The sequence below is a fragment of the Trichosurus vulpecula genome, chromosome 2 (genome assembly GCF_011100635.1).
Source record: "Trichosurus vulpecula isolate mTriVul1 chromosome 2, mTriVul1.pri, whole genome shotgun sequence".
Lineage (NCBI taxonomy): Eukaryota > Metazoa > Chordata > Mammalia > Diprotodontia > Phalangeridae > Trichosurus > Trichosurus vulpecula.
The window spans coordinates 245,032,850-245,168,599 of record NC_050574.1 but is presented as its reverse complement, the minus strand read 5'-3'; the positions used below and the strand labels follow the sequence as shown (position 1 = coordinate 245,168,599).

Below are 135,750 nucleotides of genomic sequence, written 5' to 3'. Positions count from 1 at the left end.
AGGTTGGGATTGGGAATTAGTTCCAAGAGACTGAGTGGAGAGGACTCAGAGTAAATTTCTGCTATGGCTATTCTTTTATTTATTTATTTATTTATTTATTTATTTTTTGCTATTCTTTTAAAAGCAAGCTTTTGCCTATAAGAGTTATCCTTGGAAGTGGAAAAGGCCCCGTGCCTCTACCCACATTAAAACAAAACAAAATGTAAAAAAAAAAAAAAAAAAAAACCACTATTCCCAAACTTACTAGGCAGGGAAAAGATGAACTGGGTTAGACCACCACTGTCACCACCACCTCCCGTATTCCAGGAAAGGTACGAATTCTTGCCATTTAAAAACTTCATATTAGTCCAACTGCTCTAAACTAGAGTTAATATTATTCCATCAAGGATCCCCACCCCAGACACCGTCTACTTTTAAAATCTCATCTTTTTCTCCCTTCTCCTTCCTAAGGGCTAGGGGAAAGGGGGAGTCCCACCATCTTCCATTCCACTTCCCAGGCATTATCCTCAGGTTTTGAGCACAAGTGGCCAAGTCTTCTTTGAACTTTATTTGTTAAGGACCTACAATGTACGAGGCAATGTGCTAGGATACAAAGGCAAAGGAAAAAAAGGCACATTCCCTGCTTCCACGCATTTAGTTGGAGTACATTTGCACATGTAAGTAAATTTAAAATACAGCCAAAGAACATGGAAAGTAATTTCTGGATAGGGGGTGGGGGGTGGAAAGGTAGTAAACAAACTGTAATCCAGTAATCCAGAGTAGGGAGTAATCCTGTAATCCAGAGAAATCCAGATAGGTTTCATGTAGGAAGTGACTTGAACTAAATTGAAGAAAGCTTGGGATTCTTTGAGACTCCCAATGTATAGTAGTATAAAGATAAACTTCAAGTGGAACCCTAGAAAGAGAATTATGTTTGGACAGCACTACCCTTTTATAGGTTTAAATTGCAAAGCTGAGACCCAGCATAAAGGGCATTACTTTAAGGCTTATGCGGCTACTATTAGAACAGTGGGTCCCTTAGGGTACTTATAAACTGGTGGAGGGAAAACCCATCTGCCTGAGTTGCTATAAGTCCCCAAGGAGGAACGTCCTTTGAAGAACTCAATCATGCATACTCTGGACATAAAATGATCAGATTTTAGCTGCAGTGTGATTAATGAGAGCAGGGGTTGGAGGAAGTAGAGGACATTTATTTGCTGGAAAGTACATTAGATTCAGTTATTGTCATTTACTCTGCCAAAAACGAAAAGCAAAACAAAAGAAAAACCTGCCTTCTTAATAATGGTGATGAGATGTGGGAATGGATGAGAGACAGATATGCATTTAGTTTAAATGATTCTTGAAAGGAAGCTTCATTTCAGAACAGTGAGGACCACTATTATATATTATATTACATATATTATATATAATATACATATTATATAATATGTATATTATATTAATGCTATGTCAGGCAAAATACAGACTAAGTATACTCAGGCCACTGTTAAATCTGAAGCTTTTTGGATAACTACTGAGTTACCATTCACTTGACCTTTTCTTCCCTATCGCCCCTATTTTTGCAGAATATCCTATAGATACCATGACCATCTGCTTTAAAATGAAACTCTTTCTATTTCCTGTGAGTTGGACATGCCCGTGTTTTGGTGAAACTAGTTGATAAAATTCTCTTTCTCCCCAACAGTGGAACTTTCTTCCTTTTCGATATGGTAATAAACTTATTTATTCCTGAGTGAAATACCAATCTAGACCATCACTATTTGCTCCTGAGGAAATAGCCCAAGGAAATACTGCTGGCTTCAGCAGGCTTACTAAATTTGCACTTTCAAGAGTTTAAATCATATCCTTGTTTAGAATCCAGATGAGGCCGAGTAGAAAACAGGGTTCATGGTAAGAGTGCAAAGGAATGCTTTGTGAAGGAAATAAGACCACAAAATACTTCTGGTGAGCAGATGTTGCTTGTCATGTATATATGTAAATGAATGAAATTGGGCATCATTGGTTCCACCACAGCTTTATCTCCTGTGTGTAAGCAGAAGGTATTTGGGAAAGGGGGAGGGGAGAAGAGGATAAAGAGCTGAGCTGGTATATGCCTAGTGCAGCAAACCCTCATTAGTCATATCAAGCTGCTTGTGATGCTTTTTCTTCCAAGTTACCTCTGTTCCTGGAGAGAAGAGAGGAAGAGGAAATGATTCCAAAATACTGACTGGCAGATCAGAAAAAAAAGAAGGCTTGCCAAGAAGATCTATACATTTCTCTCTGTGTGATGTCCACCTCCTGTTTAATTACACCAGCATTCTGTTTTAGCAGTGGAGTTACTAATTCAAGGACTTCCCTTTCCCCTTCCCCTTCACTTTCCTTCCCCTATCTCTAGCATCACCTATGCATCAGCATATAGTAAGTTCATATTATGGGCATATTTTGAGGTAAACAAAATTTTATACATCAAGAGGTAGATGTGGTAGAGTGGAAAACAGAGGTTTTTGAGTGAATAGACATGTTTAAGTCTGACCTTTGATAATTGCTATTTAAGTCACTCTATATCTCTGAGCCTCATTTTTCTCATCTGGGTATGTATCTATGCAAAGGATATGTGATTTACTTAGTGTGAAAGTGCAACTCAAATGCTGCCTTTCCTAAGACCCCATATAATTTTTAATGATTTTTATTTTGAATTTAAATGCAAAAAGAGGCTTTTTTCATATACACATCAGAACACAAAAATAAAACTGTGAATCTCCATTTTATACTAGCTATCTTTTTATTAGTATGTAATAATATATATTCATGAGCTATTCATATGTTTCATAACTATCCTTCCAAGGGCAGAATGACTATAAACTTGGAGTCTTTTACGTCTACCTTAGTAGACCATGAGCCTACCAAGGTGATCTCTAGGGTTACATATATAAATAGGTACATACAAGATTCACACAAGATGATGGGATGATATTAGCAGCTATGGGTCTCCTGCAAAAAAAAAAAGGTAGATTTCAAGCTGAGTTTTGAAGGAAGCCAGGGATTCTAAAAGGCACAGTTGAGAAAGGAAAGCATTTCAGAAGACTTCAGTTTAAGTCTCAGCTCTACTACTTATTTCACTGGCCGCAGACAAGTCACTTAGTATCTCTTGGTTTCAATTTTCTCATCTGTATAATGAGGGGTACAGTGGAGAGAAAAGATTTCTAATTTATAGAGATTTAATTAGTCTGACAGAAGTATAGTAAAAATTTCTGAATAGTTCCTTTTATAATATTAATATTATATTAATATAATGATAATCTACAAATTCAAACATAAATATTAAGAATTTTTGTTTTGTTAGAAGTATTATCAATCTGACATATATTATTTTGATCCACAAGCATACCATTCATCTTACCTTAAAATATCAAAAAAGAGATGAATTTTCATGCATGGCTAATTTGGGAATTTGTTTTGCTGGTATATGCAGATACATATTGAAGGATTCGTTTTGTACTTTTTTAAAGTAAAAAGTATTTTTAGCAATCTGTCCCTCCCAGCCCTTACTTAACAATTTTTAAAAATCCTTCACTATGTATCTTTATATACCAGCAAAACAAATTCCCACACTAGCCATGGATGAAAATTTATGTCTCTTTCTATATTTTAAGTTCTCTTTGTCATGGGATGAGTAGTATGCTTTGTCTTTCTTCTTTTGGATTCGTGGCTTAGAATTGAGTTGATCAAACTTCTAAAGTCTTAAACACTATGCTATAACAGTACCTGGCACATAATAGGCACTTAATGATAATAGATTGTTTCTGTATCTTGTATACATAATCTGTCCTATTGTTTGACTAAAATCAGTATAAAATTATTTCAATGATTACTACTTTGTAGTATAATTTAAGATCTGGTACTGATAGGTCACCTTCCTTCCTGATTTTTTATAACTACCTTTGAGATTCTTCACCTTTACTTCACTCATTTAACAGTTGTGTCTGACTCTTTGTAATCCCATTTGGAATCTTCTTGGCAACAATACTGGAGTGATTTGCCATTTCTTTCTCCAGATCATTTTACCAATGAAGAACAGAGGCAAACAATGTTAAGTGACTTTGCCAAGGTCACATAGCTAGTAAGTGTCTGAAGCTGGATTTGAACTCAGCAAGATGAGTCTTCTTGACTCCCAGGCCAGTGCTCTATCCACTGTGCCACCTAGCTGCCCCAGTTCATTTATATGAACTTAATATATTAATATATGAATGCCATTTTGACAATCTTATCCACTTGATTTTTCCTAAAATGGATTCTAGGCCAAATTCTTTTGATAGCTTATAGCTCTCATTCAGAGACTACAATGGTCCAAGGCTTGATGAAATCAGCACAATATAATTTGCAAACACTAGCAGATGAAAGACTTCATGATATAAAGAGAATCCCTCTTTTTTGGATTCTGAACTAGATCTCCATTACAGTAGTGAAAATCTTTGACAATTATACAGTTCTATGTTATATGCCTGACCTGAAGTTAAAGATCAGAGGGTCATCCAATAAGGGTTTCTCTGTTGTTATATCTTCCAAAGAATCTTTTAAAACTTTAATATATACATGAGAGACAACTTGTTGAAGAAGAGCCTTTAAATCAGTGTTTTACTCTACTGAATCAAATGGGGATTATTTTTAGCTAAACAATAAGCATAATGGAATTTTGCATCCTCTGTACTTTTCAGGGAATTGTATGATAGTAAAAATTTGTTCTTCTGTGATATATCACTTATGAAAGCCTGAAGCCTCCCTTCTTCTTCCTTCAGAAAGGAAGCCCTTGTGAGGCATATATTAATTATTCTAACAAAATTTCATAGATAGGAAAGTTGACACGTATGTCATTGCTAATGATCTCTCAGTCATCTTTAAAAATTCTTTACTAATATCTTTTATTTTTAAATCACAGTCATTTCTGGAAATAACTACTCATCACCAGCTCCTTGCAACAAAGAAAAACAATTAAACAAAACCAGATGTTATATGGTAATTTCATTTGACAAGTTGGCTTTAGTAGCCTCCCACTTATGTGCTGTGAAGAGGGGCTGTGGTTTATTACTAGTTCTTAGAGCTTCTTTGGTTTTCTAGTTATTCAGGAAAGCTTTCTTCCTTTTCATTTACATTGTTTTAATCAATGTGTATATTGTTCTTTTGGTTTTGTTTATTTCATTTAGCAATACAAATCAGTTCATAAAAAACTCCCCATGCTTCTCTGAATTCCTTATATTTGTCACTTCTTATTACAAAGCAACATTCCACTATATTCATATGCCATCAATTTTATCTATTCCTCAATTGATGGGTGTCTACTTTGTTCAACTTCTTTGCTAAACCCTGGAGGACTATTATAAATATTTTGGTATATGTTGGTTGCTCCTTTTTTTGCAGTAATGATGAGAAGTTTTTATGAAAAGTTTTAGGTAAAATTGATTAATAAATCTTTCATATAAGCTTTGCCTGATCATTTGTAATTTTTTTAACTTTTAACTTAAACATCAAATAAAATGAGCATTTCTATACACATAGTAGATTTAAAAAAAAGATAAATTATACATTAAACTATGAAATCTCTATCATGAACTACTTGATTTTCTTTTTAAATCTACAACAAATTCAACAGATAACTTTCAGAATTATCTTTTTTGTGTTTCTGTCCTCTTCTGTAATTTTTTTAAATGTGTCAATGAGTTTCCTTTTTTTGCTTCCCTGTGCCTATTTGTTCTCACCTTCCCATCCCTCAAATTGAAAAAAAAAAGTAATCACCATCTTTATAGTAAATATATATAGTGAATAAAAACAAAAATACAAATAGTCAATAAAAACAAAAAAAATCCAAAAATGTATGTCTTATTCTGCATCTTGAGTCCATCACCTCTCTGTCAGAAGAGAAGTAGTATGGGTCACCATTAATCCTCTATAATCACGGTTGAGCCTTCTATTAGCTAGACTTCTTAAGTCTTTCTAAGATGTTTTCTTTGCAAATTTGTTTTCCTCATATAAACCATTAACTTGGTGCTGTATCAGTTCATAGAAGCCTTCTCCAGTTTCTTTTAACCCATTCTTTTGATCTTTTCTTATAGCAAAGGGACAAATGAGAACAATTTGTTCAGCAGGTGCTGTGGAGTGCTTAGGGTTTGGTGAGACATCAAAGATACCAAAGTCATCCACTGCACCGCAGGCCATTGCCAGTTGTTTTGACTTTTGTCTTGTCACTGGACTTCAATGATTCTGGAAGAGAGAGTGAGGCTGACAGTTCTGTGCAATTCTGGCTTGTTTAAATCCAATTTACTCACATCACCCTGTGATGTCATTTGTCCTCTTCAAAAATGATGAACAACAAGAATGACAATGACATAATAATATCCTATTACATTTGTTCAGCTTGGGCTTGGCTCAGGCCATGCCCTTGGTAGTTTAGTTTCAATAATGGGATAAATTGAGATACTCATAGATGATTTGATAGTTAGCAAAAGTAGACTTACTTAGTCATAGTAGGAGAAGTATATTCAATGAAGATAGACATTGAGAATCCCTTGAATTGACTCACTGAGCCTGAGCAAAGCTCTCATCATGATCCACCAGTCAAGCATCTGAGAGTCCCTCCAGCACCTTGTGGCTGCTTTATACTCAGGCATTGTGGAAGTGACAACAATAATCTGAGACCTGAGTCCCAAGGAATTTTCAATAATTTTAAAGGAAAAACAAATATTCAAATATGCAAGTGGGGAGGAGTTAGGATATTGCTTCTACCACATAATTTGTTCAAACATCCCCCAATTGATAGGCACCAATTAGTTTTCAATTCTTTGATACAATAAAAAGACCACATATAAATTCTTTCCTTCTTGCTTTGATCTCTTCAGGGTATCTATATACAATTTTTCAGCAGAGCCACCCAGGGAATCCCTCTTACCTTCAGAGACAGCAGACCTAGAAAGGCAGCCGCAGAACTTCTTGGTCTTAGATAAAGCAGTTTTAAGAGTATCTATGTGCTGCAGTACATAGAGCACTCGGCCTAGAGTTTAAATCCAGCCTCAGACACTTACTAACTGGGTGACTCAGAGCAAATCACCTAACCCTGTTTGCCTCAGTTTGCTCCTATGTAAAAATGAACTGGAAAAGGAAATGGCAGACTGCTCCAATATCTGCCAAGAAAACCCCAAATGGGGTCATGAAGAGTTAGACACAACTGAAAAAAGACTCAACAACAAAAATAACACTTGTAGAATCACTCAGGAATTCCCTGAAGGAGAACTATGTGACTAAAATTGGAAGGAATCATTTGACCTGAGAAATTACGAGCACTTCTGTACTTCAGAGAAGAAGGAAAAGAAAGAACAAAGTCAGAATGTGGAAGAGTACACCTAAATCTTGCTCTCTTACCATGAGTTGTTCAGGTAATACAGATCCTATGAGAAGGGGATTGCCACTAACAGTCCTAAGTGCAAAATTCTCTTTCAGGAACACTTCATATCCTTAGGGTAGAACTATAAGTTTAGAGGATTATGTAGATCTCTGGGGAAATTATTGGCAGCCTAAATGAATTTTCTCAAGATCCTTTAGAAAAAGGGGGGAGGAAAGAAACAGTGAAGTTCCATAAGACTAGACTAGGTAGCCAAATATTGTTCCATTTTCAAAACAGGGAAGGTGTTGGAGTTAGCAAGTCATGCAAATGAACTTGGCTTCTTTTCCTGACAAAACTCTAGAATTATTATTAAAGACATAGCTAGTGAGCATTGAGAAAGGAAATCAGTGAACCCTAAGAATCAGCATGACTCTATTGAGAACAAACCAATCAATTATAACTTCTTTTCCTTTTTTGACAAAATAACTAGATATGCTCCAATGGACTTGTATACTAATGCTTTATTGTGAAATTAAGTTGGCCCTGGATTCTTGAAATCTAGGTCACCACAACTTAACTTCTGGCATATCCGACACGAAGTTGAAAAGGCTGTGATTATGGCATCAGGGTTGAATTGTGTGTCTGCTCACCAAGATGCAGCCTTGCTAAGTTGAAAGAGATTTATCATCAGCTTGGCTGCAGGCTGATTATTTTCTTTCTTGCCATGGTATGATGGTGCCTTCAAGAGAAAGAGGAAAGTTTAGAGGAGGGCTCAATTTTGGGGAAAAGAGAATGACATCTATTTTGGACATGTTAAATTTAAAATGCCTGTGGATTATCCTGACAGAACTGTTAGCCACTTAATGATGCAGGATTGAAGTTTCAGAGAGATTTAGGGATGGATATATAAATTTTTGGAGCCATATGAATAGAGATGATTAGTAGGACCCTTGTGAGTTGATGGGAACAGCAAGAAAAAAAAGTATGCAGATATGAAAGGAACCAGGGCAGAGCCTGGGGAGGAGTACACATGCTTAATGGAATGATCCAACAAAAATATCTAATAAGTAGCTGATAGACCGGTAGGAGGAGAATTTGGAGAGAATAGTGTCACATGACACCAGAAAGGAGAGAATGTTTAGTAGGAAGAGCTAGCCAATGGTGCCAAAAGCAATTGAGATGTAAAATAGAATGAGGATTGAGGAAAAAGTCCATTGGATTTGTGGTTAAAAATTTGTTAGTACATAATGATACACATGTGGCCTATGTTGAATTGCTTGCCTTCTTACGGAGGGTGGGCAGGGAGGGAGGAGGGGAGAGAATTTGGAATTCAAAGTTTTAAAAACAGACGTTCAAAAACAAACAAAAAAAAAGGTTTTTGCATGCAACTAGGAAATAAGATACACAGGCAATGGGGAGTAGAAATTTATCTTGCCCTGTAAGAGAAGAAGGGAAAGGGGGATGGGAGGGGAGTGGGGTGACAGAAAGGAGGGCTGACTGGGGAACAGGGCAACCAGAATATACACCATCTTGGAGTGGGTGGGAGGGTAGAAATGGGGAGAAAATTCGTAATTCAAACTCTTGTGAAAATCAATGCTGAAAACTAAATATATTAAATAAATTAAATTAAAAAATAAAATACAAAAAAAACAAAAAAAATTGTTAGTAACATTGGAAAGAGAATTTCACTTGAATGTGAAAATTTAGAGACCTCTCCACTCCAAATGTTCATATGAACTATTTGTGCCCAAACTCATATTGGTCTGTTTAGCCATAGTTGGATACATTTTACCTTAACTCCCAACATAGTAATGTCATTTTGGTCCTCTCCAAGAATGAAGGACAACAGTCATGTTCATGACATTAGACTGGGGGCAAAAAGGACTTCACAGTAGAGTAATATGTAATACATATGATGAAAACAAAATTTGAAAAGGTAAATGTAAAGATGTATATTTGGTTTAATCGTTGCTTCCCATGTGGATTCTCCATTAGACTTTTTCACTGTCTCCAGAAACCTATTTTTCTGCAAGATCAAATTAATTCTGAAATTTGCATCTCCTCAGTACCCTCTGCCCCTTGGGCACCTCTCTTCCTCTGATTGGAGAGGGTGGAGGACAAATATCAAGAGCTCCTCCCAGATCCTCTAGTTAAGGAGGGCCAAGACAGACACCTCATCATTTTCTACCTAACTGCAATACTGCATCATGCCCATGAGCTGGTCCCTCCTTCCCTGCCCTTCTGGTTTTCATATTTTTTATTCATTAATCTTTCCCATTAGATTATGAACTCTTTGAGGACAAGAACTGTCTTTTGCCTTTTTTGTATCCCCAGTGCTCAGCAGAATGTCTGCCACGTGTTAGAAACTCCATGAGTGTTTATTGACTGATTGATTCTAAGGAATCAAGTTGACAAGGAGAAGAGAGGGGAATGATGTGGTCATAACTGTGCCATAAGAATAGCATTTGGAGAGCTGTGAGGAAGATGGATTAGAGAGGAATGGTGAGGCTTTAAAATAAAAGATCAGTTACTAAGTGTTTGCAGTATTCCAGGTGAATAGTAATGAGGGTCTAAAATAGAATGGTGACCATCTGAGTAGAGAAAAGGGTCTAGAAAAGCTGTACCAGTAGAATCGATAAGACTTGGTAGGTGAATGGATATGTGGGGTGAGGGAGAGTGAGATGTGAAGGATGGCACCAAGGTTGTTAATCTGAATGACTGAAAGAATGATGGCTTAATAGAAATATGAAAGTTGAGAAGAGGAATAAGTTTGTAGGAGAAAGATAATGGGTTCTATTTGAAATGTCCAGAGGTGATTAGTGATATAGGACTGGAGTTCAGAAGAGATGCTAGGAATGGATATATAAAGTCATCTTCATAGAGATGATAAATGAACCCATGGAAGCTGATGCGTTCACCAAGAGAAAATACAGGAAGAAAAGAGCATCTGGGACAGAATCTTAGGGCAACCCACAGTAAGGGGAGGGACATGGATAGTAATTGATCAAAGGTGACTAGGAAGGCATAGGCAGATTGGTAGAGGGAGAACTGAGAGAGTAATGTCACGAAAGTTCAGGGAGGAGAGTGTTTCAGGATTAGAGGGTGGTGACAATGCAAAAGGCTACAGAGATCAAGCAGGATAAGCACTGGGAAAAGCCCAGATGACTTGGCAATGAAAAGATCATTGGTAACTATGGAGAGAGCAGTTTCAGTTTTGTAATGAGATTGAAAGACAAATTGCAAAGAGTGGAGAGGTAAGAAAAAAGGGAGAAAGCAGTGGCAAGGAGTATAAACAGCTTTTTCTCCCCCTAGAAAGTAATCATAAAAATGAGGAGTTATATAGGATGATAGTTTGAAGGATGATAGGAGTTAGCGTGAGAAGGTTGAGAAAGAAAATTTGGATCCACTTCTGTGTGGAGTATAATAGAGAATCATTTATGGAAAAGGAAAGAACTGACTGCTGTAGTGAAGGCACAGTCAGGATTTAGATAATATAATTTGTAATAAATACAGTCAGCACCATTGGGTTTCTTCCTCTATAATGATTTAATTACGTATGAGTAGGAGAGAAAATATACTCCCCCTTTTCTATAACCAGATTTTCAAAATAATGACACATTTAAGTTTTCTAAATAATCATTCGCTATTAGTAAAAAGAAATAATATCATAAACACTCATATCAAAGCAAGTGCACAAATAATATATACCACAATCACGTACCCATTTTGACCTTATATTGGTACAACAGTGTGCAATGTAATGTTGGCCTATGCCTACTTTCTGCCATACTATTTTCCAGTTTTCACAGCAGTTTTTTTCAAACGGTGAGTTCTTATCCCAGAAGCTGGAGTCTTTACGTTTATCAAACAGCAGATTGCTACAGTCATTTACTACTGCATCTTGTGTACCTAATATATTCCACTGATCTGCCACTCTATTTCTTAGCCAGTACCAAATAGTTTTGATGATTGCTGCTTTAAAATATAGTTTTAGGTCTGGTACGGCTAGGTCACCTTCCTTTCCATTTTTTTCATAATTCCTTTGACATTTTTGACCTTTTGCTTTCCCAGATTTTTATTATTTTTCTAGCTCTACAAAATAATTTTTGGTAGTTTGATTAGTATAATGCTGAATAAGTAATTTAGGTAGAATTGCCATTTTTATTATATTAGCTCAGCCAACCCATGAGCAATTGGCATTTTTCCGATTGTTAAGATCTTAAAGGTTTTGTAATTATGGTCATATAATTCCTGGGTTTGTCTTGATAGGTAGACTCCCAAATATTTTATATTGTCTACACGTATTTTAAATGGAATTTCTCTTTCTATCTCTTGCTGCTGAACTTAGGATTTATTTTATATCCTGTGACTTTGCTAAAGTTGTTAATTATTTCAAGGAGTTTCTTAGTTGGTTCTCTAGGATTCTCTAAGTATGCCATCATATCACCTGTAAAGAATGATAGTTTTATTTCCTCATTTCCTATTCTAATTCCTTCAATTATTTTCTTCTCTTATTGCTAAACCTAACATTTCTAGTACAATAATGAATAATAGTGGTAATTGGCCTCCTTGATCTTATTAGGAAGGCTTCTAGCTTATTCCTGTTACAGATGATGCTTACTGATGGTTTTAGATTAGTTCTGCATAACCTGCAGGCCATGAAAGGATTTTGGGTGGCCCTCGAAAAATGTAGAGGATGTAAAACAAGCCTGTACAACATACCACTCGCAGGCTGCTTCGGCAGGCTGCAAGCAACCCACGCGTTGTATGTTGTGCAGGCCTGTTTTAGATAGCCACTACTTATCATTTTAAGGAAAGCTTGATTTATTCCTATGCTCTCCAATGGTTTTTTTTTTTTAACAGGAATGGGTGCTGTATTTTGTCAAAAGCCTTTTCTGCATCTATCGAGATAATCATGTGATTTCTGTTAGTTTTGTTATTGACATGGTCAGTTATACTGATAGTTTCCCTAATATTGAACCAGCCCTGCCTTCCCAGTGTAAATCTCACTGATCTTATGTATTATTCTTCTAATAAATTGCTCTTTGCTAATATTTTATTTAAAATTTTGCATCCACATTCATTAGGGAAATTGGTCTATAGTTTGATTTCTCTGTTTTGACTCTTCCTGGCTTAGGTATCAGCATCACATTTGTGTCATAAAAGGAATTTGATAGGACTCCTTCACCTATTTTTCCAAATAGTTAATATAATATTGGAATTAATTGTTCTTTAAATGTTTGGTAGAATTTACTTGTAAATCCATCTGCCTCTGGAGATTTTTTCTTAGGGAGTTCATTAATGACTTATTCAATTGCTTTTTCTAAAATGGAGTTATTTTATTTTGTCTTCTGCTACTCTGGGCAATTTATATTTTTCTAAATATTCATCCATTTCACTTAAATGATCAGATTTATTGGCATACAGTTAGGCAAAATAACTTCTAGTTATTGCTTTAATTTTCTCTTCATTTGGTGGTAAATTCACCTTTTTCATTTTTGACAATGGTAATTTGGTTTCTTCTTTTTAATCAAATTAGGCAAAGGTTTGTCTATTGTGTTGGTTTTTTCTTTAATAAAACCAGCTCTTAGTTTTATGTATTAGTTTTCTTACTTTCAATTTTGTTAATGTCTCCTTAGATTTTCAAAATTTCTAATTTGTTGTTTAATTGGGGGGGGGGGGTTAATTTGTTCTTTATCTAGCTTTTTCAGTTGCAAGCCCAATTCTTTGATCTGCTTTTTCTCTATGTTATTCATGCAAGCATTTAGAGATATAAAATTTCCTCTAAGTATAGCTTTAGGTGCATCCCATAAATTTTGATATGTCGTCTCATTATTGTCATTCTCTTTGATGAAATTGTTTCTATGATTTGTTGTTTGACCATGGCCCTTTATTACATGCAATTTTTATTGCATTGTGATCTGAAGAGAAGCATTTAGTACTTCTGCTTTTCTACATTGGATTGTGAGGTTTTATGCCCTAACACATGGTCATTTTTGTGTAGGTGCCATATACCCCTGAGAAAAGGTATATTCTTTTCTATCCCCATTCAATTTTATGTACATATTTAACTTTTCTGAAATTCTATTCACGTCCTTAACTTCTTTTTTTGTTTATTTTGTGGTTAGATTTATCTAGTTCTCTGAGGTAGAAGTGGAGGTTCCTCATTAGTATAGGTTTGCTGTCTATTTCTTCCTGCAACTCATTTAACTACTCCTCTAAAAATTTGGATGCTATACCACTTGGTGCATATATGTTTAGTATTGATATTACTTCATCATCTATGGTACCTTTTAGCAAGATGTAGTTTCCTTCTTTGTCTCTTTTAATTAGATCTATTTTTGCTTTTTCTTTGTCTGATATCAGGATTGCTATCCCTCCTTTTTTTTAATTTCAGCTGAAATTCTTTTCCCCTTCCCCTCCTACTTTTCTATAGGGTAAGATAGTTTTCTTTACCCAACTGAATATATGTTATTCCTTCTTTTAGCCAAATAAAATGAGAGAAAGATTCCTTCCTTTCCCTCTACTGTAACAGGTCTTTCATGCTTCTTCATGTAATATAATTTACACCATTCTGCCTCTCCCTTTCTGCTTCTCCCAGTACAATCCTTTTTTTCACACACCTTCCTCTTTTTATCATCACATCATAGTCAACTTATATCCATATACTCTATCTATGTATATTCCTTCTAACTGCCCTAACAGAGATACAGTTCTTAAGAGTTATAAGTATCATCTTCTCATGTGGGAATATAAACAGTTCAACCTTATTGAATACCATATTTTTTTTTACTTTCCTGTTTACTTTTTTGTGTTTCTATTGAGTATTGTATTTGAAGATTGAATTTTCTTTTCAGCTCTGATCTTTTCATCAGGAAAGCTTGAAAGTCCCTTATTTTATTAAATACCCATCTTTTCCCCTGAAAGACTATGCCCAGTTTTGCTGGGTAATTGATTCTTGGTTATAATCCAAGTTCCTTTGCCTTCCAGAATATCATATTCCAGGCCTCCTGATCCTTCAATGTAGAAACTGCTAAGTCCTGTGTAATCCTGTGACTCCTTGATATTTGAATTATTTCTTTCTGGCTGCTTGCAGTATTTTCTCCTTGACCTGACAGTTCTGGAATTTGACTACAATATTCCTTGGAGTTTTCATTTCTATTTTACTCTCTGGTTCTAGGATATCAGAGCAATTTTCCTTGATAATTTCTTGAAAGATACGTCCAGGCTCTATTTTTTATCATGGCTTTGAAGGTAGTCCACTAATTCTTAAGTTATCTCTCCTGGATCTATTTTCCAGGTCTGTTTTTTCCAAAGAGGTATTTTACATTTCCTTCTATTTTTTCATTCTCTTGATTGTGTTTGACTGATTCTTGATATCTCATAGAGCCATTTGCCGAATCCTAATTTTTAAGGAATTATTTTCTTCGGTTAGCTTTTGTACCTCCTTTTCCATTTGGCCAATTCTACTTTTAAAGGAGTTGTTTTCTTCCATGGATTTTTTTTTTCTATTTGGCCAATTCCATTTTTTAAGGAGTTGTTTTCTTCAATTTTTGTGCTTCCTTTTCCAAGCTTTTGACTCTTTTTCATAAATCTCCTGTATAACTCTCATTTCTTTTCCCAGTTTTTCTTCTACCTCTCTTGTTTTTTAAAATCCTTTTTGAGCTCCTCCAAGGACTTTTGGGCATGAGACCAATTCGTATTCCCCTTTGAGGCTTTGCATGTAGGCATTTTGACATTGTGTCCTCTTCTGAGTTTGTGTTTTGATCTTCCCTATCTGTGGTAAGGGCTTTTTGTTGGCTCATTTTTAAAAGTTGAGCTCTGCTCCTGGGGTACAGGGGCCATTGTCCCAAGCTTCTTGCACTGGGAGCCAGGGGTCTGGTCACTGGCTTTCTGCACCAGGGCCTCTGGGGCTAATCACTTGCCCACTGCTCTAGAGTGGATCAGCCTAGTCACACCTGTTGTGCCCAGGGTTCTGGGGCTGGCAGTTTGCCTGCTGCACTGGCACTGGAGACTTCACATCTGGCCTGCTGTGCCATTGGCCTACTGAGCCCAGACCATGGGGCCTTGGTTGCTGATCTTTGCTGTGACCAAGAGCCTCCTGCTGGCTTGTCCAGGCACTGCCTGCACTGGGCTGTGTTCCCTTTTTACTTAAGTGAGCCAAACCTTTTTTGAACTCCTTCTAAGTTATCTTGGGCTGAAAAATTGTTTCACTCCATCTTTTTGTGGATTCTGTTGCTCCAGAATTCTTTTAGAGGCTTGATTTAGCATCGTTTCTGAGGGAAATTGTGGAGACCTCAGGCAATTCCTGGCTTCTCTCCATCATCTTAGCTCCACCTATGAGTGATCTTAAGGACTATCAAGAACTATGTGGTGGGGATAAGCAGGCTACCACATATTGCCAAATATAACTTGAGTGTAATGTGACATAAATGGTATCTAGGCATGCCACCTGGCATATGTAGGTGTTTAATAAAGAACTTTTTGATCATATGATAAGAAAAGGAAAGCAGGTTGATATGTAGAAAGAACAAAGACTATCAGATGGATAGTTTGAGTATTACAATATTGAATTAGTATCCTGAATCACGTAGTCTACCTGTTTCGCCAATTTCAGAATTTAATATCCTTCACTGAGGTTGGAGTGGGGAGGCTGCATCAGTATGGACACATACCGTTTGGAAGAAAAGGCAAGAAAGATAGTTCATGCCATGTTTAGAACTATCCTGGACTTGCTGAGAAAGGAATAGACTTCCTAAAAGTGTTCTGATGGGAGCCACCGAGTTAAGCTAGATATAGCTAATAAAAGCTAACCTTAATATAGTACTAACTCACCATGTGCTAGGTACTGTATTAAGCACTTTACAATTATTACCTCATTTGATCTTCATAACAATATTGAAAGGTATTTGTTATTATTAACCCAATTTTACAGATGAGAAACTGAGGCAAACAGAGGTTAAGACTTGCCTGGTGTCACAGACCTAGTAAGCGTCTGCTACAAGATTTAAACTGTCTTCCTGACTCCAGGCCTAGTGCTCAATCCAGTGCACCACCTAAATGGATAATAGGAAGAGATAAATTCATCATTTTCTCAGTGCAGAGCAGTGTCTTTTGCATCTTCCTACCAGTCTAGAGTTAAGATGGAGAAGTTCAGGAAAACTAGTATCCTGAATAGGTTTCTGATTGAGTACAAACTGTTCAACAAGTTCTCCTTATACGTTTGAAAGCAAAGGACAATATATAAAAGATGGAACTACTAGGAAATTAAAGGTTCTTATTCAAGTATTAGTATGTTTATTTATTTCTCTGAATGAGATTCATAAATCATTCATCTTACTTTGTTGTAGGTCATATATTTGGTTTTTAAGTACTTTTCCCCATTTCTTTAATGTATATGTGTATCACAACATATCATTGCAAATGTTACCCATTACTTAGCTGTAAACCATTTGAGGGCAGAGACCATGTTTTAGCTAAACTTTATCTCCTCTGAGATTCAGTTCAGTGCCACTTAGTAATCATGATTTTTTTGGATTGTTTTTGAAATTCCATTTATTTGGTTAAGAAAATACAGTTTTTCCTTTTCAAATCTTTTCTAAGACACTTAGGCAGTCACAAGAAAGGTCTTCTAAAGGAAGTAACAGCCATCGCTACTTGGATTGCCTATCAGCTATTTAATAACAAGTTTGCAGTTAGGTGATGTGGTGAATGGACTGACGGTCCTGGAATCAGGAAGATCTGCATTCAAATCTGGCTTTAGACATGGAGTAGTTGTGTGACCCTGGGCAAGTCACTTCACCTGTTTGCCTCAGTTTCCTCATCTGTAAAATGGGGATGATAGCACCTGCCTCCCAAGACTGTTGTGAGGACCAAATGAAATCATTGTAAAGCTAAGGGCCTGGAACAGTGCTATACAAATGTTTGGCTATTAGCTAACCAAATCATTTGACTGCAACCTAAGAAATTAGGGTTTGGGTTCCATTTCAACGAGTAGTTAGCTATGGAACCTTAGGAATATTATTTCATCTCTCTAGGCCTTCACTGAGATAAAATTAAGGATTCAAATAAAAAATCTGCAATCACTTTCATCTCTGAAGTTCTAGGAGTCTATGAAACAAAGTAAATGATGTTGTACTCAGAAGGAACAAAGACTGAACCCATGACCACCATCTGGTGGCAAAAATACATAAATGCAAACTTCCATTTTTGATGCGATTCTATGCTACTTAGAAATTACAAAATTTGGAGTTTCAAGGGGCTTTATAAGTTATCCACTTGAAGGCCTTTATTTTAAAGATAAGGAAACTGGCCAAAGTGGTCAAGTAATCTATTCAAATTTATTATTTACTAATGATCGAGTAGCAAAACTGAAATTTGAACCCTGGTCCTCTGACTCCAAATCTGGCACTCTTTCTACAGTATCCGAAGTATGCAAACATTACTTATTATAATTTGACACACTTGCTTAATCTAAATTTCAGTACTTATAAATGTCCCTGTTAATGAAGATATCTAGACAACATATAGACTTTCTATTCCTTCCTCTTCCCCTCCAAATGGAGTGGCTTTCCAGTATAGCATTTGTTTGCTATGCACATGGGATTAAGGAAAGTGATTGAATAAACTTATACAGATATTTTCCAGACTTCATTTTAGCCAAAACAGCCACATAAGAGCTGTGATAAATAAAATTTATACATAATCCACTGACAAATCCTAATGATAAAATGACCCATGACAATCAACAGAGGGGAAAAGATAGGTGATTTAATAGACTGGTTATCTCATTTATATTTGCACATCTTGAATATGTACAAAGTAATTATATTTTATAATCCATGTAACCTTTCTAAATTGCAAAGAAAGAAAATTGTATTTCTGCTACTTTAAGTTAGTCATTTCCTGATTTTTCTTTGTCCTTTTTCACCTCCCCACTATTGGTGAACCTAAGTTAAACGAATAGTTAATAGAAACAATTTTAACAAGTCAGCAAAAATCTTGGTTGGTTGCAGCTCCCAGGCTACTTTCAGGTTTAATATAGGTTTCATTAATGTTTTTGAGGGTTTTTTTTTTTTTTAGTCTTCATCTTCAAAGTGAGAGGATTGGAAAGGGAGAGGATTTAAATTCAATGAAGGGAGAAAGACGCAGGGAAGAGGAAGTACATTCCTTAGCAGTATGATTTCAGGTTGTTTTTCCTCCACTCTGGGAAATACTAAGCATATTCTTATATACAGTTGGTACATAGTTGTGTATTCTTTTTCTTTGTACAAAACATTGGAATATTCATTAAAAGGTCTACAGCTATTTCACGTATCCAGTAAAATATTATACTACGAATTTGTGATGAGAAAATCCATATTATGCATCCTGTCATTTTGTTTAGTATTTGAAACTATGTAGTAAATAGGAAATAAACATCAATAAGCAAATCAACCAATAAGTATTTATTAAGTGCCTCCTATGTGCCAGGCACTGTGCTAATAAGCACTGGGGATACAAAATGAGGCAAAGATAATCCCTGCCCTCAAGGAACTAAATGTGAAAAACTAGTTACAGAAAGAAGAAAGTGAGTTAATAAAATCAAATTTTCTATTACCTATATTTTAATTGGGCAATTAATTTTATATTATTGGTGTTGTTACCTAGGTGATATAGTGGATAGAGTGCTATACTTTGGAGTTAGAAGACCTAACTTCAAATCTGGCCATGTGACTCCAGATAAGTCATTTAACCTCTATTTGTCTCAGTTTCCTCATCTATAAAATGGAGATAATAGCACCTACCTCCCAGGGTTGTTGTGAGGATCAAATAAGATAACAATTATAAATGTGCCTGGCACATAGTAAGCACTGTGTTGTTGTTGTCATCATTATTATTAATTACCTGAGCTTGAATCATGTCTCAGACACTAGCTGTGTGACCCCTGATCAAGTTACCATCTCTTAGTTTCCTAATTTACAAAATAAGGATAGCAACATAAGCAAAATAAGGATGGAACCCAAACCCTAATTTCTTAGGTTGCAGTCAAATGATTTGGTTAGCTAATAGCCAAACATTTGTATAGCACTGTTCCAGGCCCTTAGCTTTACAATGATTTCATTTGGTCCTCACAACAGTCTTGGGAGGCAGGTGCTATCATCCCCATTTTACAGATGAGGAAACTGAGGCAAACAGGTGAAGTGACTTGCCCAGGGTCACACAACTACTCCATGTCTAAAATATAATATAAAATAATATAAATGTTACCTAAAGAAAGTTAAGGTTTACAAAGTAATTTGCATATACCATCTCAAGGTCTATTTTTGGATCTTTTACAGCTGAAGATCTTAAGACTTTTTTTCTGAAGCCTTCAGACAAGAGAGAAATATCTCAGAAGTCAATTTGAACTTAAATATTTTTTTTAATCTTTCATGTACAAGTCTTTACATATTTGAATTACAGTCAACAAAGTTCCTAATTTGCGGAAGAGCAAGGAAGTTGAACTTCATTACCTGAAAATCATGTTAGATTAACTGCCATTTTTCAAGAATTTCTAGGCCTTTCTACTTTTGTGCTTAGGGAAAGACAAATAATTGACCTTTAGTCTAAAGCTTCTACTTCTAGCTGAAATATCAAGAAAAGTTGCGATTTAAAGAGGTAGGAATAAAACTGTTAATGTGGCTGTTTTAATATTTTATTACCCCAATGTCTCTTGGAATCAATATCAAATTCCTACATTTTGATCCAACTTTATACATTCTCAAGAACTTTTGGAGACAACTGAACTGTCATTTAAACAGAAGACAATGAAAATGCCTTTTCCAATCACGGTTGAATAATTAAGATTTAATGGGCAGCTATGCAGTGCAGTGGTTAGAGTACCAGGCCCAGTCAGTAAGACTCCTTTTCCTGAGTTCAAATTTGGATTCAGAGACACTCACTAGCTGTGTGATCCTGGGCAAGTTACTCAACCCTGTTTGCCTCAGTTCCTCAATTGTACAAATGAGCTAGAAAAAGAAGTATCAAACAACTCCAGTATCTTTGCCAAGAAAATCCCAAATGGGGTGTGAAGAGTTAGACACAACTGAAACAATTAAACAAAAATTGAGGTTTACTATGCTTTGAGAAAATTGAATTAAATATATGCTAAAGAAAATGGTATTTTAAAATTGTACTATACCTCCTAAAGTTCACAACTTTTACAGAAGATTGCTAGCAGCACATCATCATAGCTTTAACAGTATAAATACACCAAAGTCTCACTAAAAAAAAAATCAAAGCCTTTGGTTTTGTATGTAGAGGTATTTTATTGCAAAATTCTCAGGACGAAAAATGAATTTTTACAATAGGATTTACCCATGAACACCATCATTAAACATCTTAAAATATATTGGGAAAAAATCAGAGTGCATTTCAACAAACAAACCTTATCACAGAGGGGAAAGAGGATCTCTGAGATAAAACTTAATTAAGAAACAGATATCACATTAGCCCATTGTGAATTGATATCAGTAATAGTTTTTCCAAATACAGCACTATAACTCAAAGACCTCTTATCATTGTATTTTACTTTTACTAGTATAAATTGATAGAGTTGTTTTTTTTAATTCCATTCTTTCTTGAATTATAAATATTTGATTGGTGGGTATATTTCAAAAATTCCAAAGAGTAAGTTGATATTTCTTTAGTCTTGTATTACTGAACAGCTACATGAAAAAAAAGTTTAACATTTATTGCACTAACATTGTAGATGCCAAAAAATTTCTTTCTATAAAATGAAGAGGTAAGTGTCTAGTTTAGCAAATAACAACCATTCTTATTCTTAAAGGTCAGTGTGATATTGCCTTTTCGACTCCTTATATATTTTGCTTAAAATCTAAGGATCAGTTATTTCCATGTATACTGACTTTATAAGAATATATTTTAAGATTAGATTGCATTTATTTTTATTTTTTTCTTCTCTCTCTTTATGGCCACAAGTTTACCATTTAGTGCATTACTGATGGCTCATTGTGTCAAAAGAACTTTTTTTTAAAGAAAAGATACAGTGAAAATATAAAGACTAGGAGCAGAAGTGGCATCATATGCCCTACCCAATCTTATTTTACAGTTACTATATTTATACTTTGCAAACACTTTGCAGAGCACTGTATCAATTTTGTCTAACTCAAATCACTGAGCTAGCAAATGAAAAATTTTATTTTCATGCCATACCCAATATGGGTCGTCAGAGTAAGTAACAAAGAAAATTGCTTTCTACAGTTTTTATGTATCAACTCAATTTGATACATTATTTTCTAAGTTGCCATAAAATGCTTTAAAACCACATAGAACTAATTATGCACTTCTTTAGCATAGGTAAAACTTCTACTGAAATTGAAGGAAGGCTTTTTCTCCCTCTGAAGTTAAAGGATCTTTAGTATGTCCCAGAACATGGATCTCTAGGCTCATGGCTCCTCTCTATTTTTCAGGATATAAGTTATTAAGCAGTACAGTATTTTTTTAATGCCTTAGGCTGGTTAGAAATAATACCTAAGTGCAGTCTAAAATCAACTTTCTGAATGGAACAAAGGCAAAGTTCTTTTGCCTGATAAAAACAGCAGAATCAGACTGTCAAGAACACAATCTTTTATTAGATTAAGGACTATTAAATTAATAACTTTGAAATTACCCAAGCCTTGTTAAATTGTTATATTGCACTTGAAAACATAAAGAAAAAGATTCAGTACCTAGCCCAAAAAAAATTCATTACCTAGCATGTACTCTTCACATTAGCAGTCTATAAAGGCTTATCCCAAACTACTGCACCAAATGAAAAGGTACACTACAAAATTATGAATGAGTCATAGGCTTCTTCATTCTAGTACACACTTTTCAATTCTGTTTCTTTTCCATGAGGAACTGTCTTTTACATGTACAAGATTACCACAGGTAACAAATTACCTTTAAACAAGGTGGCTTTATCGCTAATGATTGGTTACCAATGAGTATGAGGCCAGAAAGGGAAAAATAGCGATGTGATAACCCTTTTAGCATTAAGATTAGTACCTTCTGAAGAAAGACCAACCTACAGAAACCAATTTGATTTATGAAAACTAGCAAACACGGCACTTATCACAACCCGGTCATCAAAGTCCTTTTTTAAAGAAATGGATAAATTTTTCAAAAACGTTTCATAATTCTCTAAAATTATTCTGAAAGGCTAATTTTCTAATAGTTCATGCATTTTCTCTGAAAGTAAATGTTACCTTAATCAGTGTGATAAATAGTTTCAAAATAGAAGAATTGTGATTCTCTTTTAGAAAAATGGCTGTTAATGTTTTCATTTTTCTTACGTTTCAAAATTCCTTAGAACGATGTCACCAAAATTACACTCTTAATGACTTATAAAAGAAAAAATGGGAGGAAGGGACGAGCTAGTAAAACTATCAGAAAAGTTTCTTATAAAAAGCAATTTTTAAACATCTTTAATACTTGGCCTTTTAGGTCATACTAAATGTATCTTTGTTGCCAATTAAGATTTTCAAACTCATTATTATACTGTCTCCAAGAATCAAATTAAAAGGCATAGGTCTAAAGTTGTAAATACTATTAACAAAGTGGTACCTTTTTGGCAGCACAAATGTATATATTTTATAGGATTGTTATCTAAAAAGCCATATACATTCACATCATCACTCTAGAGTAAAAACCAATATTTAAATTATTTTTCAAATATTTGCTTCAGAAAGAGAAATCCATAAATTATACAATATTTTTATCAGGTTTGGCATTTCTCCATCTTTTTCATGAGTCATATTATTGCTTTAAGTTTTATTTCATTTTTTTCTCTACTACTATTTCCAGTGTTAATGGATCATCTAGTCTTTATATCTGCAATACTAGTTGCTTTAATTTCAGGCACAGGCCAAGAAAAGAAGAGATTATAACATGTCTAATTTGATCATTTCTGTGACTTTAAATGGACTGCTACATAAAAGATGCAGTAGTAGTAAATGGTATTAATTGTGAAAATGGCTAAAGTGATTGTTTGAGGGGTGTCAATAAAATTCAAAATGGCTACATGGTGACAAAGCCTTAGGATATTTATCACAAATAACTTCTTTATAAAATATCAAGTTCATTCGCAATATAAAATATTCAATGTATATGTAAGATCCCTTTTAAAATTGTTGGCAAAAAGCACTGCTCCAAAAATACATTTGATTTGAAATTCTTCTGCCAACCAATATGCTTATTAAAATTACATAAAGAACTTCTCTAAACAAATAATTTGTATAAGCTCACCTAAATGTACTTTGATTTTGTGAATATAACCCAACATTATTTCATATACATAGAATTATTAAAAAAAAAAGCAGAAATGATTTGCAGCTCCCTGTGAAACTTAAGGAAAAAAATCTGATTTAAGAAAGAGAAATATGTAACACTGCATAATGAAAACCAAACTTTACAAATGGTGTTCAACTTTCTTAATCCTAATTGCATCATCATAATGTCCTTACAGAGAGCAACAGCAAAGTCAAAGTCAACTGATATCATTATGCTCAAACCCTAAAACATGGTGAGCACATCAAAATATCACTCTTGAAGATTCACCACCACAGGGATTTGAAAATACTAGTTCCCTGCATGTGCAGCTATCAGTAAAATGCCTGGAAAATTACCCTTATTTATGTTTTCATATGGGGAATTTTTGAAATTGCCTTTACAAATTCTTATAGATTAGGAAAAACTAAAGGTTGCTTTATAACTAATCTTTACCCTAGGAAAACACTTTACATTAGTAACAACTTATTCAAATAATAAATCCACTGGTGAGCTGGGTTGGGGGGAGGAGGGTTAATTCTGACAAATAAACATTTCTGTTAAGGAGGGAAGAGCAAATTCAAAACAAAGTAAACTCATTTCCATTTACCTTGAGATTTTTTTCTGTGTCAGTTTCAAAATACAAAGAAAATGTATTTTAAGATAAACAATCTCAAATTACAAAACTGACTGAATCCAAATCGTGAACTAATAACTATAACAACAATGGCAATCTTTTCATTCATGTTATTTTCACTTATAATAGCCTGTGATTACTTCCTAAAAGTTGATCAAAATTAGCTACCCATAAATATTCGATTGATCAGGAGTACATCCAAATTATTTAACTATAAAAATGGGAATAAAGGTAATTTTGGAATGATTTGAGTCCCTGTATGGCTTTCAGGAAGGTGATTTAATGTAATTATTAAAATTCAATTACTATAAAAAAGTTTATAATTAGACATTTAATGTTTTGTACTAGTACAGGTTGACTGACTTAAATCTTTGTCCTTGAGACAAGCAATTTTTTAAAAATTAAAATGCAATAAAAACAGAAGTCTCAAACATTTTTAGTGATTCTGACTGCTACATTTATAGCTAGTTTATTTATGGTCTCTAGAAAGATGACTGATGGAGTCACATAGACAGTGAAATACTAAAAGGAATTCAAATAATCTTGTAAGCCAAAATTCACTAAGTTGTGTCTATACGCATCCATTTGTAGCTTGAAAATCACCTGTAGTGTAATGCTTATTAACAGTATGAATCTGTACCAAGGAACAGGACGATAAGGCCCAAATAAAGTCTTGTCTTAAAGAGAAAAACAAAACACAAAACCATTGTTAGAAATAGTAACTACAAAAGCTGCTGGTTTTACGATTTTCATTAAATCCAAGCGGCAATTCAAGGAATATCAGTCCGATGTGCATCAAACAGGGCACAGTCTCTTGAAATCTGATTATCAAAATCACTAAACAATACTTATGATTTCCACACATGTCAGTGCATGTGCATTACTAGTTGAATTAGGAACATGGTTAATACAAGAGATGGCTGACACATTGTCTCATTTTGTTGTTTAGGGCTACTTGTCTATGCCAAAGGGTGTGATCAGCAGTGCAGTCATGGAGTGTTTATTCCTCTCGAGAGAAACTGAAATCCATAATGAAGTTGGCAATTCTAAAGTTTAAGTATGTTGCATAAATTAAAAGTTGTTAAGCATCCGAAGTCCCTTCACCATTTTCATGAGGTTGAAGCTGTTCTCTTTCCTGTTCTTCCTGAGGTGGCCTGACTCGTTTAAAAAAACCCATCTATAATTTAAAGAAAAATCAAGATCACTGCCAAGATTGAGAAAATCACTATTTTTAAAAATGGAGATATAGTTTATTTGATTGTTTGAAGAGTACTCTATTTATTGAATTCTTGCCCTCTTCATTCACATCTCCTGGATTCAAGTCCCAGATAAAATTCTACTTTCTTAAAAACGCTTCCAGAAGAAGCATTTCATGATCTCCCTTAATGCTAATACTTTCCCTCTCATTATATCAAATTTCTCCCCATCATTAGACTTGGAGTTTTCTGAAAGAATTTTTTTTATGCCCAGCAATTAGCACCCAAGTGCCTCGCATATAGTAAGCACTTCAAAATGCTTGTTGACTGATTTACTGGAATTTAAACTACATGATTTTTATAAAAGTTTTATAAACTTTTCCCCTCCCATCCATGCCCCCTCCACAATACCTATTACTTACCCTGTACATTACAAAGACCAGAACAGCCAATAATAATAATCCTGCGAGAACTGCTAAAATGATCACCCACAAAGGCACTGGCATGGGTGATGGCTGAATACCCCAGGTAATATTAGTGGTAACCTATTGGGAAAAATGCAACAAATATTAGAAAATAATGGCATAAGATTTGCTTCAGGCTTTTCAATCAATGAAGGGTGTTGTGGTGGAAAGACCTCTGGGCATGGAATCCTGGGAGAAGGGTTTAAAACCTAAACAGGTACTTTCTTGGTCTTTAACCACATTGATCTCTCTGAATTTGTTTTCCCATTTATAAAATAGATGTAGTAGATGTGAGTAGAGCACTGGCCCTGGAGTCAGAGGGACCTGGGTTCAAATACACCCTCAGACAGTTGACACACTTACTAGCTGTGTGACCTTGGAAAAGTCACTTAACCCCAATTGCCCTGCCTTCCCTGCCCTAAAAAGAAGGGGCAAAAAAAGATAATAATACTTGCATTACCTACTTCACAGATTTGAAGTGGGAAGGACACTTTATAAAGTATAAATTTGAATTGTTAACATTAAAAATATATGTAATGATTTCCTCTTTCTACAACAGAGACTAGTAGGTTTGGAAAGAATTACACCACGCTTAGTGATATAATAGATTGTGGTAGTAAGCAGCAGTTTCACTGCAGAGCCATATGTACCCACACAATCCCAAACATTAGATTTTAATCATCTTGGAAAGAGGTACCAGGCGCTTATGAAACTTAGGTCTTATGTTGCTGTATTGCTCTTTAAAATGTTAGCTGGAAACTTAAAATGTCAAAGTATTTGCTACATAGTTGCCTGCTACTGTTAGAGCAGTTGATTTCTAGTCCACACAATAATTTTATTCACAAAATTATAAGCTACAGTAAGACATTACTCTGAAGTAGGATAGTGAAGTAAAGAGTCAAGTTTTATTACTTGGAGGTTGGAAAGAAGAACAGAAATCATTCTCAGCAACCTATAAAAGCACTCAGACATATTATTTGAAATGGTAAAGATAATTTCTTATTTTAAACAGTTCTTCTGCCACCTAGATTGTATACATTGACTTCATGTCCCCAGATAAGTTACTTACTAATGTAGAGTTATGGATGTCATCAATAGGGAGATTCTTGTAGGGAAATTCTATGACATTGAATGAAGCTGATGACTTCAGGGAGTATGAATGATTCTGATTTTCCTTCTGTGGGGAAAATAATATTGAGATAATATCTCGGATGTCAAACAACTTTTGTTTGGGAAAATTTGTAGGGTCAACATGAAGACATTCTCTCTACTCACATTCATGAATGTCTCAGTCCATAGAAGAGACTTTACATACAGGATCACACTCTTTCCCCTGTCAAGACGACCAACCTGGCAGACAATCTTCAAGCACTCCGCAGTCCCACATCCCTGCCAAAAACAAAGTTGTTGAGCTTTCAAGGAAATGTCACCTGAGTATCATACAAAAAACAACTCTTTAAAATTCTGAAAATCAAACATTAAAATTCATATCATTCTTTCTACATGTAGGACAAATCCTATTATAATGAACTAGAAAAAATAATTCATATAGATTTTATATATATGTATATGTGCACATATACATATATATAAAATATACACACACGTGCTTGTGTATGTGTAAGAGATAGTGGAGTATTGCTTAAAATTCATATCATTCTTTCTACATGTAGGACAAATCCTATTATAATGAACTAGAAAAAATAATTCATATAGATTTTATATATATGTATATGTGCACATATACATATATATAAAATATACACACACGTGCTTGTGTATGTGTAAGAGATAGTGGAATATTGCTTAAAATTCATATCATTCTTTCTACATGTAGGACAAATCCTATTATAATGAACTAGAAAAAATAATTAATATAGATTTTATATATATGTATATGTGCACATATACATATATATAAAATATACACACACGTGCTTGTGTATGTGTAAGAGATAGTGGAGTATTGCTTAAAATTCATATCATTCTTTCTACATGTAGGACAAATCCTATTATAATGAACTAGAAAAATAATTAATATAGATTTTATATATATGTATATGTGCACATATACATATATATAAAATATACACACACGTGCTTGTGTATGTGTAAGAGATAGTGGAATATTGCTTAAAATTCATATCATTCTTTCTACATGTAGGACAAATCCTATTATAATGAACTAGAAAAAAAAATTCATATAGATTTTATATATATGTATATGTGCACATATACATATATATAAAATATACACACATGTGCTTGTGTATGTGTAAGAGATAGTGGAATATTGCTTAAAACAGGTGAGCTACTGAACGGGAGACAAACTCTTTGCTAACAGATTTCTCTAATGATAAAATTTGTTGTAAAAAAGAAAAACTTCTCCCTGCAATACCAAATATACATTATGCCCACTTAAATATACCATACATAGGCTGTATCTTGAAATACTTCAGAAAGGCACTCAACAATCTCTTGTGAAATATTTGAGAACAAGATAGAGAAATGGGTAGTGGCCAATAGTATAGTTAGATGGATTCAACCCTCCCCTTACCCACACACAATATTTTCATCATCCTTTTTATTTGCTGTCTTTCCCCATTGGAACGAAAGCTTCTCAAGTTCAGGTACTGTATCTTTGTTGCAACAATCTGCTAGTGGCTGCTGAAGGGGTATAAGACCCACCAACAACCAGCACACAGAAAGCTGCCAACACAGGTTCTTTTGATCTGCTTTACTAAGAAAAACAACAGCTAAGCGGTTAACAATCTTACTTTAATCCAGCATACAAATATCATTCACTTAGTTCAGGGGAAAAAGCCAGCACCTTGAACTTCAGAGCAAATACAAATTACAAATATCAACAGACAGACCTTGTCTGATTCAAATCTCGATTCGTAGTAACCAGAGATTAACAAAGTCCGAACATCCGGGTTTACAAGCTAGAGGGCTCTTAACTACAGCTGCCCAGAGTCTCCACATCAGCACTCCACCAAGAGTGAAAGCCCTTCGCAAATAGCTCTGTTCTCTCTTTTTATACACTCTTTAGCCATCATCAAATGTCATCTGAGCGACCAGAACTCAGGCTCCTACTATTGGCTCTGGTCTTAGCAACTCCCCTTAGGACCCTGAGGGCTTCACACCCACATAGGCTTAGCACCTAGTAGATAGGGGTTTGGGCCTGGGGTTTAGCACCTGATAAGACTCAATCAAAAACACCCAACTTAATTGATATTACAATCTTTGTTTTTCTTTCTATCCCCAATGCTTAGCACAGTGTCTAGCACATGTATAAACTGCTTAATATTTATTGACTGGTGTTTTTCAACGATTTAAAGAGAGATGTCAACCTGGGGGGAGATGTTTACCAGAATATCACAGTTTCTGTACATGACTTCATCTTATTCATATTTTTATCAATGGCTTGGATAAAAACCTGTCATCTTTATTCAAATATATGGTTGGACATGTAACTGGGGAAAAATAAAATACTAAGTAATACAAAAAACCCCAAAATTAAACAACTTAAAAAAAGACAAAAAAAAGCAGCAACCAGAAATAGCTTGGTAAATAAAAAAGTGATTTAACTACCATCGGTTTTGCTGAGCAGTTCTCAGAAAACTATTTTGCAGTGAGATCGATATGTTATTCGTTGACAAACTTCAATTGTGTGAAAACAAAATGTATGTATACAAATCCAAAACAATATATAAATTTTGAAAAATGTAAAAAAAAAAAACCCACAAATTTATGGCTGGAGTAAAGCATGGACAAATGGTGACTATATTGAGTGACAAAATTTTAGTAGTTTACAATTATCATTAAACACAAACATTTTGAATTTAAATTTAAAAATCTCTTTATGTGCCAGTTTTATTCTAAGTGGCATAGTAGGTAGACTGCTGGACCTGGAGCCAGAAAGAAGTAGTCAAATCCTGCCTCAGACACGTACTAGCTATGTGTCCCATGGCAAGTGATTTAAACTAAAATTTAAATTGGATAAGGAGATGATTACACTTTTCCAGGCCTCTCTCTTCCCCTTACGTCTTCTGTTTACTTCCCCTAAACAGAAAATCTTATCAGCAGGTTACTGTCCTCTTCCCCTCTCCCCACTAATTAATGCAAAATTGACTGTTGATACCACCTCCCTCAGCCTCCTCTTCCCCCTTGCTCTGAATAGAGGGCTGGAGGGTAGAACTCCAAACTTCTCCCAATGCCTTTTTTAGACAGGCAGAAACTAGACTCACTCTGTTCTTCATCTGCTGCCCCGCCTGGTTTCAACTGCATGTAGCAAGATGCACCAGGTACCCCCTGACCCACTCCCCTGTGCTTTCCTGACTGCTTTTGTGTGTTGTCTACCCACATCCCCTTAGACTGTAAGCTCCTTGAGGGCAGGGGCGAGCACCTGTTGTATACTTAATACTACAAAGATTGGGATTAGACCCGTGATTTTTTTTTTTTTTGGTACAGGGAATTGCCAGGAGAAATACCTTCTACCAATGTAGGCCAGTACCTTTTCTGCAACCAAAAGACTTAGTGAGCTGCCTAGAGAACTAAGAGGTTATGTGACAAGCAGAGTCACACAGAAAGCTTGTGTCAGAGGCAGATTTGAATCCAAGTCTTTGTGCCTTTGAGCCCCACACCCCACCTTCCCCTACTCCCTAATGACTTTCAATTTGACACTAGAATAGGCACAAAAATAAAAGGCGGAGTCTCTAACATTAAGTAGCTTATTATTAAGGTATTTAATAAAAATTGTTAAATGGAGGCTATCTCAAAATGTAAAGAGAATGCCAGAAGCAGGAAAACAGCCTTCTCCTCTCGTAAGGAGCTTAGATAAAGATTATCCAGGGACTAAAATCACAGTAAGGGTGAGCCACTGGACACTAATACAAAAGCTGGTACAGAATACAGATACTATAGACAATAGAGTGGAAAGGGGACAGATACCATTATGTGTCTAGATATTTTTCAATAAAAATGTACTTAATATTTGAATGCCAGGGAGATTAATGGGACAGGAAAAATGGGAGCATGGTCACAGTGACATTAATACAGCACTTAAGAGTTGTAATGGGTATGATTCAGAGATGTGTCATGACATCCTATTTACATCAAGGCTTTATTTAATGAGGAGAAGATGTTGAATAGAGTGAGACCTGAGCAAAATTGCTATAGTAGGCCACATTTATTCTCTGTCTCCTTTTCTGTGCTCTCTCCTATCTTATTTGCCCCCACCACCTACTACCCTCCTGTTACTGTCTGACTTTTTTCAATAAGTCTCCCACTGAAATATGCTACTCAGGTCTTAAAGAAAAGGGTGTAGCTAAGAAGGTGGCTAAGAAGGGCTGTAAGAAAAGGAAGAGAAATGTGGAATATGTATTACAGTATTCTGGAAACATTATTTCATCAGAATATGTTCACAGTTGACTTATTTGATTGACTCTTTGAAAAGCATAAAGACCTAATAGCATTTGTGAGAACCTTGAGGGCAGGACAGCACTTAAAACAATGCCTTGCACATAGTAGATGCTTAATAAATGTTCATGACTGAATATTATATTTAAACATTTGATCACAACTGCTGTTATTTAAATACCTGTCTTCTTTGGGATTATGCCTATAATTTTGTATTTTTGAAAGTAAAAGGGAGTCAGCAAAGTTCCAAAAGTACTTACCAAAGTGTGTACGTCCCCTTCATTGGGAGGTAAATCCCGCCTAGTAATGTGATGACTCCGGTCACCTTGTCCTATGTTTGTTTCATTTTTTTCATCTACGTGAGGCATTGAAATCTAGGATTGTATTAATAACTGTGATGAGAAATTGTAGTAATTGATGATATTTTATATTGCATTTAAATTTTGACACAGTAAATAGTTACTACCTGAGCAACACTAGGCAAGAAACAGGCTCTCTGGGCTTTGGTTTATTCATCTCTAAGTTGAGAGAGTTGCTCTAGATAACCTCTAACGTCCCTTCAGATCTAAATAAAACTATGATCCTATAATCCTATAAAGGATCTCAGAAAGGATTAAAAATTCGTGGACAAAAACTAGCATCATGTCATATTGTGATAAGAGAATTCACTACTAGATATATGGCAAAATTCAGGAAAGAAAATAAAGAATATGGGATGCACTATGCCTATAAAGACGTGGTGTAAGGTATAAGGACTCTGCCACTACTGGTGGCACATGTCTGAAATCTCTGCTATCAAAAATCTGAGAGTAGTATATCATTTGAGCTAGGAAGTTCAGAGCTTCAATAGGGCTCAAACTTATTATACTAAGTCTGGCATCAATATGGTGAACCTCAGGTAGCAGGGGGGACACCAAACTACCTAGAGAAGGCCAAATTGGCAAAGATCAGAAATGGAGCAGGTCAAAGATCCAAGGCTGCTGATTAGTATTGCAATCAGGAGTGCTGTTGTATTTTAAGCCTAGGTGAGACTGGGAGACCTAGGTTCTAATAATGATGATGATGATGGTGATGATGATGATGACTAACATGTGCACAGAAGAGAAATGGATCATTCATCGAATCTTTCTTTCCACTACTGTTAGAAAAAATATAATCTTCTGGAATACCTGATAAAAGTCCAGAACTTTCACAGTGCAACTTATATCATATTTGGACTCACTTTAAGAGCCCTTTGTTTCCCTCTCCCTGTCATTCTGCTTTTCAGGATACCCTATAATGACTTGCCATTAGTTTTAATCAAAACAAAATTCTTCTAAGTCACCAAAATTCAACATTGCCAGGAGCTCATTTCTATATTTCATCCAAAAGACACAACATCCCTGACATCATATTGAGGCCTTGGATTAGTCCTAGTGTATGTGGTGGGAAACAAGCCACAGACTGAGTCACTGACACATACTTCCTGAGGCGCCCTAGACAATCTGAAAAAGTATGGCTCCCTAGGGCTTCTTTAAGTCCAACTTTACTCAATTTATGAGAACAAACAACCCACCCAGAATGTATCAAAGGCAAACAAAACTATTTTTACTGAGTTAATTGGTACATTAAAATACGTCATTTTACATGCATTTGTTTTATGTAGTTATAAAGAGATATAGAAAAATTCCACTCTAATCAAGAAAAGTGTTTGAACAATATTACCTTAATTTTCAATGGGTTAATCTCCATATCTGAAGTACAGTTCATTGGTCCATCAACTTCAAAATGAAGGATATATAGCAAAGTGTTGTTGTTATACTTGTAAGGCCACTGAAGATTTAGCATCGCTTTGCTGAATGAACTTGGGCCATTGTTCCTCAGCTAATGAAGAAAGACCAGTTAAATGCTACCATTAAAGATCTCCCCTCCCATCCACCTTGGGATTAGTATTTAAGGAATAATTTGAACACTACTAATAAGAATGAAAAGTAGAATTTTCTTGATGGCTTTAAAATTATAATATTAATATAATCATACAAATAGATGACTAATGACATCATTTAAAAATTCAACATTTTATCTGTGGAAACTTTTAAGAAGCTTTTTGTTTTTGTTGTTTTGGGGAGGGAGAGTTTGGACCTCGAATTTCATTGATATAGGGATCACCTGTGGAGGTAATGCCCCTTATTAATACAGATCAGCAACTGTTCTGCATGATCTTAAGAGTGTCTGGAACACTTGCCTGGGGCCAAGGAGCCAGCATGAGTTAGAAGAGAGACTGAAACCCAGGTCTTCCTGATTCCAAGCCTAGCTCTATACTATACCATGATGTTTATCTGACTGGAGTAAAACAAGTTGGTTTAAGAGAATCTTTTAGAAACCATTTTTAAAATCATACATAACTATTTCAACTAATAGAAAATGAAATGATTAGTAAAAAAGAAAATCAAAGGATTCTGTGATGATTAAGTTTTAAAGCGAAGGTGACAAATACGTGAAACTGAAAAGTAGTGAAAAGATTATTTTTTTCTTTCCCTACTGGCTAATGGTAATATTAACAACTAATAGTGATGACATTTTAGGGTGCACATATAACTGCAAACCTCATAGATGTGTTGCACAACAGGCCCAACATCCTCTTCAGTCTGTGGATTCTCCTTATGCTCCCAGTTTGGAATAGGAAGGAAGACATGATCAGGGCTTGAGACTCTAAGCAATAACCAAAGAAAACTCAAACTTACTTTGATTATGAGAATCACACCATCAGTTTCTTTTTATAACTATCCTAACATTTTCAAAGAATAGAAAGGCCTTTCTCAATCCTTTCCTCCCCTACCTCTACTGCATGCACCTTTGCTCTGCAATTGCCTTCCACGTACACTATATAGTTTTTATACACAGTTGTTTGCACACTATCTGCCTCAATTGACTATGAGCTCCCTGAGGGCAAAGGGTAGTTTATGCTTTTCTTTGTGTCCTCAGCAACTATGTGCTTCACATACAGTGTTCAATAAGTGTTTATTGGCAGACAGAATGAATAAAATGAAAAAAATCATACAAAAATGTATGAATGGAAAAATGTGAAATTACCCTCTATTAATCTTTTAAGTTAAAATATGAATTGATAAATAATTTTAATAGAATAAAGACATGTATGTCATACCTGCTATCATGCTAGTGTCTGCCACTTTCCAAAACAGTGAATAAGTAGATACTTTCAGCATTGAAGCACATTCTAAAATTAACATATGCCATCTTAGACTAGATTCTTTCTAAAAGGTGAGGACTTCAGTAAAGGAGACATTAGAAAATCATCCCATAGAACACGGTTAACATCTAATGTGAAAGCAATTACAGGGATTAGATTTTTTTAGTTACTGACCCTCTTATCTCAACAGCAGCAGAAATGGCAAGGTCAACTTGGTAAGATACCATTGGACTCACTTTGTCATACAGATTAGAGCTAAAAAGGAAAAAAAGAAAAAAAAAACAGGCACCGAAATGAGCACACTTGTAATCATAAATTCTCAGTGACATGAAGTATTCTGAGATCACTCGTTAAAAATGAACACATTTCAAACAGAGCCAAGAAAAATGTAAAAAGCACCAATGATTTCTAAAAATATATTAATATGAATGAATTCTGATATTTTTCAAAGATTAAAAATGACTTGTCCTTCTAGACTTTTCCTTAAAAACTATAGATAAGTAAATGCATATCTATTAATGAAATTAATGTCTATTAATTTAATTAGACAAATTCAAAATTTTTATTAACTGCCCACCATGAATGAGATGATGTGCTAGATGCATGTTAACGTGTATGTTTATTGAAATAAATACCAAATTTAGTCCCACAGAAAATGTATTCCCATAAGTTACATGTTACTTTCAAGAATGCTAAAACCAAAATAATATAATGCCTATCTACATTATCATTTTGTACAAAACTAAACATGCCAAATTTAGTGATTTTAATCATGTTTTCTGTGAAATAATTAGGTAAATAGAAACTTATCATTTTCATACCTCTGGATTTGTAAATCAAACTTCACAGAAGTATCTATCTCTGACTGTTGGTGCACACTGAAACGAAGACCAGCTAAAAGCTAGGGAGAGAAAAATGATAGGATATTAAGATGAGCTAGCACCTAATTGGTAAGAATTCCTACCTGATATATTTTTTTAATTTAAGCTATCAACCAACTCAAATTTTTAAAAATCTGACAATGTGTCTGTTGAAAAAATGTTCCCCATTTACTATCCCCCCACAGAAACCTCCCTAATAACAAAGAAAAGCAAACCAAACTGACAAACACAACAGTTTTCTTGCAATGTATGCCAATTTGAAAATAAGGTTGCTTTATGAACCAAAGTAATGTTCAAGGATGCTCCCTTTCTAAAATTGATATGTTATTTTCCCACCTTTATATTTCTGCTTGGAAGGATTTATAATATTTGATGTTCTATCTTCAGTGGTTCTAGGTTTTGTCAACGTGAGCACCCTTTCCATCACCTTCAGATCATAACCCATCCAAACCTGCTTATCCTATTCAAATCTTATTCAATTTCTTCCACAGCTTCTCTGTGATACTCCACAGAAGCCTTCTTCAACATCTTTTTAACACTATGGGCACCAATGCAATCAATCATGAACATTTATTAAGTGCCTACTAGAGAACAGGCACTGTGCTATAGCATCAAAGCACTTGAGCCAACTATCTACTGTTACCACTTACTTGTTACATGAACATCTCACTTTCTGTTTTAATTTTCTATTTCTTGAATGAATAGTCTTTACTAAGAATGATATTCTTCTTGAAAGTAAGTAAATAGGTCATTATAGGCAATTAGCTGCAACCTATTCACACACAAATTTCTCCATTAAAGTTTGGGTCACTTGTATCTTTGATTCTTAGAGAGAAAGGTGTTTCACAATGATAACTGCATCCATAGAGTGGGTCAATGGATAAATAATTGAGTTATTTATTGACAAATAAAAGTATCTATTACGTGCTTACTATGAATCAGGTGCTGTGCTAAGCACTGGGCCTTCAAGAAATTCACATTTTAATGGGATAGAAAACATGTGAACAGTTATTTATATACAAAATTCATAGAGTGACTATGGAAGGCAATATGAAGGAAGTAATAAGAAGCCACTACAGTTTACTGAACAGGGAGATAACATGGTTAGACTTGAGCTTCAGGAAATACACTCTGGCAGCAAAATGAAAGATGAATCAGAGTGGGATGAAACTTGAAGCTGAGAGATCAACCAGGACTGACTACAACAGACCAGGTGTGAGGGAATGAGGGCCTGTAACAAAGAAGTAACTATGTGAATAGGGAGAAAGGGACATACTGGAGAGTGGCTGTGAAGGTAAAAACAAACAATAACAGCACACACACACACACGCACACACACAATTTGGGAACAGATTATATGTGTGGGGTAAGTGTAAGCAATCAAAGATGACAACCAAGTTTGTAAGATAACTGTTTAATGACTGTGATTGTTGATGCCAAATGAAGAAATGAAGCTACCTGTCACTGCCAGGGTTAATCTGTCATGGAGGATGTCATGTGAACAATGCAAAGGAAAAAGGATTTCCTAAGGATAGTCTCCCAGATGCTTCTGTTTCCAGATCAAGTTCTTGAATATTATAGGGATTTGTGAATGCAATCCATGCTTACTCAAAAGATATTGGCCTAACAGTCCACAAAGGAAAATTAACTGTATGAAAAATACCTACCAACCAAACTAAGAAAAGTAGCTAAAACATCAATCTACTGAGTTAGTACCTCAGTTCATATATCTGGGACAGGCACTGCAAACGGGCTGTAGATTAGACTCAGAATTGAATAGGAAGAAAAGAAAGTTGGAATGTACTTAAAAAACTGTGCTTTTAATGACCCCAGGCTATTCTCTGGCATAAAAAAAAACTATCCTTGTAACAAAAATGTTCTCCTGATCATGCCATATGCCATATCATAACAGGCCTATTCCTCAAACTACCACAATCCGAGATTCACTAGATCAAACAACAGAGGAAGAGCAAAGTATATTAACATTTTTCTCTCTGTCTTAGTCACACTACAACAGGGTTCAAAGCAGTTACTTTTCAGAGGATTGAAATAGAAGATTAAAGTATATCTTTTATTCCTTCATGCTCCAGGGTCATGAACTAAACCTGACTCTCATTGATCTTTTGTCCTAAAGCTGGTAAAGTGTCTCATTTGGACATTTACAACATGGGATGAAAAAGAGTACATCCAGTTTGGAGAAAGGAAACCTGGATTCTAGTTCTGCCTTGTTTCTAACTTGCTGCATGTCCTTGTACAATTCCTTCCTCTTTTCTGGGCTTCAGTTTCTCCAATGTCCCTTTTCATTCTAATATTCTGTGCATCTCTGTACCAAAATAAAATGGCACATATTCAAGGGGCAGAAAAAAAAAACATGACATCCCCTAAAACCAAGATCTACTAACGTTTGCTAAAATGAGTTTTGGGGGACACACGCATTAACTTAAAAGTTCCACCCTCGCCTCATTACAGTGGAGTAAAGCAAGCGAAGAAAGAAGAATGCATAAGAATTACCAGGCACAGTGCTAAGCATTGGGGAAAAAATACAACAAAAAAAGACAATTCCTGCCCTAAAGGAGCTTACATTCCAATATGAGAAAAGGGTGGGAATGATCGGGGTGGGGGTGGGGTGGGGGGAATGTGAAGACCCTGGTTTGAAGCTTCAAGTCAAGGTTTTGAAGTCAGGAAGCTAGAAATCAGAAGCAGAGCCAGGAAGAGAAACAAGGTTCCAAGGGGAATGTACCAGTGGAAGAAGAGGGACAGGCAAAGGTGGCAGAATTCTCAGGTATAAATGGTGACATACCTAATTCTGGTTTTAAATAAGCAAAACTCAGCCGATAAAAAAGATTGAAATAATAACTTATTAAAATAAACAATCATACATTTGCATATGCAAATGTTTGAAGAATCTTTGATTCAATTGGGTTAAGAATTCCTTCTACCTATGCATATGACAACCCATTTGAGATCCCTGAGACATGCTGAGGTCACATGATTTTTCTAGGCTCAGACTGCTAGCAAATATCAGGTTTAGGACTTAAAGCTGGCACCCTGGGGACTTATTAGCTGGGTAATAGCCCTCTTCATTTTCCATCAGCTGCTCTGCTTGGTTTCCCCAGGATAAACCAATCACCTGAAATCTAATCATCATGGAGACTGATCCCATTCTGATACTCAATACCTATGCTATTTCCCCATGTATAAGATAAACTCTTTCTCGAAAAATTCGGGGTCTAAAAACTGGGTGTGTCTTATACAGTGGTGGTAGTTTTTTTACTTGCATTCCACACTTTTTTGCGCTTGTTTTTGTGCTCATTGTTGTAGATTTTTTTACTTGCATTTCCCTCTTTTTCCACACTTGTTGTCTTTGTGCTCACTGCACACCGGTGTATTAGGTTATGTTTTGTCACATTCTGCTTAGAAATGGCTCAGAAAAAATTTTCGCACAGTGCTGAATTCAAGTTAAAAGTGATCCAGGTTGCAAAAGTGAATGGAAATCGTGCTGCTGAATGTAAGTTTGGTCCTCCTCCAAATGAGAAAACAATCCCAGACTGGCTATGGGAAGAAGAAATCCTACTGAAAACACCATGGCAGAAGAAGGCCATGAGAGGCAAGTCAGCAAAACGGCCTGATTTAGAGAAGGAATTGAAGACACGGATTGAAGAGCAAAAGGCAATTGGAATTCCTGTGTCCACAAAGATGGTTCAGTATGGAGCAAGAAGAACTGCTGATGAAAAAGAGGTTACTGATTTCAAAGGAAGACACAAGAGGTGCTTCAGGTTCATGAAACGGATTGGACATATGTACATGCACCAGACTTGCCCAAAAGATGCCTGAAAGCTATGAGCAGATAGTCCTTGAATTTCATCGTAGTATTGTATGAATTTTATGATGAATAAAACTTGACTTCAATAACTATATGTAATACATTTTTTTTTCAAATTTTGGGCCCCAAAATTAAGGTGCTTCTTATACATGGGGAAATATAGTACTCAGCACCCTCAGTTGCTTCTCCATTCAAACTGGAGGGGTTGGGGGGGGGGAAGGAAGAAGCCCAGAGCAATAAACTCCTCCCCAAAGTCTTCCTTTATAGAGGACCCAGAATTTTTCAGCTACATTCTTAATTTCCTATCGTATTCTATGCCTGGTTTCAAACCCACCACCCTTCCCCAAACCTCCCACACGCTTAGGAAAGCACCTGGTACACAGTAAGCACTTAACAAATCTTCACTGACCACTACTGATAGACTCCCGGACCCTATCTACTATGCCAAGTTACTTTTCCAGGCCTCTGAAGCATTCAGAAAATATTTCGTTTACAAGCCACTGTGGTATTGACATAAGCACCCTGTTCCCTCTTCAAGAAAAAAAAATGATAAAATGAATTTAATGGAATTTAACTAGGTTATCTTACTTTAGTTCCAGCCTTCATGGGATTTCCAAGGTCACATACCACCTGGCGTGTTTGATTCTCCATTTTAAATGCACAGGACAGCCTTGACAAAGTCTATAATAGGACAAAGAGGCTTAAGAAACAAAATATTGAACACAAACACAGACTACAAGGTTGTAAAGTTCTTTGAAGAAACTTTGTACTTATAGATTAAAGTTTTTTTAACTAATTATCAAGTTAATATTTAATGGAAAAAACTAATATATAGTCCTACTACACATGAATGGAATATTATAACTCTAAGGTCTTGAGGGAATTCAGAAACATTTATTTAACTGTTAACACACAGTTTGACAGAAAAGCTTGAATGGTTCAGATATTGAGTTAAGTGGTCAAGTGCTTCTGCAAGATGTCAAAAATTGCAAATCATTTCAGGATTGCAGAGTGCTGGGCTTGAAGATAATTATAATAGATAAGACTCTTGACTGTCTAGAAATATGTCCTTGGGTAAAATAGGTATGGTTGCTCTGTAACTGCATTGTGTGCATAACTTATAAATGTTAATCAGGCTTATCAGTGCATTTCAATTATCAGAAAAGAGTTCTTGATTTAGAAGCTTACTTCACTGTTACGGACACCACCAATGAAATCTGCCTGGGGTGGAATGGACACAATGAGCTCAGCCTCATAGGCTCCTTCCCCTAGATTCTGGGCATTAACAATCAGTGTCAGAGGGTTGTCATCACCAATATAGATCTTCTTTTGATCACTAGAAATGAATACAAATCCAGGCAGTGAATGAAAAGAGCATGGAAAAACCAAGAGACAGGTGCATGGACTAATAATTTCAAAAATGATTTGAGAAGGCTTAAGAATATTTTGCAGTTCAGTAGAACATTGGCATTATATAGTGAGTAAAAATATTAGTGCTTTTCCCTATAATGAAATAAAATACTGGTAAATCACCTCCTCTGAGGTTTTTATTAATAACTCCTGTTTTCTTTTGTTCAAAAGCTAACTCCTAACTTAACCATCCATTCAAAAACACATCATATGATCTATACATTGTCCCTCCTGTTTTTAGTACATCACAGGATATTTTAATTATATCACCAAAAAGAATAATTGGGAGGGAGTAAGAGGAAGGGAGATTATGTCTATTTTTTTCTATCCAGGATTGGGCAATCAAACATAAATAGTTAAGTGATGATACACTTTATCAGTGAACTTGTAGACTACTGCGAATAAATTAAATACTTTCTCTAACTCAAGTGGTAAGAGAATTCTGATTTTTTTTGGAAGCTCAAACGATTTCTATTTGTGAATCCTTAAAATAATGATAATAATTACTTCACACAGGCATATTAGTTGTATATTATCTGTGATTTATTAAGTTCACGGAACTCTCAAATCATAAAGAAAAATAATCTTATCAAAATTACTTCTTAAGAAATAGTTTCATGGTATTTATTGATCATGTATTTACATAGCTATAAAACTTACCTATGTACAGAAACTTCCAGTTTGGGTTTGCACACATTGTCGTCACCACAGTCCAGTAGAATGTGAGCCTAAAAAATAACATTCAATCAATATATGTAAACAAATGTTACCATTTTGATCCACCTCTGGTATGTCATCATGGTACAGAGGCAAGTCTGAGTAATCTAGGCTATCTACAAAATTAAGTACTACAACTAGAAAGGGACAGAAATATTTGGCGAGGAAGTAAATAGTAAATTATTCCAAAATTATTCAAAACATCTCTTGAAAAGCTTTTAAATAACCATAAAAATCATGGGAGAAAAAACCTTTCAAATGGCATCACCTCACAGATGATAGAACATGCCTGTGCTATTGAGTAAAAATATTTTGGGAAGCTCTTATCAAAGCCAAACAGTTATCAAGAAGTTTCCTTTTCTCAAATTTTTCTATGTCAAGTATTTTCCTTATTTCATCCACAATTCATATGTTTCTTTTAACCATTTTCTTTTTTTGGTTAAATTTTCTTTTTTATTGTAGACTTAATCATTGACAAACACAAACATTTCAATATACAAAGACCTGCTAGAAAAAAAGCTTGCAAGAGAAACTGAATTTCTCTTACATATAGTTTTTCTCAAGGAACACACACACACACACGCACACACAATTTGCCCTACTCTGTTTTGATCCAATGTATACTTTTAAGAAAAGGTTGAGTGAATATAGTACCTGTCGACTAATATTGGCAGGAGTGAACTGGTTAAGAATGGGTTGCAATCCAGTCACATCAGCTGCAGTCTTATAATCTAATCTGTATTCCATAAAAATAGTAATTGGAGTGAGCTTGTCTCTAAATTCAGATTCATCCTGGAATGAAAATGATTCTAGTTAGTAGTGAAATAAACCCCAACATCTAAGAAGAAATCCCACATACTTCACTTACTTCTCGTTTGTCTCTAATTATCCCATCATTCATTGTATCTATATTCCCACAACAAATGCCAGAGAAATTTTGTACATTCAACAAAAATTTATTAAGCACCTACTATATGCCAGACATTGTGCTTGGATATAAAGGCAAAGGAAAACAAAACAAATGATCCCTGCTCTCTAGAAGTTCAGTCTAATGAGACAACACACCAACAACTATGTCCAAAAAAGATATATAAGGATAAGTTGGAGATAATCTCAGAAGGAAAGCACTAGCATTAAGGGGATTCAACAGGAAAAGTTACTTACAGAAAGTATGGTTCTAGCTGGGACCTGAAGGAAGTCAAAAAAGCCAGGAGACAGAAGTGAGGTAGGCAAGCATTCTAGGCATGAGGTGCTCCAGCCAGTGAAAACACTAAGAGTCAGAAGATGGGGTATCTTGTGCAAGGAACACTGACAACTCCAGTGCCACTGGTTCACAGAGTGTGTGGAAGGAAGCAAGGTATAAGAAAACTAGAAAGGTAGAAGGGGCCAGGTTATAAAGGGTGGTGTATGCGCCAAATGGGATTTTGCATTTGATTTTGGAGATAACCTAGAGGCATAAGTGTTTATTGAATAGGGGATTGACATAGTCTGATCTGTACTTTAGAAGACAGATTTGACAGCTGAGTGGAGGATGGATAAGAGTAGGGGGTGTCGAGGCTTGGAGACTACTTCAGTATTTCAGGCAAGATGATGAGGATTCCCACCTGAATGGTGGTGGTGTCAGGAACAAAAATGCTAGAAGTCAGGTAGTCCTGAGATTAAATTCAGCCTTGAACAAGAACTATGTGACCCTGGGCAAGTCACTTCACCTCTGCCTCAGTTTCTTTAACTGTAAAAATGGGGATGATAATAGCTCCAAACTCATAAGGTAGTTGTAAGGCTCCAATGTGATAATATCTGTAAAGCATTTAGCACAATGCCAAGTACATAGTAGTAGCTTAATAAATGCATATTCCCTCCCCCTTGGTTGTTGTTTTTGTTAGAGATCATGAAACAAAGGCTGAATGATCACTTGTTGGGGATGCTGTTAGAAGGCATTATTGGTTAAGTATGAGTTGGGTGAGGTAGTTCTCCAAATCCCTTCCAGTTCTTAGATTTCTGTCATCCTGGGAAGGATAAGATGCCCAGAAAGGACAACTTGATTTGATAATTAATAATAATAATAGCTAGCATTTATATAGCACTTATTACATAACCTAGAGAAAAAAAATATTCAGCAAATATTCCTACTTTCAGTTTATTTTTCTTTTTAAAAAAATTATTGTTATACAAAAAACATCTCAAAACTTTTTACAATTAAACTAAATAATAAAGGGGTCAGAAAGTAAAACAAAGAGATAACGTATGCAAAGTACTTTGTAACCTAAAGCATCTATAAGATATTGTTACATACTAAGAACAATGATGCTGTTTTTTTTTTACCCGTAGATACGCTGTAAGCTCTTCACATTGCATCTGCCCACCCTTTGAAATACTCATGTTCTTTGAGTGTCCAGGTGATTTGTTATGGAGAAAGAGGGCTCTCCTAATGGCTCCTTTTTGCTTCAGTTTATCTAAAAGAAGTTCAACCTGGAAATCTATGAAAATCAACAAATAAAAAGTATTTTTAAAAGAAGCAATCATTTTATATAGAAAATTTCTTACTTTAATAATATATCACATACTTTCCTTTAGATTTCCCAGTAAACAGTAAAAACTGCCTTCAAATCCCACAAAAATAATATTCTAATTAAGCAACCAATATTCCAAGCTTTAGTGTAAATAAATCTTTAACATTTCATGTATTAATAGTTTTGTTTTTTTAACCAGACCTCTAATTTCATCAATGAGAGAGCTACTGATTCCTGTCGTAAGGCAGCTAGGTCCCTTCTCTGCAATCTGTAGTCTCTGAGTTGACTGGGGCCCTAAGAGATTAAGGCCCTAAGATCAAGGTCATAGAGACCATGTTTGTCAGAGTTGGGACCTAAAACCAGATCTTCCTGACTCTCTTCTCACTATTCCATGCTGCCCATTTAGAAGAACATACTACTCCCCACCTCCAAACCTCTCAAAGTGTTGCAGCAAATTAATTTCTTATATAAGATGGAAAAATACTGGTAACACAATTTGACTGTTCCACATGGAGGATAATATAACAAACAACGTGAAAGAGATGCCAAGTTTGTTGACCCAGGCATGCAGAAGAAAATTCTTGATAGAAGTAACAGAATAAGTTTCAGAACTGAGTCTTCTGTCATTAACATTGACAGAACTCCAACTATTACTAACTTTAAGAAATATTTATCTAATGTTATATATACCAAAAAGCTCAAAAATAGTAGGTTGACTATTGGTGATGAATTATTCAGCAACAGCATCCCCTTACATTCTTGCAATTTAACTAAATGAAAATAAATTTTGTTTTGAGAACATTGGGAAAAGTTACCCCTGAAACCAAATGCACAAAAAAGTTATCACTAAGCAGTATGATATAGAGGTGATATCCCTATTTTTTTTTCACATGGGCAAAACATTTCCATTTTTCAAGAAAGTAGGAGAAGTGCTAGTGTTTGTGGTAAAGCTTGAGTTTTGTGAGCCCCCAAAGCACTCTCCTCTGCTCAGAGTTTCCAGGGGCCCTTAACAGAAAAACAGGTATTAAAGCAAGAGGGTTTTACAGAAGATGTAATGTACAGAAAAGCCCATGTGGATGGTTTCTCTAAATTTTACAAACAGTTAATTTAGTACTTGTCAATTATAAAATACCCTATGACCAAAATAGCAAAAATAGTTTTCCCTTGCTGCACAACTTACTCAGCTTCTCCGGAAGCCTCCCTTTGCCATCAGCCTTTAAGCAGAATCTCACGTTAAAACTGTGGGAAAATAAAAACCATAAATCCTTCCATCCAGTGAAAAGTTTCCAAATACTCTTTTTAAGTGTCTACATCTCACAATTCTAATCTCTAATTTTTAACTGACATCTTTATATATATCTTGAAATTAATTTTAACAAGTAAAATACAGAATTGTAGTCCTTTCTAACCCAAATTCTTCCTATAGTCAATTAAGTCCATTTTTTTCTCATGCTTAGAAGAAACAGAGCAGCTCATTAAAATCCCCTTAATAAAAGGACAGAGAACTCATAGAATGAGTAAATTTCCTGAAGGGTATTACTATTAATAATAATAGCTAGCATTTATACAAGGTTTGCAAAGCGCTTAATTATTATCTCTTTATATCCTCACAATAATCCTGGGAGGTAGAGGCTATTATTATCCCCATTTTACATGTGAATAAACTAAGGCAGCCAGAGGTTAAATGACTTCCTCTAGGTTACACAGATAGTAGATGTTAAGGCTGGATCTGAACTCGGGTCTTCCTAACTCTCAGATCCAGCACTCCATTGACTATCTAGCTGCCCTTGTATTAAAAAGTTATCAAGCATTATTTTAAAGTCAGTTCTTGCCATAAAGAGCAATGCCTGGGAGTTTTCTTCCTATAGGGCAGAGGACCTTTTTTGTCCAGACTCCTTTAGCAGCTCGGTGAAGCCTCCCAACCTCCTCTCAAAATAATGTTTATAAACATTAAAAAAAAATTGGGATTACAAAGAAAACTAATTACATTGAAATGAAAACATAATTTTTTTCACCATTCAAGATCAAAGACCCCCTGAAGTCTCTACATGGATCCCAGGTAAAGAACCTCTGCTATCCAGACTTCCAAGAACAGTTGGAAGTTAAGGCCTAACACATATAGCTGGGCCTAAAAACACCTAGGTAACTATGGAAACTGAGATAAAAATGTTCTAGCTCATTAATCTTGCTTCTTGCTCTACTTCTGAATCATTATGGACTAAACTCTGAACCTCACTTCTTAACCCTGCTTCCCATCATTATTGTATGTTGGGGGGTTTTTTAACCTCATTTACACTCCATACATCATCTCCCATCTCTGCTCCCAATCCCCTTCCTGATACTAGCTTCTTCCTGCTACCGTTGTGCTCCCTGCCAGTAGAAACAGCTACAAACTGTTCCTCCCTCCCCAAACCAGGCATTTCACTAAGCATCATGCCACCAACTCAGCCATAGCCCTTGACAGGCCCAGCTGTAGCAACGTTACAAAATGACTGTTTCAGTTTAACAAAGGGTTGCATCACCAAGAGCACTTAAATACATGTTTATAATCATCAGTTACTTGACAGGCTGATAAAGAACACTGTGCAGCTTCCTGAGAGTAGAGAGGAAGGCAAAGACTCTTAAATGTGTTTGGAGCCAATGCCAACTAAAGATCGCCAGAAAAGAACATAAAGAAATTCTGAAATGATAATATAAACCAAGGACGATGATGTGATTCTATTTCCAAAACAATTATTATTTGCAAAGAACTCTTCAGTGACATTTTTTATACAGTATAATGTGATAGTTGTTTTTTTCTTAATATTTCTTTTTAATTTCAAATCATCTACCTTTCATTATTTCTCAATTCATGCCTTGGCCCTCTCCAATTTATATCAGAAACATCCAAATATGTGAAGGAAACAAGAAAGAATGGGCTTTTGAGGAAAATCTAAGCATTGTGAGGGTCAGATGAGACAATAATTGTAAAGCACTTAGCACAATGCCTGGAACATAGTATGCACTATATAAATGTTAGGTAGTATTTATTTGAAGGAGTATAAAGAAGCTAAAAAGGGAAGCTTTGTCTTCTAAGACATATTAAGTGCTTCTTCAAAGAGATGATTTCAACTTAGAGTATCTAATTATTACTTAGCATGTTAAGTTGGAAAGGGAAGATAATCAAATGAACTAAACATTTAGAGGACCTATACAAAAACCGAATTTTATGATTTTATTGCTTGTTCCCCCTTTTTCTTTGGTTTGGACCTGTTATTTCATTAGTGTAAGAAACTCCAAGCATAGAAATTCCATCCACTGTTGCAAACTAGCAACTTCTGGGAAACTTAGAGATTTCCTGGGACACTGAGAGATTAAATGAATGATCCCAGGTAAGATAACGAGCATGCGCAGAGCATGGTTGCATATGCCTGTAATTCCAGATGCCAGGAAGCTGTGCTTAGCAGATTTCTCAAGCTCAGGAGTTCTAAACCAAGGTGGGCAATAGCGATTGGTTATCTACACTAAGTTTGACATCAGTACAGTGAGCCCCCAGAAGCAAGGGGCCACCAGGTTCCCAGAGAAGATGCAAATCAGCCCAGGTTGGAAACAGATTGAGCCAAAGCTTCCATGTCAATCAGTAGGAGGATCAGGTCTGAGTAGTCTCTGTAACCGGCCTGGATGGGATGGGGAGGCCAAGTCTTTAAAACAAATAAACAAAAATCCCACATGACCATTATATATCAGAAGTAAAACTTGAACCCAAGTCCTTCTAACCCCAAGCCTGGCACAATATCAATTATACTATACTGCATCTCCTTCATATATAACTGAGCAATTGTGGAAAAAGTCATTACTTTTATTTATCAGGTTGTTTAGCAATTCAAGAGCTTTGGTAACTTTTTCTTTGGAGATTATTTCTTTAGTCATAATATGGACCTGAAATACAACCCATCCATAAAAAGTGTTTTATATTTACCCTCCCTTGTTCTTTCAATTAACTATTTTAACTCACTTACATGCCTACTGAATTAACTACCACGTTAACACTTTTTATTAAACAAACATTCTTACCATGAAACTTTGACATCTGTGCCAGGGAGTGGACAGTTCTTATTATCTTGATTTAGAATAGTGGGATAAACTTCTAGGCCTGCATTTACAGTGATAACTGGCCTGGCTCTGTGGTGGTAATGGTTATATTTTAAGGGGAAAAAAAAGAAAATAAGATGAATTGGGAGAAACTTTTAAATTTTAGCAGGTTAGATACACAGATACATGGAGATGATATTTCTTAAACGTGCTCAGCTCAGAGACTCTCGTCTCCAAATAGGAGCCAGAGAGTTAGGATCTATAAACATCAATTTTTTCATAATACCCAAAATTAAGATCATCCATCACAAACCAAGGAGACCAAATTTTACAATCTTAAGGCTCATTTGCTAAACATATGTAAACATAGCCCAAAAAAAGAAGTGTAGGTACTAAGGAATACAAATGGAAAATGTTAGTGGAGCAGAATAGATATGGAAAAGCTTTTCTGATGACATCTTAGGACATACGGAATTGATGAAGTACAGATGCATGAAAAATGTCCTAAATTGCAAAAGGAAAAAATATAGTAATGAGACATTAAAAATCATAGCATACAGAAATGGAATAGGAACATGAATGAGTACTTAATTTCTCTACTATGATTATTTATATTAGAAATACATGAAATTTATTTCCTTGACTTTTATGGAAATATTTTTAATGCTACAGCCAAATACAGAGATAAAAAACAGAAGAAAATGTAAAAATTTTGAAAATAAAACAGTGAAGGTCTGAACTGAATGACATTTTTTAACGACCATAGTTTTACTTATAAACATATCAGAATGACTAACACTTAGCTGCAATGAAATACTGGATATCAAGCATTATCAATTACTCCTCCAGGGCTAAGCTGCATTTCATATATTATTTAGTATTTAGTTACAGAATTATCAAATGACTCTAGACTGCTTCCTAAAAGAGGTTCCAGAAGCCTTACTCACCTATATAAAACAGCTCGGTCCACTCCAAAAGCACCTACAATTAAATCTAAAAAAAGAATAAAACCTGGTTTTTAAAAATTTATAATTTTACTAATCAAAAAGAAAAAAATAAATTTTCCCTGGATAAATTTATTGTCAGAGTATTTTAATTTTTAGTTCTGGTCAAGTTTATTCATTTCCTATTCCTATATTCTTACAAAATAATGACTCTAAAATTCTCAGAAGTTTTTTTTTTCCCAATGATGAGTCTTAACATTATATCTAAAGGGGAAATAGGGAAAAGGTAGAAGATTTAAATAAGTTACTACTAATCTATATCCTGGACTATAGCTCTAATCTCTATTCTAGGTGGATTAAAAACATATGTATGCCCATATAACTTTAATGAGATCCTGCAGGGATTAGAAGATGGTAGACAGGGAAAAAATATATAGAACCTGTGGTTTTCACCACATCAAAGACTTTGACCCAAAGGAAAAAATAATCACCTGCATGTATAACCTATTTCTAGGAACAAAACTTCTAAAGGAAGAGTCTCAGCATGAGCTATGTCATACCATATGTGTCCCTTACTCTATGTACTAAAAGGGAAAATTAATTTCTAGTTCCCTGGTTGCCTTACTGAAATAATGGTTTTTAGTATTCAAATGTCACAACACATGTAAATTTTTTTTTAATTAAACTAAACAAATACCAAAGAAAATGGCTTTTTTCCAAACAATTAAGTGCATGAGAAAACAGCTAGGTGGCACAATGGATAGAGCGCTGGATTTGGAGTCTGGAAGACTTGAACCTACTAGTCTTAAACACTTATTAGCTGTGTGACCCTGGGCAAGTCACTTCACCTCTGTCTACCTTGGTTTCCTCGTCTATAAAATGTGAATAACAATAGCATTTAAATCCAAATGTTGTAATGGAAATCAAATGAGATAATATTTGAAAAAAAAAAAGCATTTCACAAACTTTAAAAATGTAAACACTAGCCAGACTAATAACTATGATGATGATTATTATATTAGTTGGTTGTTATCCCTCGTTCTCAAAGAGGACCAAAATGACATCACTATGTTGGGGTCAAAGTACAAGTGTGTCTAACTGGCTAATAGCCATCCTGACCAATATGAACTTAGAAGGCTCTACCACAGTTCAGACACAAAATGTCCATATTATAATCAGAACAAAAAGAGAAGATTTTACATGAAGTTTCAGATTTCTTTTATGTACAGCTTGCTTTTTTAATAGCATGTAATAAATTCATTCTTTAGCTTTTATAGCTGTCCCACTTGTCTGTGATTCTCTCTAGCCAGAAGATTTTTCTTTGTCTTTTTAAAAGAAGATATTTCAATGGCAATACATTCTTTTCTTTCTTTTCTGTTTTCATGTGTAAGCTATAGGGGGAACATATATTACTAAGCTAAATCTACTTTAACTGTATAAATGTAATCAACTCAGAAAATTATTGCAGTACATTGAGTTCTCCATTATACACATCAAAAAAAGCCATGCTCTCCGGTTTCAATCCTAGGTGGTAAAAAATGAAAGTTGTATAGTTAATTAGAATTATATATGCATGACTTCATGTACATCATTCTATTTTACTACATAGCTCCTAATTTCATATTTTGTGTATACATATATAGATTTCTTTGTAGACATATGCATCTATATATGTCTATATGTAAATGCACATATATGTATAAGATAATCTGAAATGCTTTCATAAACATACATTTTTTAGGGTTAGAAAAGTTTTTGGAGCATATTTAGTGCAAGCTCCTCACTTTGCAGGTACAGAAACTGAGGCCAAGAAAGATGAAATGATTTGCCCAAAGCCACTTGACCAATTAGTAACAAACTGAGGCTTGAACCCAGCCATCCTGACTTCTGGGAATTTTTTCATACCACATCTTTTCATTACTTCCCTTCACAAAAATCATATGGAAAACAGTTAAATGTAAGAGCTTGATATTTCATTGTCACTATAAATCAAGATAGCAAACGCTGATTTTTACAAATGATTTAACATATATGTGTACACTGTTTTACCTGGGTATCCATTTTGATCTATATCTGTGGCTCCTTTCAATGAGTACCCAAAGCTTGGTGGCATGGCCCGGGCAGCCCATTGTCCTTCTAGGATTTGAGATGGCACTGAATTTAAGCCTGTGGCTCTTCCATTGTAGATATAAACAATCCCTCGTTTGTCTTCTCCCCCATAGGGGGCAGCAATTGCAACGTCTGTGAATAAAAAGGGAAGACTTCAGAAAGTCTGAGCATCTGTAGGAAAAAGACTTATGGATTCCCATAAATCACTCCAATAATAAATGCAATATTAAAGCCTGAGTGCAGTGTCATGTATTCAAAGGCAATGCTTCAGTTCAAAATGAAACGAACCATATCTCTCAGGCATATTGTTGATTTCTAAGTACTAAGGATTAGAATGTTTCAGCAGGATGTACTTATGGAAATGAGACAGTTCTGAGGCACAGAGGTATTTTCCAGCTCTTGCAATGTGAAGCATCATATTTGCAATTAATGCCTGACTTTGGCTATCATAAACTCTTACCTTTGAAAGCAAGGAATGCAGCAAGAAATGAGGTTGGCACAAGATGCTTCCAAGTTAAAGACTGAACCTAAAACTAAACCCCACAGACCGGGACCCCCAGGAACCTGCCCTGGATATTAGTGTATTCTCTTATTCAAATTATCGTATATTTATTTCCCTCCATAGAATATTAAATTCTTTGAAGGTAAGAACTGTTTCTATATCCCATGTATCTAGCACAATGTCTTGAATATAGAAAGTGTTTAATAAATACTTGTTAAATTGCACTGAATTGGCCAGGCAGATATAGGATATGTGTCATCAATATGACAGGTTCTGTGCATTATCTTGATCTTTCCTAGTTCAATTTCTGTACATAATCAATTAATAGGAATTTATATTGGCTGCCTTCTGAAGTTTTCCTGGGATTACCATTATCCTTCTTACTTTACCTTAGAAAGTCTTTTACCTCATGTATTGCTACATAGATCTGTTAATGAACTTAAACTCCTGGGTACTCTGACCATGTAACTAATATTCATGTAACTAATGGTATTTCTGTTTCTTAATTTCATTACAGACCAGATCAACATTAAAATAATGTGGGAGGTTAAGTTTCTTAAAACAAACAGCATTCCCTAGATAGATCTGCCTTATAAAGCATAGTCTAAATAACACTAACATCCAAGTCAAAGGGGGTCACAGAGCTTTGTTTACATTAGTCATGTAATTAAAAACTAAATTAAAATACATACTTTCAAGCTTGCCCACAAAACTGTGATGTATTTAGGATTTCATCAGATTTAATATCATCTTCTTTCACATTTATAATAGCAGTTCACAGTCAAGACCTCAGAATATTGCTAAAACTTTGTCAGTTATAAAGAAGCAAAACAAGCCTATGATTGCTGCAGAAGTCACAGAACAGTCAACCAGATTAAAGGAGGAGGAGGATTACATTCCAGATGATTTCAAATAAAAAAGAGAACTTCAATTTTCTTAAGATGTTGCCTGGATTTTGAGGGGATTTCTAACCATCTTAATATAAATGGTACTAGGAAGATATTCCACTTGAAGCAATTTGTACTATGAATTTAAGAAATGTCATAATGTGTCAGACCAGATCACTCCAGTATTCTAGCTCTAACAGTGACATTAAGGGAGGTTCTGGGAGACCATGATTCTACTGGATAATGTTAACCTCCAAAGGTTAGGACTATGCTCCATATAAACTATCTTCCTTCAATATCCAATTTTAGAGCTATCATTCATTATAAAATCTAAAGCTTCACTGGATATACTCATGTTTCTTTCTGATAAGTTTATTGGTTATTACTCTAAACAAGTACTTACCTCATTTGTCCCATAAATGCCTCTTTGAAGCCTCAGTAATAACCATACCCTTAAAATTGTTGTCATACAAGCAGGAAGGTGATAAAGATAACTGGGTATCAAATTTAGATAGATTCTAGCATTTGCAGTTAGGTAAACAAAAGCCCATATCCATCCTATCATGATTTTATACATATTTATCATATTTTTCTTTTTTTTTCTAATCTTGAGTTCTATTGCTACTGCTGCTGCTATTATTAAGACTCTCCTCACAAAAGAAACTCATTAAAAAAAAAACCTCTTCTACCTCCTTTATCTCTTTCTTGGGAATTCTGACTACAAGCGCACACCATATACTCAGATATAAACATTATGCTTCTGTACAAAGGTAGGAGACTGACTCCTGTTTTGTTTCTGGTGTCCTTCCATAACATCCAAATCCCATATTAGGCCTTGTTTAGCAATAGCAGATTGGTCCAATGTCTCCAAGTACCAACCTGTATCTTGTCCTTGATACATACAGTTCATAGAAGAGAGTAAACTTGTTCTGTTTGTTCCAGAGGAGAGATTCAAGAGCAATGAGTGAAAGTTACAAAGAGACAATTTTGGTTTCACATTAGGTGAATGATCATAGGATCATATATTTAGACCTGGAAGTGACTTTAGAGATAATTCAGTCCAACTCTCTCATTTTAAAGAGGAAGAGAATGAAATGCAGAAATATTGTAATAAATTCAGCTTGAGTAATTTTCTCTAAAAGTGTCAGGGGAATATAATCCTTAAAGTCACTCTCCTCTGTTACAAGTCTAAATGCCAAACTTTCATGGTAGTGAAATCTTTTACCATATATTTTAGGGGGCAAAATTTGTGCCTGAATAGTTTTGCCCAGTTACTAATTTATAAGGGTCGTTTTAGACATTAAATATCAAACAAATGACTTTCCATCAAGGTGTGACACAAGTGGAGGAGGGAAGGGAAAGAAAATTCACTTCCTTCACCAAAAGTGTTTGAACTATGTGGAGTGATTGTAGTTTGCCCTCTTCAGGTTTTAAAATGCAGTAGTTTGTGGGTTTTATTTTTCTGCGCATCAGTAGATTAAAGAGGACTGGACAGATTGATTTGTCATTAGGTTGATATACAAATATTTCACTGTTCTTACTGTTAAGGGAAAAAACTCCACTCCTTTACCTTTACTCCTTTATGAACGGATAGATATCCCTGAAATAATTTCTAAAGCAGAATATTTAGGATTTTTGCCTTGTTTTGTTAGGTTGGTTTTTTTTTAAGTTACTGGTTTCTTACACATTGTCTCACCCTTGATAGATGGACAAAAATGCTGTTAATGTTTCCGATGCAATTTAATTCAGCAAACATTTATAAAGTGCCTATTAGGTATAAAGAAATATGGAAGGTACTTGGATATACAAAATGAAACTGTTCCTTACCTCAAGGAGCTTACATTCCACTGGATGTATGCCAATACAACCAGGGTAAAATGCTGCTGTTTACAGTTGTTTGGTCATTTCAGTTGTGTCTGACCCTTTGTGACCCCATTTGGGGTTTTCTTGGCAAAGATACTGGAGTGATTTGCCATTTTCTTCTCCAGTGGATCTATTCTGTCAGGCCATCAGAGCTTAAGTGACTTGATCGGGGTGACACTGCTAGGAAATGTCTGAGGCTGGATTTGAACTCAGGCCTTCCTAACTCCAGGCCCAGTGCTCTATCCACTGAGCCACCAATTGCCTCCAACTATTGACACATTCTCTGCATGGGGAAAATCAAAGAATTCTACCACATATTTTTGCTGAAGAGAAGAATTATGAGAGATGTGAACTGTTTTAAAGTACTTGTAGGCAGTCATGTGGAGAAGAGAGTAAACTTGTTCTGCTTGTTCCAGAGGAGAGATTCAAGAGCAATGAGTGGAAGTTGCAAAGAGACAAATTTTGGTTTCACATCAGGTAAATGATCATAGGATCATATATTTAGACCTAGAAGTGACTTTAGAGATAATTCAGTCCAACTCTCTCATTTTAAAGAGGAAGAGAATGAGGTGCAGAGATATTGAGCGACTTGCTAGGGATCATACAAACTTTGTCTAAGGCAGGACTTGAACTCACTTCTTCCCTACTCTAAATCCAGTGCCCTATATATTATGTCACCCATTTGCTTAAAATTAGAGCTATCCAAAAGTGGAATGGACTCCCATAATAAGTGACAGATTTCCTATCTTCGGAGCTCTTCAGCAGAGGTTAGAGGACCATTTGATTCCCTGAGCCCAGGCAATTTTACATTTTCTGCTAACTTAGCACAAGAGGGCACTATAGCTTAGCAGAATATATATTCCATTCTTTTCACAGAGAACATTGATAATAGCAGCATTAAGACCAACGAGAAGTCCCACAAACTACAGTATAGGGTATATGTCTACAGGTAGGAACAATAATGATGTTACCAATGAATTAATCTGATAATATATTCCTGGGGGAAAAATGACAATGTAGTAGAGACTGATTTTTTTTTAAAGTGTATAACTTACAAGAAGAAAGTAGTGAGTTTTTGTCTGATATAATATATTATTCATTGAAGCTGAACTCTTTCTTTGGAAAGAAAACTGATGTCATCAACTATTATATACAAGATTCTATGACTTTGTGGCAAAGCATTGCAAGTCAACAACCAACTGTTAATGAAATGCTATCTTACCATTGAAGCCATCCTGGTCAAGATCTCCCAGAGGAGCAATAGCACTACCAAATCTGGCAAAGATCTCAAAGCCATTCAGCTTGATGATCTGAAAACCTCCTGAAGCTTGCTGCAGGCATATGGAGACCTGACCCACTTCCTGAAGTTTGCCATCAGACCCACGATCCATGAAGAGGGGAGCTCCAATAAACACATCTGCATAACTGTAAAGAATAGTCTTTCAACATGCATATAGGCAATAACAAATTTTCTACTCACTAACTTCTCTCTTCTTTTTGCATCTCCCACAACTATGTAGACACATTAAGTGATCTCTAGGGTGATCATTTCAGCTTCATGTTTGCCTTCAAGTTTGTGTAGCATCTGCAAACTATTTATAAAATGAGTTCATTCCTTGATACTAGAAAGATTAACAAAAAGCAAAAGATCTGTCTCCAATTAGGATTACAAATTATGTGACCATGTTAAACATTTTTAAGATGAAGTGTGTTTTACAGAACTGCATGAGAGAAAAGTGTATACAGAAACAGAAGAGGGTAAAAAAAAATCACTCTAAACCAGTTTATTTAGGCTTAGTAAAGCTGTTCATAAACAATGAAAGAAACTGTTTAGGGAAACATTTTTTTTTAAAGAAAAACTTACTTATCCCCATTAATGTCAGTGGCAGCTACAGAAAATCCAAAATATGCAGCCATCTGGATAAAAAGATGAAAATGATATGTTAAAATTCCATCTAACTGGTTTATAGATGCCATTTTGTCTTTTATTTTTCAAACAGAAAAAAAATATTTTCACATGTCTTCAAATCTTCAAAATACTTATGTTCCCCCTCTACTATTATCATCCTTTAAAAAGGACCAACAATTTGGTAATAAGGTACTTATTTGCTTTCCTAAAGTGTGTGATAGTAAGAACATGAGAATCATAACTAAACTTCATTCAAATGACTCTCAGGTTCTGCCATTTGTCACAAGGTTTTATCAAGAACTGTCATTTAACTACGTCTATGGTGGATTTCCTTCCTGTCTTGCATTCTTTCCCATTACTCAGACACTCACATACACTTCTTTTTTAGCCAAATTCTGGAAGCTGATATTTCTCATATAGGAAATACACTCATATTAAAAAGTGGCAATTGCCACTTATTGAAAAATTTTAAAGTGAATAAAAAGGGGTTTTTTAATTGCTATTTTAAATAAATTGTCTTTTGAAGAGATGTGGAAATTTTGTTCCTCCTTATCAATCACTTTGCTAGTTTATTTTATGGTTATATTCTACTAGATTCAATCTTTTATCCAGTGACATTCTCTCCCAAATACACAGAAGGGGACTATAATTCCAAATCCCATTTAGATTGTTATAAAGCTAATGTCAACAATATTTAGTACAATGGCATTCTCAGTGGCCAAGAATGTATTTATCTAATCTAAAAAGTATTATTGTTTTAATGATAATTAATAATTTAATGATAACTGATGACTTTTTCCTATATATTCTCTTCAGGATTTTGTGATACTGCTCTGTTTTAGTTCTCCTTCTCCTACATGTCACACCTCTCCTTCACAGTCTCCTGTGCTGGATCTTTATCAGTGTCATGCCTACTAACTGTAGGTATTACTCAAGACTGTCCTGTGCCCTCTCTTCTTTTATCCATGTGTTACCTCTTTTGGTGAGTTCATCAGCTTATATGAATTCAATTATCATCTCTATACAAATGGTTCTTATATCTATCTACAGCATTAGTTTCCCTCCTAAATTCTGGTTCTAATCGGTGGAGGGGCACAAATAAGTAATTATTATTATTATTATTGATCATGATGATAGCTTACATTTATATAGTGCTTCTATAAGGCACTGTGCTAAGCACTTTACAAATATCATCGCATTTGATTCTCACAACAACCTTGGGAGGTAGGTGCTAGTATTACCCTTAGTTTACAGATGAGGAAACTGAGGCAAATTAAGATTAAGTGACTTGACCAAGGGTATACAGGGTCTGAGGTCAGATTTTAATTCAAGACTTCCTCATTCCAGGTCCAGCACCTTATCCACTGTGCCACCTAACTGCCTACATATTGGACATTTCTGGCTGGGTATTCCATAGGCATCTCAAATTCAACATGTCCAAAACATAACTATCCTTCTCCCGAATTTCCCTGTTACTATCAAGAGCACCACCATCCTACCAGTCACCCAGAGTCACAAACCTCAGTGTCATCCTTGATGACTCATTCTCATATGCCCAACATATCTAAACCATTGCCGAATTTTGCAATTTCTGCCTTCACAATATCACATATGCATATCCCCTTTTCTCTATTCACATAGCCACCTCTCTAGCTCACACCTTTATCACCTCTCACCTAGAATACTACAAAGACCTTTTAATTTGTCTCCCTGACTAAACTCTCCTTTCATGTCAATCTATCCTCAAATAAGCCACAAATGATTTTCCTAAAGCTTACATCTTCCTACCCTACTCAATAAACTCCAGTGGTTCCTTACTTATTCCAAGATCAAATACAAAATCCATCGTGTATATTTTAAGCTCTTTACATCTTAGTGCCTTCCTACCTTTCCAGTGTTCTTACACTTTATTCTCACTGCCCATACCGACCCAATGGCTGTTCTCTGCATACAATACTTGATTTTTCATCTCCAATCTCCTAAGTCTGTACCAGATATCCCCTAGTGATGAAATTCTCTGCCTCCTCACCTCTATCTCTTAGAATCCATGGCTTCCTTCAAAATTCAGCTCATACACCTACCTTCTGCAGGAGGTCCTATCTAAGGTTCCCTTTATCTACTGTGTATGTATCTTTTATTTACCTAATAACTTACATGTTTTCTCCCTCACTAGAATTTAAGTTCCTTGAGATCACAGAATATTTTTGCTTTTCTTTATCTTCTCAATGTTTAAACAGTGTTAGACACATAGTAAGTACTTAATGCTTGATGACTGATTCTCTGATAAATGTTAAAGGATTTATTTTTAAATTATTTGAATAGGTACTGATTAAACTGTTTCTGTTTTATTATTTTGCTATTCTTTTCTTTAAAAATTATTCAATTTGCTAATTCTGTAATGTATATATTACAGACTGTTTCAAAATGTCTTATATGGGAAGGGGAAATTTGAAACTTTAAATTTTCTTTTGATTGAAGCAAAAAGTTTTGTTTTAAACAACAGACAAAACAAAGTTTATATGTATTACCCAATATGCAAATATGGACATACCATGCCATTCTAGATACTATATCAAACTATACTAAAAGACATCTATCAAAAACTGTCAAAAACTGCTACATAACAAATCAAGAAAAGAATATTTTCTTACCAGTTACAAAAGGATCTTTTTAAACTAATTATTCTGATATTAAAAATAAAAGAACACCTTAACTGACGATTCATAATATAATACACTCATTATAAAGACTGGAAACACACATTTTTAAGAACGTACACCGCATTTTATATGTATGTCTGACTATAATATATGTATTACATATATATGTACATATATTTGCTATTTATTAAATTAATACACATTAAATATAAAGCAATTTTAAGAGGCTTACCTGTTCTCCAGTAAAATTATACAAAGAAGACATATTTTTCCCGTCATAAATATAAACCTGTTTAGGATAAATGAAATTTTGTGAAAATATGGTAAAACATGAGATTAACTAACTTCTATAAAGAACAGAGTTTAATTTTCCTACCATTCCCAATGTCCTTGCAGCTCTTGGGACTCCAGAGACAAAGTCTGAAGAAAACAAAATGACTTCAATTACTGAAATAAGCAAACTAAGTATATGGTTAGCAGGAATCTAAATACTGGGAAATATTTCATTTTGTTCGTTATTTTTTAATAACACACAAAAATATGATATGCTGATTTCTTGCTATGGTTAAGGATTCATGTTCAAAGTAATACCAATTATTAGTAACACCACATCTTTCTAAAACTCTTGAAAATAAAATAGAAAACAAAACAAGTAAGAATAACACAAAGAATATGTACTTGGATATAAAATAATAAAGAAAAAACTGAGTAGAGAAATGCAGAGTAGACAGTACTCCAAATTAGGTGAAGTTGGTAAATCAAGGCATTGCAGAATAAGGGTGAAGGAAGACTGATGGGGATTAGGAGGAAAAGTTTAGGAGAAAGAAAAGGGTATTATAAATGAAGGAAGTGATATATGTAAAGGTGTGTGTCGGGGCGGGGGGTGGTGGTGGTCTTAATTAATTAATTAATTAATTAATTAATTGATGTTAAGAAAGTTAGCCAACAAGACAGAAATGTATATGGAAGGTCAGTACAGTGGCTAACATTATGGAAAGGCCCAACCTAGCAGTGAAGCCTTGGTAGATTAGAGCAGTAGCTATCATGCAGGAAAAAGTTACTACTTGTATTTAAGAAGGAGGAAGCTAGAAACTTTCATTAGGTAGTCAAACCTTTCATATTTTAGGCATTTTGTATAGTTTTAGAATATAAGTATGACCCATTTAAATTGCAGGAGATCATTGTCTGGGTTTTTCTAAGAGAATAAATCTCTCCGAACTAGAAAATTCTATAACCTGAAAGAAAACAGTCAAGGGAGAACATGTCTATCTATGCCTTCCCCAAGTGTTGGATATCATGTAGCCTGGAATAGAGCTATTACTACTTGGCAAAGGATATCTGTCCTAGTAAGGTCTTAGTCAACAATAAGGAGACCTTTCAGATTCAGTTTTGGTGTATTTCTGACACAGTAGTTGTTTACAAATGGTATCCACCACTCAAAGAGCATGTTTTGAGAGTCTAAACATAACAGTAAGTTTTAGGTGTGTGTGTGTGTTTCTATCTGTTGAGGATATAAGATTATTAATAGGATTTGAAATGTTAAGCAAAGTACTTTATATTTAAGGTGCTGGACAATGGGTGCCACTGTAAATTCCTGAGAAGAATAACAAAATAAGTGATGGCATTAATCCTATATTACTTGGGCCTATCAAGAGATAAGAATTATAGTTCTGAGGAAGCCCTAGAGAAAAATAAACCTAGACTACATTTTTACAAGTCTAGAACATGCCTGTACAACCCACGGCCCACCAAAGGATTTGCTCTACATACAGATATTTTCCTCTACATTTTTTGTGGGCTTCCCAAAATCCTTTGGCATGGGCTGTAAGCAGCCCTTGGGCTGCAGGTTGTGCAGGCCTGGTCTAGAATTATCCTTAATATATTAAAATATACATTCTTGCATTGTCTTGTTCCCTAATCATGATGTCTCCAAACCTATTTTCACCACTGCAATCTTTGGCCATCATGTGCTCTGAAAAAGACTTTAACCATGTTTATTTTTTTAATATAAAACATCATACCTTCTATGCCATCATCATTGAAGTCCCCAACAGCCACAGAGTAGCCTAAACAGAAAACGAAAAGTAACAAACTATAAGATTTTCTGGGACTTTGATACAACTTTTAAAAACTCTGTAATTCCACTAATAATTTAAATTACTATTATGATCAGAATAGCAAAATATACATATTTGAGATATATATATATGTATGAGAAACATGATTTTGAATAAGAGCAACTGTAACAAATACTTCAATAGGATATTGATGGGCTACCTTAACTTTATTTATATAGCTGAAGCTGTAAGCAAGACCAAATTTGTAGTTACTGATCCTGACAGAGGAAAGGGAATCACTGAGCTAATAAGCCAGATTTTCCCTGCCCAGTAAATTATTGATTTTATCTTTTCATGTTCACATATAGATTTTTAAGGAATGTAAGTTATGAGAGATAATCTGTTTCTATGTGTATGCTCCATGCTCCACCTTAAAATAAAAATTCTCCAATTTTTAAATGGGGAAGTATTTTAATCAAAGGAAAGAATAGGCAAAGAATAACTGTGCATGGCATGAAGACACTATTTAATTATTGGTATGAAAATTCAATTTGCTGAAATGGATCAAAAATCATAAAGGCCATGATGTTTAATTTATCCCATATGGTGTTTTCAAAACTCATACTCAATATCATTTCTAAACAATGCAAGATTTCATACAGAAAAACAAGGCAAAATTCAATCCTCTTCTTATTGCATAGTGCCTGGCACATAGTAGGCACCTAATAAATGTTTGATATTATTATTGATTGACTGGGTAATATTTTAAATAATAATAGCTAGCAATTGCAAAGTGCTATAAGATTTGCAAAGTACTTTACAAATATTATCTCATTTAATCCTCATAACAACCCTGGAAAGTAGGTGCTATTATTCTCCTACTTCACAGAAGAAATGAAGGCAGATAAAGGTTAAATGCCGTAACTAAAGGTCACATGGCCTCTAAGTGTCTGAAGCTAAATTTGAACTCAGGTTTTCCTGACTCCTGGTCCAATGCTCCATACACTGTGCCCCTTAGAGCCCTCTGCTACAGAGTTTGTCTCTACGAAAGGGCATCAGCTACTTAAAAAGAATAAATCTCCTCCAGGCTCATCAGGACTCTAACAAATATACACACACACACACACACACACGCACACACACACGAAAAAATACAGGCCTCTTTAAGCCAGTGACAAATTAAGTATCATTTTAATTTCATTTCATAAGTATTATGAGTATTTATTTCATGATTATTACTATTACTTATATTACTTATTTCATAAATATCATTTATATTTCACATTTTTGTGATATAGTTTCTGCACTATTATTACACCAAAATTAATAGTGAATGGAATAAAAAAAATTTTTAAGCCAATATAATCTGAAAACTTAAGATGAAGATAATCTTTACAATATCAATACATTTATTAAAAGAAATTTTGATGGAAAAGTAGCAGCTAATATTTATGTTGTGCTTTTCAGAATATTTTCTAATAATTCTGTGAGGTGGACATTGAAAATATTATTGATTCTTTTTATACAGATGGAGAAGCTGAGTCTCAGAGCCATTAAATGACTTGTCCAAGGTCACACAGCTCAGATTCAAACCCAGGACATCCAACTCTGCACCAAATGTTCTTTGCAGCACATGATGTTCTTCAGTGCTCACAAAACAACATTTACAAATATGTTCATGGTAACAATAAGTCATATTTATTTTGTACCCTGAAGTCATAAAGTAATTAGAACAAGTAATGCCATCACCCTGGCTCTGCTACCTACCACCCACTGTACATTATCTTATTTAAATCACTTGAACCTTCGTGAGCCTCAGTTTCCTTAACCATAAATGAGGGTTAATTAGATGATCACTAAGGTTTGTTCCAGATCTAGATCCTATGATTTCCATTTTATAAAATGAGAAAAATGGAATTCAGATAACTTAAGTGGCATAAAGGAGAGGGCGGCATCTTACTGTACTGAGGACACTGGACTTGAAGCCAGTTAAGATGCCAGTTAAAATCCCACCTCAGACACTAGCTATTTGGCCCTGGTTAAGTAACTGAATCTTTATGTGCTTCAGTTTCCTCATCTGTAAAGTAGTAGAAGCTGGACTTGATGGCATATAAAGTCCCTTGTAAGTCTAAATCTACAATCTTATGACTTGCCCATGGTCAAACAGCCAGCGTCACTGTTAGAATTTAAACTGTTATCTCCTTACTCCAAGTCCAAGGCTCTTTACATTTTGCCATGCTGTCTCTCAGTTCAATAGCAAAAAACATTGAAGATTTTATACAGCATTAATAAACTACCCAGAAAAGAGTGAGGTATTTTTTTTGGTAGGATTTTATTTGGTAGGTGAACAATTTATGACTAGACAAGACAGAGAGCAAAGTTAGGTGTAAAATGGGTCATTTGATCACATTAAATTAAAAAGGGTTTGTACAAATAAAACAAATGTAGCCAAGATCAGAAGGAAAGCAGAAAACAGAGAAAAAAACTTTATAGTTTCTCAGATAAAGGTCTCTTATCTAAAATATATAAAGAACTTCAAATCTATAGCAATGTGAGTCATTCCCCAATTGATAAATGGTCAAAGGACATGAACAGGCAATTTCCAATGAAGAAATCAAAACAATTTATATTCACATAAAAACATGCTCCAAATCATTATTAATTAGAGAAATGCAAATTATAACAACCTGGAGATATCATTTTACACCTGCCAGATTGGTTGGCTAAGACGATTGAAGGGGGAAGAGATAATTTTGAAGGGGATGTGGAAAAATTGGAACACTAATTCATTGTTGGTGGAATTGTGAACTGATCCAACCATATTTGGAGAGCAATATGTAATTATGCCCAAAGAGTTATTAAATTACCTATACCCTTTGACCCAGCAATACTACTACTAGGTCTTTTTTCAAAGATAATTAGGGAAAAAGAAAAAGAACCTACATGTTCCAAAATGTCTATAGAAGCTCTTTTTCTGGAAGTAAAGATTTGGAAATTGAGGGGATGCCCATCAATTGGGGAATAGCTGAACAAGTTCTGACATATAATTGCGATGGAATACAACTGTACTATAAGAAATGATGAGCTCAACAATCTTATAAAAACATGGAAAGCCTTGCACAAAGAAATTAAGAGTGAAATGAGCAGAACCAAGAGAATACTGTATACAGTAACAGCAATATTATTTAGGAACAACTTTGAGCAAATAAGTTATTCTATTATAAATACTCAAATGGACTATAAAGGATGTAAGAAGAAAGATGCTATCTGCATGCAGAGAAAGAACTAATGAATAAAAGTATGTATAGAATAATTTTATATCTATATATATGTACATACACATATACACACACCTGTTTTTATCTAATGGTAGGTATCTCTAGGCTGGGAGGGGGAGGGAAGAAAAAAGGGAAAAAAGAGGAAAAAAAAGAAATTTACATGATAGCTTTGTTGTATATTTAAAAGGAACAGCAAGTTGTACATAGCAGATTTGCAGTTTCATGTGCATCTTTTTTATTATACTATGTTATCGAAATGCTTGTTTTATTCCACAAATTAAAAATAAATTTCTAAAATAGGATTATATATTTAGAATATTTACCTAGGTAGCTGTCATCAAAAACAGCCTGAGCTGTCCGAGTTGCTAACTGGTTATTATATTTGATGCTGTATACACGGGGGTCATATTTAGACACAATTTCTGCCACTTGATCAGAAATGAGCTGACCTGGGGAAAAAAAAAGAATACTGTGACTTTCCTATAAAGAGTTTCACTTATGAACATAAAAGGAGGTAGGAAGGTTACCTGTTTGTTTTTTTCCCTAATGTAATCATTGGATGTTAGTTTGTAATATTACTTGGAATGCCTAAGCAAGAATCCAACTATTCGATTACACATGTGAAAAGCTAGAAAAAGTCTGAAGACAGGTTTAATGAGATCTCTTCACTCCAAAATTATTTCATATTCTACCTACCAAATCCTAAGCAGTTCCATGAAGATAAATTAGGCATTTAAGGAAGTACACGGACTTGTTCAGCTTCAGAATGACACTGGCTGGACCTGGAATTCTTCAGGCTATTCCTCTATCACTTCAATCAAGATCTTAAAAAAACAAAAATAAAACCCTAGGATGTTTTTCTCTTGTTGTTGTTGTTGTTGTGTGAGAGGGAAGTTTCCATAATGCCAACCAATTCAATTAAGTTCTTTACACTCCTGATTTTATTTTAGGTAGTGCACTTACAAACGTAATCTCAAAATGCAGTGGAAAACATTAATTTTCTTGTCCGTACAGCTCTGGCTCTACATCAATCCACGGGATACCCAAGTCAAGTCCATATGACTACAGACAAATGAGACCAGACCAAAAAATACAAGCACTTGATTCACCATAGAGTCAGAACCTAGAAACACCAGTAGTTTCTCCATTTGTCCAATGTTAAAGGAAGTGTTTTACAATTCGGGAAGATTAATTTTTTTGTTTTTGTCTGATTTGCTGAAGTCAGGTAACTATAACATACAGCTCACACAAAACAATGAGGTTAAAGACAGTAAACATTATCTTTATCACTATTTTATCCTTCTTTCTTCTATAGGAAGACTTTCCCAAACTCTCTTAATTCTAGTGACTAGGTCCATCTTTTAACGATTTCCTTTTTATCCAGTATATATTATTTGTTTGCTTGTTGTCTCCTCCATTAGAATGTGAGCTCCTTGAAGGCAGGGACTGTCTTTTGCTGTTGTTATTTTTTTTTAATCTACAGCATTTAGCAGAGTGTCTAGAACAAGGTAGGGCACATAATAAATATTTGCTGACTGATTTTCATAGCAGAACCCAAATCTTAACAGTCTTGTATATTTTACTACCATGTCTAGAATTTTGTTTATTTTTCTGAAGCACCAGTGACTTCCATTTTAGTATTCTCTCATTCACAGAGTGAGTCATTGCAATTATTATTAAATCCTAGCCTCCATGTTATTCACACTGCTGTTGCTAACAATAAAAACTTCATTAAACATTACATCAACAGTTGAGAAATCTTTTTAGCGACCTTAGCATAGTTCAGATTTACAGTGGGCAGAAATGCATCTACTGACATCACTCAAATACTCACATTTTATTTACAAAAATTCAAACAGAAAAAACCGCCTAAGTCAATTTTTTAAACATATTACCACAGTCACATCACACACACAAAAAAAAGAAGGGTTAATAAACAGCTCTGATGGGTAAGCTCAAAATCTATCTTCCTGACAGTGTTTTGGCTCGCAGACATACCCATGTGATGTTTCCTCCTCTCCCACAGCATGCCAGTCTGTTCATGTAGGCAGGCAATGAGTGGGGGTGTGAAAGGAGGGGAGAAAGGAACGAAATTTTCTTTAAATCCCATGTGGAAAGCTCAAAGATTTAGCAGATTCCTTTACTCTGTTTTTAAAATTGTCAGATTTTTGGTTCTGTTTTTCAGTAAACTGTTTCATTTTCCCATCAGGTGAAATAAAAAGAATTTATAAAAATTCAAATCAAAATACACTAGAGCAGTTGACATTCTCTAGTAGCATCCTCCTATTCCCATATTTGCATTTTTTTAGTCTTTTTATTCCCCATCCATCTTCCTCATCATTTTTTTCTTATTTATTCCATATTTTCCTCTTTTTCACTTAATCTATTCTTTATTCCCCTTTATCTATAGAAACTCTGAACTTATAGTTGTCACTAGGACAAATCTACTAAGGCTAGTAAAAGGGGGTTAGGATTGGGATGTGGTACAGGGTACTATTTAGGGATTAAAAAATAAAAATTGCAGTCTGGGGATCCTTCCAGAAGAACTACAAATGGCTTCTACTTGCAACTCACTTCTTAACGCAAATGTGAAGATATTATTTGGAAATCTCAAAGCTTTTTTCATGGAAAAATTCAATTCCGTTCAACAGCTGAAAAAGTCACTGGCTTTAAATACAGAATGAACAACCTCTTTGGTCTTCCAGTGATCAGGGAAGAAAGCAAGGAAAAGGGAACAGAACACTGCCTCCCTGTATGTATGTATGCATTGGATGGATGGATGCACACATGCATATGCATGTATGTATATTCCTTTCTAATAAATTCTTTATCTTAAAAAATTGTTCAGATTACTGATCTGCTTAGCAGGGTGTACTGAAGCCAGCTCTAAAACTTTCGGTGTGAAAATTTATACCCCTGAAGTGAATGAATGCTTCAAATCAGGGCTTGATTTGCTGTTTTGTTGATTGTCTAGACTTAAGAAAGTAATGGAGAAAACACTAATAATGGAGATTAAATTTAAAAGCCTGCCTTGCATTTTCTGGAGAGCTTGTTGGTAAACACTTACCTGCATACCCTTGGTTAAATTGCACCACAAACAAGAATACCTCAAGGGTAATGATCTGAGAATCTGTTCCAGATAACTTGAGGTTAAATTTCTTACATCTACAGTCTAACAATACATGCCTCTTACCTAAAGGTCATCTCTGTTTAACTTAAGTAGTCTAATCTAAAACTTTCTCAACAACTGCAAGCTATGACTTTCTTAATAAATGCAAGCTATGTAAAGAAAAAGGATCTAATGTTTTATAGCCACATGAAGGCACTAAGAATTATATAAAACCAGAATACTGCCAACAACTCCTAGTTTCTTTAAAAGAAATGTTTGCTCTTTGTCTAGTGTATAATTTATCTCTATAACTCACTCTTTCCCAAAGTCTCATGCAGAGAAAGCCACTGATAACTTAAAAAAAAATGACTCATCTTAGTATAACCAAAATCCAGAATCTGGATAATTTTCTGTGATGACAGTTTCTGACTCTACCAAATACTGACAAAACTAGGATATTAATGTCCCCATGAATCACACAGAATCCTAGTTTTTATGTGCAGAAGACAAAACAGGCAAAAAAAAAGTTAAATATTAAAAAATTACATGGAGAATGAAGTTGGAAAATAAGTTACCTATTCATTTTATTTTTTTAATCATTCATTTATGTGGATTCTATTTCCATTTTGTTTCACAGCCAATGGTAAAAGTTATGGATTGTTTAAATGGTATTTTTAAAAAGAAATCACACAAACTCATTTGATTAAGGAATGGCTAAAAAGATTGTGGTAATTAATATAAAGAAATAGGGCAGCTCTGTAAAAAACAAACAAAAAAACCCCACAATGTATAGAAAGAATTCCAAAAAGGCCTGGGAAGAATCACGTGAACTGATACAAAGTAAAATAAGCAGTACCAGGAAAACAATGACTGCAACATAATGTAAATGAAAAGAACAACTGAAACGGAAAAGGAAACTGAACACTGTGTAATTAAAGTGACCTAGCTTGGCCAGAAAGAAGAGGCTTTTCAAAAAGGTGGGTGGACTATGGATGTAGAACATTGTACATACTGCCAGACTCAGTTGATATGTTGTTTAATTTTGTTGAACTACCCCCACACACACTTTTTTCTTCCAATTCTTGCTTACTGGGTAGGGGAAGAGGAGGAGAGTAATATTCATATATAAAGGTGATATCAAAATAAAATATATCAATATTACTTTTAAGAGACCATCCAGGGTAGTTCAAGAAAGCAGATACTTCTCGTGTATGTTTTGTCTTCCCCAGTGAACATCACAACTGATTTTGGTGATTAGTAAATAAATTTTTCATTTAAAAGAGCTATTACTTTACTTAAAATATTTTAAACCCAATAATCAAAAATCACAAATTAAATATGCATTTAAGCATATAGCAACATATTATACTTCACCAAAAAATGGAAGCCATTTAGCTCAAGTGTCTTTTAAGAAGCTAAATTTTAATTTTTGAGCAACCCTATAGCAGTATTATATTTATTCACTTAGTTAAAACACATGTAGCAGCTATACAAATAACACAGATAAACTCTATCAAATTACATGCATCCCCTTTCCCATCTCTCAAAAATTGGTAAAGGAACGGTGTTGAGTCACAAAAACAATATTTCTCAATTCTTCTCAAAGTTAATTTGGAAACTCATATTTTTGAAACAAAATAAGCTAGCAAAAGTCATTATCAGGCATTGAATAATTTGATTAACCTACCTTGCCAATAAAAGCTGCCAGGACCTCCCAGAAGTACTCTGTCTGCCTGAGGAAAAATGATGCAGAAAAAATATTCTTTTAAAGAGATATGTTTTAAATTAAAATAATTAATAAATATTGGGTAAAGTAACTTTAAAACTAAAATCCATTCTACTCTCAGGTTGGGTAACTATCATCTTTAGGAAAAAATATTTTTAAAAATAAAAAGAAAGTAAAAAATATATTCTCTTAATCCAACGTTATCTGCCTATTACTTTTTCCACTACATCAAGGATAGGATGTCAGTATGTATGTCAATATAAATGTGGATCCTGTTACCCTGACTGTATCTGTTAATCTAACATGGGGATTTTCTACTATTATATACTATTTTCTACTATTCTCAAACTTTGTGACTACATATGCAAATTGCCCATCCTGATGACTACCAAAGAAACTTCATGCTCCACTGGAGAGAAACTCTTTTTGGTACCTATGGCAACCAGCAGATGGAATTAGAGCAGAAGCCAAAGGGCAAATTTTTCAGAGCTTACTGTAGATAATCTATTGCTAACTTGCCTAGTCCTACTCTGTGTCCATTACTAATTGCAGAAAATTAATTGAGTGTGTTAGACACAAAGTATTTACTGTTTCAGCCTACGATTATCCAAGGAAATCTTAATACCTTGTTGGGGACAAATCCACCCCCAAAGTCCAAGTGCCTCTGCTTCCAATAGATCACCACTGTTAAAGCAGTATGATCAGATGACACTGGCAATATTAGCAAAATGGTCTCCAATTTAAGATTTGTGATATTTGACTTTAGAACTACTTTAATAAATTGAGCATCAGAGTCACTGTGTTATGGAATAAGAATATTTCTAGTTGTTGTACTATAAACATAAAGGAAAATGATGTCATTTCTTAAATTTAATTATTTTACTAATGTAAAAGTATTCATTTTGCATGGACACCTTTAGGTTTGAATCATGAATATCGCATTGGTATATCAAGTGAATAGGGAATGGATTATTTAACTAACTTAGGCAAACAGTATAAACATTGCCCTTCCTAAATGAAATGCAAGTAAAAGGATAAGAACAAGATGTTCATACTTTATTACATTTTTTTTAAAAAATGATCATGCTGGGTGTGGGTAAGGGGTAGGTTTGGGGGAGTGTCAGTGTTTTTCATTTGTTTGGCTTATCACAGCCCCTCTTTTCTCACAATCTACAAAAAAGTCATATCTTGCTCGTCCTGTTTTTAATCAATATGTTCCTGTCACAGAATGAATTACTGCACTGAAATTTATTTTAAAAAAACACTTGAAAATCTGATAGAGAGAAGAGACAATATATAAATTTTAAAAATTAAGAAAAGTTTCTTCTTTGCTTGTTTTTTTGTCTGGTTTTATAGAGATGTCCTGGTGAGAAACTCTCTTTACCAATGTAAATCAGCAATTATTTTGTAATTTACAATCTTAGAAAATTGCCTCAGACAGCAAAATTAAATGATACAGCCAGTACGTATATCAGAGACAAGATTTCAACTTAGCTCGAACTGAATCAAAAAAAAAACTAACAAAAAAACCCAATCACAGTTTTTGAAAACTGAAAAGAACTCAGTGGCCATCCAGTCTAACAGTAAAGAAATCCCCACTATAACACACTTGACAAATGAAAAAAAATGAAAAAAAATTTAACAACTAGATGAAATCAATAAGCATTTAAGTGCCTACTTTATGCCAGGCACTGTTCTAGTAAAGTCAAAAAAATGAATATCCTTGCTCTCAAGGAACTTACATTGCATTGAGAGAAAGATATGTGCATGTATCTACAAAGTAAATAGGAAGTAGTTAAATACAAAAAAAGTTATCAAGAGAGGGCACTAAGCAGTTGGGTAATTGGGCATCATGTTGAATAGGTAGAAAAGTTCCCATCATTTTTTGTTCCTTGTACTGATTGGCTTTCAAGAAACTTTTCTACACCACCCCCCCATTCAATTTGAAAGGAAATAAATTATAATAAGCCATGCATATGCACAAAATAAAATAATTATTTCAGTAAGATAATATGGTCATCATATATTCCCTGTACCGCTTGACAAGTTTCTCATATGCCCAGTGGGAATGGATGTCTCAAATTGGAAACCTCTAGTGTTGAAGGAGGTACTTGCAATGTGTCTTGAAGAAAGAGGATTCTATGCAGTGGAGTGAGAAAGGAGTGCCATGTGTAAAGAAACAGAGGTCATTTTGGCTAAATTGTATAGGGCACATAAGGAGACTGGAAAAATAGGTTAGGGTTAAGTTTCAGAGGGCATGATAAGCATGCAAAGGTGAATGTATTTAAGTGTATAGACAATAAGAAAACACTAAAGTTTAGGGAGAAACTGGAGGACATAATCAAGAGTACACTTAAAATCCCTTTGGCAGCTAAGTCTAGAGAGTAAACAGAATAGCAGACTTGAGGCAGGGAGACTAATCAGGATGTCACTGCAGTAGGCCAAGTTAGAAATGATAAAGACTAGAACCAATGCAGTGGTAGTGTGAGAAGAGATAAGGAGTCTAATTCAAGAGATGTTGTTGTTTGTTCTTCATTTTTGAAGAGAACCAATGACATTACAGGTGATATCTTGATTTGCCCATGAACTGGATTTAAGTGAGACAGAGTTGCACAAAGTCAGCCTCACTCTCTCTTCTCTCCTGGAGTCATAGAATTAGAGTGGCAAGTCAGTACAACTGGTGATGGCCTGGGGTGCAGTGGATGACCTTGATGTCTTTGACATATGACCAAGCTCTAAGCATTCCACAGTGCCTGCTTCAGCCACCTCTATGGCCTTTGAAACAAACTGTTCACATCCTCCCATTCTGCCAGGAAAAGTCTTCACAGGCTTGGGGTAGACATTCCTCTATCTCACCAACAGGTATGAGGCCTGTTGGTTACCCTCAACCTGGTTTAGCCTGACTGCTGAGACAGCTTACCAGGGTGTGGCTGCTGTACACACTACAGCTTCTTGAAGCCACAGGAAAGAATTGGGTAAATAAGGTGAACATATATGGGCATATATGACAGTTTGGCAAGTTGTTGGATATATAAGGCAGAAGGAAGGACTTAGGGATAATTCTGAGGTTTATGAACATGGGACATTGAAAGAATGGTAGTTCCTTAAGAGAAATAAGTAAATTTTAAAAAGAGAAAGTCTGTGTGTAACAGGCAAAATTATGTTTTAGATATGTTGAGCCTGACATGTCTCTTGAATATCCCAACCTGAAATGTCCAATGGTGATATGTGACTTGAGCTCCAGTGAGACATCTCAGTAATAGATAAATATATGGGAGCTAAAGAGGTTATTGAGGGAGGATAAAATAGGGCTAGGACAGAGTTTTGGGCTACACTCACAATTAGAGAGCATGATATGGATGATGAAACAGCAAAGAAGACTGAGGAATCATAATTTCTACAAGTCTAAATCTATGATACCATGATTTAGTAACTAAAAGATGATTTGGTAAATTTAGAGAGAGCAGTTTCAGCTGAGTAGAGATCAAAGGGTTTTGAGGAGTGAGAAAAGGTGAAACAAATAATTAGTATAGGCTAGCTTTTTTCAGGAGTTTGGACAACAGAATTTTAGCTTCATGGATAGTAGAGTACAGTGAAGTTTTTGTTTGTTGGGGTTTTTGTTTTGTTTTAAGACTTGGGTATGTTGGAAGGCAGTAGAGAAGGAACTGCAGAAAAAAAGGATAAAAGATAAAAAAATTAGCAAGAGAAGGGGGATGATTAAAGAGGCAATCAGCTAGAGAAAATGGGAGGGGAAGGGATCAGGAGCTCATGGGTTGGCAATGGCAAGGAGAAGGGCCACTTCAGTAGCAGAGACTAGAAGAAAAGAGGAGATATGTTTGGGAGTTTGAGATTAAGAGAAGAGGCAGCTCACACTGAATGACCTCAATTTTCTCAGCAAAGTTGAGGGAGGAGATCCTCAGCTAAGACAGTAAAGGGAAGGTAGGAGATTTGAGGATAGAAGAGAAGGTTTGGAACACCTTCTGTGAGGAGTGGGATAAAGAAACAATTAGGGAGGAGTAAAAGCAATGGCAGCCTAGTTAAATTAGGTAACATAAATAAGATTAGATAACACAAATTAGTTTTGTTCCAATTTGCTAATCCAATTTGCATGTAGAGTAGAGAACATGAATGGAAGGAGCAATTGAAAGTAGGAGTTTGGAAAGGGATTAATTGCTGATAAGACTTGATGCAAGAGATTTGAGAGAAGATGATAACGTGGAGTTGAATGAGTTAACTATAGGGTCTAGATTACGAAGGATGGAAAGTGAAGTCTTAGCAAAAATAAGTCAAAAGCTAGGTCTGGAGCTCTCTTCTCTTCTCCCTGTTTCATGATCCCATCAACTACCACGGGTTCAATTATCATCTTAACAGACATGATCCCCACATCTCAAGGTAGAGCTATAGTCTCCCAAGCTACAATCATGAATCACCAATTCTAATCATGCCTTCTAATCATGATTTAATAATACATTAACAATGTTACCAAGAAAACCTCCCACCAAATCAAATCTGACAAATTTTTAAAGATAATTTCCAATTTACTAATTTGAAATTCAATTACTAATGTTTACCAACTGTCTTTTGGACATGTCAAACTGAATATTTCTTAGGAATCCCAAACTCAGCATGTCCAAAGCAAAATGTATCAACTTTCTTCATACTGTAAGGAGCACCACCAACTAGGCTCACTTGACCTCAGTGTCATCCTCAAGTTTTAACAATTTTAATAATGCATCCCCTCTGCTCCCCTCACACAGTCTCTACCCTGGTACAGGCACTCTTCAGCTCATCCTTGGACTATTGCAATGGAATTCAGATTGTCCTTACTGCTTCAAGTCTCTCTCCATTGCAATCCATCATCCATTCAGCTACCAAAGTTATTTACCTAAAGTGAAGGTCTGACCATGGCATCCACCTACTCCAAGTGGTTCCCTATTTCCATCCAGTATCAAATACAAAATCTTCTGTTTGTCATTTAAAACCCTTCAAAATCTGTCCCCTTCCTAACTTTTCTAGTCTGCTTACCCTTTAATCCCCTGAGATCCAGCTACATTGGCCCTCTTCTTCATCTCTCAACCGTGTGCCTTTTCAATGGCTGTCCCTAATGCTTGGACTGCTCTTTCTCTCTCTTCAACTCTACTTGGCTTTCCTTGGCTGCCTTCAAGGTTCTGACCAAATCCAATCTCTTCAAGAGTTCTTTGTTTTTTCCTTTCCCTCCCTAAAACTAATGCTACTAGTTTCTTTCATCAGAAATTTCCTGCCATGTACACTATATGTATTTTCTATATACATAGCTACTTGCATGTTATGTTGTCCATTAGAATGTGAGTTTCTTGAAGAAAAAGAATGTGTTTTTACTTTTCTTTACATCCCCAGAGCTTAGTAGAGTGCCTAGCACATAGTAAGTGCCTGATAAGTACTTGTCTAACTAACTGACAATAGTGAAGTTTGGAGATTGTGATGAGTATGAAGAATAGGTTTAAGAAACGTGAGGCACAGGAAAAGATGGAATAACAGAATTTTGGGGTCAGACAGAAGAATGTCAGAGTTTTTGATCCAGGAATTAAAACACCTCTAGGTAATGCTGAGATATAGGGTGTGGCTTGGCTAAGCTAGAGTAGAGGAGTAGCTCATGAGATTTGAAGAGACTGAGAAACCAGGAGATCAGGCATTTGAGGGAGCCATCAACATGAATGCTCAAGTCCCCTAATATAATGGCAAAAGTTGGGAAGGAGAGGAAGAATGTGAGCCAAGTTTTAAACTTGGTGACATAGGAGGAAGAATGACCTTGGAGTTAGTAGACAATGGCCACTGTGATCTGTATGGGTGAAAATAATTAATAGAGTGATGTTAAAAGGAGAAGAGATTACTAAGTGCTGGCAACAAATGGAGAATCTCAAAAGTGGCAAGGGGAAGAAAGAGCATTCTGATTCCCCAACCAGGATCAGTGTGTCATGGAGTATGAGAAGAGATCCAACTAGAAATGGGGAGGTTTACCAGGATGCAGGGCCATTTAGGTGAAGCCCCAGGTCTCTGTGAGTGACATTCAACACATACAAAGACTAAATTATTTTGGTTATAATCTGTATTATTCACTAGGTACCGAATGATTCTCAAAATCAACATAGTACAATTAAAAAAAAACATGGGATTTGGAATCTTCCACCTGGTTTCAAATCCTGGGTTGAAGATTGACTGTCTGTATGACCATGGACAAATCATTTCACATCTCTTGGTCTTAATTTCCTATAAAATTAGGTATTTGGACTAGAAGACTTCTGGGATGCTTTGCCAGCTCTAATTCTATGTTCCTATGATGTCCCATGATAGATGGCAAAAATCACAATTCACTAGACTCTGTTCTAATCATGATTTAATAACACATTAACAATGTTACCAAGAAAGTCTCCACCAAAATATAATTTGACTTAAAACTTTTAAAAATAGTTTGTAATTTGCCCAATTTGAAACTTAACTATTAATTTTTACAGTAATAGTCACCTATCAGTTTTTGAGGGGAATATTTATTTAGACTCTATAGGAAATCCTATCCCCTTTCTTGCTTTCCTCTACTATAGCTTACTTATTTTACTACTTATTGTCATTATTTCTAAAGAGGTTAGAAGGAGAAAGAAAAAGAAATGAAATTCGGATCTGTAAATTTTGATATTTAACTGTTTTGTTAATAATAACAATACCAATAATAATATCCCTTTACTACTACTTCATGGAGCTGTGATTTTTGTCAGTTTAAGTACTCCTTCCACATAGTTCACAGCCTAGTTTACAGGCTTTGTATATAGTCTTCAACAGCTGTAGTGGCCAAAGTAGCCTAGGCCAATCTTTGACCAAAACATTGGTCTATATCACTAATCCCATAATATAATAATAGCTTAAAGAATTGATGATAACTAAAATTAAGCAATTGATTGACATAGTTTTATTACTATCCATGCATTTTGATTATCCACACTATGTCTAGCCCCCCCATTAATATGGATAATAAAGTAGTAAAATAGATTTTAGTTTCATCTAATATTCAAAAAGGATCAATAACTTACTTTTGTAAAATCAATGCTGAATCCTCCTTGACAAAATCCCTGTCCATCAGCATCAATATTTTCTAAAGTAAATATAGGGGGGAAAAGTTACATACATTATAAAAAAAAACCACTCTGCCATGGTTAAAGAGCTAATGATTTATTATTGCATTGCGGTAAAGACAACAGGCACCAAGTTTTTTAGAACTTTATTATCAATAGGAAAAACGAAGATTAAAGCACTTGGACCAATGAATCAGGCACAAGGCTGAAAAAAAGCTGAGATTCTTAGTCCTTGTACCTCCACCCCTACCCTCCCCATCCCACTCCCACCTCTTCCACCCCCGAAGGTACTTAGAAATTCAATTATATCTTCACATTTTTGTGAAAAGCTCCAAGATAAACATCTAAAGGTTTATTACCAGTCCAGAAAGACCATACACTCAAGTAGTTCAGATTTTCAGGAGATGGTCATCCATTGTGCAAATGAATATTCTCTGAACAATTCAATGTAAAATAAGACTCAAAACGAGTTCTGCGGGGCTCATGAGGGACCATCTTTATAATTAAATACTTTCAAGGGATCATAAATCTAGAGCTAGAAGGGACCTCAGAAGCTATTTATTTCCCCCTCCCATTTTACTGATGAGGAACCTGAGGCCCAGGACCGTTAAGTGATTTTATATCTTTATATCTCCCTCAGTGCCTTCCAGTATCTACACATAGCAGATGCTCAATAAGGTCTGTTGAATTTTAGAAAAACCTAACTTTCCTGGCGTTTTTTCTGTCCTACACCAAAAGAAAAAATATAGTGAGAACACTATACTTCGGTTACTAAAGGATCTTTGTAAAAATGAAATAATATTAGTAAAAACTATTTAGCACAGTGCCTGAAACATACTAGATATTATATAAATGTTTGTTCCCTTCCCTTCCCATTTCCTTTTCTTCCCTAATAGTAATGTAGTTAAATAACAAATATACAAAACTTTTACTGTTTTATACACACACACACACACACACACACACACACTCTGTGTTGATATACGTAAAACCAAAACCTCAGCTTTTTTTAAAGCTTGAACCTTGAACACTCTTGACAATAACTTAATTATATGGTATCTAATTCAGGATATATTCTAAAAATAACAAAAAAAATACGTTCAGAGGTTCCTAATTGTTTTTTAATACTAGGGAGCTACTCAGTTCTATTCATCTTAGTAATAAAGAGCACAATACTACTACAATTTAAAATTTTTTCTGACCAAAACGGGACTAGGAAAACATGGAGTTGTAGGGTTTCCAGAGCATGGTGAATCATTCTAAGGAATTCTGCTGTGACCTCAAGTCAACCATTGTATATCCTTTGTTGCAGATGCATCAGAAGACTATTTTAGGCTATTTGTGAAGACATTCTTTCTCGATTATTGAGCTGTAGGGATAATCTGCAGTGTTTATATGATCTGCGCTTTCAAAAAAATAATATTTTCTTTTCAAGATTTCTTGGCAGGTGCATATTAAATAAGAATATTTACTTTTTGACATTTTAAAGGGTTTTGTTGTTGTTAAGTCTTGTATATTTTAACAATGTTTTCTGAACTGACCTCTACTCAAGATTAGTGTTCAATTTTTTTTCTTATTATTTCATTAAACTGGCATCAACATATATTTGGGTCTCTACATAATGCAATAATCAAAGGAATGAACAACTTCTTCAAAGGACATAGATCATGAAATTTTTAAATAAATTGTAATACATCAGAAAAGAATTAGAGAAAAAAAAAGAAAAAAAGTCTTGCTTTTAACAATGGAGCTGGAACGATAATGTTGTAAATGTGTTTCAAGACTTAGTCGCCAAAGCGGATCTACGAAGAAGGAGATGCTCTATATACGTGACCCTTAGCTCTCCTGAGCTCCAGTCCTTTCTCTCCAACTGCTTACCAATAACAGAATGGCCTCTGAGGCCATCTAGTCTAACACGTACAAGAATCACCTCTCTAAATAATACCCCTGACAAGTGCTCCTTTAACCTTTACATTAATCTTTATAGAGGGACAATTCAACTCAAAGTTGATGACCATTCTACTCTGGAATAGTTGTAACTGCTTAGAAGTTTGTATTCCACCAAACCCTAGAATTCGACCTGTCTAAAACTGAACTCATCATCTTTTCCTTCTAAACCTTCTCCATCTCTAAAATTCCCAGTCTCTCTTAGTGGTCTCACTAGCAACTCAGTTACAAAGAATCACAACCTCAGGGTCATATTTCACTCTTCCTTTTCTTCTTGCTGCCTGCCATCAATAACTTACCTAATTCTGTTGACTAAACCTGTAAGACCTCTTCTATCTAAGTCTTTCTTTCAAATCATTTTGCCACCAGTGTGATCCAGGGAGGTGATGATTAAGCCCCTCTTTCTAGCCTCTCCTTCAATCCTTCCTCCATGCAGTTGCCAAAATAATCATCCTAAGGCACCAATCTGATTACACCATTTCTTCCTTTCAGAAACCTAACTGGGTTTTATGCTATAGGATAAAATATATACTCTCCTGCCTGGCATTTAAGGACCTCTATGATCTGGTACCAACTTGTCTTTCTAGCCTGAATTCACATCAATGCCCTCATACAGTTTACATTTTAGCCACACTGAGAAAGAAGATTGTCCAAAGTCACGCAAGTGGGCAGTGAAAGTACAGATCCTGCTTCCCATTCTAGTTCTTTTGTTCATTACACCTGAGAACGTAGAATGAGTCCCCACTTTTGGCCAGGAATTAAGTTCTACTGGAATGTATGACCTATAATGTGTGGTCTTGATAATGTATGTGAGGCACTCTTGAATTTACTTTCAATTGTGAGGGTTTTAATTTGGGGGTTAATTGTACTATTAAAAAACTCAGATCTGAATTGGGTTTACATTTTTTTTCTTTCAAAAAAAAGCTTTCCTTTATCACTGTCCTGTCTTAGGAGATAACTTTATACTCAACAATAAAAAAAAAAGAGAAATATGGAAGTCACCTTTGAGAATCATATTCGCTCATCCATTCAACAAATATGCCTTGAGAGCCTGCAGTGGGCATTTGGTGGTCTAGGCAATTTCCTTCAACCAAGTCTCCATTATCTCCACCCCCTTTCAAAGTGGCAGTATGGTCTTTACCAAGAACATTTTATAAGATTGAACATTCCCTAGCCAGGCTAATCATGTCATGGCAATGAATCCTTGTATCTAAACCGAAATGTAGTCTATCATCAGTCATCAGTTTTTTAACCCACAATGAAAAAAGAAAAAGAATATTCATGTGTAAACAATCTGTTGTGATAACTCATTTTCGAATTATCATGGACTCAGATGTTGCACACATGAGAACACTTCAGAAAACTGAAGCTTACTGTTTCAGCACTAGAACATTTTCCTTCTTTTTTAGCTTTTGGATGGAAATCTTCCTAAAATTTATTAATTAAATTCCCCTGGCTTCTTAAGCAGAGAAAACTGAATATAATTTAATTTTTTTCTTAACATTCATCAATACTCCAAACATTGGTCATTATGCTGTACACAATAGTGTAATAGATAGAAGACTGGACTTGGAGGATCTGAGTTCAAATCCTGCATCTGATATTTACTAGCTATGCTGTCATGGTCAAATCACTTAATATCTAAGAACTCAGTTTACTCGTGTAAAACTATGATGATAATTCAAGTACTGATTTCACAGGTTTGTTATGAAGATCAAATGAAATAATGTAGGTAAAATATCTTTCAGACCTTAAAATACTTATAAATGACGGATAGGATGATAATGATGATGATGCCTTTATGAGCTACTGAGGTGTTCAGATTTTTTTTGCCCCTACATTAAGTGACCCCCCCCACTTACTGTCTAGTTTAAACTTCAAGTATTTCATTTTCATAATTTTTTTGTTTCTGTCAAAATCAGCTATCTCTTTTCAATGTCATCAATGTGCCTGTCCTAGAAGAACTATGTTCTTCCAATATTTTGGTTCTAATTTGCCATTGGCTTAATACAAGATAAGAAAAACTGTAGGAATTGTGTTAACAGGAGTAAATAATTTTTGTATTGGAGACTATAAAGTAATAAAGTGCATGGACCTTAAAACATGGGTTGTGTGGTTAACTTTCACATCTAAGAGGCCTTTTTTATATACTTTCATATTCGTCATTAGTACTTTGAATACCTGAAACTGGTGGGAAATGGACTTCTGGATAAATAAGGTTTGCTGTACCTTAAGGTTATCAATCCCAGAAGACTCCAAAAATAAAAATGAAAGAACAATAACTACATCTAAAACTTGGCCTGGAATAGGCACCAGACTCATGATTTCATTGACGTAGGGAATTTCTGGGCAAGGAAAGTCCCTGTACCAGGGCATGCCTGCAACTCCTCAGCAACTTATATAGGCCTAGAAAGTGACCTAGTTCCCTGAAAGGTGAAGTGATTTACCTAGAATCACAGAGCCAGCATTTATCAGAGATAGGACCTGAACACAGGTCTTCCTGGCTTTAAGGAAAGCCCTCTATGCTACCTCCCCCAAATGTCACCTCTACAAATAAAGCAACTCTATACTCTATATTGAATATCATAGTATATCTAGAAAGCAAAATCCAGCCTAAAAAGAGTTAGAAAGAAACCGGAAAGATAAAAACAGAATTTCAAGTCTGAAAACTGTTTTAAAAAATTAACCTGGAAACACAATTTATTCACATTAATTCTTAAGGACTCATTCTCTGATATATTCTCTGATTTACTAATTGAGGGCAGATACCTCAATTAGGAAAATAACATTTACCACATGTTTAGGAAATGTGATAAATGATGGAGGAAGATACCAGATTGTTCCTCATGAAAAAGGCTGAGGGAAGTAATTGCTCCTTACTCAGAAAAGAACTTAAAGACAAGGCTGGTTCGAAGAAAATAGATGAAAAGACTAGGGAACAACAACAACAAAAACCAAACAATAATAATAGCTAACATTTATCTTAGTGTTTCCTATGTGCCAGGCACTGTGCTAAGTTCTTCACAGTTATTATCTCATTTGATCCTCACAACAACTCTGGGGAGTAGGTGCTATGATAATTCCCATTTTACAGTTGAGATATGAAACTAATAAGTGTCTTGAGTCCAGATTTGAACTAAGGCTTCCTGATTTCAGGCTCAGTGCTATATCTACTGTGCCATGTAGCTGCCCCAATATAGGGCTTCTTAGAAAGATCCAACATATGTGAATACAAGTTGAATCCCTGTTTCTAACTGGCATCAGAAAATTTATGACAAATAAATATTTCATCCAATACCTATCATTTTGCTATTAAAAGATATGCTGGACTTTCAAAGTTCCTTTGGATCACTCTATCAGAAGGGTCCTACAATGTGAAGAATATCACACTTGGACCCAGAAGACCTAGCTTTAAGTCTCACCTCCAAAAATGACTATATGTGGAAAGGTGGGCAAGGCACTTCATCTGGCTAAAGCTATTTCCTTCTCTGTAAAACACAAGTAATACTAAAAACTATCTCACAAGGATGTTGCAAGGAAAGCATTCTCCATAGATGCAGAATAACAACTCATTTGGAACTTATAGCCTCAGAGAGTTTCCTGGGGGCACTAAAATTGACTCAACCAGGGTCACCCCACAAAGCAGACCCATGTAACTAAGTCCTAAGGCTGGTCTCCTAACCACTCTAACATGCTAGTTGTCAGAAGTGTGGTGGTGGTGTCATTATAAGAGGTAATCAATATGCAATTCCTATACTAAAGTCATTAAGGCAAATTGGAGTTACGAGACTCTTAGTGTGATGACAATTACAGAAGTGATTGCAAGATCACCTAATTATGTGAGCCACTATTCTAAAGGCTAAGAACTAAAATCATCATGGTAAGACCAGGCAGATTTGTGCAAGGTACCCACAGTGTGATAGGATTATATTTATATCCAGACATTTTGATCTCACAGGAAAACATATTTAGCCACAGTCTTCATACCAAATTCTTTTTTAGTAAATACACAAACTCTCACAAAATAAGCTTTATATTCCTTCTCTAAAGAGTTGCTGCAAAACACAAGGGAAGACGTTGTTTCTTTACGTACTTGACCGGCAGGGAGCGTACTCAACAGTCTTTGTTCCATCTTGTAGAAAACAGGTTCCAACAGGCTCTCTCTCTTGTTTCAATTCAGTCCTCCAATGATACAATGGAGCACAGGCCTGAAGCCAAAAGAAGCAAAATAAACAGAATATCAGTAAATAATAGTTTTCAAAATCATCTGAATTTCATCTCTCTATCCATCACTCTACCCTATTAAAAATCAAGCAGGCAAATCCACAATAAAACTTAAATCATTTAGTGTCATGTTGAACACATGTGAATTTGATAAATAAATGCTTGCTGAATGTAGAAAGATTAAAAAATAAGTTCCTTTCTCATACCCTAATGAAGAGTATATAAATTAGTCCAAATGAATATCACTTCAAAGAAGTTAACAGAACTCATTTTCAAAAAAATTTTAAATGTTTTTTGCTCAAATGAGAGTCAGAGTTTAACTGACTTAGAGACTGATTAATTTTTTCCTATGATGAACAGACTCCTCTAAATGGTTCTGAGAATAATTTTTTGGCTGAGAAATTGTTTTGTTGTTTTCAGAGACACTTATTTCAGAATTGCATTTAAGAAACACTGATTATTTTATATAGCAGAGATAACTAGAAAAAAGGGTAATTTCATTTATTAGATGCAATTTATTGGATTTCCAATTCTTACCAACCGACAAATGTAAAAGGCATGTATGTAAATGTACATGTATATGTAAATGTAAATGTAAAAGGCAAATATGATACAGTATCTGATCTTGGAGTTGGGAAGACTTAGGTTCAAGTCCCACCACCACCCTCCCATACTGGCCATATGGGTAAGTTACCTAAATTTTAAGTGTCTCCAAGCAACTCTTTCAAACTTTTTGTACAGAGAGGCCACAAATCCAGGAAAATGTTCACTACAAGTTGCCTACACAAATCAAAGTGCAAGTTTTTTTTTTAAAGTAAGAAATAAAGATACTATATTACATGTGGATCATTTGCTTATTTCATTTTAGTCTGAAAGACTGTAATACAAAACCTACCTTAATCTGCACTAAAACACAACTGTCGTAATGAAAACCATTGATAATCTGCTCCCTCAGTTAGTATGGAACATGAAGGTGAGAGGTTTCACAGTTTAGTCGATAGAGGGGGCCTCCCATGTGTAAGAAAGAACAGAGTTCAAGTCTGCCACTGACACATGCTGGCTGTGTAACTCTGAGTGAGCCCCATTGTGCTTCTAGTTACTTCAGGACTAGAAACAGCAAATAAACTGTCAGTCTTCATTAATGGAGAGAGTTTCTATGCCAGGAATTCTTTACACCAATAAAATCCAAGTTCAAAAGAAAAAAAAATTAACATGGGGAAGAAGAAGCAGTTCTGTCGACCATCAAGCTGAATAAGGAACAGGGTCCAAACTTACGTAGCCACTGGGGTTCTAACACTATAGAACAGAAGGGATAAACTGTAGCTTTTGACTAGATGCCTTTGCAGCCTAGCATAAATGAAGCCTTGACAGAGAAGAACCTTAACCCACATGTGGGTAAGATAATGTAACACATAAAACAGAAATGACAAAATACATCAGGTATTAATCCACCATTGGGGCAGGTGGTATAGAGAGACTACAAAAATTAAAGATTCATTCACCTAAGAAAATATGTTAAAATTTATCATTGCTACTAACACTGAATTAATTACTTTCTTTCCCCCTGTTGAACATAGGGTAGAAACCATTTCTGGGGGGGATGACAGCTTTGATGAATTATTAAATAACTTATTTTGTTAGAAAGTAAAAGAAATTTTCTTCAAAATAAACTTAAATTTCTTGACAGATTTTTTTTTTAAATCTGAGGTAGTAGGAATACAAAAAGGTTTAGTTAGTTTTATTTTAAAGATATTAAGGACTTCCTCTCCCCTTCTATTATTTTATTACTGATGCTTTTTATTTCATACACCTCATTAATTTATAAATGTATCCCTTCCCTTCCTCAGCACTTAACAAAGATTTAAAATAAAAAAAAAAGTTCAGTAAAACCAACTAAAACACTGACCACATCTGAGAGCACAAACAAACCTTACCCTTAGTTCATCATTTCTGCAATCAAGGGAAGGTCTAACTGGTAGAGCAATAAATCTGTCATTGATTTAGATAGTATTATCATGTTTATACTAGCATGACCTAACCATAAGCAATGGCAATCTTTTCAATTATTAATTCATTCTTCATTTTTTAAAGAATGTTTTGTAATCCTATTTATATGTCTTGAGTGTCTCTTGATAAAAAATTACTTCAAGACTTCATGCATCTTGCAAAACATTTGAATGGGATTTCCCTATCATTTTTTCTTCCTTTTTAAAAATTACTATGGAGAAATGCTAATGATTTTGTAGATTTATTTCGTAAGCTGCTACTTTACTGAAGTTAATTACTTCAATTAGGTTCTTTGCAAATTTTCTGGGATTTACTATCCCGTCATCAGCAAATAGAGATGACTTTGTTTATTCTTTAAAAATGTTTAAGCCTTTAATTTCTTTCCCTTCTTACTAGAATTTCTAGAACAATTGCAAACAATAGAGGAAAGATGAACATTCTTGCTTTTTCCCTGTATTTGCCGAAAAGTTTTAATATTTATCCTTTACAACTAACTCTAGCCTTTCATTTTAGATATGTACTTCTTATATTTAAAATGACATATTCTCAGGTTTTACACCATTTTATTTTCATGAATGAGTACTATACTTTATCAAAGACTTTTTTAAAAACTCATCTTGATATAATCATTGTGGTTTGGGCTATTGTTCTGAATATCATAGTGAGAATTGTCCTAAATGAATTATTTTTGTATCTCTTGACAAAAATCCAACATGGTAAAAATAAATAACTTTTGGATTATGTTGCTATAGTTTTTTCCCCTTGAGTTTTATTCAGTATTTGTTTCACAAAGGAAAATTATTATTTTCTGAGTTTTTGAGAACCACTTGCATAAAATAGGCATTAACTGCTCTTTAAATGTTTGATGGAATTTACCTGTTCATCTATCTGGATCAGGGATTTTTTTTTCTTTGAACTTCCTGTATGTCTTTTTCAATGTTATTTTCTGAGATTGGGTTAAGATCTCTATTCTATGTTCTAGTAATTTGGATATTTTATATTTTCAAGGTAAGAATCTATTTTTAAAAAATTCTTTGTTTTGCTACAATAGTTCTGAAAATTCTCAAATTTCTTTTTATTTCTGTTGTAAGTACATCTTGTTCTTTTAAAAAATTTTCTCGGTAATGTGGTTTTCCTCTTTCTTTTTTGTCCTATTAGTAATGTTTATTAACTTTACTTTCTTTTCAAAGAACCAACTTTTCTCTCCTTTCATATCAACTGGGTAATTTTAGTATAAGACATATATGGTACAATATATTATAAATATGCTATAATAATGTAGCGTAATTATAACAATACACTAATGTAGTATATTACAAATAACATTTTCAAGTTTTTTTTAAAAGGCATATTAAATTGGGCCACTGGCAAGCTATTCAAAGAAAGCCAGAGCAAATGATCTGAAAGAAATGCAGCCACAGAATGAGTAATGATATAGGGCTCTCAGAAGACTAGTTTTGAATGACTTCTAAATTTTAAGGGGCATAAAGTGTATTAGTATTACTCTTTTCTAATTGTAGTGCAAGTCTATTTGAAGGTAGATTGGGACTTTGGCCAAACAAAACACATAGGTTAAGAAAGGGATCAGTGGAGAAGTAGCAGGCAGAAGAATAGTATCCTGAAAAATACTGGTGACACATAATATCACTGTACTCTGCTGTGGCCAAAGCAAATCCAGATTATTACATACTGTGAGTTACATTTTAGGAAGGATACCGAAAAACTGGAATATGTACAATGGGGAGTGACCAGCCTGGTGAGGGGACTGAAAACCTTGTATGGTATGGTATTATACACTAGAAACCATGCTTAAAATCATACTGTTTGTTCAGTCATTTCAGTTGCGTCCAACTCTTCATGACCCCATTTGGGGTTTTCTTAGCAAAATACTGAAGTGGTTTGCCATTTCCTTCTCCAGCTCATTTTTTACAGATGAGAAACTAAGGCAAACAGGGTTAAGTGACTCACCCAGGGTTACACAGCTAGTAAATGTTTGAGGCCAGATTGGAAACTCGGAATATGAGTCTTCTTCACTTGTACCACCTAGCGGTCTCTAAAAATCCTACACTAAGAATATTTAACTAGCAGGAGAGAAGACTTTGCGGGAGCATGATGGCTTGCTACAAGTATGTGAAAGTTGCCCTGTATAGGAGGAGGAAAAAGACTTTTTATGCTTGACTCTGAGAAAATAAAAAAAATAATGAATGGGAGAGAATGGAAGAGATGTAAGGAAAATTTTCTAATGAACTCTCTAAAAGTGGGATGGGCTGCTTCAGGAAGCACTGAATTCCCCATATTTGGTATTCTTCCAGCACAGGTTAAATAAATGATCACTACCAAGGACACAGTAAAGGACTTTGCTATTTCAAGTATGGACCAGATGACCTTTGAGGTTCCTTACAACTTTGAGATTCTGTAAGTTTATTAAACCATCAGGTGAAGACAGAAGAGGTTTGAAAGAGTTTTTGTGGTTCCTGAACAAAAGCTGAAAAAAGTTTAAGATAGCTAAATTTAGTTACTGCATGCTTAATATGCCTTCCTGGAACAGTACAGATGTGGCTAATTTTATTACAAATAATACTTTTGCTAATAACTTTGTTTTATTTTATTAATGGTTTAAAGACATTTGGGAGCCTTTTTACCATCCTACAAAATTTTCATGATTCCTTCCCAACTATATTAATTGTCATAGACATGAAGAACTGAATGACAGTAAACACCAATAGAAAATGGTTATATATTCCATCCTTGTGAAAATTCTTTCTTGATTAGACATATTTTGTTTCCTTGTCCCAACCTCCCAAGCCCCATTTGTTTGTTTCAAAATAGGTCATTAGGATGTGTGTGTGTGTGTGTGTGTGTGTGTGTGTGTGTGTAAATATATAGATATAAAGACATAGATATAGATAGATATTGTAGCTTCACTGAGCTGGAAGGGTCTTAAAGATAATCTAGTCCAACTCCCTCTTTTCACAAATGAGGAAACTGAGGTCTATACATGGCTACATGCAGACCTGGGACTTGAACCCAGGTCTCCTGATTCCTTGTCTGATATTTCTTCCATTTGCTATGCTACCTACTTGTTTTATAAAAATCTTTCACAAAAAGAGAGGGGGAAAAAATCACATTTTATTTATTTTTTTATTTTATTTAACTTTTAATCCTTTTGATGAGAGGTGATAGGTTAAACTAATGTTTGAGAATCCTTTTAAAATTCTAAATTAAATTAATTAATATTAAATTTCTAAATCCTAAAATGTTACTCTTTTGGCTCACAAAAGTTTTCTTCAGTCCATAGCAAACTCCACTTCCAAATTCCACTGATGCATCCGGTAAGGGCACTTACTCTCCCTGCAAGTCATCCAGTTTCACACCTCACTGAGATCTTTGACTCCTCACTTGTATCTACCTCACACATTCAACCTGTTGCCGAATCTTCACATTTCTTTCTCCACAACATCTCTCACATGCATCCCCTTCTCTCTACATTCACAGATATCACCCTAGTTCAGGCCTCCATCACCCCTCACCTGGACTATTGCCAAAGCCTCCTTTTTGGTCCAACATACCTAAAGTTTCTCTGCATTCCCATATGTCCTCCATACATTGCTAAATAAATTTTCCTAAAGCACATATCTAATTATGTCACTTCCTTATTCATGAAACCCTAGGATATCTCTAGGACAAAATGTAAACTCCTCTGTTTGGCATTTATCTTCCTAACTTGGCACCTTCTTATCTTTCCAGTTCTTCTCATATATTACTATCCTCCATGCCTACTATGATACAGTCATACTAGAATACCTGCTGCACTGTACCTCCGCTTCTACATCTCCCATCACTGTGCTTTTGCACAGTGCATAGAATGCATTTCCTTTCACGCATAGAATGTATTTCCTTTTAACTTCTAGCATTTGGAATCCCTAGTTTCCTTCAAGACTCAGTTCAAGTGCCACCTTTTAATGAAGCTTTCTTGTCACATCCCCCCTCCCCATTCTAGTGCATTCTCTCCCAAACTAATATGCATCCATATTGTGATTATAGATAGATACACACATACACACATATATATGCATATATATACACACATACATAAAATGCATATGTATATATGCACATATACATACGTATGAATGCCCACATATATGTATATATATGTTGTTGCTGGGCTTTTGTTCAGTTGTTTTTCAGTTGTATGGAACTGTTCATGACCCCATTTGGGGTTTTTCTTGGGAGAGATACTACAGTGGTCTGCTATTTCCTTCTCCAGCTCATAGGTGAGGAAATATTTCAACAATCCGGCTAGCAGCTGTTGTGGGGGTGTAAGACCAACCCAAGCCCAACAACAAGAATGCTACCAGCATGCTGCAAAAGCACAGGTTCTTTTGATCTGCTTAACTAAGGAAAGCTACGTGAAGGGGTTGACAAGCTTGCTTTAATTCAGCATACAAATATCATTCACTTAGTTCAGGGGAAAAGACAAGCACACTGAACTTCAGAGCAAATTACAAACAAATTACAAACATCAACAGACAGACCAAATAGAGATTCATAGTTACCAACATCTAGGTTCAGCCCAGGAGCTCAGAATAAGGGCACCACCACTGCTGTGGGTAAGAGCTCCAAAGAAGAGAAAGCCAACCCCTGGTTTTATATCTTTTTCAAGGTCCAGGGTGAGTTACACACGCGACTCACCCACGTGACCTAGAATCGTCACAAAGAGACAACTTAAACCCATGTGGTCTAAAAGCCTCTGATGTCCCAAACATGTCACTCAAACTCATGTGTAAACTAGGCCCTCCCTGGAGTTAGCCCCACCTTGGGCCCCACCTTAGTTACCAATCCACACCCACAGAGGTTTTACACGTAATAGGGTTTTGGGCCTGGGGCTGAGCAGTAAGGCTCAATGAAATACACTGAATTACTCAAAGGAAACAAAAGCCAACTAAGTGCTAAGAGCCCATTTTGCTTACCAACACAGGAAACTGAGGCCAACAAGGTTAAGTGACCCACCCAGGGTCACACAGCTAGTGTCAGAGACCTCATTTGAACTCAGGAAGATGTCTTCCTGATTCCAGGCCCAGCACAATCTGTCTACTGCACCACCTAGCCTATGTGTGTGTGTGTGTGTGTGTGTGTGTGTGTGTGTGTGCGCGCGCGCACGAGCACGCACACACTCTTATATAGGTAGATGTTGTCTCTTTATTATAATTTAAGCTGCTTGAAGGAAGGAATTATTTTAATTTATGTTTGTATTCCCCAAGACTTAGCCCAGTGCTGGGCATATAGTAAACATTTAATACATGCTTGTTGATTGAGTAAAATTGTCTGTGCTTCCAAATACCTAAGAAAGAACTTATATGTGTGTTTTGGGGTCAATGCTATTCATAGACATGGCGGTTCAGTAGTATCATTTTAAATTAACTAAGTCATATGTGTATTTTGTGTGAACTGGCTCTATTTCCTTCATTAGATTATAATTTCCCAGGGCAAACACAAGAGCTATGTTTACTACGCAGCTTTTATAAAATGAGTCTTTGATGAAAATTGTTGCTTAATCAAAAACGCCATTCCTACCTTTTTCATATCCTTTCATTCCACTGTGGCTCGTATCATTAAGCCTGACATATTCTTATAGCTAAATATGAAGTTTACACAGACATATAAAGAACTCCAAGGGAAAATTAACATTAATAATAGTAACCTTAAAAAATAACACCAACTAGCATTTAGATAGCACTTTTTGCCAAGTGCTTCAAAATATTATCTTACTTTATCCTCACAACAACACTGAGAAGGAGACGCTATTACTATCCTATTTTGCAGAGAAGAAAACCAAGGTGGAGGAGGGTTAAGTGACTTGTATAGTCACATAAATAAGCACCTGAGGAAAGATTTTCTTCTGACTCCAAGTCTAGCACTTTTACCCAATGTGTCATTTAATTGCCTCCTAATGATCAGAGAAGCAAAAAGGAGAAAAAAAAGCAAACTTTAAGTTCTTTTTAAGCCAGCTGTCTAATTGCACTTACATATTTGGGGTACATACATGTTATTTCTGTAGTTTCCACACCAGATTTTCTTAGCTAACCTACTGGGTAAATTGTCTAAAGGACTTACCAAAATTTTATTCTGTTTGGATCTCACGGAAGCTCCAAACCACTGGTGAGACTTAAACTCCAATGGATCATTCTTGGCATAATCTCTATTGCCTAAAGAAGAAAATTGGGAGGAAAGAAACCCCCAAACATTATTTTTAAATACAGCAAACTTTTTTTTTTTTATCTAGCATGAGAAGGAAATGGAGATGGTTAATCAAATAGTTTATTTGGCAGAGAGATACACACATGGATCATCAATTTTTTAAGAAGTTAATTTAAATTATTAAAACATAATATCTTAACACACGATAAATAGTGAACATCATTTAGTCTATCTTTGAATGGAAGGTGAGAAAATTGTGGGAAGTGAGTGAACCAAATTGACTCCATCTTGTGACTCAACTCTTGATCTAGCTCAGCAACTTTTCTCTCCAGTTATGGGTCTAGTCCAATTTCTGTCTTGTGAAAAAACTTTATTTAATTATGAGAATTGTAAGAAAACTTTATTAGATTTTTTGAACCTAACTCTGCATGGCTGGGAAGCTAGACCCACCTCTATCTGTTGCTTAGAGACCTCTAACTTAGGACCTAGATTATGCTGACCAGAAACCCAGTCAGATCCAAAGGGTGATGCAAAGAGTTTTCCCACATTTATACATCTCAAGCAACCCATATGTCCTATCTGAAAACTAGCTCCATACTGGTCAACCAGTTACTGTTTTCATGTTCCTTTGAATAAACACAGATATTTGGGGAGACTTCTTTTTCTGATTTCGGAGAACTGAATCTATTTGTTCTCCCCCTCTCAATTCAGAAAGTTTCTAATCTTTCCTCTAATTATAAATCAGATTGCCTAATTATAATCCTGTTTTATATCTTAGATTATTGTTTTCTTTTAATGATCAAAAATCTGTCTCCTCTTGTATTCAGGGTCCAGTGCCACGCTGAAGAAGCCAGATCCAGATATGTTAGGCCATTGGCATGCACGGCCTAATAAATCTAAATGCTTGGAAACTCAAACCTTTGCTTCCTCAGTTATTTCAGATTTCACCTACCACAAAGGCACTTAATCCTCCAGTGCCTATGTCCCCTTTATAAACTTCAATTTTCCCTATGCTATATTTGTGCAGAAATGATGGCTAATGGACACATTCTATTGTAGCCTAGATAATTGATCAACCAACAAGAGTGCCTACAATGTGCCTAGAAGTTTTATTGAAGAATGAACTCCATGACAAATGATGAAAATTAAAATTAATATGAACCCCTTATAATACTGCTACCAGGAAAAAAGGCCAACATCCACACTATTAGTTATTTCTTTTTAGGAAACATGATTTAAATTTTTGATCTATCCACACCAGTATTAGACTGAGCTAGCTACACAAAAAGAAAAGTCCTATTATATAAATTCTTTTTTTAAATGACAAACCATAAAATGAGATGGTAGAAATGGGCAAACATGTATGAAAAAATTGGCTTAGTATACCTAAAAGATTTGATTTAGTGAAACTGAATGGTGTTTTACAGACTCTTTTACAACAAAGTATTTTCCATCCACACATTAAAGTCATTCAAGATTCCTTGGAAGATATACAAAAGAAGTAACCCTGTTCAATGACCCTCTAATAATATATATCAGGCAAAGGGCAACATGTGGAGGTGTAGGTTTGGCAATGGAAGTCATATTGGAATGGAGGAGATTTAGCAGAATCCAGGGAGAATAAGGATTTTCTGTTGAGGATGATGACATCCCCTAGATAACTTTTGTTTGCAGATAACATTGTGCTAATTAAATCAAGTCTCAGAACATTGCAGAATCTCCCAGAAGAGATCCATCATCACTCAAAGGAGTTTGGCCTGACCAATCACATAGGAAAGACCAAATGGATTAAGAATGTTTATTGCCCAGATTTCAGCATGCACTTGGAAGGTCAATCTATAGAACTTGTCCATCAGTATGTATATCTGGGATAAACAGTACAAACAGATATTGGATTGGGCTGAGAGTTGGATAGGAAGAGAGTGGATCTTTGGGAAATTGAAAATTCATTCAGTTATCATGGAAAGACGAGGTCAATCTTTCTAATACCAACATTATATTGAAGAATAAAATTACCTATGAAAAATGAATACACAGAGTGCAATGGAGAAGTACAAGGTGACTGTGAGCAGCCTACAGCATATAGCCAATGAGGAACTTTGAACAACAGGAATAAAAGATATAAACAATTATACAAATAGGAAAAAAAAATAGACTGGTCATATAGCAAAAGAGAGGGATGACAGGTAAGCAGCCAGAAACCTTGGTTGGCATCTTGAGATGTCAGAAGAAAGTGATGAAGTACCCCAGAAATAGGATGGATGCTACTGGTGAACCTATGAGACGGAATAGACAAGTCACACAGAATGTGCAGGCTTGGATTGGATTGAATATCAATGGAGGGAACCTCTGAATTGATGAGATCACAGATGCAACTGACTGTGAGAGTATACCCACAGACTTCTTCACATGTTTAGGTAAATTTTCCCATATATAATTAGTTTTGGCCAACATTTCAGAATAACTATAAACCATGAGTGCCCTAACAAAAAAAGCTCCTCAACAGGTACAGGTCAAATGCCATTACTACAAAATCTCTGCATAATAAAAGATTTTTATAGATTTTATAGATGGTGGCCATATATACCATCATACAACCTAGTAAAATTGAATTTAACTAGACTGTTGCTTAAAATTTTTGTAATAGAAAATGATAGATTTTATGGTACCCTCAAGGTGACACTGCAAATCTAACTAAAAAAGATACTAGTTATACAAATTGTAAAATTTCTCATAAACCATGAAACTTTATCATCTTTTTGGGAGTTTTTTGCTTGTGTGTGTGTATGTGTGTGTGTGTCTGTCTGTCTGTCTGTCTCTCTCTCTCTTTCTTTCTCTCTCTCTCTCTCTCCCTCCTCCCCTCCCCCCTCCCCTCCATGAACAACATGATAGGAAAAAGAACATGATTTGGTGAAAAGGGTAATGAATTTGGAGTCAGAAAGATGTAATCCGAGTCTTGGCTCTTCCATTAGCTACCTGTGTCATTTTAGATAAGTATATCAACAATTTCTGGACCTTAGTTATCTCATCTGTAAAATGAGGAGGTTGAACTAGATAGCCTCTAAGGGTCATTCCAGCTGTAATACTATCATTCTATGATCTATACACTCTGGCTATGACTCAAATTCAATGCCAAGGTCAAAATGAGGGGAAGAGAGAGAGGGCCAGGCTGTGTTCTTCTTGTACATGTTTTTCTCTCCTGCAGATTAGATTACAAAATTGTAGGACTTAGTTGAATAACCTAGAAGCCAAAAATTAAACTCTGGCACCACTCCAAGAGATGTCACAATGATATAGAAGTTGTTGATTCATCAACTCCCTGACCTTCTATACTAGTAGCATTGTTGTTGTTGTTGTTTCTCCTTCATTCTCAAAGAGGACCAATGACATTGGGAAGGCAGTGTCTTGACTTGCGAGTGAATTAGATTTAAGTGAGGCAGAGCTGTGCAAAATCCCCAGTCTCACTCTCTGCTCCAGAGCCCTCTGGTGCCAGTGGCAAGATACAGATCAGAACAACTAGAGGTGGACCCAGATGCAGTAGGAGACCTTGACCTTTCTAAGCTAAGGTCTTTCCCAGGTCTCAATTTATCTGAGGCAACACCCATTCAGTGATTTAAGGCTAGGTAAGAAATGAGGCAAAAAAATGGCCTCTTACTTAATCAAAAAAAATATATATCTGAAAGGGGAAGACCCCCCAGGGAGGGAGGAAGGAAGGGAGGGAGGAAGAAAGGGAGGGAGGAAAGGAGGGAGGGGCATTGCCCAATAGGAACTGGCCATTTGGGTCCCCAGTGGGGCAGCTACCACTACTCACAGATTGCTGTTTGTCCTTCATTCTTGAAGAGGACCAATAACATGAATAAGGTGATGTCTTGACTTACATGTGAGATAAAAGAAGAAAGTACAGTGGCAGTGATTAATAAATGTTTCAAAAGCCAATAAGCAATGGATAATAATACTACGAGACTCACAGTCTACGTAAATACCAAGGCAGGACTCCCAAACACTGTACCTCAAAGTCTACTGAGCCTAGAAGTCAAATAGAACTGGAGCATAGTTTTAGTGTCTATTATACTTACTGAGTAACATTTTAAATTTCCTATTCTGAATTATGAACAGAAAAACACTTAATTAAGTTGCTCTTTGTATGTGGCATTCAATTGGTCTTTTGCTTTTGAGTCAAAATTCCTCAACAGACCTGCTCTTTTACCTCTGATTTATCATACACCATGTACACAGAAACACAATCAAAGGTTTTCTAACTTAAAAGATGATGACCTTCATGCATATTGAAAATATTTTTTTGTAAGCTCATGAGAATAGGAGCTGTGTCTATTTATGCTAACTATGTAACTTACAGCACCCAACAATATTTTATATACTTAGATACTTAATCAACATCTGATGACAACAATGACGATGAAGAAAAAATGACCAGATTCTCCTCTCTTATCTTGGTGCCATGCATAAAGCCACAGGCTTTCATCAAAGGTGAGTGAGGCTACCTAAAGTACCACCCCTTTATGCAGAAAAGAAAGAGGAAAGTACTCAAAAAACAATCAGTTGATCATCAAGCATTTATTAAACACTTCCTATGGGCCAAACACCAAGGACGAAAAGATGAAAGTAAAACAGTCTCTAACCACAAGAAGTCTATCCAGTAATCACACACACACACACACACACACACACACACACACACACACACATATGTATAAACATATATGCAAACACACATATATTTGCATATATATGTATATTCAGAATATGTACAGACTGAATAAAGGGTTGATTTGGGAAGGGCCACAGTAGCAGCAGAGGAGACCAGGAAAAGCTTAATACTGAAAGCCACACTTGAGCTGAGTCTTGAAGAAAACCAAAGTTTCCAAGTGCCAAAGTTAAGGAGGGAGTACATTCCAGGCAAGAAATGGAAGATGGAGTGTCCTGTGTTTAGAACAGTGAGCACACCAATAAGGCTGGATGGCACAGTGAGTGTGGAAGAAAGAGAATAAAGAATAAGCAGGCTGAAAAGGTAAAGAAGATTTGAAGAGATTTAAACATCAGAGGAGTTTATATTTAAGCTTATATCTTAGAAAGTTACTAGAATTCACTAAGCAAGAGTCTAACATGATCATATTCAAGCTTTAGGAAAATTACTTTGGTAGGAAGAACAGTGAACTTGAAGTTAGAAGACAAGCATTCTAGATCCAGTTCTGAAAAGCATAGTCAGTATGACCTTGGCAAAGATACTTCATGCTTCTGGGTCTCAATTTACTTACCTGTCAAATGAAGAGATTAGACTGGGTGACCAAGAAACTGTAAAGTAGCAGTTTTCAAACTGTCATCTACAGACCCCTGAGGGTTTCCAAGACTGTTTCAGGCTGTCTTCAAGGTGAAGACATTATTTACCTAATTAAATATTCCCTCCTTTTTCTAACTACATATCTGTATGATACTCGATTTTTTTTCCCTCATATTTCAAAGAAAATAACATAGCAAAATAAATAAATATATTCATTCATTCATCTGTTTGTTCATTTGGGCAGCTAGATGACACACTGGATAGAACACTGGGGGAAGACCTGAGTTCACATCAAGCCTCAGACACTTCCTAGTTGTATGACCCTGGGTAAGTCACTTAACCTGTTTGACTCAGTTACCTCAACTGTAAATGGGAATAATAACAGCTACCTCCTGAGGTTATCATGAAGATCAAAAGAAATAATATTTGTAAAGAACTTAGCACAGTACCTGCACATAGTGTGTACTGTATAAATGCTAGTTGTTATTACACAACAAATTTAAGGCAGAAGCAGATATGAAAACTCAGATATCTTCTATTAAGCCATTTGTCTCTTAGTTAACTAGCATCTATCAAGCACTTACTATGTGCCAAGCACTGTGCTGAGCACTGGGAATATAAATCAAGTAGAAAGAATGAGATTCTCTTCCCCCAAGAAGCTTAGATTCCAAAAGAAGAAAAAACAAATAAAAGGAAGCTGAAAAGTGGGAAAGGGGAGAGACAGGTACTCAGTACTGGGGAACGAGAGGAGAAACTGCTGGTCTGGTCACCTTCCTTAAATGGAGGTTCTGGAAGGAGTTATCCAATCAGAAGGAAAGGCCTCAAAGGGGCTGAGGACATCTCCCATGCACGAATTCCAGGGCTGAAGTGAAGATGCTTAAAACGAAGAGTTGGGGCATGTTAGAGGAAGTCTGGTTTTCAACCTGGAAAGAAATGAGAAACATGGCTAGCCTGTACTCCTTCCTTAAATGGAAATTTTGAGATAAGCCATCCAATCAGAGGGAGAGACTACAGGGGCAAAAACATTAAAGAGTTTTGCAGATATGTTTAAAACAGTACCAATCTTCTCACTGAATTTTTTTATTTGGAAAATAGTTGTTTTTCATAAAAAATATAGCATGTAATGAATTTATCATTATTTTAAATAAATAAATATTTTATAGTTTATCAGTTTTAATTTCTAGTAAATGATATATCCCATATTTAAAAAGTTCTTTGGAGCCTTCAATCATTTTTAATTTTTTGGTCCTGAAAACAAAACTTTAGGGTTGCTGTTCTAAAGAGTCCACGATTGATCTTAGATCAAATGATCATTGATTTTACAGTAGTATAGTGTTCCCCAGGAAGTACATGAGCCTTCTTTTCAGTTTAAGAAATACACATAATAATTGTCATCCCTCCATTTCCCACACATAAAATCTACTTGGAATCATCTTTGGGGAAGGGACAAATGTAGCAATCTAAATCAAATTGAAATCACATGTGGCTTATGGTAAGTTTCTATGGCCACATTTTTAACCACAGTAAAATTTTTCTCACAATCAGCTGATGTAGTCATCAGGGTATGCAAAATACCCATGTAGAGGGATAAAAAACAAAATATATTCCTGGTATGGAATCTCTTTTCTGGGACTTTCTCTCCCTAGGTTTTCTTATGCCAAGTTTGGCCAAAATATGCCACTGATATGGAATCTTTCTGGGACTTTTTTTTCCCCTGGATTATGTTATGCCATGTTTGGCCTCATGGGACAGACCAAAATTGGCATATGTCTGGGGGAAATTCTCAAAACACACAGGGTTGATCTAAATCACTCATATCTCAAAAAAAAAAAAAAAGGTTTCAATCCTAGTCCTAAGAAAACATTGTAAGTTACTTAGTTTTAAGTAACCGTCTCAGTTTCACTGCATGGGTAATCATGCACATTGATTTGTTTTCCTATCGGAAATGTAATATCATTATTGCAACTTATTATACTATGAAAATAAGGCAGTTGCTATGTACATAGTTGGTGCTTAGAAATTTTTGGACAAATAATAAAGCACAAATATTTTACTGTGATACTTTCTCCTCACAGTTGGCATGTGAGTCCTCAGGAGTTTGTGGAGAGCTACCTCCTCACCTTGGTGTTCCTCAGATCATAACAACTATTGCAGTCAGACTGTCCTGTCCTCCCTTAGTGATCGTGCTGTGGCTCACAGTTGTCTTTGACTTAACTTCCTTCCCTTACAAAGTACAAGAGTTTGGACTGGGATGGTGGCAGAGAGATTAGAAAAGGGAAAACAAATGGGGAAAAAAAGGTATTGTAACAAAAGAAAAGATATTATCAAGCAATTGGATGCAGAAATCAAGATTTACTGAGCAACTCATCTGGAGAGGAGGAAGATTTATTTGACTTTTGATATGCTGATTTTGAACTCCTCACAAGACAGGCCTATGATACAGTACAAAGAGTGACAGATCTGGAATCAGAAAATTTGAGTTCAAATCTTAGTTGCATCTGTATCGGTAATTAAGGTGGGACTTTTTTACTCTTTTATCTTTTGGAGCACTTATTTAATCAAGTGCCCTTGATCAGTCTTGCCTTTGTTTCTTTGATTAAATCAGGAGTCTTCAATGCCTGCTTACCTCAAGGAAGGAACCTAGTTTACATGGGTTTGAGTCACATGTTTCTGATGCTTTTAAGTCACGTGGGTTTGAGTTGCATGTTGTGATGCCAGAAGCTTTTAGGTCACATAGGTTTGAGTTGCATATTGTAATGCCCTTTGACCCTGAACAGGGTATATAAACTCAGAGGTTGGCGTTTTGCTTTTGGGGCTCTCATTCACTGGAAGAGTGTTGGTGTAGAAACTCTGGGTTTCTGCTGGAAGCCTCCCAGCTTTGAAGAAACACATATGTTGATGCTTCTGCTTTCCTGGTAACTATGTATTGCTATGGATAGACTGGTTTGGGTTGGGTTTGGGCTGTTTGCTCTGTTGATATTGTCTCTGTTTGTAATTTCTATTTGTATTTGCTCTGAAGTTCAGGGTGCTGGGTTTTTCCCCTGAACTAAGTGAATGATACATGTATGTTTGATTAAAGTGAGATTGTTAACCCCTTAAAGTTGCTTTCCTTAGAAAAGCAGATCAAAGAACCTATGCTGGCAGTTTTTGTTGCTGTTCTTGTTGGGTCTTACACCCCTACAGAAGCTGCTAGCCAAACTGTTGTTACACCATCCTAAACAACTCTGTTGACCTTTCCCACTGAACCTCCCTGGACCTCAGTTTCATCATCTGTAAAATGAGGAGGTTGGACCAGATAATGTTTAAATTCCCTTCCAGCTATAAATCTATGATCCTGCCACCTAAGAGAGAACTATTAGACTTTAGCTATCTAGGAAAGACTGAAGCTCTAGAAAGAAGACTAGACTGCAGTCATTTGCAGACTTGGGAGTCTGCAAACTATAATCTCTCTAAATTATAGTTGAAATCATTGGAACAAATAACTTCTTTCCAATGAAAGAAGTGAAAAAAGAGAAGGAAAAAAGAAAGATTCAAGGACAGTGCCCTATTCTACTCAGTCATATGCTGGACTCCTTGCCATACTCACTATAAAATTCCATCATAAAATTCAACTTTGAATGAAAGACATATGTTAGACCTTCAGGTAAAACCTGGAAAACTGTTGAATTAAATTCCAGAAAGGTTTGAGATTGAGGGAGCACCAAAGCCTGTACATGATGGCCAAATCCAAAATGTCTAGAGAGGCACGAAAGCCATTCACTTTTGAAGAATCAGGTTATTTTATATTAGGATCCGCTAATTTCCCACTGTCTTCCCACATTAAGATATGGCTAAAAATATTTTTCCACTACCTATGGTAATCTTAGAAAATTTTAACCTTGAGCAAAAGTTTAGTAAATAAGAATTGGTATGGAATGGGAAGTCTAAGTTATTAATCACACATTACAGAGCTGGAAGAGACCTTTGTAATGCAAAAGACCAACCCCCTAATTTGCAGATCAAGAAGAGACCAAAAGACGTGGTATGATTTGTTCCAGATCATTAAGTAATGGCAGAGCCAGGATTAGCATGTGTTTCTCCTGAGCCCAGCACTCTTTCCACTATATGACACTGATATTTGAATCAGTAAGACTTAAATGATAAACTCTTCTATAAGAAATACAATCATATTATTTTCCATTTTATACGATCATATTATATTGTCTATAAAATATAACTCAAACTAACTATTGCAATATATTCATTCGTTCATTTATTCATTCACCTACAAACTGAGCATTTTATGAAAACTGTCCCACTAGGCGCTATGGAACAGAAGGTATGAAAATGATTAAGAGCTGGTTTCTATCCTAGATGACCTTACGGAACCTTACAATCTACCTAAGACATGTAATGAGAGTAATAACTAACATTTATATAGCATGCTAAGGTTTGCAAACCACTTTAGACGTGTCATCTCATTTTATCTGTCCTACAACCCTGAGAGGTAGGTGATACTATTGTCTCCAATTTACAGTTGAGGAAACTGAGGCAGGCAGCAGTTAAGTGATTTGCCAAAGGCCACACAGCTAGTAAATGTCTAAGATAGGATTCAAACTCAGGTCTTCTTGACTTTAAGTCCATTATGCCAAAAATAATTGAGTTGTGTGATAGATGAGAAGTGACCCATTACTGGGGATACATGCCAAGAATGTCCATGACAAAAACATTTAATTGCTTTAGAATGAGATTACTTTCAGAAGTAGAGTGATTTAAACAACCTTCCTGGAATCTGGTTTACATTGTTAAACTAGAATTATTTACTGGAGAGAAGTGGTTCCTAAGTATATGCAAACTTTGGCTCTGTCCCTGTCCAAATCAAGAGAAATTCCTAACCAATGGAATCTAAAACTTAAAAAGGAAGAGATTTTAAAACACTACCCAAGCCTTTTAGAAAGCTCTGCAATTTTATGCTGTGATAATTGCAATGAATGAGATTTTCCCAGTGCTTAAGTTTCATTCGCGTGGTAAATGACAATCTAGCAGATAGCCTGAGGTAGAAAATAAAAAGGTAACTTGAGTTATGTCTAAGACCATTTCACTTTGAGCTGAATCATCATTCATTACTCAGTTTTGGCTATGGGCCCTTCTGTGATCTGGAACAACTAGAAATAACCAAAATTTCTGGTTTTCCTCCTAATAATGGATAATCTCAAGTCAATTCAGAAATTTAGGGGCTGGGTCAAAAGAAACAATTCCCCCAGACTAATTCAGATCTAAAATGTGTGTTTTAGCCAACCTGGTATGCGTATTAAACTAGTCATTAGACTCTACTCACCACTTGTAAATTATATGCCTCAGAAGATAGACTCCTCCTGTCTCTAGTATGAACTATCTAGAAATTTTTAATTACAATTACAATTTTAAGAGTGTAATTGTAATTTAAAATTACAACTTTAAGAATGATGCAGGGGAATGGCAGTAGTTTTACTTTGGGGCTAGAGATAAGACTGAGCAGTCTTTCTCAAAATAGAGCATGTAAGTACTAATATGATATGAGTTCAGTGTTTTGCACATTTGGGAATGCAAGAGTGAGGTGGCATTTAAAGATTCATGATTTCATTGGCAAAGAAAAGTCCTAGTGTAAGAACTCCTTCAATTGCTATCAAATAGCCACCATTTATAAACTTATGCTCTTAAAGAAGTTTATGGGCACTAGAAAGGAAACTTGCCTTTGGTCATAGAAATATACATAAACAGGTCTTCAACTCAGGTTTTCTTGACTCCAGGACTGGTAATCTATTGACTGTACCACATTACCTTGCATAGAGTAGGTACTTAAAAAATATTTGTTGAAGGATTGATTTAAATTGAATCCATTAACATTTATCCTATATAATGGAATGCCCATTTCCAAATTCAACAGGCTCTATCTAAGGGCCCCTAGGATATCACTTAGTGCATTGAAACAATTTTTAACGATGGTCCAAAAAAGATAATGCTACCTTTAGGGATTCTAAAATGTTTATTTACTTGAATTTTAAAAGTTTATCTACTAAAAATCTCTAACTGTACTACCATATTTTATTCAAAGTCCTTGGCTACAGCGTTTATGGTTATGACTTAATAATTAGAAAGAGCCCTAAATATTTTGTCATTATTGGCTTGAAAAGATCACAAATATATTCCTCCTCTAAGACTTGCTTTCCATTCTGTATTACTTCAAAACAGATGGAGGCAATTTTTCCTAACATGACTAAAATATAAGAAATACAACATGAATTGGTTCTCGGAAAGATTTATACCAAATTACTGTCCCTAGGGAGTAAGCAAACTGAGGCAACCTTAAACATCTATGGAGTGAATGGAGTTTATGAGCTAATCCGCTTGAGTACATACAATTTAAGACATTTTCACAAAAATGTAGTCTCTGCTTCTACCTTTTTATAGGGAAGCCTCCTGGGAAACAGTAGCAGAATTATGATTCCATCAACAGGGATAGTTCTTTCAGCCCTCTGGATTAACAACAAAAAAAAAAATGCTCCTTTCCAGAAGTTCAAATACACATTTAAAGAGTTTAACAGATTCATTCTGAAACTAACAAAGCTAACCAACATTGAATATAAATTACATCACTAAACCAAATGGCAAGAACTATGTAACTGGCATCATACTAGTTCAATGCATCTAGGGTAAAATTTAGGATGGATTTTATTCTTATTTGAGAAGCTGAAACAATTTTAGTCTTTCCTCACAAAGTCCAATTCAAGCCTCATCTCCTCCCTGCTGCTATCCTTCATTTTTCCAGATTATATCTACCTTTCTTGTTTAATTCCCATGGCACCTTAGATAGACAGTAACAGGATCATAAAATCATGAGTTTAGATCTGGAAGAGACAAAAGAGCTCATTTAGTCCAATGCACTCCTTTTACAAATGAGAAAATGGAGGACAAGAGAAGTTCAAGACTTGCCCAAGGTCAAACAGGTAGGAATAGAAATAAGATTCAAATGCAGGTCCTCTAACTCCATATCCAGTTTTCCTACTACACCAGCATGAAATACTCACTCCCATTTCTGTTGTGCTCATGTCACTTACCCACTTCACCACTTATTCACCTGCTTTGGGTATTCTTTCTCTAAGACCTATATTCCAATATATCTTTATCCAGGTCTATCTGCCCAATTCTTTCTATGATCATCACTGCCTTCACACATATAGTGTATTTTTAAGAGTTTTTTGCAAATTCACATCATATTCCTCTGTAATGGGCTCTTCTGAGAAGGAACAACTGCACAAAAGAAAGAAAAAGAAAAATAGTGGGTCACTGAAAGGGAACCTCTTGCCAGTGTACTGGACCTGGCATTCACACAAAGCTCTGCATTGTTTGAAAGGTTCACTCATTCTGAAAGAGAGAACCAAAAGACGTAAAAGAAATAGAAGGTAATGGTCTCCCCATTCTTTCCAATTCTCTTTGATATGACTTTTAAAAACATATTTAAGAAGCATAAAGCTTTTTCCACCCTCTAAATCTATAAGTATAGTCCTGTGTCAAATTTAGACACATTCACATTAGGTATTTTAAAACAGATAAGAAAAATCTGAAAAATTATTTTTTCCATAGAGAAAAATTACAAAATACATGGGAGGAGACTTTGATTTGTGAGGTTTTTCTATCTTTTTTTTTCAAATCCTAATAAAATAAAAATTTTTTCGTTGTTGCTATCAACAGACCTCCCATTCTCCAACACATGAAAAGGAAAGGGCATGGGAGGAACATTCTTTAGGTTTGTTTTTTTTGTTTAAGTAACAGGTACAGTAACGAGAACTGACAATAAAATGGTCTTAGGATAATGAAAATTAAAGAACAGCACCAGCAACAAAGCTATTATCACTTCTGATACAAAGAAAAAGGAGAAAAAAACATTGGCAAAGAAACCTGAAGCTAATTAGCTGTGGAGTTAGTGGTAATTGACTTCAAAGCTTTTAAAAAAAATTGAACTAGATTTTAGAATTCATTATCTGCACTGCAGTAGATAATACTGATTAAGTGCTGGACTGATGATGTATGTGAACTAAGCTGAATTATTAAAGCATTCTGACTGTGTGACAACCCTGGCTAGCATGGTACTGGAAAGCAACCATGACAGTTTAATACACTTCTTTCCTTAAAAGCCTAATCTGCCACACGGGGGCTAAAGTTTCTTATTCTTTTCCAATGCACAAAAAATACCTTCTGGGAGTACAAGGGAACTTCACCTTCTCTGTAAACTAAATGAAACTTAAGGCTAAGTGGGAAAATACTACAACAATTAATAGTGTAGTTTTCTGTTTGGAAGTCATAAATATTGTAAAACATTTGGTTTCCTTTTATTACTACACAATGCATGCACGTGTATAATCTGAATGACTTCAGCCAATACTGAGATGATCTAGGTCACTGGACACATTTTTGCTCAGGGGAAAAAAAATCACAACATGACTTTTTAAAACAATACCACTCCCCAGTTTGCCTAGCAAAAGAAAATAGTTAATTCATGACATGTATATTGGACCTAGCACATGTTTAGTACCTTTAACTACATGCCATGATCACTTTTTAGGTACTGCCTTTAACAGGTTTTTCTTTTAAGAGCATTTTTTAAATATAATTTATTTCTCTATGAAGAAAACAGGGTACCTATCAAGACATTTACATCTCTGCAATCCTATGAAAGACCCTTTTAGTCTTGAATATATATCATTTCACAGTCATTTGAGGTAAATGAAAATTAATTAAACAGGATTGGATTTATTCACTTTCCTTTCTGCAATGAAATCAAAAGAATCTATTTCTCCCTGAAACCCCCACCACCAATTTCCTATTCATCCAATCTCTGAAAAGAAGATAAAAAGGGCTGTGACTCCAGAATAAATTTATCCATTTGACAAGGTCATGGTGTATCTTAGTGTCAATTCTTTTGAATTTCGAACCACAGCTGTGAAAAATTCTTACTAGCAGAAAGGCAAGACACATGTAAAGCTCAACTAGAGTTCAATCTCATGAAAGATTTTATAGTATAAATTACTAAACCTACTGTCCTTTGTTACTCTGGAAATCAAGAAAAAATTGTTTTTTCATTTCGCAGACCATCTTGATGAAAAGAAAGTTCCTTAAAAAATACATCTCCATGGATTCCAAAATATAATTATGGTAATAACTTTCTGTAATCAAATGCCAATATTATTTGATTTTCACATTTCTAAGTTTTGTTTATCAAATTAATATAGAAATGAGATGCTAACAGGTGAAGTCAACAAGAAAATATTAATCACCTTCTATGTATCAGGTATTGTGCAAAAGTGCTGAGAATATATAAATAAAAACAAAAAAAAAAGTCTTTGTTCTCAAGGTGCTTACATTCTAATGGAAAAAGACCACACATAAAAGGAAGCTAAAAGGGGGTTGGATGGGATGGTGGAGCAGGAAGTCCAGAGAATTAGGAGTAGAGAACGGTAAGGAATAAAGGAGTGAACATTATGATTGTACCACACACTTCCTTTAAATGAAAGCCGCTTAAGGAACTGACCAGAGGAAGATCCTGCAGGGGCAGAGAGATCTTTCAGGGTGAGAAGCCCACAAAGACAGAGGAGTCTTTCATAGTGATAAGACTGCTGGAACTTTGTGATAGGGAAGACACACACACACACACACACACACACACACACACACACACACACCCTCATATGGTCATACCACTGGAAAGATCAGTATCAACCTCACTCACATCTCTCATCTGGCATTCTGAGAGACCTGGTAGAAGTTCAGCAGTTTAACAGCTATTTTCAACTATACACTTCAAAGTTGCTCAGTATTAAGTAGTGGTAATAATTCTGGGACTTATCCCTGGCCTAATCTCACAATTATTATTGATTGTAGAAAAATTACAAAGTTAAAATAAACTAGAATTGTTGCTTAAGAGGGAGCCAGAATTTTTAAAAATCACATCAAAACTTTGGTTTAACCAGAAGTTCAAAGCATTATAGAGCTTATAGACTTGTAGATAATATTATCTGGGATTTTCCAGGGAGCAAAATGAAAACAGTGATAAGTGATAGATAGCCTCAATAAACTAGCCAACTGATTGGCACAGTGGCTAGAGTACTGGGCCTGGAGCCAGGAAGACCCAAGTTAAAATCTGGCCTCAGATACTTACTAGTTGGGTGACCCTGGGCAAGTCACTTTACCCCATCTGCCTCAGTTTCTCAACTATAAAACATGCTGGAGAAGGAAATGGCAAACCACTCCAGTACTTTTGCCAAAAAAACTCCAAATGGAGTCAAGAAGAGTTGGACACTACTGAGATAACTGAACAACAACAAGCCTCAAGAAAACTAGATGAAGACTTACCAGCAGACTAGGTAGACCCACTGTGTAATGAACTTACAGGAAGGCATGGACAAAAGTCACAAAGAGGGAGAAGTTTAATTCTCTTACGAGCTGCATTAGTGGAAGAAGAACCCATAACCAAGAGATCAAGGATCCATTGAAGAAGTTGCAAATTGTATATCTTTTTCTTAGATCATGTGTCCTGATGCTTAGAAGTGCAATGGCAAAGGAGAAGAGATAAGATAATCCTATTTTTTATCATTTCCTTATACTTCCCAAATTCTTGAGGAATTTAAAGATTTACTCTTTTTTTTTAAGCAATTGGGGTTAGGTGACTAGTACGTGTCTGAGGCCTGGTTTGAACTCAGGTCTTCCTGACTCCAGGGCCAGTGTAGGGATAGACTCTAAAAGGTAAAAGTACCTTTTCTTATTTTTTTGCTCACGAAAAGTTGCTATGAGTCTCTGCTCAGATATCCCATTTGCCATATGTACATCACCAAGTTAGAAAGGCTACTGGCCTTTGTAGTTCACATTCTGAATCACATTTTCCATACCAGTGAACAGAGTTGGCGTAGCAGCTCATCATGGCTTTAATGCTCTTGCATTTGTAGGTCAAAGATAATAGTTTTTTTATAATCGCTTAGCCTTTTGTATTATTCAGTTCTATAGAAAAGGAAATCAGTATAGGCTCTTAGCTATTAAAAAAAAAGAGACTGACATGCCCTTAGAAATAAGGTTTTCGTTCCCACAGTGCTTATAGATTGATGTTTATATTTCCACTTTTTTTTAATAGACAAAGAAACTTTAGTTCATACATCCAGGAGCATGCAAAATGTTGAGGCTTATCACTGGCATTCTTCCTAAGCATTACACTTCCTATCACATCATTCTCTTGGCTGATTTGTCAATTGTGTCACAAGCCAGATTCCCAAGGAATAACATGAAAAAGCAAAGGACTGGAAAGCATCAATGTTTCTCATATTACTAAAGATCATATTGAAAGTTTTTGAAATAGGCATCTCTCGAACAAGTATCTGTCACAATGACATACAAAATGAATACTTCCCGAAATACTCATATTAGAAGGATTTTTAAAGCCTTCCCAATTGGCCGAATATAAAGTTGTCTCCAGCTTTAAAAGTAATTTAACATAAAATTTCCTTTACACTATGTAGCATTGTCTTAAGGTGTAATAAATGCTAAAAGAAAAAAATTCAGAACATTAATAATGCTTACTATGAAGCACAAGAGGAACAAGGTATATTGGAGTCAGTATATCCAAGGAGGATACTGGACAAATGACAGAATATGGATCATATGAAAATATCTAAAGCCCTGGATCCATTTCAAGATATTTCAGATTTGACTTTTTCTTCCTTCCTTCATCAAGCATCTGGAAGCATTATGGTACAAGTGATTATGTCTGTTAAGGAGATATCTGGCCCTATCATGAACATTTGATGAATATTGGAGAAGTTGTTTAAGTTCTTAAACTTCTCTGCATGCCTTTCCTCACTTATATTTTTTTTTCCATTTTATCTTATCAATAGAGCAATCCCCTGTGGGTCCCCCACCAAGCCCCACACATTTACATTGGGGGAAGAATACCAAACTATTATAGCAATTTAACCCAAAATGGCCTAGTAGTACCAGATTTCAAACTACATTACAAAACAATCACCAAAATAAATTTGGTATTGGCTAAGAAATAGAGTGGTAGATCAATGAAACAGATTAAGTATACAATACACAGTAGTAAGTGACCATATTAATCTAGTGTTTAATAAACCCAAAGATCCAAGTTTTGGGGACAAGGACTCACCAGCTGACAAAAATTGCTAGGAAAACTGGAAAGCAGTTTGGCAGAAACTAGGCAAAGATGAACGTCTCATATCATATATCAAAATAAGGTCAAAATGGATAAATGATTTGGCCATAAAGGGTGATAGTGCAAGTAAATTAGGAATAACAAAGGGTGATAGTGATAGAAGTAAATTAGGAAAGTATAGAAAAATTCACCTGTCAGATCTATGGATAAGGAAAGAGTTTATGATCAAACAAGAGACAAAGACATTCATGGAAAATAAAATGGATAATTTTGATTATATGAAAATAAAAGGTTCTGCACAAAGAAAACCAATGCAGCCAAAATTAGAAGGAAAGCAGGAAACTGGGAAAGTGTTTTACAGCAAGTCTCTCTGATTAAGACCTAATATATCAAATTTAGGAAACTAAGCCAAATTTACACAACTAAAAGCCATTTGCCAATTGATAAGTGGTCAAAGTATAAGAACAGGCAGTTTTCAGAAGAAGAAATCAAAGCTATCAATAGTCACATTTTAAAAAGTATCCTAAATAATAACTGATTAGAGAAATACAAATTAAGACAACTCTCAGGTACCACCTCACACCTATTGGCTAACAGGACAAAAAACGAAAATGATAAATGCTGGAAGGGATGTGAAAAAATAGGCACACTAATGCACTGTTGGTGGAGTTGTGAACTGTTCCAACTATTCTGGAAAACAATTTGGAACTATGCCCAAAGGACCCTGAAATACCTCTACTACGGCTGTACCCCCCCAAAATAAAATAAAAGAGCAAAGGACCTATGCCTAAAAGTATCATAGTAGCTTTTTTTGTGGTGGCAAAGGACTTGTGGGTATAGCAATTAATTGAGGAACAGCTAAACAAGTTGTGGCATATGATTATGATGGAATACTACTGTGCTATAAGAAATGACAAGCAGAATGCTTTCAGAAAAACCTGGAAAGACTTACATGAACTGATGCACAGTGAAGTGAGCAGAACCAGGAGAACACTGTACACAGTAATAGCAATATTGTAATGATGATCAACTGTGAAGGAATTAGCTACACTGCTCAAGACAATGATCCAAGAAAATTCCAAAGGACTCATGATGAAAAATGCTATCTACCTCCAGAGAGAGAACTGATGAACTCTGAGTGCAGATTGAAAGATTTTTTTCCACTTTTTTTTCTTGCTGTTTTTGTTTTATTTTGTTTTTGTAACATGGCTAATATGGAAATATGTTTTGCATGATTCCAGATGTATAATTGATATCATATTGCTTGCCTTCTCAATGGGTGGAGGAAGGGCGGGCAGGAGGGAGATAATTTGGAACTAAAAATGTTTTAAAATCACTGTTAAAAATAAATTTTAAAAATAAAGGAAAAAAAACAATTTAGCCCAGAGTTCACATTGATTATGAGAATTAAATGGTCATTAAATGAATGCATTTCCTTAGAGAAAAAGATTGCATAAGTTAGCATTACTGTGGCAGTGTAAAGTAGGAAACTTGTGCGTTCCTAGAGAGGACCATATTTTTGCCCTTTTTTGCATCTTCAGTGCTTTTAACAGTGTTCTTGGGACAAATTAGTGTTCAATAAAGGCTTGTTGATGTACTAACTAACTGACCACAGAGTTGTAGTGCCAGAGAAGAAAGAGAACAGTATCCCTAGTCCTTTTGGGAAGGGCTTTATTTTCAGTCCACTTCACATAATTGAAAACCTACACACACCTTCCACATCACCCTCTCCAGCTCTTCCTTTCTGCCAAATTCCTTCTCTGGAATGGTAGCCAATCAACAAGAGAATTCAGGACTAGGTTGGAGATAAGAAATTATGACAAAAAGAAAATCATTTCACTCAGTCCTTCATTTTTGTCATTCAAACTCTATTATTATGTAAATCTTTGATGGATTTTTTGACTGAGAATAGATATAATTGTTGTTTTTAAAGAACCTTAACTGCCCAAACTTTTCTCTAAATCTAGGATCAAGATTTTGTGTGTCTACAAATCCCTTTGGCTGTCTGGCGAAACATATGAACCCATTTTCAGAATAATTTTTAATGAATAATTTCACTTAGAAGTTAGTGAAAATGAAAATTTTTTTTTGTTATCCACGCTTCAGAAAATCCAAAATCTAAGGAAGTCTGGACCAAAGATCAAGAAACCCTGTCATAAATAATACCATATATACTAATGAAAATAAGAGAGATAAAATCAAGAAAGAACAAAAAAATTAGTCAAGAGTATTTTAATGATTTATAATTTGGAAAAATAAAAAAAAAATCAGAAATTTCTACCACAGAAATGATTAATATTACCAGTTGGTTTGGTTCACCTTTCTTCCTTGCATTCATAAACTGGTCACTTCTATTTTAAAAATCAAATAGTCAAAACTTGAGCAAATTTTCCTAGAAATCTAGTTTTAAGGGCATGATCACTAGATCAGGAGATTAGAAAGCTGTGTTCTAGACATAGTCCCAGCACTAATTGCCTCTGTGACACTGAGAAAGTCAATGTTTCTTCCTGGGCCTATAGTTTCTTACCTATGAAATGAGAGCATTACATTCTTCTCCTCCTTTTTCCTATATTCTATTGAAGAAACTCAGCATGTTATAAAGAGTAAAAGTAGCTGTTTCCTTGAAAGAATAGGCCTGGCTCTATGAGTAAAGAGAATGTCACCTATACAGTATGATGAGAGGCCAACACATGGAAATCCCACAAATATGGTATCTTAAGTACCCATAATTTGTATCACTCACTGAGAACACTTTAAAGATTCATGCATTTTAATAGATAAAGTTGCGGACCCTTGCCTTGGGGCAACACTGGTTTAGAGTACAAGACAGTTTGCCAAACTGTTAAAGGATAGTAGAAGATTACAAAGATTACAGAGTTTGCTTCTCTCCGAGAGCTCAAAATAGTAGGGGAAAAAAGAAGCAAGCAAGAAGTTTTAATGAGACCCAATTATACCAGATCATCCATAGATATTTGAAGATGAAACTGGAAAGGGGATAGCAAACATAGAGAAGAGATTTGCCAGTATTTCTATACCATCATCGATTACAGTAGAACTTCTGAGTATAGACACAACACAGTATCTGAAGTGGCACACGAGAAAGAAGAAACAATATTTAAGTTTATGAGGTGACCAAGAACTTCTAGACTTCAGGAAGTGCACAGACAAGAAATCTGTACCACAGGTAAAACAACAGAAAGCAGAGTGCAGTTGAACTATATCTGAGAAACTATAAATTATTTTTAATTACCTTGTCACAAATGAAATTTAACAAAAGTATAAACTGGGGCAATTCTCTGGACACAATATCATTTATTAACAGGGCGATGCTTGATAATAATAAAGATGGTTGTCATGACAGAAATTCTGAGACAAAGTTCCAAGCATGATCAATCAATTTATTACTTAGGCTAGCAGTAACCAATAAAGTGGATCATTTCTTTCAATGACTAAAGGCCCAGAGTGAGGGACAATAGGGCCTTTTAAACTTAGGTCTTCCTTCTGATTGGCCTGACAGTACATCATTCGGACCTTCCCTGGTAAGGCAAGACAATCTCAATTGGTACATTTTAATGAGGAGGTGGGTTAAGAGTTCTCAGCTCCTCTCCATTACTTCATCTTGGAAAGGGGGAGGGAGGATACTAATCCTCAGGTGATAGGATGAATCTGCTGAGGAAAGTGGACTGGCCTTCACATGTGGTTGATTATACCCCTTCTCTGACACTTCAGGAATGCTAGTTGCTTTATAAGACCCAGCTGCCCCTAGCAATTTTGGCTAGAAAAACAAAAGCTATCTCAAAATCAAGTTTCTCCCATTTGGTCTATCCATGAAGACCAAGTCACCCCTAACTTTGGTTAGAAAGCAAGGACAGGAGACTTGTCCCCTAGGCTAAAACTGGTTCTGTCTATGGGGTAAACAGAATTGAGGGTACTACTTAGGAGAGGCCCAGCCCAAGCTGGTTAAAGAGCAGATGCCTCAGGGGCTGGGAGCAATCACATTACTAGATCACACCCTTCAGAAACTGCCCACCCTTTAGATGTGGGGTCCGACAAAATGAGGAAAAGGATGGATCACAGAGTAATGGTGATTAAGAAATAATACAGCATGATTTTAATTTTTCTCAACCTCAAGCTGTGAAGAGAAGAGGTCTTTTAAAAAAATATTATTATTTACACAGGTGACCCAAAGAGTAACCAAGAGCTTACCTCTGTGGTGAGCATAAAAATATGTGTGCATGAAGCTGCATATATGATATCATCCAGTCAAATAAACATAGGTTCAGAACTGAGGGGGGTTGCTCATAAAAGGAAAAGAAAGAATAACCAATGGTCAAATTGCATCCTGCAGTGTTATTTATAGAAGACCCAAAGGAAAGCTCTCAAAGTTTAGGTAGACACTCTATTGAGAATTGATGGCAAGATATGGACAAGAATCACAGAATGAGAAACTATGAATGGATTGGAGTCTGTACTAGAAAAAGTACTCACACTGATAAGTCCACAAGTCCATTGTAGTCAGGTTAAATTACCTGAGAGAGAAGATAACAGTCAGCTAACACATCAATACAAGTTATTTTTCTGATCAATCCACTGCCACCATCTGTCCCAAAGGTGTTGAGACACATGAGAGATAAGTTCTGGTGGATGGGAAAAGGAAAGAGAAGGCTCGAAATATGAAACATGAGGTATCATAGTGGAGGACCCTAAAGAGGTAGGGGGTTAGAGAACACCAAAAATTGTAATAATTGCCTAATAATTATGACAAAAACTCATGGATAGTTCATATGGAATGGAACCTACCAGAGAATACTATTCAAATAAGAATGGGAGATGGCCTAAAATTGTTACTTCAACAAACACATGAAGAAAAACTACTTTGGTTTGAAAATAATTATCTTTACTTTTATATTTTAAATGTTGGTTGATTGGTTTACACAGACCTACTGTTATCATACAAAAATAAAATGAAAATGTATAATGGTTCTTAAAACTAAAATAAAGCTCCTGGAAGACCCTTTTTTTTAAAAGTCTCTGAAGTCAAGAGGGGAAAGCATTCAGCATTCAACTGACTTTTTAAAAATCCGAGAAACTATGTTATGTATTGTCTTAAAACAAAAACACCAAATACATTTTCCTCAAGCAGCAGTGAATGGCGATGTGCTCAGACAAGCAGTGGGAAAACGGCTTAGTTATGATTTACACTTAAGTCTAACATCTGGGTACATGTAAACATTCAAAGGATAAACTGATCCATAAAACTGTTGATCATCACAACAGATGTACATTCTTTATTGCTAATGCATGGTTTCTTTTCCCTTCCTCCTAAATGTCTGACGCCTCCAAGTCCCCTTTCATCTTTCACACCATTCTGACAGTTTTCTGACTCCTTTGCCTTGTTAAAAATTCTATTCAGCTTATACCCAGGCCCTTCTTAATTTTGCAAAGTAATGGAACACATTAAATATAAACATTCTCCTATATTAGAAATAGAAAACTGTAAAGTCTACATGGGATAAAATATCCTTTCTAGTATTTATACATTTTTTTCTACTTCTCTTCTTTGAGTTATAACAGTCAGCTAACACATCTTAGAGGTCAGAAACCAGTCTTTGAAAACTAACTATTTAGATTAAAAATCACTATATAATATCTAGCTATGCACAAAGTTTCAAAATGTCTGATCATACATCTAGTTGGTTCTGCATGCTTACTTGATTTTTTCTTTTATTTATTTTAGAGGAAAAGACAAAATTAATTCTTTCTAGATCAGGGGTTCTTAGCCTGGGATCATTCAACTTGTTTTTCTTTAAAACTATTTTGATAGAGTTGTTTTCCTTTGTATTTCTAGGCATTTTTTTGCACATTTAAAAGTGCTATTCTGAGAAGTGGTCCATGGCTTCATGATATTGTCAAAATACTGGAATAAAAACTTATTTTCAAATGCACTTAATCCTGCTTGCCAACAGGTTCAGAACTCATAACAAATAACATGTTCAACCGCTAAAACTACATTTTGAAAATGGAACATAAAGTAAAATATGATTGTTTCCAGATTCACATTTCATTGAACTGTGAGTTAGCTGAATGAACACTGGGGCCAAATGCCTGAAAGAATAGTCCCTATATTACCATGTGCTGCACTGTAATCTCTGAAGCTAAATAAACAAACATATCTGAACAAGTCCGGCCTGCCAAAACTGAAATGTGGTGTGTTTCATTTTAAAAGTATACATATTCTTCTGGCAGACACACATGCGCTGACCCGTAACATTCTGAATCACAGGTGTTTCCCCATTTGCTGTAAAACAGCCTATTCACTCACACTTGGGTTTTTCCAAATGTTAGCCTAAAGCAAGATATGAAAAAAAGGATTTAATATAGATGGGTTTAAGTGGGTAAAAAAAGCATCCTGTGTTTTCCACTAATCATTGGCAAAACTAGTGGAAAACAATTTTGATGGGCAGGCACACAAGCAAATAGAACAGAAATACTAGTGATCTATGGTCAACTAATATTGACTCTATAGAACCAAAATCTTCTGAATGGAAAGTCACTGTTATCTTTAATATGGTCCTTTTTAGTTTCTAAAATTCTAATTCATACATACAAAGAATTTTGGACGTGGAAAGAACCAACTTAAATAAAATGGAAACATGGGTTATCTGTTATTTAGGCCTCTTGCTAGGTGCCATAATCTATCAAATCTTATCATAGACTTTGACAACTAATCATTACAACTCCAATTTATATAAAACCATGCCTCATAGAAATATCACAATATTAGTTTGAGGTTCATGAAACTTTCCAATATATGTGTATACTGAGTCCCTACGTGTTTGTACGTGTATATGTATCCTTTTCATTGTTGCTTAGAAGTGCCAAGTAAAGGTGAAATCTGATTATACTCTGATGTCACGAGAACAACAAAATTGCAATTTCTCAGAAAGTTTTGGACTAGAATAAGGATATACATTTTCGAAGCCTTAAAAACTTTCTTTTTTAATCATAAAAACATTCTTGAGTGAAAAAAAAAGACGTCTAACTGGTTTTGGTAGCACAAAACAAAGCTTTGAAAGATTCATACCTGTTGGGACTCAGTTCTTACTAGCAGTTGATGAAAGAATACTTTAAACTGGCAGACACAGGATCCAAAATAATGTTTTGCTCTACCTACAGATTTACTCTTTGGTCAGAATGGAGACCAAATATACTATGGGAACATGAATTTTTTTAAAAATTTTTCAAAGTTCAGTGAGAATTATCAGCTGAACATTTAAAACCTCCTAGGATATTCCAGAAGAATAAAGTGGATTTTAATGTGCTTTAAAATTCAGAAACATTCAAGGGAAAAAAATTCCCATTTACAGAGACTAATTATTCAATTTAAGATAATTACTAAAATCTAGAGGCTAAATCATTTTAAATGAAGGGTTAATTATCTCATATTTACCTGTTGAGTCAAATTCCACTGGCTGACATACTCGATTAGAAGACCAGCTGCACTTGAGCACTTGTCCTCCTTCTACAATGCCAGGTTGGGTAGTGTTTGCTTTGGGAGCTCCAACCAGAAGGAACATCCTTTAAAAAAAAAAAAGAAACCACACACACAGAAGGATTCAAGATTTGACATCCCACAAATTAAAATAAAGCTTTCTAGTAATGAAATGTCCAGCATTCTTTTGTCAACTTTAGCAAATATTAAATGTGAAGTGATCACAACGTGTTGTTCAGTTGTTTAGTCATGTCCAACTCTACATGACTCCATGGACTTTCTGTCCATGGGGTTTCCTTGGCAGATACTGGAGTGGTTTGCCATTTCCTTCTCCAGTTTGTCCCCATTTTAGAGGGGAGGAACTAAGGCAAATAGGGGTTAAGTGACTTGCCCAGGGTCACATAGCTAGTAAGTGTCTGAGATCTCATTTGAACTCAGGTCTTCTTGACTCCAGGCCCAGTGCTCTGCTATATCACAATGCAATACAGCCCTTTTCTTCTACTCACTAGAATTCTATGGCAGTTAACATATCACACACAATATTTATTTCATCATGCTGAAACTTAACATATTGGTACTGATTATGGATTTAGACTCATTTCAAGATTTTAAAGAGGTTTCTTAATTGTACTAGCTTATACTTCTCTGAGGAAAATGCAAAAGTTTTCAAACTACCCTCTTAAGTAAAAGAAAGCTTCCTGAAAGATAAAGAATTGGAGATTCAAAGAGGTAAAAAGAGAGTTGAGAAGCAATTGCAACAAACTAAGAGGGTAAGAGGCAAGGTTTGGAAGTGCAAGTCTCCTGGAAAATAGCAGGGTGCAAACTGGAAAGGAAAAATTCAACAAAAGGAGCCAAGAACAAATTTGCTCGACATATGTGAAAGAAGTCAGAAAAGGGTGAGAAGTGTCAGAAATGAAGAAGCAAACAGTCTGATTTTGATTCTGGGGCCTAATTTTACAAAGAGACAGTGGATGCCTTTGAGTAGAAATACCACAGTCAAATAACCTGATAGACTTGTTTTTAAGCAGTGGTGCTCTGCATTAATCAGAAAAGATTCATAATAAAAGCCAAGAAATCATTTATGCGAGTACCCACTGTATTTAGAGAATTGTTGTAAGATTCAATAACACCTATATATTCACTTTTAAAACATCTGATGTTTAACTTATCTGAAAACTTTTTTCTCTTCACTCGATACTTCTAACTTAGGTATGAGGAGTCGCCAGCTGAGAGAAAAAAAAAAATACACTCAGCAAAACAGGTGTAGGCTATTCTGATTATAGTCAGTTTCTGGATTGTCAGTTTTATATCTGAGGAAATCTTATTTAAGGCATACTTTTGAGAAGCCAAAAATTTCATTTGTTAGGATTTTCCATTTGTTCTCCAATTAAAAAGCCACATGCAGGAAGTATAACAAAAGTGACAATATCACCTAAATTATTTTACTTATTCACTGTCACAGAGAATTACTAAAGCATTGCTTTGAAGAGCTAGAACTACAAAAAATAATAACAATTCGTCTAGAATAAGAAATGGTCAAGAATCTCAAGGGAAATCATGGGGGGAAAAGACCTCAAACTATACTAGAAAGTAATAATCATCAAAATGATCTTTTTGTTGTCGAGTTTTTCAGTCACATCTGACTCTTGTGACCCCATTTGGGGTTTTCTTAGCAAGGATATAGTAGTGGTTTGCCATTTCCTTCCCCAGCTCATTTTACTGATGAGGAATTGAGGCAAACAGGGTTAAGTGACTTCATAGGGTCACACAGCTAGGTGGTTTCTGAGACGGGATTTGAATTCACCAAAAGGAGTCTTCCTGACTCCAGCCCCTGTACTCTCTATGATGTACCACCTAAATGTCCAAAAATGGTTTGGTACTAGTTAAAAAAACAAATATTGATCAGTGAACAAATTAGGTACACAATATGCAAAAGCAAAAAAAAAAAAAAAACCTTTATAGCCTAGTGTGGAATAAGCCCAAAGACCCCATTCACTATTTGACAAAAAAAGGTTGTAAAACTGGATATCAGTTTGACAGAAATTAGGTTCAGGTCAGCACCTCACACCTATACGAAGATAAGCTTCAAATGGATACATGACCCAAAAACAAAAGGTCACATTTTAAACAAATTATATATTACCTTTTAGATCTATGGACAGGGAAAGAGTTCGTGACCAAACAAGGTAAAAAGGGTCACAAATGATTAAACTTATAATTCTGATTACATAAAATTAAAAAGGTTTTACATAAACAAATACAGTATAGCTAAGATTGGAAAGGAAACAATATGTTATTAAAATTAATTTATTTTAAAAATTTAAGGGAAACAAGTTTCTCTGATAAAGTTCTCATTTCCAACATATATAAGGAACAGATGCAAATTTTCAAGATTAAGAACCAATATCCCAATTGTTAAATGACCAAAACAACCAATTTTCAAGGGAAGAAATCCAAGTTAACCAACACATATGAACAAAGTTCCAAAACATTAATAATTTAGAGAAATGGAAAGTAAAAAAAAAAACTCTGAGGTTTAACCTGAAACCCATGAGATAAGCAAAGTCAAGAAAATACAGAAAATGACAAATGCCAACAGGAGCTAAAGGAATACAGGTATACTGATGTACTGTTAGTGAAGCTGTAACTTGTTATAACCATTTCTGAGTGCAATTTGGAACTATGTCCTGTGTTTATACTTATCTATTTTTTTAATAGCAGTTCTTTTTGTGATGGCAAAGAATTGGAAACTATGAAGGTGCCCATCAATCAGAGAGTGGCTAAACAAATTATGGTATACTAATGTAATGGAATACTACCACTCTGTAAGAAGTGATGAAGGGTTTAAAGCACCTGGGAAGATTTGTATGAAGTGATGCAATATAAAGCGAGCAAAACCAAGAAAATATTTTATATGATACAAACAAGTTTGCAAAAATAAAGAATTTTGAATGACTTAGGAACTTTGATCAATGCAATGCTCAACCATGAATTCCGGAGGACCCAACGATAGAGAATGCTACCCACCTTTGGACAGAGAGTTGACGGACTAAATAAGCAGAATGATGTATGCCTTTTTGGGCATATGGCCCGTATGGGAATTTGTTTGGCCTGATTATGCATATCTTTAGATTTTTAGGGGGAAGAAGAATAAATACATACTTGACAATTGAAAAAAACAATTTAAAGTATTAAAAATGGATTAAAAATTTTGAGCTAGTGTAAGGGGTGTGTATGTCTGGACTTATGATTTCATCTGTATGAGGAACTCCAGAAACAGAAATCTCTCCATTGGACCAGAGCAATGATACATCTGTAATACTCATATAAAGTTACTTAGAGCACTCTCAGGTTAAGTAATGTGGCCATGGACACATAAGCAAACTGTATCAAAGGCAAGTCTTCTTGATTCCAAGGCAGACCCGCTAGCTACCTTTTATCTAAACTTCTCTACAATTTTTTACCTGAATTTGATCAGCCTAAATTGGAATGTCAATTTAGCTGAAATTTTCATGGGGAAAGACCACTTTCTAAACTCAAAAAAAAAAAAATGAAATAAATATTTCACTTAAATCTTTCTAGCAAAGAAAGCATATACAATTGCTATTCACATTCACTTGAAATAGGGAGGATCCAAACAAACCAGACTCATCCCAATTTTGTTTTACATTCATCTCTTTTAAATGGGCATTGTGGGCAGAATTTGTCAAAAACTGATCTAGCGTACTTAATAGCTAGATGCATGAATCATTAGGTTACTGGAAGTCTTCTGAGTTTGAATTCACCTCCTACACTCAAATTCCTACTCATCTTAAAATGGACAAAAATAGAAAACAAAGGCAAAGCCACTAACCAAACCCCAGCATGGTTTTTAAGTTTTATGCAATCATATTTAAGAGTTGGAGACATCAAAACTTTCTCATCAGGATACAAATGTTGAATTAAGAGAACTATAGTATAATAATAGATGAACTTTCCCCTTTTCTTTCCCAGAACCTGGTATTCATCTTTGCATCCATCCCACCATCTCCTCATCAGGGTGTCTATACTTGGCATCACTCATCTCTCCTCTCCTCCCACCAAGGCAACCTCAAACTCTGATAGGTAATTTCTCTTTATTTTGCCTAGATTCAAACTTCCATGCCACATTCTGGCCATCTTCATACCATCTTACCTACTGTCACCATGCCCCTTTTCCAGCTTCCTTTATGTGCTGTCTTCTCCCATTAGAATGTAAACTTCTATTTCCAGGGCACATGACCAATAAGATGTTTGAGAGGCCAAAGGATCTCTCAAATCTCTCCAAAATAAGAATTATATACAATAGATACAACTGCTACAGCTGTACATGGTCTAAGCCCCTAGGAATTCTAAGGATGTAACAACCAGACATAGTAAAAGTCTAATCCCTAACGTGCTTGCCTAGCTCCTTCTCACTCCACCATCCCCCAGGCTCTGGGAGGCAACACTTCTTGTAATAGAACTCACTTCTGTCCCTCTTCTTTTACTCTCACCCAATGAACAGAGGCAGAGGTAGAAGTAAGTGGGAAGGTTGCCCTACCCAGGGCAACAATTCAGCAGCTTATCATATCACAGCAGTTCTCAGCCACAGAACTAAAGAACAGTGACAGGGCGTCAAGATGTGTAGGGCTCCACCTGGCCTGAAGGAAATAGGACTAGCATCCAGCTGACACCAAGTAACAACAATGTTGCTAGCAGCTGCTGTGAAGATGAAAGATCAACAACAAGACCAACAACAAGAGCACACAGGAGGGCTGCTAGCACAAATTCTTTGATCTGCTTTTCTAAGGAAAGCAACTTTAAGAGGTTGACAATCTCACTTTAATTAAACATACATATTTCATTCACTTAATTCAGGGGGAAAAGTCAGCACCTGGAACTTCAGGGAAAACACAGAAATTACAAGCAAAAATTATATAAACAGAGCAAATAACACACAGAAATCAACAGACAGGCCTCTAGCTGTTTGAACAGGACATTACCTACACAGTTACCAGAGAGAGGGGCACCAACATTTGGGTTTTCAAAGCCAGGGAGACTCCTTAATGGCTAATCAGCATCTCGTCCATCCAAATCATCAACATTCTTCCAACAAGCATACCCCTAAAAGCAAACTGCCAACCTCAGAGGTTATACACCCTGCTCAGGGCCCTGAGGGCTCAGCACCTATATAGCAAAAGGGGTGTGGGAAAGATCTTTAATCACTAGCACCATATCATATACATTGTTTCCAATCAACGACTCTTGATTCAAACAAAGACAAGACTCAAAGCCACAGTGCTGAGAAGCCAACAAACGGTCCCACTTTACCTGCCATCACATTTGAAAGGCAAGACTCATCAAAGGTATTTGATTACCTCAGTGCTGAGAAGCACTCCAAAACAAAAGACAAAAGGTCCCACTTTACCTGCCAGATTTAAACAAAGGCAAGACTCATTAAAGGCGCTTGATTGCCTTAGCATTCCAAAAGAGAAAACAGTAAAAAAAAAGTGCCACCCTGCTTAACATTACACACCAGTTCTATCCTATCATTTGGAGAAAGAAACTGAGGCAGGAGAAAAGTGAATGGCTAGGAAAGGAGGAAGCTAAGACAGCTTTAATGTCCATCACTCCAGAAAACTGCCCTCAGAGAGGAAGAAATCAGAAAGTGATAGGAGAATAAAAGGAAATAAGTCTGAAATTATCAAAGATATCAGAAGAAACGTCAGTTAAAAACCTTGAACACATGAAGATAAATCAACAGGGAAAATTTTAATAACAGATGAGAATATAGCTCCCAAATCAGCTAAACAATAGATATCTCTAAGTACATATTTCAAGACAAAGGAAAAATTAATCACTACCTGATGAAAGAGAGAGGACTTTACGGATTCTCAAAAGAGCATGGAACTACAGCAGGAGGCTCCTGAACGCTTCATCAAGAGAGGAATCAGAATTATGAAAACTTAATTTATGGCCTGCACAGCAGAAAAAATCAGCAAAATATACATATAAAAAAAAAACTTGAATCCCCAATGGCAAATCTTATCAAAGAAACAAAGGAGTGAACGATTCATTGGAATGCAAATATGAAGAAGCTGAAGGATGATCTGGAAGAAAAGAAAATAGCAACAATCTTAAAAGAAAACTGATCTTTATAAAAGCAAAACATATTGATTTCAAAGACAAGATTCACATAAACAACTTAAGATATGGGTCTCCCAAAAGAATGTCACAAGTTAAAAAACCAAATCATAATGCAAGAAATAATACAAAAAAGTTGCCCAGAACTTTTGAACACTTGAGGGGGTTTGGGGGAAGAGTGCCAATAGAAAGAATTGATAGACTGCCTCCAGGACAAAAAAAAAAAAAAAAAAGAATGTAAATTTCTTGAGGATAAGAACTGTCTTCCTTGCTTGTATTTGTATTCCTAGCACTTAGCACAGGGCCTGACACACAGTAAGCACTTAATAAATGCTCTATTTTTCTAATGGAAAGCTTTGTGATGTTGGAAAAATCACAACCTCTCTGGAAATCTGGAACCTCTGTAAAAATGAGGGATTTAATCTCTATCATTTCTTAAGTCTCTCTTTAGTTCTAAATCCTATAATCTCAAAATGGATAATCTGGCACAATTTACATAAAAGATTCCTTGAACAATTGTGCCCAAAACTAACCTTGGAAACAGCTCTTACCAGGGTTAACATTTGCCACATCCCAGATAGGATGAAAGTCATTGGATCATCCAATAGGGAAGTTAGAGGCCATCTGGGCCAGACCTCTCTTTTTAAACTAGGAGGAAACTGAGGTAAGGTCATACAGGAAGTAAGCAGCAGATAAGAAAATTGAATCCAAATCCTCTGACTCCAAACCCAGTATTTTTCCTATACTTCATTCACGTGGCATTTATCCTAGTTTAGGCTCTCATCACCTCTCACCTGGACTGCTACAATAGCAAACTAATTGGTCTCCTTACTTCTACTTTCTCCCCACTCTAATCCATTTTCCACACAGCTGCCAATATGATATTCCTAAAATACCATTCTGATCATGAATTCTCCTGCTCTAAAAGCTCCAGGGGTTCCTAACTGTCTCTAAGGTCAAATTCAAGCTCTTTTGTTTGGCATTTAAAGCTCTTCACAATCCGGATTCAACTTACTTCCCTAGGTATATTACCGATCATTCCTTCACATCCACCATGGTTCAGCTCAAGTGGTCTACTACACTGTTCCTAGTCCACACCATTCCACCTCCCATCTCCCATTTCTTCACACAAGCTGTGTCCCTCCTCTCCCCCTCTCCTTCTCTCAAACTCCAGCTGTTGGAATCCCTTGCTCCCTTCAACCACCACCTTCTTCTACATGAAACCTATCCTGATCCCTCCTCTCAGGTAATAGTGCCCCTCCCAAATACTTTTATGAACTTATATGCTGTTTCCTTCAAATAGAATGCAAGCTCTTTGAGGACAGCTCTGTTACTGCTTTTGTTTCCTCGGTGCTAAGACAATTCCTGACACATTATAAATGCTGTTGGTTTATTGACTGATATCCCCAGTTGCTAGTGTTCTGTCTGAAGCATGACAATTGTACAATTAATGAGTAACTAACAGTCATAATTTAGATAAAATTTTTTCCCACCTAAAAGATAAAAATTTGGCCACAATAATCTTAAAACTTCCACACTAAGTCTGAAAAAATTATTAAATATATACTTTTAGGGCTAGAAAAGGAAGCTATTTTTAACTAACTTGTTTGCCAGGGCTAAATAATTTAAAAGAAAAAGTCAAATCATTCTTCCATTAGTGAAGTGGATATTTACAGTTATATCTATATAGACCTAATACATACTACACATATGCTTACTTTTGTTGTGATAAGAATTGATTTTTAGAGTCTTTCATAAGGTGGAAAAAGAGAAGTTTGTATCCAGATGTTTGCCTTTAAGTCCTTCTTAACAAAGTAAATGATGTCCAGGACAAATCACTTGAATAAATTTCTACCTTTGTTAAATGACAGTTTCAGGTAACCCTCGGCCATATTTAAACAATTCCATCCTGTTACTGCAAAATATGCAACCAAGAGAGCAAAAAAAAATCAATCACTAAACAGAAAATTTTTCTAGCATCTAAATAATCTTCAAGTGACTAGATTTATATGTAGCATCTTTAATGAAGTTTCTTTAATTTTGGCTTTAGGTACCTTTTTTATTTGCTACTACACATCAAAGAGAAAAGCAACAGGAATAGGATAATTCTTAGGAACAGAGTTCATCAGAGACAATGAAGAAAGAGCTCAAGACAGGATATTACCCAAATGAAAACAAAACTGACAATGTGAACTACTTACATGTGAGGTTAGGGCATTATTGTTGCTTTTTAGCATCCAAAATGCATATTCCAAGCATGAAATTATGATAATTAGGTTACAAATATGAATCTTAATTAATAGTTTCCCAAAGTTCTTTATGCAAAGCCTTGTGCCCTATTTAGCTGACACAGGAAATGATGGAATCTAGCTAAAAATAGAATGACTTTTTAAAATGTTAGAACATTATTGATTTCCAAAAGCTAAGTGGTAAAACATTGAGGAAGAGTGTTCATTGGCCCCAAAAGCCAACTAGACCTTTTGACAAGCTATTTTTATTTAGGATTCATAAAAAGATTTTTTTACAGGCTTTACAACAAGCCAAGAAGAGAAAGAATAAATGGGAAAATGAAATAACTGACATGTGTCTAAAAACTGAAGAAGACAGAAAGAAATACAGGACCAAAAGAGAGAAGGAAATCTCTACGAAAAGCTAAATGAGGAAGATGAAGAAACAGTAGCCATCAAAATGCCCAATACAAAAGTGGGTACCCATTAAAGGTGTTGAATGAATGAATGCTCTTTGGACAATGGTGATATGTGAGGGAAATGAGAAATGCAAATGCAAAACACACTACCAAAAACTGTATTTGTTGATTGTACCAGAAAATCAAACACAAATTTAATTCTATGGAATCTGCATATAAGATCCACTCCTTACAATGTCCAATATGTGCCTACTAGTTAAATCAAAGTGACTTAAGGCTTATGAATTGGCATAACAAAAGTTTAAATAAAAACTAGCAACTGCATCATTGTTCAGCAAAAAGAAAATAGGATTAAGGGTCAAAAGGTCTGAGATTTAGTACTAATTCTGCCATTACAACTTGCCCTGTGACTTCCGCGGTGTGTGGGGGTGTGTAGGTGTGTGTGTGTGTGTGTGTGTGTGTGTGTACTCATTAGTAGTCTGGTACAAATACCCTAACTACTAATAACAAAATCAATAATAATATCAATACCCTCTGAAGGAATAGGAAATTACAAATGCTAAGAAAGTTGCTAAGGCAGGAGACCTTCTTTTTATAGTCTTCCCAAAAGGCCAGTATCAAATGAGATTGATAAGCAAATAGTCAAGACTTCAAAAAAATGCATAAAATAATCGACCATCAAGTACTCATAATAATCAATGGTGGCAGTTTGGCATGTAGATGTTAGGTATAATAAATAGAGATTTCAATGGCTGTGAGAATGGCAGAAGCACCTCCACCACCCCCATTCACTTCCTTTCCTCATAACCAGTTTTACCTCCCCTTAATAACTATGCACTCTCTACTAGGCCTTATGACTACTGCCATTGTCAGGATTCTTGGTTAACAGTACTTGGGGAATTTTCAGGAAGAGAGGGTAATTGAGTGACCAAACTGTCTGAGATCACTCCATGGGAATGGAGAACAAAGAGGGGAGGGAGAATGAGAGAAGAGGATACAAAAAATTAACAGCATGCCTTTCTACTCAGCTTCCAATCCCTAAGTCCTTTTCAAATGCAAAGCCTTTAGGAATGTGACCTTGTTACCAAGGATAGGAAGTTTGTTGAACAATAATGACTGCATTTTTTTCAAACCCTGCAAATAAACAAAATTATTTAGTAGTGGCCCATCCAAGATAAAGCATGTTTGAGTTGTTTAGTTGACTCCATTAAGCAATAAACTTAGAGAAGGTTAACATCTTTTTAAAAGGTGGAATAATTATGTACGTGCTAGAAGAAGAGAAAATTGAATGCAGAAAAAAGGACAGGAAGCTGAGTATTTACTTTCTAATTGCCCCACCCTATGACCCAATCAGACTGGCCTTCTCACCTATCTGCTGCCTTGTGCCTTTTCCCTAGCTATCCCTCATGCTTAGAATATACTCATTCCCTAATTCCATTTCTTCGAATATGTAGTTTTCTACAAGCTCAAGCACTACCTTTTACATGGAGTTTTTTCTGATCCCTTCACTTGTTAGAGCCAAACCCCCAAATTTCTTTATATCTATGTACTTACATATGTATATGTTTTCTCCCCTAAGTGAGACTGAAGTTCCTTGAGGGCAGAGACTAGTGGACTTCTGTCTTTCTATTTCTAGTGCATCTAGTATTCAATAATAAGTTTGTAGATTAATTGACAGAAGATCTCTGAAATCTTGTCAATGTGAATATTTCATGTACCAACACAGATTAAGATCCCTCTGGGACTCAGTAAACTATTTATGACTTACTGTGATTTAAAATTTCACCACCTAGTGGCCTATCTTCTGGTTAACTGGGTTGGTAATTGGACACCAGAGCCACACAGCCTGTCAAAGGGTCTGTATTTGAAGTCTTTACAGATTGGCAGGGCCAGATAGAAATTACATTTAGATGCTATCCCCCTTCTAGAAGCCAGGGTCATCTCCATATCAGTGAAACATTACTGTAGGATTTTAGTGGAGGACCAAAAAAGTGCTAACTACAAAAAAAAAAAAAAAACAGTAAAAATTACAGCAAACATTTATCAAGCACCTACTATGTGCCAGACACTGTGCTGAGGATACAAAGAAGGCAAAAACAGTCATTGCCCTCAAGGAGATCACATAGACAACGTGCAAATACCTATATACAGACAATATCATGTTAAAGGAACAGATAGATACACATGCTATACTTGTACCTTGTCTTCCCATCTAAATTGCTGTATTGTCAGTGATAACCATCTTAGTCTATTTGCTTTATCGATGGTCATAAATGTACAAGATGCCTCCACACCCCATGTTACAAAAGGAATAAAAAACAAGACTTTAACATGTCAAATCAATAAAGAGGTCAAATTTCCATTTTATAGGAATATTTACTTTGAACCCTTCCTAAAATGAAGGTTATTTACAAACTTACATATAAGACAGTGTGGTAAATGGAAAGAGCACAGGCAGTGAAGTCATGGGATGTAGCTTTAAATCTCACCTTTGGCAAGTCATTTAATTTCTCTACGCCTCAGTTTCCTCATCTGTAAAATGAGGGAGGGTTGGACTAGATGGCCTCTGTGGTTCTTTCCAGCTCTAGATCTATGACAACATGGCATGTTGGAATTTTCCCTCTTTAAAGGTGATTTAGGCAGGGAAATGTATTACCCATTTTATGCTTCAGTGAACCATTGCATTTTAGGCAAATATCACTTTAAAGAAACTTAATGTTTCTATATCCCATACAAAAAAGCAAGAAGAGAGCATTTGAAAGCTGTTTGAAGTACACTTAGATTAGCATAAATTTTGTCTGAAGTATAATGTTGCTTGGTCACATGGAAAACAAGCCAACGAATTTACTCTTTGAAACTGAAGTCAAACAAGTGTTTATTCTAGAAAGAAAATTACCAAGTACATAATAGAATATCTAAACAAAGACTTTCATCTGACACCAGTCCTATTTATAGCAGAAAACACATGTATCCATACAATCTTTCAGCTGCCGTATCTTCAAAATACAAACTAATACTAGTCTAAATCATTACGAAGCTACATAAGGGACTTCTTGGGCAGCACTTTCACATTTGGGGAAGGTAGGATTTTATATGGTACTGACTTTGTGCCAGGCACTGTGCTAAATGCTTTAACAAATGTCTCATTGAATCCTCCCAACAACCCCACAAAATGGATGCTGTTGTCCCATTTTACAGTTGAGGCAACTGAGACAAACCAAGATTGTTCAAGATCACACAGTTATTAAGTATCAGAGGCTAAATCTGAACTCAGGTCTTTCTGACTCCTGACCTAGTGCTCTATCCACTGAACCACCTAGCTGCCTTGAATGCCATTTAAGATCTTCCATTAGAAAATTCAGTCATCATTATTTCTTATTCTCTCTGGTATGCCTATGTTAGATACCATGGGAACTCTAATGTCCTTTCCAACTCCAAGTTGATTACAAATAGAGAGATCTCTAAACCTTATAGACTTTCAAGGTTTTATGAATATTATATAGAGAAAAAGTACACCATAAGAGAGCTACTTCAGACAAGAAACTAAATTTGCTAAGGGGCCTAAATTGCCAAAGTAAACCTTGTTCTCTAGTTAGAATATACCATGTACCAAATGTAGAGAACCAACAGTGTGACTGCCCCTGTGAAATTATATTTAGCAATAGATTTTGTAGGAAATTAAAGATAAAAGACCTAGGGTTTGATTTTTTCAAAATTTCCCACAAATTAGATCATAATAATCAGGTAAGAGTCAACATGGCATAGTAAAAGAACTAGGCTGAAACTCATGAGTCAGACTTCTAGTCCTGGCTCTACACTAGGAGGATGTGTGACCTTAAAAGAGAAACTTTTATAAAATTTGTATAATGATCATAATAATATAATGGCAAAAAAACCCTAATGATATGATTGTTAAATTTTCTGTGTGAGCATTTATACCTTAGAAATTTGTAAATGCCATAAATCAAGGCTTGACTTGTTTTGTTGATTGTCCAGATGTAAGAAAGTGATAGAGAAAATGTTAATAATGCAGAGTGAATTTTGTGTCAAGTAAAAAAAAATAATACTAATAAAAGCATTTACACAAGCTTTAAGATTTGCAGAGTATTTTACATGTTTTCTCATTTGATCCTTACAACTAGATAGTTCTATTAGCCCATTTTACAGAGGAGGAAAATAAGGTTGAAAGAAATGAAATTCCCCAATTGCCCTGCCTACCCCCCTCAAAAAAAAAAAAGGAAGAAATGAAATTACTTACCCAGGGTTTCATAGCTATTAAGTGTCTGAGGCGGAATTTGAACTCAGTAGCATCTACTGAAGTCACTTAGGTGCCGACACTGAGACAAACATTAGCACCCTAATCAATGCTATAACAAATGATAATTTTAGGGGACTAATGGTGAAAAATGCCTTCAGCTTCTCAGCAGAGGTGAACCATATAGGTGAAGAACAAGGCACATATTTTCACATGAGGCCAAAGGTTTCTGTTTAGTCTCTTTTGTTGGGAGTGGGAGAGTATGTAAAGCATCATTTTTTAAAATAAAAAAAAGTCTTACATCTCTAACACTCTCCCTATAAAACAAAGGAATTACCTTAGATGGTCTCTAAGGTTCCCCTCTAGCAGTAAAGTTCTAATATTGTTTTCTTTACCATCAACAAAGATGTCTTCTGTCAAAAATATAACAAGTTGTAATATAACATGAAAGATTCCAGGTTGCTTTCACGAGTCGTCTCTTTAATGAGTGTGAAAACATTCCAATGCAGCTGGGCTTTGCCAGCATTTTTATTTTGCCTAACATTTTATTACCTCTCACTCTAGTTGTGATGTATTGTTAGGATCTCTAACCTACAAACTATGTAAAGTACACAAAAGCTTTATGCAGAGAACTGACTCACACTTAATCTTTCCAAGTTCCCAGAAGTCACACAATTTTCTACATTCTCAAGGTGGCTCCAGCAAACTTTACTTTTAAACCTATAATTTAGGATCATACAAAAATGTGAACCCATGATACCTTATAGGTATCCATAAGGTCCTACCTTATAATTTAGTTATAGATGGATTGGGACTATGGGTAAAATAACCATCAATTAGGACTTGTTTTTAACAGCTTCGAATAAAAAATTCAAAAAATGTTGTCAACCAATTTCTTGTCATTAATCTCATTCCAATACTTAGAGGGTATGAAAGTGACCCTTGGTTCTTGAACACTATTCCCAGAAGAAGACAAGCTCTAGTAGGTCCTACTAAGCTAGAAAGACTGAAAGTGCCAGACAATATGTACTATCCAAGCAATTTAGCCTAGCTAAATAATGAGAATTTCTTCATCAGAAAGCCAATAAATGACATTTTTTTTTTAACAAAAGCAACATATAAAAATTTCCTACAGGCTACAGGGGTTGCAGTTTATCTCAGAGGAAATGTCACCCCTTGATGAAACAGTTAGATATTACTGACTCAGCTTCAAATAAAGGTCATCTGTCCTCTTTTTTGTTACAGTTTAGTAAATAAAATATAAACCTGCTGCACCATGACATATAGCAAAGCCCGATTTCATGAATTAATACTATAGGAAACTTTCTCCTAATGCAGATGGTAACTCCTCACTAATTTCAGTCTTTAGAGTTGCCTGGGGCACTGAAAGGTTCAGTGCCTGGATCATGGTCACACAGCTAATATATGTCTGAGTCAAGATTTCAAGTTCTACTCTCTCCAAGGTCTCTCTATGAAGTAAACAACCAGTTGTTGTTCAGTCCTGTCCAGACTCCTGATGACCCAGTAAGAGGTTTTCCTAGCAAAGATAACAGAGTGGTTTGCCATTTCCTTCTCCAATGGATTAGATAACCTGAGGTTAAGTGACTTGCCCAGGGTCAAACAGCTGGTCAGTATCTTCCACCACATTTGAACTCAGATCTTCCTGACTACAGACCAAGCCCTCTATCCACTGAGCTACCTCAAACAACCACTGCTTAATAGAAACATAATATGGTGGGAACACTGCATATGGAATCAGAAAACCTAAGTCTGAACCCCAGCTCTGCTACTGACTACCTGTGATTTTATACAATAAACATGATGTTTCAACTATAGTTTCATAATCTATGAAATTAAGAAGTTACACTAAATGATTCCTACAGACCCTTCCACTTATAGATACAAAGAACATTTGACTTGTACTATATACTCCTCTGTCTGACTACTGAAATGACATGACACAAACTGAATTAAACCTAGTGTACTTGTATAGTCCTTCTTTTCCCTTACTTGCCACTAACCCATAAGAACATAGTGGAATTCTTCTCCTTAGGCTCTAGAAGGTATCAAAAAGTTCTTCCCATTGCCCCAAAGAGAATTTTTCTCAAGTTTACGTTCCAAATTCTTCAAGGTGGTCAAGTATCCAGGACTGCTTATCTATAACCATGCTACAATTTACATATTTAGAAAGAAATTCAAGAAAAGCTGAAGACAAAAAATTGCTCTAGGGTACTATATAATGTTATAATAAATTAATAAATCAGCAACTATTAATTGAGCATTGCCCAGGTACAAGATGCTGCACTAAGTATTGAGGGTTAAATATCTGCACATACATATAGATAGACAGAAAGTGATAGATATTCCTTCCTCATTTTCTCTTAGCTTTAAAAGTCTATGATTTTATAATTCTGTCAACTGTTTTATTAGTTTGATTGCAGCACTGAGTGGAAGGTTCGAATAGGAAAAAAAATACTTTTGACTTCTACCTCTGGCTATCACACAGCCATTGTCACAAAGAATATACTTGGTAAATTATAGAATTACTTGCCCTTACAAATCTCAGTACCAAGAATATGGCCACATCTCTTTTGACATTGGACAAGTTTGACACTATTTACCAATCTAATTTCATAAGTCACAAATTTTAAAGGAAATTAAATATATGCCAACTTAATTTAAAATTCCTTTTATCAAGATTTTTTAAAATTATATCAGTGTTTTTATTAACTCTAATTTTATATCAGAATATATTTCCTAGAGCTATATGAGGTCTTAAAATTTCCTTTTCCTTTATGCTCTCTCAAAAGTTTTTACATTAGTACTTATATTTTCAATTTCCGTAACTATATCTTACAAAATATCATCACTAGTGTCATCCCCAAACACAAAAGTCTTGCAGAGAACAATTCTATGACTTGTCCAGGATTACAAGTCGACAACAGCAGAGCTTGGATTAAAATTTAGTATCAAGCATCAGGGTCAGAATTATAGTTCCTTTTAGTTTCCTAACTAATCCAGTCTGCTTTCTTTCTGGAGACAAGAACACTTCAGGAACACATGGATTTTCTATATCCCACTCCTACCTTTGGTAGATGTGTTTTATTTCAAGTTAGTAGTTTTAAGACTACTCAAGATTTAGTTCATTTATTCAGTAAATTTATAAAAGCACTACAATATTCTGTAGCATCCCTCTGCTAACTCAATGAAAAAGTATTTTTTAAAACTCCACTCCTTGAATAGTAAATTAAGAAATAATTTTTGTTTTGTTATAATTTGTGGCAGTATATTGTTTTATAGTAATTTTTTTCTTTCTTAAAACTTAGGGGGTGTGTGTGCGTACACAATGATGTTTATAAAGTGGCCCAAGGCACTCTTACATTCCTTCTCATCTGATCTTTGAGATAAGTCAATTGGCAAAAATATATCAAATTCTAAGTCACACCACCATTGATGACATCTTTAATGGAATCATACAATCACAGCTTTAAAGTTGGAAAGGAGATTTAAAGATCCTTGAATCCATGTGGCAAGAAGAATATTTCAACAGTCAGCCCAAGTATATGGACATCTTATGGTCATTGTTGCCAACAGCTCAACATTACCAGATTTCAAATGGGAATAAAAGTTTTCAAAAGCTCACAAAGCTTTATCAACCTCTCCAATCTTTCCACCTACCTTACAAGACCTGCCGGAAAATCAAGAAGATAATATTTGCAAAATACTCCACTCTGTAAGAGAATTTAAGTTCTAACTTAAAGTGTTGTCAATGTAGTATTAGATAGCTACGAATTTTCAAAATTTTTGGAATTTCTATACAAAGTGAATTTAAGAGGAGCCTCTTGGCAACAACAAAACACTATACCATTGAGATTAACATGAAAATGTTTTGATACCAAAATAAGAGGCTAAGAGGACTAATATTGAAGCAAAAGAGAAAGTGGAAACAAAGAATACAAACCTGTTTCACAATTTAGCCCAAGTTATTTGTATCACTTAGCAAAGGTAACCTGTATACCAAGCTCAAAAAAAAAAATTTAATTAAACCTGGTATAAAACAACAGCCTAAAGCAGAAGAGTGGACAGCATGAGGTTTTTTTTGTTGTTGTTGTTCTTCAAAAAAAAAAAAACCTATATAATTCAGACTGTCTACTGAGCAGATTTCTTATTAAATAAATTACATTCAATGGAATGACTCTTAAGTGTGGCACTTAGAGGAAGCAGATGTTTTGTTTTGTTTTGAATAAAATGATAGACAATGGGAAAAAAGCCTTAATAATTAGGCTATGGTACAATATTCACATCATCAAGTCTGACACAAATGTATAATAACAAAATAGGCCTATCCTCAAACCTACTATTTAAAATTATCTCTTGCAGATTAAAATGCAATACTAACATTGCTGCTGAAATAGTATAAGCAATACTCTCGAGAAAAAACAAAGACATAAAAATGTCTGATGTAATTATCAAAGTTTCAGAAAGACTCCTAAACAGTTATCTGTTTTATAAATCAGATTTAAAAATTTAAAAAAGGATGATAAAATGTGTGTCCTTATAAAATCAGTACTTCCAGACGGATATCATGAGCATGTTTTCCTAACAAGCAGTAAGCATTTGAAAAAGAAACTGTTTTGATTAAACACCGATAATAACTGTTACAATTCCTAAAATCTCATGTCACGAAGAATTTGGAACAGCTGAAACAGAATTGAATTCTCAAACCCCAGAAGATTCAAGTAAATTCCCAAAGAGAGAAAATCCAACCAGTACCCACATTCTTTCGAAACAATGACTCCAAATTGTGTATTCAATACATCTGCCCGACCTCAAATCTGCAAAAGCCTGGAAGTTCTAGAGATAAGGCACGGCGTACTTAGGGTAACAATGTAGCTATTGTTAGTCGTCTGACAGTGTGGGAGAGGGATGGAAAAGAGAAAGAGAATACAGAAAAGAACCCTAGCAAGCAAAAAAAGAAAGAGAAAACACCACGGAACCCCTAGTCTGGGAAAACAGTAAAGGAAAGGGATGGTTGGAGTGTTAGAGAAGTGAAAAAGAGGAGGATGAGTGTGAAAGTAACCCCAGTCCCTACAACTGGAAGAAGGGGCGCGGAGTGTGAGCAGAACTAAAAAGTCTTTGTTGGACTTTCACTTTTTTCAAGTGTAAAAGCTGGGACCAGGAGATCTACCCTACACTTACCTCCCATCCCCCTTTGTGGGGGACAATCTCGTGAACGCCCAAGAGTCGGAACAGGATTCGTAGACCTGCTTAGAACCCAAGGGAGAGTGCGCATAAAGAAGGGAAGAAAAAAGGAAGGAAGACTCCCAGCTAAATTGCGGCCACTTACGAGGAAGGGTCTGGGGCGAAGAAATCCACCGCAAAGCCGAAGTAACTTCCCTCCGGGCCAGAATACTCGGCGGGACTATCTACATCCAGGTTGAAGGCGCTGCAGAGAGGTGGCAGGGGCGGCAGCAGTAGCAGCAGGAGGCCGGGGAGAAGGAGGTGGAAGCAGCAGCGCCGGAGGTGGAGAAGCAGTAGCTGCAGCCGCCGTCGCCGCCGCCTCCCCAGCCGAGGGGCCATCTCCGAAGTGCGCGGCTCAGCGCCTGTCTTAGCGCCCCCAGCCACCCCCTCCTCGGTCGCAGCTGCTCCGCGCCCACCGGCGCCCCTGCTGCAAGTTAGCAGAGACGAAGTTTCCTACCGCCCCAGCCACGGCAGGGAGGGAGGAGAGCAGAGCTGGCTGTCCTGTCCACTAGGGAGGGAGGCTCTCGCGGCTGGGGACGATTTTCTCTTGGGATCGCTGCGTGGGCTGGAGTTCTGGCCGGCCCTCCACGCCCGCCCTCTTTACGTCCTACAATCCCTCCTCCTCAATCCCGTCTCCCTCTGCCTTCCAGTTCTTAGCCCTGTGCTTAACTATCTGCTGCTGGCAGGGCACTGACCGGGGAACAGAGGGACATCCCGGCCTTAGTGCAATCTCGGCTGGGAAGAGTAGGCGGAGAAGGGAGAGGAGGAGGAGCTGATGGCTCGAGGGCGGTAGAGATGTCGGGGAGAAGGAGGAAGTGGAGGAGGGAGGGAAGGCAGTCCGACGACTGGCAAGAGCCCTGCAAACTTCCGTGCGGAGCGCTGGCTGTTCTCTAACCCGGCCGAGCTTTGGCTGGGACACTCCAAATTCGCCCGGCCTTCGTCTGTTGCACGGCTACCAAAGGAAGAACTGAAAACGGGATAGGAGAGTAGAACGGCTGTTTACTCTGAGCCTTAAAGGGTCAACCAGGGAGGGCTTTGGGAAGGGAGGGAGGGGGAGTGCTGGAGTGCAGTGTGGTGGCGGGGGCAAGATGACCCCAGTGAACACATTTTTCCCCTAGTGTTTAAGAGCTGAGGATGCTCATCCACCTCTGGATTTTCTGCACCTCTAGAGCCCAGAGTGTGTGATGAGAAGAAACTCAAATAAAACCATTTAAGATGTTTAGTATTGAAGTGAGTTTACTACAATAAAGAGAACTTTGATAAAAACAAACAGAAGCTAGCAGTTGTAAAGGTGTAACTAACAACCTAGACTTTATTACAAGGAATTTTGTCTTCCAACCAACGCTATATCCTATCAAATTAATTTATTTATCTCGTTTTTCATAAGTAGCCTTATGATCATCAGTATGCTTTAAATATTTGACAACGAAGATATAGAGCTAAAAGAGACCTTTGAGAGACTCCAGCCCACTACATTTTGCCCAGAGAGGTTATAATTTACCCAAGATCATGAATTTAGGGAACACATGTTTGTGAGTTATGTATGTAGGGAAAACATGTGGCCAAAGCAACTCATAACTCCCAAACTTCAGAGCCTTGATGTCCTTTCCTTTTTCCAATTTTTTTTATTTTGTTTTGTTTTTGTCATTTAGCCATTTCAATTGTGTTGGACTCTTTATGACCCAGTGGACCTCTGTCCGTGGGTTTTCTTGGCAAAGATACTATAGTGACTTGCTATTTCCTTCTCCACTGGCGAATAGAGACTAAGTGACTTGCCCAAGGTCGCGGAGATAGGAAGTTTTCACAGTTTCTTATAAACTTAACTACAAGATAGGATATCTGTAATATACAAGTGACTCCACTGCTCAGTAGGACTAGTTCTCTGTAAGGCACTGCTAAGGCATTTGAGCGGTAGGGAGAGAATCAGCAAAGACCTCATGTAGAGTATGGCACTTGAGTTGGGCTTCGAAGGAAATTAGGGCTCTTAAGAGGCAGAGAGAGTATATTCCA

General features: G+C 35.6%; 1 protein-coding gene across 1 annotated transcript; it reads right to left on the bottom strand.

Moving 5' to 3' along the window:
* Positions 1–20,620: 20,620 nt before the first annotated feature.
* On the bottom strand, positions 20,621–134,202 carry ITGAV (integrin subunit alpha V). Its single transcript, XM_036743427.1, has 30 exons — positions 133,847–134,202; positions 115,412–115,539; positions 90,404–90,495; positions 82,149–82,263; positions 76,067–76,128; positions 68,967–69,012; positions 64,494–64,619; positions 60,857–60,901; positions 59,212–59,255; positions 59,068–59,124; positions 56,131–56,183; positions 55,489–55,691; positions 50,955–51,146; positions 48,909–48,954; positions 47,944–48,051; positions 45,071–45,129; positions 43,703–43,857; positions 42,035–42,172; positions 41,324–41,391; positions 40,442–40,589; positions 39,842–39,934; positions 35,371–35,450; positions 34,724–34,804; positions 33,945–34,050; positions 33,064–33,222; positions 31,620–31,733; positions 27,214–27,327; positions 27,008–27,115; positions 25,897–26,019; positions 20,621–25,455 (listed from the first exon to the last, which is right to left on the bottom strand). The coding sequence occupies exons 1-30, from the start codon at positions 134,077–134,079 to the stop codon at positions 25,360–25,362; spliced, it is 3,192 nt and encodes a 1,063-aa protein (XP_036599322.1). The 5' UTR covers positions 134,080–134,202; the 3' UTR covers positions 20,621–25,359.
* Between the last annotated feature and the right edge of the window lie 1,548 nt (positions 134,203–135,750).

Excerpts from the sequence above, each read along its gene's own strand:
- ITGAV (XM_036743427.1), bottom strand. The coding sequence starts at position 134,079 with ATGGCCCCTCGGCTGGGGAGGCGGCGGCGACGGCGGCTGCAGCTACTG. Across the intron at positions 59,125-59,211 it reads CTGCAAGGACATTGGGAATG|GTTTATATTTATGACGGGAA; the intron begins GTAGGAAAATTA and ends TATCCTAAACAG. Across the intron at positions 48,052-48,908 it reads GACCGAGCTGTTTTATATAG|AGCCAGGCCAGTTATCACTG; the intron begins GTGAGTAAGGCT and ends TTACCACCACAG.